The 144,179-nt window shown below is 39.8% G+C and overlaps 1 protein-coding gene across 1 annotated transcript; it reads left to right on the forward strand.

Annotated features, from left to right (window-relative positions):
* The first annotated feature begins 7,617 nt into the window (after positions 1-7,617).
* On the forward strand, positions 7,618-112,317 carry LOC128732835 (homeotic protein ultrabithorax). Its single transcript, XM_053826239.1, has 3 exons — positions 7,618-8,248; positions 42,952-43,002; positions 112,025-112,317. Exons 1-3 carry the CDS (start codon positions 7,618-7,620, stop codon positions 112,315-112,317), a joined length of 975 nt encoding a protein of 324 aa, XP_053682214.1.
* The last annotated feature ends 31,862 nt before the right edge of the window (positions 112,318-144,179 follow it).

Raw genomic sequence — 144,179 nt, forward strand, 5'->3', positions numbered from 1 at the left:
TTTTCAGCAGCACGCGGTTGCAGAGGGTTGAAAATTTATGGTTGCGATTCGAAAGTCCGGCTTAGGGCCACTAGTCCCTTAATCGCGTTGCTGAATAGCTTTATTTATTTTCTTGAATAAACACATAACTGCCTACAGGAGGAGTGTGATAATAATTTTACAACTCATCAATCCTACGGAAATGAAATCTGCATACTCCTGTCAACAAGCAAAGCAAGAGTTTAAAGGAAGTATTACGCATTGATTGGTTCGTAAACTGAAGTTTGGATATCATAATTCATCATTTTCCATGTAATTTTCTAAAATGGACCAGACATTTACCAAAATTTGGGATTATTGAAAAGTGAATCGAACAGACTAAGCAGTGCCAAAGTTATTCCAGAATCACTAATAAGAAAATATAACCATTATTTAGTGTACATTCATTTATACTTCGTCTCCGACTATACTGTTTGCATTGTACAACCAAACTTAAGCACTCATCTAATACCATTTCTAGACAGCCTTCCCTTTCATAGCCTCAAATGCACGAATTTTATTTATTATTTATTATTCGAGAATATGACAAATATGTTCAGAATAGTTTGCCTGACATTTTGATATCGAAAGAAAAACTTTCTGATCAAAAATCTTCACTACTTAAACATAAAAAAACAAGAAAATTTCTTATTTATTTTGTTTCATTTCATTATCTAATATTTCTTTATTGTATTTGAATTTTAATCAATATATATTGCCCAATAAATAAATTCAAACAAGTATCAAAACACATCAGTATTCAGTGCAACTATAGTATTGATTTGGGTAGTTGGAAACTTTCGCGGTAAAGTGATCAGATATCATTCGTAGGAGATCGTGCTGCTCAACACATTTCGCATCGTGTCTCGAGCTGTCGTGCAGATCGGTCGCATATTTTACTAGCTCCTGGTTTTTGCCCAGAGGTTAAAATTATTTCTTTCACGGCGGCATTTCCCAACAATTTTACCTGGTTCATTTTAACCGAAAACAGATAAAAAGTTTAAAGTTTTTAGAAAAGGCACGTGTTTTATTTCACATGCGTGTAAAGTGGGAACTTTACAAAAAGTTTGGAGGAAATATTCCTCATTTAACTCAGTGTCGCTCATGTCAAACATATGGCCACGGCACAAAAAACTGTCACTCGGATTCCAAGTGCATGATTTGCAGCAGTCCTTCTCACAAAAAGGACTATTGTCCAGTAAAGGAGCAAAATCAATTCAAATGCGTTAATTGTGGTAATAACCATAAAAGTAATTCTTTTGATTGCCCTGTTAGAATCGCTTTTTAACAGCGAAGAAATCAGGGTAAACAGAATCCTAAATTTCTTAAACATGAGCCAATTGTACCGGTAGTTAGAGCAGAACTTTAAATTAAATAATTCAATTAAATTTCTAAATTGGAACGCTCGCTCATTAAAAACGAGTGAAGATGAGTTTTACAATTTTTTAACGGTTAATAAAGTGGGCATTGTAGTTATTGCCGAAACTTTTTTAAAGCCAGTTTTCAAACTAAAATATGAGTTTTTCGAAATTTTCGTTAGATACATTTGCAAACAGGACACTACCATATTCGATCAAAGGAACAATAAGAGTTCTAGCTAGTTGTAAACGTATAGGTTGTGGAGTGTAATGACGTAGTGCAACTAATGATTGCATAGACCCATAAACTTTCTTACACACGGCTGCTACTTGAGCGTCCCACTTCATATAGCTATCCATGAGTATGCCCAAGTTTTTGACAACCGCTGAATAGGGAATAATCTCGTTTCCAACCATAATTTGAGCAACTTCATCAAAAACCATTCTCTTCATTCTAAAAATGATTGCTTGAGTTTTTCCAGCATTTAACCGAATACCATTTGAGTTACTCCAATCCATAATTTTTTTATGTCCATATTAATTTTATTTAGGAAAATCGTCATCATAAAGATGAAATTTACAGTGTAGCAATTGCTCAGGAAGATCGTCAATAAACATCGAGAACAGAAGCGGTCCTAAAATTGATCCTTGCGGGACTCCACTTGTTACGCTAGCTAAGTCTAATTTTATGCCGTTGAGCTCAACATATTGTGATCGGCCAGACAGATATGAATAAAGGAGCTTAATAGCACAGTCTTGTAGTGAGAATATACGCTTTAACTTTATACAAAGTAAGGCATGGTTGATTGAGTCAAAAGCTTTGCTAAAATCAAGGAGCACCATAACTATAGCAAACTTTCGATCCACCGCGCATCGAATATCATTTTCGATTTTGATGAGCGCTGTGGTTGTGCGGCAGTGCTTACGGTATCCTGACTGAAGAGGGCACAGCAGACTATTTTGCACCAAATAGTTATTCAGTTGTTTTGCTATTAGACCTTCAAAGATTTTTGAGATAGCGGGAAGAATGCTGATTGGACGATAATCAGCCTCGGTGGAAGGATTCTCATTTTTCGCAATAGGAACAACGCGAGCAATTTTCCAGTCACAAGGGAAGCATGACGTAGTTAATATACAATTAAACAGGTCGGTAATAAAAGACAGCGTGACACAAAGTGTCCTTTTTAGAACGTGCAATGGAATTGAATTCGGTTAACACTTCATCTTGAGATAAACATCTGAAAGAAAAATTTTCCTGACTTATATCCGCAGTTAAATCGTAAAGATGTGTGGGATTAAGTTGAGAAAAAATGTATGTGTCAAGCGATGACGCACTGACGTCCCCGCCAGCAGCTCTAGAAGACGCCTCTTTAAGACCCAACTGTTTGATGTTTCTCCAAAGTTTGTTTGTTGAAAGTTCAGGGTTAAGATGGGAAGTGAAAAATTCTTGCTTGGATCTTTTTACTTCACGATTCACAATATGTTTTAACCGCGTAAAATTGTTCCACTTACTAAGATATTGCTTATCTCTTTTCCAGCAATTGTATGCATCCAATAGGTTTTTAAATAGCACATTTAAATTCTGAGTGATCCAAGGACATTTGGGATCAATTGTTGTACAAATCGTAATAAATCATAATAATAGTAAGTAATGCAATTCTAATAGTGTTGAAAAGTCGCCACTATTAATTGAACACACAATATGATATAGTATAGTTACTCTTAAGTAATTTATGTAATCAAATATTTACCCCAATAAAAAAATACATCTTTTAACATGCCCATAAACGGATCATCGCAAATCGTATAAAATTACGTGTTCTTTCATTTCTAGGCTTGTTTTATTACATTTTGCTTGATGTAAAAATATATCGTTAAAAACGGTGTAGGATATTTATGTTTTATTTAATAGAAACATGTATGTATCTGATTTTTGTTATGTGTTCATTAATTTATATGCATTTCAGTTTACGTCGAATGTGAGATTCATTTTTTCATTCTGTGAACCCACCAGTATTGATCAGATATCATTTGTGTCAGACCCAGAGAAGTGAGGAAAACGTTCAATCCAATTCTACTTCAATTTCACTCAAATCGCCCTACGTAAAGGATGATGTGTCTCTATAATACTGATAATACTGTGTAAATTTATAAAACTCCGTGGATCCGAAAATCACGTTAAAATACAAACTGGCGTATAGCAAAACCGCACAAATTTCAAAATTCGGGTAGAAATAGGTACGTAAAAATATTTCGTAAACAACCGCTCTGCGGTTTTACTCAGTAAATGTTCAACGAATAATCTTTTCCCACCGTCAACAGCTAACGGATTTAACCGAATAGTAGCAATGCTTTGGAGCATTTGACTTTTGTTTAAGAACATGAAATCAAACGCCACATTTAATGTTACTGGTAACAAATACAAGTTACCAAATGTGATTAACAATATATATAGTTCCTAATCATAAAAGTTAATAAAATTTATGTCATAAATTTGAAAAAAATATGACTCAATATTTTTAGCCTTTCTTTCGACACTGCAGCACAAAAAACAACCAAGCGTTCTCCTTTTAATTGGTAATGATGGAGGCGCCTTTTCATTATAGAGTAGTAAATCGTCGTGTATCAACCCTCAACTCTCGCGTAACTTTCCAAAAGGACTCAAGTAACAGTGAGAGGTTCCCTTTGCGCTTCTTCTCTTTCGCTTGTTACGGCGATATAAACGCACTTTAAAACAAAGTTAAAAAGTTACGCAAGAACTCTCTAGAGTAAAAAATTGCTAGAAAACTTAAGCAGTAAAAAAGCGCGATCAGTTAATTTACAAGAATTGAAAAATCTATAATTAAAAATAGATATACTATCTATAGAGACTTTCGTTTGATTTATTTCATGTCAGTTGATTAAGAAAATTTTATTCGAATTATCAATAGTTAGGCGAACTAGCCAGAAGCTGATGAATTGGTTGTTTAGGTTCGTGGTTTCATGTTAGGTCGAATATAATTAGAAGCAAGCCGAAAATACCTTCCAATGTTCATTAAACTTTCTCAGAGTTGTCAGTCTGTCCGTCATTTACGCTTGAATGTGAAGTGGTATTATTCCGTACAAATGCATACAAATGATTGCGTCGGAACTGCATGAGAATTGAAAAACTGAGTATTTGGTTTGCATCGAGTCGTTTTCGAGTAAATGATTAATCCAACCGTCTGTTCGGTTTACTAAATTGAAAGATACTTTTGGCAGTTAAGGTCCGGTAAGCGGCGAGTTGCAGAGCAGGAAGTATTAATTGAAGGTGTTTAATATGCATTTCTATCATCGTCTAAGGAAAATTCATCCACTTTCAAACTGGATTATTTTTTCCTACTAATAATTTAAAAAAAAGTATATCCATAAAGTAGGACTCCATTGTATATTTCCTTTAGTTTTAGAAACAAGAGTATTTCATTTAAAATCAATTACCCGGTGTAATCAAACTAGCAAAATAGTAGAAGTAATTAAACAAATATAAATGCTTATTCAGGTGCCACAACTTATTTTCAGGATAACCAAGAAAAGTTAAATATATAAGACTGCATACACCCAAGGAAGCGTTGGTAATCACCGACGAGAACGAAATTTTGATGATTCTTTTACTCTGAAGAAATCTCCAATATGTAACAGAACATTTTCGTGTTTAATAGAAACATAAATGTTCTAAAAATGCACATGATAAAATTTAACAACAGTTGAAACAGTAAAAAAAATTATATACTAAACGAAGTCGCTGAGCCAATTTGCTGCGGAGGAATACCAATTTCACACAATTCAAGGTAGTTTGTAGTTGTTGTTCTGGAGTCAACGCCAAAATCTATAGATTGCACAAAAGAACCACTTATAGAATATTACAAAACAAATAAATCTTCCAATGCATTAGTTCCAAACTTCAATCCATGACTGCAATCTATGACTCTAAACACGGATTTCATCTGCAGGCAATAAAGAAAAAACCGAACGCATGACATGTTGAATTTTTATATTTCCTTGTAGATCGAATAAAACGTCACAAACTATTTTTAAACTCTTGGTGCACTCCTCCTCTATTTCTATCCAGAGCAGCAGCAGCTCCGGTGCAACATATTTCACAAATGATTGACAAACTTTCATACAGAATTTTCCCAGTTGCTCGAGAAGAAAATTTCGATCGTCATCGCCGCTGCTGCACCGCGGTACCTATTTAGTTGTAGAATTTTTCGAAATTCGTCTTGGAAAACCAGCCGCTCGGGAGATCGGAAAACTCGTACAGCACCAACTCGCGCCAGAGCGACCGCCAACCTCGATCGGCCACGGTTGCTTCTGAAGCGCGTGCCACAGTTTCCCGGGCGTTTCGCACGGCACACGGCATTGCGTGCGAGCGGAATGGCCTGATCCGATCGTTTGGCGGAGGAAGCGAAACACGAACTGCAGGATTTTCGGGAGAGCACGGTCGGGCAGCAGGAGCACCACATTTAGAAGCAAAGCCTAATAAAAATGAGTTATTTCATGCTACTCGAAAAGCCCACCGGAGCCGCACATTTTCCTTTCGATGTATGCGTGACTGACGGGTGTGTGGTGGTGGTGGTTGAAAGGATAGATAAACCTCTTTCGGGAGGATACGAAAGCAGGAAGAGGGTGCTAGGAAAAGATGAGATCGCACACAGTAGGGTATTGATGAGGACGATGATGGCACACCATAAAACCATAAAAAGAGAATAGCGAAACCGAAGCGAACGAGAAGGCACACATGCAACATGCTGCGAACATGAATGGGAACGGGATAGATGAGCCCTGCTGATCGCCGTCGTCCTCGTAACTGTGTGCAACAGCAGCACCGTTTGATGGTCGAACAGACGGCCATCCGGGACCGGCAGAGCAAGCGAGAAACAGCAATCACGTGGAATGAAACAACGCTATTGCGCAAGCTACACAACACACGAAGAGAGATTATATTTTATTTTAATGTATTTTATATGCTCATAATAATGATGTATTTGGTCGGATTTTATGTGAGCGTGAATGTGGCCATTGGTTGTGTGCGAGTCGATTCGAGCAGTTTAGTCATTTTCATCGGCTGGCTGGCTGGCTGGCTGGCTGACACTCGCTCTCCATCTGCTGCCATGTGCGAGCTGCGAGCTTGCTGGGCGGAAGGCGAACGGTTTTCGAGCACCTTCACCCAGCACGCCACCCCTCCTCGGATCGCATGGCGCACATTTTATCGAGCATGTTGTATTTGCTTGCTGTTTTTTCGTCTGTGTTGTGTGTGGTTCACTCACTCACTTAACACGGCGGCTCAGCAGCGCCGCAGCACACGGAATCTGTTTCGCTGACTGGCCTGGCGCTCCTGCACCTACTCTCTACCAGCGGAGAATCGTTTCGAGTTCGAGTTCGAGCGGTACACAGTTTGGGTCTGCTCCGCGCTGTTGTTGGCCTGCGAGTAGCGAGATATTGATAGTTTCGGCATTGTCGTATCAAAATAAAGTGAACATTCGTTTGAAGGCAACCGTTTAGACAAGGCGCGTTTTATTTTTATTGTTATTAATATTATTATTGCGCTGCTATCCGACGATACAGTCCAAAAGCATCTTCAACTTTTATTAGTAATATTTCGGAAAAGTTTCCAGTGAAATTAGGCAAAGCGAATAAAGGTGAAAGAATAAGCGAAAATTGTGCGAGGTTGCAATTTCTAGTTTTTCTACTGGGCGGAAAATTTACGAATTTGCTGCTGCTGCTGCAGATCGATTTTTGATATACTTCATCAGCATTGAAGAAAGGTTTTGAGAAAATACAAAAAAAAACGGAAAAAAATCGAAAAAACAAAGATATCCATCGAACAGAAAGATGAAAATACGTAAAAAGTTTGGTGAAATATAATCTCAGTGACAATTCGAAAGCAATCGAAAGTTAGCAGAAAAATTAGTGACAGTGAACATTGACCAGTTAGAAATAAATAGTACAGCAGCGTGAAACGAATTAACACTTGGAAGAGAAGAGTGAAGCAAACGGCAGTGCTGATATTATGCAATATGTGTGTAAAGTGCATGATGGTGATGATATGAATACAAATTTGTTCTAAATCATCCTCCGTACTCTGGGTCGTACCGTCGTCTTGGAATAGACTTGTATTTGCGAAAGACAGAAGAAAATCCCGTCTCCTCGCAAACTAGCAACGGGACGAGAGAAACTTTTCTCTTCCTAGGACATAGAGAAGCGCATAAAGTTTTCGGTCAACATGAATTCGTATTTCGAACAAACTGGTTTCTACGGCCATCCGCACCAGGCGGCCGGAATGATGACCACAACCGGAACCCATCACGATCAGACTACGGCAGCTGCAGCGGCCGCATATAGAGGCTTTCCACTGTCCCTCGGAATGTCCCCCTACACCAACCATCATCTGCACCAGAGCCGATCCTCACAAGAATCACCGTACGATGCTAGCTTACAGGCCGCATGCAAGCAAATTTACGAAGGTTCCTATAGCACGAAGGACTGCGGGAAGACTGGCAGCGGAAATGGAACCACAGATACCACCAACGGCTACAAGGATGTGTGGAACTCGACAAACACGAGCGCTAACAACAGCAACACCAACACAGCGACTGGCGGAAATGTACCTGCACAGCAAAACAGCTCAGTTCCTGTACGACCCTCGGCATGTACGCCAGATTCCCGTGTCGGAGGATATATCGATGCTGCTGGCGGCAGTCCTGTCAGCCGAACTGGTTCCACCGCTGCCGGTGTTGCCGGAACGTGGAACACCAACCAATGCTCACTGACCGGTGCGACCGGTGGCCAAACTGCGCCAACCACCGGTCTTCACCAGTCGAATCACACGTTCTACCCTTGGATGGCTATAGCAGGTGAGATTGCCTTGACACAGATGATCACTATCATTTCTGGTGGCACTTCTTCGTGGGGAAGAAAAATTGCTCTATTAGTGTTAATTAATTTCAGCAATCTGTAAAAATCCTTCCGTTCAAAGTGGGAGACAAAAAATGAGCTCGTTCAGCCAGCCAGGCCCGAACAGTCTTTCCAATCCAACGGCAAAATTCCAAACATTATCGAAGTAAACACCAAGTTCGTTGCATCTTCTGCACACCATAATTTGAATGAAAATTTATGAGGGTTTTGTCGAACGAGTTTGCAGGCATGTTGTTCCTTTCGGATTCCGCGTTTATTTTTCTTTTTTTTTTTTCGGGACACTCACAGCGTATGGTCACTGCAGAGCAGATTGTATCCACCGGAATCGAAGTAGAAGGGGGAGATTATTAAAAAACGATTTCGGAAATTTTCCCGCCGGTGTATTTAGTTCACTTTTCTTTCCTGCTTGTTGCCTCCTTAGTCTAACAGGGTTGGGTGTGTGATCATCGGTCTACCTTCTTATTAATGTATGCACAAAATGTATATGATCATCTCTTTTCTTCTCAGATTAAAGTGGGTTAGCAGCAAAAAAAAAAATTTTATCACTTGTGGTCCGGTTTATCGTTTGCTTTCATTCAGCATTAGTTATGCCATGAGGGAAGCACTCGTAAATATCGTTAAACATCTCTCCGATCTAATTGATTTAAAAGATGTTTTCTGTAATTATATTTACCGTCGTGCCCGTGGTTCATTCATTCGTGAGCTACCAAAGTGAATAACGCTTTTTTATTCGATCGTTAAATTCCGCTAACGCCGTCGAGCTTTGTGTGTCGTCTCTATCAATTTGAAAATAGTGAAAACCGGATTTATGGTCACGCATCACGAGAAAGAATAGCCATTGGAAGTGGATTCCGAAAGATTGATTTAATGGAAGAGCAAATTTATTGGGAATAAACGTTCACATAATAAACCTGTTGTGCTTTCTGCTTGCCAACAACGCCTCTCAGCCTGCCGAGCGCGATGCACTGAATCTTCACGCGTCGTGTAGCGAATCACTATCAGCATCAAAAGGAAAACAAAAACCAAATTAAAGGAAACGGGTACGTCTTATTCTTGGCTCGAATCGTTCTCCTCGGAACCTTTTTTTTTATTTTGCGCAGTATACAATCGTCGATTTTTTGCGCGGTTAATATGCTGGATAAATAATCAACGTTACACAACATTGTTGCAGGGAAATAACTGTACTCTTGATAGGCTCTACACATAGCTCTAACACTATAATTACGATTTCCTGACGACAGATCGAAGTCATATTGCAAGAGCGGAAAATTGAGTTGCTTCATAATGAGTGTCACTCCCTACATTGTATGTTTCCACTGCATCTGCTCATCTTGATCACTTACTTGCAATAAAAGGCAAAAGATTTCTTCCTCTTCTTTCCTGTATATCCAAGATTACAATGAGAGATCCGCAAAAACATACGTTCCATGCTTCCTTTCGGTTCGGATATGCGATGCTCCTCTGCTCGCTCATACGATGTTGAAACAGTCACGGGTTTCTGGTGTAGGTACGATAGAAGTGAAAATTTTAACATGTTGTACCTTCCGAAACTAGGCACACAATTTCTGCCAAACAATGCATCCCAAGCCCAACAACTGTCGGGTGTTCTCCCTCGAATCAAATTCAATCTCCCACTTGCCAGCGTACATAACCCCGTTGACTTCGATCGGAGAAGAGTAATAATCGACCAGGGAACACATGTCCAGCAATTTGTCTCGTGAAATTATTGATCCCCCCCTCCCCCCATCGGGTGCCCATTCCCAGTCCTGAAGCTGACGTAGTTAACCGTCCTTGAAGCCTTGTTTTCGAAAATATGTCGATTGCATTCTCGTGATCATCACGCTTGACGATCGCTTAAAATGCAATAAAAAGCACTTCTGCCGGACGGTTCTTTTCCCTTTCAACGTAATTTCCCTTCTTTTGGTGCAGATCGATGGGGTAGAACACAAAGGAAGCAAGCAAGAAATCGATACTGGCTGGCTGCGTACGAGTTCAAGCCCTCGGCTGACTTCACCACGGGACAGATTTCTTCCAATTGGAGTCGGATCCGATAGGATTCCGTCGTATTCGTTGCTTCTGAGAAAACGAATTTGCACTTTCGAGTTAGAATCTGTCCAACAAATGAAATGAGGACCACCAAAAATTATTAGGTACGAAAATACACCCGAAAATTGTTTGGCTTAGTGCCTGTAAAAGTTTTCCTCCGCCGGTGACGACGTTTCTCCATTCGAACGAACCGTACAGACAGCAGAGTGAAATAACTTCTTTTCTTAACCGCAGACCCTCGATCCGGTTGAAAAATGAAGTGTTGGACTTGGAGAAACCAAGCTAAGACTGCAAGAGAGCAAAAAAAAGCTAATTTATGATTTACAAGATGAATTTCGATGTAATTGAAAGACGCAGCCCTGGTGGCTGGTCGTAACGGCGGGCGGACCCCAATGCCAGAAGGCCGCAGGGGAAAAGCGGACGGAAAAATAATGATAACGAGCCGGAGTGGAGCAGCGCAATGCGATTGGGTTCGTGTACTTGTGCAACTGTTCCGTCCAGTTTTACATATCCACACACACATACACACACATATAAACGCGCGCGGTGGATTTGTGCCGCTTGCTGCCGCTCGGTTTGCGGTGCGCTAGTGCCGCACGGGATAACTTCTTCACAAGTACGTGTCACGACGATCGACCCCGAGGCGGAAAAGGACACGTCAAATATTATCATTTACGTGCGGAACCGCTCCGATATGTGGCGATCGTGATTGGATTTCAGCGTGTGTTTTGTTTTCGTTTGGGGTCTTTTTAATAAAGTTGATGTCTTGTTTTTCACTTTAAATGATAATTTCGTAGCGAATCTCGGCCGGCCGGACGGCCGGGTCGGGTCGGTGTTGCCGAGTGGATTATGGGTGGAGATCATCTGCGCCACAAGGCGGCGGCGACGGGTAGGAGTGGAGGCGACAGGTAGTTTGCCAGAGGTCAAAGGGTTTGCGGAAGAACACCCAAGTAAATTATAGCTTTTGCGAAACACAAAGAGATAACAATTTTCTGCGCCAATTTCGAACAGATTTTGTTGTATTTACACATGGTTAAGATTGTATTTAAAGAAAAATTCCAATATGCTATACTCATGGTTCCCAGTAAAACATAAATAGTTGGTTGAAGTGAAGAATAATATCACGCACTTAAAGGAATCTGTTCAAAAAAAGCACGAGTCAAGGCCCAATTAAGACACTGAAAGAAATTAAATGAATTCAAAATTGAATGAAAATTCAATAAGAAATTTAATTAATTTAATATAATTTCGAGGCAAATGAATGTAAAATTTGCTTCTTCTAATAAGAAGTTTGGACCTTCTTTAAGATTAAGATAATTTCAATTTTCACACAATTTCTGTTTCGAAACCGTCAATTTTATATGTAGATCAGTATGGGTTTCTTTTATCTGTTTTTGTTTTATTTTTGTACCTATAAAATTTGTGTCTCAATTTTGTCTTTTGATTTTGATTTTCTTGGTAGGTAATTCAATCTTTTATCAGTTTTCTTCCTATTTCTTTTCCTGATTGTCGAGGGATTATACAACAGTGTAACTAGTATAACATTTATTAATATTGCTTATACCTAGATCAGTAGATTTTCAACTAAAATTTAAACATATTTCAGTTTGTGTCACAATGCACAGTGGGCAGAATCGACCGGAAAAACGGAACTTTTTGTTGCCGCTGTAAAAAGTATTAAGGGGTAAAAAGTGACTTTTATTGTGTAAAAAATCACGAGAAATCGATTGGTAATGGTCTCAACACACTCAACTCAGAAAGAGATATCCTAAGCGTCCAATAAAAAAACCTGGGTTTAAAATTTTTAACTAGGAACAAACACACCAAATTTGAACGAAATCGGAGCACTTTCACATTTGCTCCTATTCCTATTAATACATTCTCAGGTTTCAGTAAGGTTTTAGGGCAAAACAAGGCAAAACATTCCCTTACACGACATTTTTGTGAAAAGTTTGATCATCGTTCGATTTTCTGGCTTTTTCAACCTTTCCCCCAACCACGCCTTCATGAAAATCTCTGGTAAAAGTATCGAATTGGCATTTTTCCTGCGGTACAAAAACCTTGAGTAAAATAGGGCAAAACAGACTACTAGATTATCTTGCATTAAAATAAATTTGTTCATATACCTTTTTTCCTAACAGTCTTCTTCTTTTCTACCATTAGATTATCAAATTAGAGTAAGTTTGTGTATGATTCTTTCAAAATTATTAGAAAATAGGGGTGAATGGGGCAAAATGAACTACTTCCCGTCATTCCCGCGCGTTGAGACCATCACCAATGGATTTCTCGTGGTTTTCAACATAAGAAAAGTCACTTTTTACCACTTAAAAACAGCAGCAACAAAAAGTTCCGTTTTTTCGGTCGATTCTGCCCACTGTACAGTGGTTGAGTAAGATATACGTAATTGTATCGATGGTATTACTTCTTTGCTGGTAGCATTTTTGAGATTTCGTTTTTTTATTTATTCCTTCTCCTAGTATAATTATAGTTCGACCTAAAGCAGCAAACTGATTAGTAATGCTGTGATCTAAAGTAATTTATCATTATGAAGCACACCACCAATGAAGGACCTACTTAGTTAAGCCATTAAAAAATACTAGCTAATTTACAACTCAGAACATTTAATCTTTTCTATTAGAAGATGAATATCTATGACGTTAAAATAAGAAAAGGTATGAAACGAGCCTTAGTTTTCATTATTCTGGCCATACTAGTGATTTAGATTAAAACTGTAAGAAATTTATTTCGAAATTTCGTAGTTGAAACGAAAATGATAGACAAAAATGAAGAAGTATAATTTTTGAACATTCCAATCTAGAATAAAAGTTCTTTATTTTTCGTATCTAGAAACCGTTCAACTATGGCAACGCATGGTTGTTTGTGTAGCCTCCAACTTTAAAGTTCAAAGTACGATCCAGCTTTATACATTCGATTCGAGCACAGTACACAGCAGAATAGAGGTATATTTATTATATGACCGTCTTCGGATGCCCAATAATCTTAGTTTGGAAGTCTTTAATCCAAATATGAGTGTTCAATCGAAAACTTATTGAAATCTCATACTTCGTTAATTCCGAAGGGTTCTTCAAAATAGTTAACTTCCATGTTCAAATTTCAATAAATAAATACGAGGGAAACTTACTCGATATAACCTCCCATTAACGAAATAAGCAGAGTGAGGTGGGGCAAAATTGCGAGGTGAGGTAAAAATGCGTTGCAATGCATTTTCAGTGTCTCAATTTTCAGATTCTACGTAATTTGACAACATTGATATAAAGCACTTGAGCGCTAATTTCACGTTCTTTAGATGTACCGTCTTTTTGTTGCACGTCCGCTAGGGAACTTCTAAAAAGCAGGTATCTGTCAAACTACACGTGGTTGCTTAGGCGGTTGCTATAAACTACAAAGCAGCGCTGCCTGATAAAAACTTTCTTTCTGCATTACGGAGATAGGGTTTATTTCTAATTCCCGTCGTAGCAAGTAAAGCCATTCTAATTTTCATCATTTGTTGGATGGATTTAATGAATACTCCAAAAGTTCTTGTACTGATTTGACTAAAACAAACTTACCTTCCGATCCGTGAACTTTGAAATCGCTGAAAAGCGATTATTAAAGCATTTTATTGAAATTACGCAACTGACTTTATTTCTTAAATTCGTCTTACCGTCCGTCCATCAAAATTTTTCAACGTCCGAACTAAAAATCACAACAATATTTACGAAGCTAACGCGCAAGTATTTGTGGTGGACAGCATGACAAATGTTATTCTGCAAAATTTCTGCAGGTCAGACAAGTTTTCCTGGCTGTAGAATAACGACAATGCCTTGCGCGAGTTATTTTCATTTATGAATGACGGAATTTAAAACGATTAGTCGACATTTTCTTCTTCGTCGCACGAAAAAAAACGTAGGAAATTTGGTTGGAAGGACTTCTTTAATGATAAAAAGCATTTAAATAGATCTTAGCTCACTTTGATTGATCGCGTACGGTAGCCAACAATCTAAAATATTAGGGAATGACTAGTTTTGCATTGTGTGTCATTAAAACGCTGATAATTTTAATAATTTGTGTTGGATAGGACGGGAATAGGCAATTACGACGAAGCAGCAACATACCCTTTATCAAGAGCAAATTGGTACAAATTTGATCAAAGATTGATGAATTGCATTTATCCATTTTCCCTAAAATCTAGTGCATGCATGTGAAGAGTTTTGTGATAACGCATGACGTTTTAAAATAAATATTGGCAACCATCGTGCAATTTATTCAAAACCAAAGTTCAGTATTTGGATCGCCCTATCCGTGCAATTAGCAAACGAGTGCTGTCTGCTGAGTAGATGAGTGACTTTGATAGATTAAAGCTATAGTAAATATTTGTTGTTTACGAAGCATAGTTGCCGGTTTGATGTAACAGTTTGTTATACGGTAAATATGATATCTACAGGAGGTTATTAAATGTTGAAAAATTATGGCATCGTTTCACATTACTCAATCATCATTTTTGAAAATGTGATGAGAAAAGCTCATTCATTTGGTCGAACCTCGCCAAGCGGAGCAAAACCGTGATTCATGGACGGGACAAAAGTGCGATTTAAGGACGAGACAAAAGTGACTGCGTATTCCATACAGTTTTATGCACTGTATTACAGATACTAGAAATTAAAGATTTGTAGAAGATTGTGTGCTATACAGATAGCAGAGAGACGTCTACAGTCAGACACTTTTTTCCAAAAAATGTAAAAAAATATATATGGAAACCTTTTACCCCTTACATACGGCTTCTTGAAGTTGATCATTCTAAAGAAAACATAGCATACGGTATCGTCAATTGGCATTCAAAGTACTTTAAATTATGTCGTGTTTGGCCCATTCTTTTTTCAAATTCGAACGCAGACAAAATGGCATAAACATAAAAGTCAGGCTCTCAGCTGACTTAAACTTTCTCTAAAAAATACAGAAATTGCAATATCGAAAAAAGGATTGGCCAAATACTAAATATTTTATGAGCTTCAAAACAAAACAAGAAATTACTGAATTACTTGAACTGTTCTTGAGATATTTATGGTACCGACTGGGGAAAAGCTGGCTTCGAGATTGCTCTCGACACGCGCAGAACAAATAGCTGTAACTTGGTTAATTTTTGAAATTTATCCAATCGGCTTCAGGCAGATGCTCCTAAAATATCAATCTTCCGAAATAATCAATAAAAATTGGATCTAAATTGAATTAGTTTATTCTGGTAGTCCGAACGGAAGACAACATTTCATTTACGACGAGCCCGTTTGATAGCTTAATTTTTTCATAGATATTTGTATCAATCAATTTCAATTCGATTCGAACTTGGATAAACTGGAGCGGTTAGACAACTTTTTACGCGTTGCTTCAGTGACCTTCCCTTACCAAATGTTTCGCTTTTTCCCTTTCACGCTTGGTCCCAACCTATTGGATCCTGTCGACGTCTTGGTTTCATTACTTTCTTAGTTGATTCAACGTTGATTGTAAAAAAAAGCTACCGTTACAAACATTTTAATTAAATGCTTGATCTCATTCAAGGCCAAGACAAAAACACGAGGTTGGTCGATTCGTATGCCAAAGTTAGAGATTGTGAAATATTTATAAAAAAATTTTTTCTAATTTTAGTATATAGGGTTTAATTCTAATTCCTGTCGTAGTAAGTAGAGCCACTCTAATTTTCATTATTTCTTGGATGGATTTAATGAATACTCCAAAAGTTCTTGTGCTGATTTCACTCAAACACACTTCCTCAAACACACATACACCTTCCGATCCATGCACTTTGAATCCACTAAAAAGCGATTATTAAAGCATTTTATTGAAATTACGCAGCTGGTTTTATTTCTTAAATTCGTCGTACCGTTTTGAAATCCGTCCATGAAAGTTTTTCATCGTACGAACTAAAAATCCCAACAATGTTTACGAAATTAGCACGCATGTATTTGTGCAGGACGACATGACAAATGTTATTCTGCAAAAAATTCTGCTAGTCACGCAAATTTTCTCGGCTGTAGAATGACGACAATGCGTTGCGTGAGCTATTTTCATTTTATGAATGACGGGAAAGGATTGAAAGGATTAGTCGACATTTTCTTTTTCGTCGCACGAAAAAACGTAGCAAATTTGTGTGCTAGGAATTCTTTGATGAAAAGAAGCATTTAAATAGATCTCAGCTCACTTTGACTGATCGCGTATGATAGTCAACAAACTAAAATATTAGAGAATAACTAATTTTGCATTGTGTGTCATAAAAACGCGGATATTTTTAATAATTTGTGTTGGATAGGACGGGAATAGGCAATTACGACGAAGCAACAACATACCCTATTTTATTTTATTACGATTCAAGAACCCTGCGTGATTGTCCGGACGTTTATGAGCAAAAAGAGCAGAGCACAACTGCTACATTCCGATTTCGAAACTTGATCTTCTGTTTTCATAAGATACAGGACAATGGCGGGGCTAATGCTCCACAATTCTATTGACTTTTACAGACCTCTTCCAGACGAGATTCAAACATGTGACGCTCGGCTCGTTAGACCAGTGTCGTACCTTGAGGCCAATTGGGAGGCTTATGCGCATTTTTTATATTTTTATTATACATATTTCATTCATTATTTATTGTTTTGTTTGTTCTTATTTGAAGTAGTTTTTCTACAAGTTTTAACAAAAAAAAAAAGACAGCAAAAGCTAAATGCTTTTTAGTTGCAGTACAAAAACGTTACATTGAAACCTAGATACAATATTTATACTTAAAACCCAAATCGTTCCAAATCAATTTTTGATTCAAATGCTGCCCAATTTCGTAACTGTTTTCTCTCATATTTTAATTATCATCTTTCCAAACAACTCCCAAAGAAAATAGCTTGAACCGAAATTTCATTACCTCCCATCTCAGTCTGTGTGAACGAACCTGTTATCTATACATTGCGCACTGATTTTACTCCGTACACAGCACTCAATGGTCATAATTAGCGCAGGTGTTAAAACTCCTCCGAATGCTTTCGAAACCCATCCAGGAGGCCAACGCTTCGAATTATAATCAAAATTTATGCACCGTAGCATGGCTATTTGTCTCGTTCGTTGCCATCGGCTTGCATGCTTGCTCCACACAAACGCTAGAAAATAATGTGCAATGTGTATTTTAGAAACATCAAGAATAACCTTTTTCCTGTTAACTTTCAAAAAACACACAATTCGGTTCAATCACTTAATGTTTGATTTCTCATTCTACCCGAGCGGTTTGAGAACACACTGTCTGTAGGTACTAGGCTAGGATAATGGCAATAAAGTATGTTCGTAAGTTTACGATCTGATTACAAGCCTGGAACTTAACCAACGTTCAAACGGTCATTATTACTTTAATGCAACACACGCCACTGAAACAATACTCTTCTTATTTGCACAAGAAAATTGAAAGCAGAGAAGCAAACGGAGATAAAGAATGATTTATGCACAGTATAATTACTTGTTCTCCCGGTAATCATAATGGTAATTTGCATGCAAATCAATCGGCACAGTCGTTGGCGGCCCCGCTGGAAGTTAATCTGCTTGCGCATTCTTGTTTATTCGGTCGGTTTCTTGTCCATTCCAAGTGCAAAAGCGGTCAGCTTTTCCCTGATAAATAAAGCGGATGCGCGTACAGCAGTACAACATACATTCTTGATAACGCATTAAGAGCACATAATTTAGCGCCAACCATTGGCCACGGGTTAACACATGAGAAACAATGATGTTTCTTTATCGAGTGAAAAATTATTACACTGCTCAGCAACTCAGCAGCAGAAAATGTCGATGTCTCAGTCAACATTTGAGAAGATCCTTCCCACCATCTTTATTCATCGATCATAATTTTCCATTCCTGTCACGGTGACGACCAAAAACCTACAAACAATCAAAATAACATCCATTCCCAGTGCCTCGACGGCCACTCAAAATATCAATATGACATCATAAAGCATTGCTACTTTACACCATTTTGCTCGCACCATTTCAGCCTGAGAAACGACTGATTGAACGTGAGTTGAATTTCGTGGTCACGCCAGCAGCAGCGTCTCTTAGAGGCACCCCTGAAACACTTTGGTTCAAGGTGCGAACCCGAAGCTGCCCGCCAACGTTGTTGCTTAGGCTGGCTTAGGTTAGCTGGCTGCATCGAAAAATACAACACAATCCGGCACATTAGGAAACAAACGCACTTTTCGCGCTTGTTCGTCATTAAATCAGACAATTAATATGCAAAATATTTGCAACATTTTATTCTCCCCTCTATAAAACCACCTTCACCGGACTCCGGACGCTGTTTTCAATTTTCGTTGGTATTTTTTTTGCTTCTTATTCATACACCTCCATAACGCCGACTGCCGTATTATGACGCGCTGGAAGCATATTTGTTCCCAACACATATTGGCTATCCTTTGCCAGTTTGCCAGCATGTTCTGCCTCAGTCCGTTTCACTCCCGAGCAAGGCTTTTTATTATGTATGACTGACATGGAAAATTTCAATTTTTCGAATGAATATTCATTGAAAACTTTAACTATCATAATTGTTTTCAATATCAAAATTGTTTAATACTTTCTGCCACTTGGGTACAGTTTGGCCTCATTCGCAACTTGGTCAATTTGTAGTTGCATCGGTAATTTCTCCCTCGTTGCTTCAAGGGATAGAAGCACTATAGTTACGAAACATATTCCAGCTGACCTTCGCCTCTAATGCATTCCATGGCCACAACTCGTAACGGTATTTTAAGCAGATAGCTTTTTTTCTTTCATTCGCATCTTCAACACTAATAAAGCAATAAAAAAGCGGTCTTAGAGCAACAAAAAAATAAACAAGAGATTTTTTAATTGTACTGTCACGTAAGAAAACCATAAAAATGAGGAATTCTTGTCACTGGGTCACTGTCCTTTTACTTTCCCCGTAATAAGCATGATTAATTCTTGCCAGGGGTTTTATGACTTTCTTCTCTCGCTTTGCTTTTGCGTGTGTTGCTCGTGCAGTTGCGCCTTACAACTAAGTCTTCAAATACGTACTCACTTTTTGACCTGCAGCAGCAGCAGCGGAGCAGCTTGCATTGAAAAATCAAGGACACGAACAGCTCAAACTCGCAGGTTTGACGTAAGCCTGTGAGAAACGGTTCAGCATTACGGACGGCAAGTATGTATGCGAATTTCGGACCGTGATGCGAGAGAAGCATCGTTTCGTGATCTTTTAAAATCCCATTTTCTGCAAGATACGTGTGTACAAGTCGAAGCTCACACGTAATTACTGTCAAAATAATGTCAGTTTTGTTGAATGCCAACGTGCTCGCTGCTGCGATCCTTATGTGGGGGGTTAGCATGCACATTATGCGGCAGATAGCTCGAAACACACGGGCGCGTGGTGGGCTTGAATAGCAGAAGAGCGCGAAAAAAGGCGTAATAAATTATATTTTTGAAGAAAATCAGCATAACAAATCGTTTCTGAATAATAAATAATAACAATGAGACACCAACAGGAAGAAGGAATCGCTGAAGGGCGGCTGAATGTGTTCGTGTGTATCGAAAAAATTGAGAATTTTAATAATAAGACAACTCACTAACAACAACTAAGTCGGGTGCCCGGTTGAAACGGAAAAGTATTAATAATCAAAATAAAATTTATGCGCGATTCAGGCACAAATTTTTCGCAGGGATGAATTGGGGCAGCTGCGGATAGAAACCAACCTATTATGGTGCGATTGAAAACGCTGTGGAAAGTTATTCTTGGTTTACTCTTAATAGCAAGAACAGAAATTACTACTCAGCTCGTGCGATTATCCAGTAGATAATTCTGAGTGAAAACCGGGTTAACGACGATTTATTGTTTCGCTTCAATCTGCTGAAACCGTTGATTTATGCGAGTCTACTTACTCATAATGTAGGTAGTAAGCTGGCAACACTGAAGCTATAATTACCGCACAGGAATAATCTGTACCGATCGGTTAGAGGCTGCTGTGTGCGGACTGATTTTTCGCTTCTCCTTATCAATGGCGTTCCGATTTGCCCACCTTGACCGCAGCTCCAGCAGAGGAGGTTGGTTGGGGGCAAAGCGAAGAATTAGCTCGCCAAATGGATGCGGCATGATTTACAGCACCGCCGGTTCCAACACCGATCCGGATGCAATATTTCGCTCTCCGAGCAGCAGCAAAATTTGTACAACTTTGTGTTAAACGGATTTTTCGCAAATGTAGTTTTGAGTTGCGTTTCACCACCACGGTATTTTAACTACCGGGAAATAAGGTAAGAAAATCGAGGATCTTGTGGAGAAAATATACACCAGCGAAACTAAACAGAAAATGTAGCAAATACCAAATATGGTATTGAAATCTTGCAAATAATTGTTATATAAACCAGTTTGGAATAAATCTTCATACTTCCATGTCAAGGTAAAAAAGTATTAAATGATATCTTCACTAGAAAATATGCAATTTTATTCTTACCTTAGAGCGCATTGTTTTACAATGTCATTTCGATAAACAAAAGCCTAGTTTTGTATCATTTGAAATCCATAGCTACGTTAAATAACCCAAGCAACAATTTTAGTTTTATTGCACTCTTGTTACGGTTTTTTACCTATATTCAATTTTGGTCACGTTTTTTGTCTGTATTTACATTTTTTATCATTTCTCTTAAAAAAAAGTCTTTGAAAAAAGAGCGGATTGTAATTCTTGACTGATGTATAAAAGATCAATTCGATTCATCACACTGGATTCGTTAGAAGTATATAATTCTTCTACCAACGGGGAGGCACGAATGCATGCCGCAATTGGTTGATTAATCCGAAAGATGATCTATGAAACCTAGGCACAACTAGTGTATCGTTACGCACCGTCTTTTGCGGAGCCTGCAAATTCAAAGCAGAAAGCAGTCGACTCACCCTAGCTACTTTTTTCACTATTTAAAAGCTTTCCAATTAGTATTACTTGCTGAATCTTTCGTCATCGTTGTAACGTATCTATTCCCAGAAGTCGACGTCAGCCATGGTATGGAGGAAGGTCAGATGGGTTGCGCCACTGTAAATGCTTTAAAGCCAACGTGATGAAACGTTTCTGGAAGCGCTTGATTCGAATGCTCCAAGATGAACAGGAATTTTCAAAGATAGGACGTACAATATAGAGCTTATAGGCGGGGAGAATCGTTAAAATCCTTTGCTATTTTCTGGATAAAATCCAATTGGCGGTTTGCGTTAATGATAACGTTTGTTCGTTAATGTTCGATAATGATAACGTTAATGTTCATTTTGCCTTCGACATATGGAATGCACCGCCCTGGTTGATACGGTATATACTGATCTTAAAGCTGCCTTCGATCGCACTGACCACCAAATTCTGCTGCAAAAGTTGTACCGATTAGGAGCATCAAATGACTTTGTCTGCTGGCTTCAAACTTACTTAACGAATCGTAATCTGTCTGTAAAGCTTGGTTCGACCGAATCAAGTAGCTTCTGCAACATGTCCGGAGTTCCTCAAGGAAGTAATTTGGCACCATTACTGTTTCTCGTTTACTTTAACGACTTATGCTTTGCAATACCACCTAGATGCAAGTTATTATATGCGGACGACCTAAAAATATTCCTTGATATAAGATCAGTGGAGGATTGCAAACAGCTGCAAGATTTGGTAAACCGATTTGATGATTGGTGTCATAAGAACAACCTCACTATAAGCGTGCCCAAATGTTCAGTCATATCTTTTACCAGAAGCAAAACTCCAATCTTATATGCATATAGTGCATATACGTGTGACGAATATCAAAGATTTAGGAGTGGAATTGGACTCCAAGCTTACTTTCTAGAACCACTTTTCCAGTATTATAGCAAAAGCAAACCGCAACTTGGGAATGGCATTCATAATGCGCATAGCTAAAGACTTTCGTGATCCTTACTGTTTGCGAGTTATTTACTTCTCGTTAGAACGGTCCAGTCTTGACACAGCCTCTGTAGTGTGGAGCCAGTACACGCAAATCTGGATATCTAGAATTGAAGCCGTGCAGCGCAGATTCATCAGACACGCGTTAAGATCTCTCCCTTGGTCTGATCCGATAAATCGGCCACCTTATGAAGACACATGTAAACTGCTAAATGTTAACACCCTGGTTAAAAGAAGAAATACTTCTAGAACCGTTTTCATCGCCAAATTGCTGAAGTGGGAAATCGATGCGCCGGATATTCTCGCTTTACTGAACATTAACATTGCGCCTTGAAACCTTAGAGCCCGAGTTATACGGAAACAACGAACCAATTCAAGCAATGTGCCGTACCTTTAATCGTGTTCACCATCTCTTCGACTTCACACTCTCAACTGACAAATTTAAAAATAGAATTTTGAACTGTGATATATTAGGTTAAGTACGATATTGTAACTCTGTTTTGTATTTTAAAATGTATTCTATGATTATTATTTATGTAACTCCTGAGCGTGAAAAAAGAAGGGTTTTTATGTCAATCATTCTCATTGCAATGGTGTCAACTCAAATTGGCTCTTCCCATACATCGGCTCCAATAAGAGGTAATCAGTTGAAGTTAAAATAATAAATAAATAAATAACGGTGTAAGACAAACAAAAGTATTGTGTCTAGCAGGATGCCAGGCTATTTATCTGATTTATTTACTATAAATTCGATATAAAAAAAGTGATAGGCCATTGGATGTGAAGAAAAGTGATCGCAACGTATTTGTCAGTGCTAAGCGTTAACTGATTACTTCACCAACGGCCGAATAAATCAAGCACAGATTGAAGACGCTCACAATTTCACATAAATTTATCATCTGTTTTAATTCATCTGCGTAAATGGACTCACGCTCGAGCAACAGAGCGGCACCATTGACGAAAAGAATGAAAAGCAGTGGACCCAGGTGGCTTCCTTGTGGTATTCCAGATATATTGGAAAATGGTCTCGATGTGCAGCAATCAATTTTAACTCGCAATGCTATATCAGACAGCTACAATTTTAACCATGAAACAAGTTCCACAGAAGCTATAAGTTGAAAAAGTTCAGAGACCAGTTTCCGGTGGTCAATTTTATCAAATTCGGTTTTAAAGTCGGTAAATATCACATCCGATATGAATTGATGCGTTAAAAGACTGAAAAAAGATACGATATCATAAAATTTTTATCACGTATGCTAGTTCTTATGGCCGCCAAGCTAGCTTCGAGGTACGATGCTGTTCTAACAAGCCAGTCTTCGTATACGGATACGGATCTGGGCTAGGCAGTGCTTTGCTAGATAGAGTCAGGTGGACCATTGTACTAACCGCGTAATTGTCCTGCACTCTAACAGCCTCGAAGCCGTCGAAGTCTGTCGATAAAGAAGGGTCAAATTTTGGAGATACGTTTAAGTCCAATACTTTGCTTTTTACTATGCTTATAGATCTCATACTTGCTGTTGCATCCAAGTCCATTGCCCTATTCTGTTAGCGATGATAACATTTTTGAGAACACCAAATAGTTTAGTCAAGTCATTAAAGTCACAAGCGGACATAAGAGTTTTTCGAATCAAAACAATACCATAAATATCTCAAAAATGGCTTCAAGCAATTCTCTTCTTTCATTTTTGCTTCAAAGCTTATAAAATTATCTAGTGTTTAACCCATGCTTTTTACTATATTTCCAGTTTTCTATTTTTTAAAAAGTTTAAAGGTATTTTTTTGACTAAAACTGACTGTTTTGTTTGATTATCTGATAGTTTTTCATGCGTTTGAATTTTAAAATTAGGATGGGTTAAGTATGAAATAATTTAATGTACTTTCAGTCCGTTGTAGAATTTTTCATTCTCGATAATCGTCTGAACTTCAATTCATGGTACTGCATTTTATGTTTTTTGGGTATTTGAAAAGCCGTAGAGGAGAAGGAAAGAGGTTCGCATATAAAAACCAAACTGCTAATGTTAATTTAAAGTGCAATGTTTAAAATGCAAACAAACATCATTTAATTCATCTTTCACATTATCGAAAAAAACATTTGAAAAACATGGTGTTAAAATAAAGCCAAATAGAATGCTCACAAGTTAATATTAATAGCTGACAGGCATACAATTTTTAGTTGTACAGCTGCATAGAGCTGGCCGCGCTTAACCGGATCCTATAAAATTACTATTTAGAAGAACCGTTTACAATTGAGCCGTTGCGAATTATAGTGGTCTATTAACCATTCAGTAAATTTAAAAAATTCTATTCAATTATTTCCTCCAAACCAAGTGTTCTAATGTCCAGGGTATAAAGTGACTCAACATGAGAATACATAAAAAGTCTAATCTTTGTCAAAATATGCGATATTCGATAAAAATAGTCAACAGACCACGAATTATAGTGGCGAACGGCTCAATTCTTCCCGAGCAGGAGCGAAGAGCAAAATAATATCAAAATGTGTTATTGAAAATCGAATAAGTCATATCAAAATTTGGTCTTATTTTGGCTGACATAGTTGGTAAAATAACAAAAAATACTATCAAAATTTTACTCCTTTAAGGCCAAAAGAATAACTACTTGTGTTATTTGAATAACAAAGCAATAACATGACTGTATTCAGAGTTAAGAATAACATATTGTAGTATTATTAAGGTATTGAATAACAAATGCAGTAGTATATGAGAGATTAAAAAATCATTTTATAAAATATTTATAATCTATAATCTCTTTAATCAATTTAAAAAAATTGAGAGAAATATATCGAATGTCATTTTAAGGCCAAAATAAGATATGATAACAAAATCAGTTATTAAACTCATCTTACAACCACTGTTTGGAATATCTAATCAATAACAAAATGTGTTATCAACGTATCTCCATATCTATTCAATAGCAAAATATACCATTATAACACAGTTTGATATTGGTTTTATATTATTTTGCTATTCATTCCTGCTCGGGTTGCTCTGCGGGAATGTAGCTTCCAAAATAGCGCGTATAAGCTGCATTTGCGCATCAAATACGATTCTATTGTATACATATCGGTACGAAATCCTAATTTGTAACCCTAATATGGATATGAAAAAGTTAGCTGAGTTATTGGGTATCGGTGCCGATCGCTTTGGAGTTAGCCTTGGCCTAACCCTAAATTGCATTCTTACGTTAATGATCGGGAGATTATTGGGATTTTGTCAGGTTATAATCCGCACAAAGTCATTCGAATTGCATATAATTTAAGCGGCTTTTTTCAACAGTAAAACTAGAAAATATCAACAATTACCGATGATTACTCAAGATTATTAATGATTATTATATTGATTACTTATGGTTTTGTAGCTAATACTCTAAAGCAATCACCGATTACCACGCACTTGTACACCTGACCGGAGACCCCTTGGTATACGATTTCAATAGACTTTATATCCGCCTTATCTTTACTAATAGAATGTGCTTTCCATAAATCAACGTTGCATGTGAATACGAGCAAATATCATCCTCAATAATTCATAATATATGGAGAAACACACAATGTTGTTATAAAAAATAACATTGTGACTAAACGAATCAATGATGAAATCGATTCTCCGGAACTGTTGTCCTTGCTGAATTTCCGGTTATCACAACGACTATTACGATCGACAGGCACGTTAAAAACTCCATTTCATCGAACAGCATTTGGATATAACAAACCAATCACGGAACGCATCCGGCCTTTTTCGGAAGTGGAAGAACTGTTTGAGTTCGGCGAACTTACCGCATTTATTCGCACAGAAATGGAAGAGACGTAATTTGGTTACATCTTCATTCTTCATATTATTTACATCTAATGATATATTTTTTATTCTGCAGTAGAAAAGTTACAAGCATACTTTCTTATATCGTTTTATAGAATCCCATGGAATCAAAACTTTGGGTAGAAGAAATGCAGGTCAAACTTCATTAAACCAAAAAAAAAGGAAAATCGAACTGGAAGGCTATTTTAATTGTTGACACGATTTGCTGTATACGAGCAAATATACAGCATAAGCAAACTTTGGTTTCTTTGGTATATTCCATCTTTAAAATTGGCTGATTTTTCTTTTGCACTGACGGAGTGTCGATAAGTGAAACACGATATGCACGAGCAACAGGTTTATTAATAAAAGCAAGCGGAAAAAGAAAGATCGAAATCATCTGATAGACTCGGTTGTTTCACGAGCCCGTTTGCGGGACAAGTGCATTCGATCTCTGCGGAAAGTATTAACAAAATCGTTATTATTATTATTATCATCATTACCATATCCATGAGGACGCGGGTTTGTCTGCTATTAGCTAGATAGTTGAGATACTCAAAACCACTAAAGGATAAAGCTTCGGTCAAATTATGGTGCTTCGAATTGTACTCAACATCACCTAGCCCGAGCATTGGTTCGTTGCTGTTATACCACAGATATTGTAAATCGAGACCGCAAACTGAGGATGAATCTAGGAAAAAGCGGAAAGTACTTCGATAATAATAGCAAATAATCAGAAAATTGCATAATGGAGCGACGATAGTTTCTTGGGGTCTTGAAAACGAATCAAACCATATGTTGATTCCAAGGGCACGTAACTGAGAAAGACTGGCAGTATGAAAGGAGAAAGAAGAAAAAATTATCTCTTGATGATTATGATAATGATTTGCGGGGTACTTTGCAAGGTTGAACAATTTGTGTTTTTCCATTCCTCAACAATGCAAAATGCTAATGAAGATAACCACTTTTACTAAGTGCGGATCACAGTTCATCGTCACGATCGAGTGGCCTAGAGTGCTTGGAAGCGACAATTTGACGTTAGATTGCAAACGAAAGCTCAATCGCTGCAGCCTACCTAGTCTAGGTCAGTGGGCTACTCCGGATGAATCAACGTATGAATTGGGTTGATTTATTCCTCACAATACTCAATAAAGCATACCTGGAGTAACATGAAAAACCACCTCATCGATCCGCTCGATCACCATAAATTACCAGCAAACCACCTTCAGCTCAGACGGGTTACATAATTTCCGAAAACCGACGATGCCGCAAACATCTATTGAAAAGACGAAACAAAACCCCAAAACACCAAATTAAAAAATTGTCTATTCCTATTGATGATCGATTCGGGAAAATTATTAATTTATTGCCGTTCGATCTCCGTTTTCTCTTTCACTATCGGATCTGGTACGGGTAGAGGCTCCGAATGTTGCCACTCTCATCAGCCGAGTCAAAAACAAAGCCCACCAGTCTAGTTTACCGCCAGTTCCGAATCGACAGACTGACACTTTAAGGCACCTCTTGCGAGAGCAAGCGAAATTTGTACATAATAACATGCAAATATTTAATGAAAACAAATCATAAATCATATCGAATATCTCCACCGAGAGTGTAGAACACAGACACTCACTTGTGCCTTTTCTGGTTGATTTTTCTTCTTCCGTTCGCATGTCGATTCTCCTTGGCGCGTATTCTGCATATAATCACGGAGTGTACTCTTTCTTTGGCGATGTGATTCGATCGTAGCATGGCATGCCATCAAATCGCGACCAATCCTGCGCGCCATGGCCGTAGTCTGCAGGGGGTACAAATTTATGCAGGTCTGCACCAAGTTTTATGAAGTGTTGTTATCGCAGCACTGCTTTCTGAACTCCCGGCTCGTTCCTGTGCTTGCCGCTTTCCGAACAGTCGACGACGACGACGATGGCGATAGTGCTGTTTGCAGTGACGAGACTATCGGGTGGTTTGTGTGCTGTATTGTTATAGATTCATCATCCGTACAAGTACTCCCCCACCGAGCCGAGCCTTCCAGTGTAGGAAAGTACTTCCCGCTTTTGTGGGGATTTTCCACCGCTATTGCCGTTGGAATGCACCACTTCCCTGCAATGCTGCTTGACGGTCGACTGGTCCGGTCGCCATTATCATCCAGTGGAGAAGCAGGTACCACTTGTTCAAAGGCCACGGTGAAACATTCCCGGGGGGGTCTTTTTCCTTTGCGAAAAGGACGCTCGCCGGAAGGGAAATGTAGTTCAGTGTGCTGTTCTGCTGCGGTAATGATTTCCTTCGGCCTGGGAAACGGCACGGTGCCTATGATTTATGGCCGCCGGCTGCCAGCAGGCAACTCGAATTTTAAGCTTGCTGCACCACAGCGCCACAGTGGGTTTGGCCAATAAATGAGCCGCAGTTTATGTAACGAAGTTGGAGTCAATTAAACAATTTCTTGAATTCAGCATGGAACATCAAACTATGGTGGCAAAGGTTTCTCTATTTGCGATAGGTAACTTTTTATTGCTTTAATTCATCAGCAAACCAAACTGAAGCATTGCGTTCTTCAGAAAGCGCTTTTTTTATTATTTTTGTTTTGGAACATTTGGAACCGTTTTTGAAACAAATACGTGTAAATGAATCACTTTTAGTTCGTTTTTCAGCAATTTTAATAGCCGTTTTGTGCCAAAATTTTATCATAAAACAACACAACTTTCATCACATGATCACATCTATTTAATAAAACTTCAAACTAGACCAAAAAAAACCTCACACATCCTCAAAGCGCCTAATAATGGTTTTGAGTTCATTTTAAATTTCAGAAGAAAGTTTGTAGTCACTTATAAGTCGCCAAATCCATTTGCATGTCCTTTGTCAGCGGTATCCGAAGGCACCAGGTGAACTCTCTCACATCTATCTTCCACTTTTATTGTCGACTTTACACCACAATAAACACTTCATTTGTAGTCCGCCGTGCGACAGTTTGCACCCGTTTCATTGTTGGCCGATGACCATCATCATCGCCCAGCCCAGTCGGGGGAATGCAACAACAACAGCAACAACAACATCAACAACAAAATAAAAACATATCTACACACTAGACTAGAAATGCCCCGGCCTGGGTGTGATCGCAACGACGACGTTCAAATCTGCCGCTGAGATTGCACCCATTCCCAGATCTCTCGCCCTGTCCTGTTGAAGCGCAGAGACAGGCACGATGGCCGGTGGCCGCATTCGGTGAGCGTAGTTAATCCGATAAAGCTTATTTATGAATAATTACACTGACCGTAACGACACTAGCCGCTACCCAGATACGATAATGCCGTCGGCATCTTGCGTTTTCGGTTTTGCTTCCGAACCAATGCGGCAGACCATTGCAGCAGCTTTGCCTTTCCCGGTGTCTACCGAAAGGCGCTTCTATCCTGAAAATCAAGCCTTAGAACAATAGCAAATTAGTGGAGCAGAGGGGAGTAGAGCGGGAACAAAAAAAAACTTTTGAATTAAATTTATTGCTAAATACCTGCCATTACTCAGTCACCAAAATAATTTCCGGATTGAACGAATTTTTGTTTGTACAGTGGGACGAAAATAAGAAAAAACAAAATCCTCTAAAACGCGCAAACTTGAGCTAATTTTGACGGGCAGCCAACGAATGACAAAACATTCTGCAACATTCTGTCGTGGCTCGGAAAGGTGTGCGGATCGCGTGATAAAATGGATGTACTTTATCGGGCCATGGGTGTGCATCGGAGGCACTCTTCGCACTGCGGTACCTACCCGAGGCCCGAGTCGTTCCGTTCTCACTCATTCGCACTGTATTTGCTTGCTATTCATATTTCTGTGTGTTCCCCTCACCACGATTATGCTTTATGCTGACGAGCTGCAGGTACGAGGCTGGCTCTACGTTTGTGTGCTCTATATTCCTTGATGTGTGAGATAGGCTATCGCTCATTTGCACTTGTGGCAAGAACTGATCGTCCTTCTCTTTCCTTCTCATGCGGCCTGTCTGGGTTCTTTTTTCTTATGGGTTTAGAGACAGGTAACTCTCGATTGTACAACCACGGCATCGGAAAATTTGACTTATGAGCCACAAGGTGAATTATTAATAACCTTTATCAGTTCAAAAGTCTGCGAATCCTGCTGGGAAGCATCTTGCCTTCGTGGCCAAGGAATCGTGCATTTTAATAACGTGGGTAAACATTTGAGGAGACAAAATTATGTTTACTCGCTTGGTAGGAGACTCTCGCCTATACGGGACACTGTCTGGGCCATCCGACCATCGCTCATGGCTGCCGCTGTATCCGTACAGGTCCTTCCCGAAGCACTGGCTTGTATAGCAAATTTCTGCACTTAATAAGTTAGCACTGCTTCATGGTGTGAAATATTTTCCCATCCAGTGATTGTGTAAATAGAGCAAATTTCACCACATTTCTCCGTACTTACACAGTGGATGTTCCGGTCGAAACAAGTGGAAGACTGCTGGCTTTTTCTTTGACGCGAATATTTCAGTTTCATTGCATCACCAGGTAAAATAAAACCGACAAAATTGATCCTTTTTTTCGTGCATTCATTTTGGTCACTTTACATCCGCCTCAAGCCCATAGTTCACTTACAAGCATCCCGCAGGAATAAAAAACCGCAGAAAAACTACTGCCAGCCAGCGAGAAAATTGTACACGTGTTCTATCAAGCAGTATTAAATCATTCTTCATTTGTTTAATGGTGTTAGCATTTTTAGCATCTCATAGCTCTTCGCGCTGCACGGGAATCCGGTTGCACGACGACGTTTAGAAACTGTGAAAAATGGTGGCCCAATCTGGACGGCCGTTGCCGTGTCGTTGGTTCCGTGTGTATGTGCAAATTGTTCACCCAGCTTTGCACCCTTATTAGGTTGTCTGAACGAGCACTTGTTTCGGCAACCCTTGAAAGGATTGTTGTCGCTTAACCCTTCCGACGTTGCCGTAGGTCAGGATTTTAGACGTTGACCGTCTGTATCTCGCAGACGTTTATCGATATGCTATCGCATTTTTCACACCCGAAAATACCACAGCAGAATGGAACACGACGACGACAGACCGGTAGCAAACATCAACAATGTTGCTGGTGCGACATCAACTAGTGGATGCTTCCGATTGTACACCACCCGCATGAGGAGAATAAAATCATTTTGGTCACCGCTTCCAGACACGTTTGTGTATGTGAACGTAGTCTGCTGTAAATGTCCAACAGATTGCATGTGGGAAATAAATTTCCCAGTGAAAATATTTACTCTTTATTACTTTGCTGCTGAGTTTTCCCGGAGAGCGGTGCCTCCTGAAAGTTCGCACGAGAGCACGTGAGGAAAGCTTTTTTTCTGCTGTCCGTCCGTCTAGCCACGCTCAGAAGTGAGAAGGAAATTATTTATGTTGTCTGTCTGCAAGGAGAGGAAAATAAATTAAATTTTACATGCTGACTGGATAAACCACACTGCCAACAAATGTTGTTTCCGATGACGTTAGCTCGGATGGTCGAAACGAACAAAGTGCGGTAAATTGTGTATTGAATTTATCGAGGTGTTCTACAATGCTTTTTTTTTCAAGCTAATTGTTCCAAGCAAGAGAGAATGCAAAACTAAATACGGCTGCTAGCCGCAAATTATTATAATTGGACCGATGTTTAATCGCGGCTTTTAGGGGCTACGAAGATCACACGTTCGCTATGATTATCGTCATGCAATTGATACGGTGAAGCGGTAAATTTGCATTTTCCTCAAGCGGAGTTCTTCCTGTTATATATTCAACACACTTGCAAACAACATGTGAAATTTAAACAGAAAATATAAAGTTAAAACAAACACCTCGTTCGTCGAAATGAGTTATGGCGAGCGCACAGAACGCCAGACGACTTTGCGGTGGTCAAGTTCCAATTTAATCTTCCCCTGCGTTTTCCTCTTTGCTGCTGCGAAGAAGTGTAATAATATTTAATAACTTTTACACTCTTTGATTTGGTTTTTCCCTGCGCTTGAATATGAGCTGGAAAGTGGACTGAAGCGCAACGAATTACTTGATCCGAAACTCACGGCATGGTGCAATGGGAAATGATTGGCCGGTCGTCTTGTCATGTCTTTTACCTCAATCGGAATGCCCCATCAGCAGCCAGGCCAATTCGCCCTCATGTATCACGTACGTGAGTAGCTTTTTTTTTGCCGAATGCATCTGATTATGATTAACTCATTATTATTGCATTGGGAACCGAAAGTGCCACTCGTCAGTGCTGCACCGAAACGAGAATTTACGGCGGCGTGGCATTTGAGACATCCAGTTGATTTAGCGGGCGAGAAGGTGTGGGCGGCAGAGCGTGATTCTGCTATTTAGTATTCACGCCCTCTCGTTTAATGTTATTACTGTTATTACTCTGCTCTGGCCGGTTGTTCTGTTGGTGGATCTTCTGTGTTTTTCTTTTTTTTTTGCGAAACATTTGCTGTGTGAATTTCTGCGATAGTTTACCGTCAAGCGGAGATGTTCATGCGAAAAATTCGGACGATACACCGGCCCCCGTTGGGTGCAAGTCTTGGAGAAATGTATTTTTATAATCTAATGTTTGCTGTCCTTGAACCGTGCGGTACTAGTGCTGAAAAACCAGTAAAAGATTGCTTTTAAATGTGGAATTTGACATTTTTGCAGTCTGTAAACAAATATTTCAAATTTTCTGGTTCATCTTTGCCAAAAATTTCCGTTACTTTGCGGGTAAAAATAAAACACCATGCGTCTCCATTGCATTCTCGCAACTGTATTTATAAGTTTTATATAAAAGGGTGGTTTCTTTGGCTTGCATATCATATTCGCACGAAAACGTCCAATAATTTTACTGAAAAGCTCTTTAAAGTACTTTTCATTAGCAGGCCACAATCATTACAATCGGTTCTGTAGTTCAAAAGTTATAAATCTTTAAAGAAATAAAAGATAATAAAAATGGTGATATTTGAAGAAATATAAAGAATTACGGGTCGAAAATTTTCCAAAAAAACAATTAATAAATATATGCCTACAGGGTTTAGAACAATATCGAAGCATTTTTAAATTTCGATAATGTATAGTATACTCTTTTCTAGGAACTGCTGAAGTACCCCGGAGCAAGTAGAACCTAAAAATGTATAAGGGAAGGGGTTCTCTACTAGCACAGTTGTTATAAATGTGTTGTGGCAACCGATATATGACTAATTTCAGTCATAAATATGTTGCTGCCAACAAAAGTACCGAAATTGTGCTATTAGGATTTATTCGGTTATGTAATCCACCCCTATCATTATTGAATAAATATTGCAGCAGTAGTATCACTTCAAAGGAATAATTAGAAAAAAGGACTATCAATTTACATGAAATTATTCTAAGACATTTGTTTAAAACGGGGGTTCTACAATTCATGAAGGGACGGTAGGGGAAAGTAATGAAATTTTTTTGGAATGGTGGGGAAAGAGCGGAAAGGTGAGGAGGGGGATTATTGGTAGCTACGCTTAAAAGTAGTCGTTGTGACTCCTACCTTTTGTCCAATGCTGGAAGGTGCATGGGTCGAACCAAGTCGAAATAATCTGAAATTATAACCGGATTCGAACCCACAACACCCGCCAGGGCATGTGACTCGCTGGTACCCATGTACCTTTGAACCGCAGCGGCACTGGACAAAAGGAGACTGCACAACCCACTTATTAAGGTTAGGGAGTTTCATACTCTGTAGTTTTTCTTGTAATCTTAATTAATATCAACCGTTTAGAAAAATCCTCTTATCTTTCTGTCTCGCCATTCCTTTAAATCCAATGTTTATCAATAATAAAACCTCTATTCAACTCCAAATAATTCTTATTGACCTTGAAAACTATTTACGCAGAAGGCAATAAAAGAGTATACGATTTAGTAAAAGCTGGCTTCAATTCGGAATTCATCTGTCCGGAGCCTTAATGCGGTAGGGAAAAGTAGTCAGCAGTGAGACTTCCTAACTGTGAGATAACGCGAATAGTTTCGCCATGAAGCATTTAAGTTCCATGATATTTTCCCGGTAAGTGAAGTTTGTGAATGTACATCACGTGACGTAGTGAGAAAAATTTGTAAATTTTTTAATATTTTTTTTTTCTTTTTTTATTTTTATTTTATTTTTATTTTTCAATTAAATTCATTTTTGGGAAGTTAAAGTACGTTTTATAACAACCATTTTCATGTGATTTTCAACAGCAATATGCATTTTTTAAATCCATATTAAATTTACAACATTGCATCACATACTAATAAAAGTATGTAATAAAAATAATTACACCACAATTTTACTGATTTTGAATTTTTTTTGCAACTACTTTTCTTGATTGCAAATCAATCCGGATGGATTGATTATAAATGAATTCTGTATAATAATTTATAAATGAATTGACTTAAGTTAAAAGCCAAATGACCAGGATTGTCCTTATATGAATATAATGTGTATGTTATGGATTTTCGGCTTTACAGTCAATTTTATATCGAAAATGGCTTTTTTATACTGCCTGACATTTCGGCCTTCGGATTTGACCTTTATCAAAGGATTTTTTTAATAATACAGTTCACTATGGTCAAAAGGTTTAGGAGTGTACACAGTTTTAGCACCAAACTAATGCATTTAGAGCCGTTAAAATTTGAACGTCCGTTCGTTGGTAATCAACGACTAGACAAGAAAACGTAATTGAAAATCCACAATACAATATACCTGAGTCGATCTCAATAACATAAATGTATATGTGAAAATAGTTGGACCCAGCAATAATGCATCCACTGTGGATAGTTTTGCGAAGCCCACACTCGTGTGGTCTAATCACTGACGAACTCACATGAAAACCATCGTCATACACATTTTGCTTGCACACTAGCACCCTCTGTTATGCATGTTGCGGAGTAGCTTGCATTTGCAGGGTTTTACATTTGTATGGTTTTATAATGAAAACTGGAAGCAACACTTGCGCGCCGCTGTGTGGCCATGTTGCGAAACATGCTTTTTCGAAAAATGAGTGGTTTTTGATTGAACGATGGAATTAACGCGAGTGTCTCGTCTGTTTGTCTGTGGTCAACTTTTCTCACACACGCATACTCATTCTAACGAACACGCCGGCATAAGCAACCCTTTAAAACTCCCGCTCTTATTTTTGTCATGCGCAAAGAGTTTTTGCGAGTGTGTGTTTAGCTGACAGCTACAATCGTCGCTCGCCGTTCGTCGTTGCTGATACCGATTACTCACGACGGCTCGTACTCCCGCCCGTCAGTAGAATCGCGGGCGAATATGAAGAAGAAGAAGAAGAAGAAGAAAAAGTAATGCAAAATTTGTATCCCAGTGCGCCACCAGCCAGCTGATTCCCCGCGAGTTTTTTGGCTCGGGAATAAGCCATGCGTGAAGACGATGTAAGGATGTGTGTGCGCGAGTGTGTGGGTAGCAAAATGTCTGCACATAGCACCGGCGGCTGATTCTTTTACGCCTGCGTGTGCGGCGTAAGCGTTGAGTGCTATGTTTCTCATACTCTTTCGTATGTGAGCAGGCATGGTTGACTTCTCGCTCGATTCGCAACATTGACTGTAAACACAATAAACTATTCATTATAATCAAAAAATATAGTTTAAATTGAATTCAAATGTGTGTTTCAGAATTCAATACTCGTTGTATCCCGCTTTCCGCCCATAGGGGTACAGTTGCTTATAACCGAAACGACAAAAACTTTTTCCAGACAATCAGAACGGCAGGGTACACACTTAAATTTTTTTACCGAACTCTGAGTAGCCGAACGTTCGGTAAAATTCGATGGCGCCAATCGACGTTTAAGGATCATTAGTAATGTTTGGCATCATAAAAAAAATTTTACCGAACGTTCTGCTGCTCAGAGTTCGGTAAAATTTACGATATTTTACCGAACTCGGTACTTTTTTTAAGTGTGTATACCTTTCAAATGGATTAAAGAGCTCGGTGGTAGTTGACATCAAAAAAATATAAAACTTGAAAAAAGATTTCCACCAGAATGACGAAGACTAGTTATATTTTGCCCTTCGACAAGAGGCTGCAATCTGCATTGCGCACCTCGAGCCAGTCTATTATAACTGGCCTTACTAAAGGGTGTCAACGTCAAACTGCATCACGGAAAAAGCACTATAGAAACTACCCATCGGGTATTTTCTCTCGAAAATTTGGATAGAAGTAGTTTAGAGTGCATTGTTTACAGTGTATTTTTATCGCTGTCAGTTTTTCGAAAATTGGAAAAACTGGCGTCACCCGAAAGCAACGTCGTGAATTGATTTTTCGCAAGCATCTGGAAAGTCCTCAACTCTCTCATCGAGACATCGGAGAACTACTCGGAATTGTGCAGTCAACCGCGAGTCGTGTGATTAAACGTTGTTACGAAACTTTGTGCATCGAACGGAAGGAGAAATGCGGTCAGAATGGATGTTCTATCAGTGATCAGGATCATCAGGGTGGGAAAGTCATGGGCCCGGAAACTATACACCCCGATGCTGACGAAGCCTCAGAGCCTCATCATGGACGATGAGACTTACGTCAAGGCGGACTTTCGGCAGCTTCCGGGCTACTGTTCTTCAGCGCCCAGTATAAGTTTAATGTTCCGGTGGAAGTACGGAAGCAGTAACTTTCGAAGTTTGCCAAGAAATACATGATTTGGCAAGCGATCTGCTCATGTGACAAACGGAGTGTTCCGTTCGTGTCTGTCGGAACTGTAAACGTGCAGATCTACCTCAAGGAGTGCCTACAAAAGCGTCTGCTTCCTCCGTTGATGCAACACGAGGGCCCTACGATCTTCTGGCCGGGTCTAGCTTCGTGCCACAATTCAAAGGATATCCTGGGCAACGGGGTTACTTTCGTACAAAGGAACATGAGCCCTCCCAACGCACCGGAACTAAGGCCCATCGAAAAATACTAGACTATTATGAAGCAGGAACTACGGAATCATTCCAAGATGCGAGCACTCGCTTGTCAAAACAGACTAGGTAATCTTGCAAATACAACCCACTTAGATACCCAGATAATGTAACTGATTTTTATGTAACTTGAGATTGTCCTATTTTACACTCTTTTCTTCATACCATGGTGGGACAACTATCACTAATTTCTATTAATATACACTCAAGCTCACATAACGCGAAAAAAAAGTAGGCCCAATAATTAGAAGCATGCTGAAAATACCATCCAATGCCCTACGTGCACTTGCTGTTTTTGAAAGGAAGGTATTGCGGACTATTTTTGGTGGAGTAAAAAAGGGAAAGCGGAGAGTGGCGAAAGGGGGGCACCATCGTGCACAGGGCGAAAGCAAGGAGGCATTGGTGGACCGGCCATGTCACAAGAATGCCGGACGACTGTGCAACGAAATCTGTTCCCTTCTAGAACCCCCCGGCACCAAGAATAAAGGGAGTCGACCAGGTTGAAACCGACTTGCGTGTATTGAGACTAGTTTAGGACCGAGTGCGAGTACAGTGGAAAGAAATTCTTGGTGCAGCATAAGCCACCTCAGTTCTATGTTGCTGCAAGTAAGAAGTTAGGTTTTTATGTTGAAAACTCTACGGAATACGTCGGTGTTGGAGTTCTTGCGATAAATTGTGAGAAAACTGCAGATTTAGAGTTGCGAGTTACTTTCAAACCTATTTCTGTAGAAAATTTGACTTTCCGTACGGAGGATTTGACTAAAGCCAGGCTATTTTTAAGAAAATATGGTTGCTCTCATAAATGGGAGGGAAGATTTGGGATTTTTACTTTTGACCCATAACAATTAAAGTTTGTTCGAATCCGAAAAAGTCGACTACACGGGATTCGAAGCCTTCACGTGGAGGCACAATTATTACCACTTTAGCATACTATTCAAACAGGCACAGTGATTATAGGATAAATATTAAAACATATATGAATATCGTAAAATACCGATGCATTTTATAAAACAATAGCAGAAAGTAATTCTGTATTTGTTTCATCCTTTGAAATTCATTGTAAAAGAAGAGTAAATGTTTTTAAAAGGCCAAATATACAAGTGCAGGTGCAAAACGCTAATTCATGAAACCTTCCGACATTGCTGCCGAACGAAACAAGCATCAAAATTAGGTCACCAATTTTCACCCTGGGACCGGGAAGCATCATCACTTCCGCGGCCGGCGGAATCTCGAGCGAGACTTCCGAATTTGTTTGTTCTTTTTCGAACGGCGTCGGCGACCTTACCGGCGTCCGTCGTTGGCGTTGCTCTTCCCGAACACGAGCCGCAGAGCAAGTTGCCGATCCAGCCAGCCAGCCAACCAACCAGCCAGCTAACCAACGGCAGACGGCGGCCCAATTTGACGGCCAACGGCGCCTAAACACTGCGTGCCGTACCGAACCAACTGGAGAACGTGCGATACGTTCGCGATGCAGTGTGTAAAACATTAACCATACTCTACGCGCTCGCTATGCTTGGCGGCCACTTCTACGGCACCAGGCCAGGCAGCACACCAGTTGGATTTAGAATGCACTTCAAAGCAGCAAACCAGCAGTCCTAGTAGCTAGCAGTAGCAGTAGCAACAACTCTCTTCGCGGCAAGCAAATTTTCTTAGTAAAGTCAATGGAAGCCGCACGCCGAGTGTTTTTTTCTACATTCGAAGTTGAGTAACACGAGTGGCGCCATTCAACGACATCATCCAATAAAGCAAGGCTCGCATATGAATTGAACCGCCAACACGAAACGGGCGCAAGGTACAAAATTGAATTTTATGGCGAATGAAACTCATATAAGCGGCTGCTGTCCTGTGCAACGACGTAGAACTTTGTGCAAATTTTTTATGGAGAATAAAACTCAGAATAAGTATCAATAAAAGCACCATAAAAATGATAATCTCGTACTAAAGAGTCTGATTCCCGGGACTTTTAGTTTTGCTTTGTCTGGTTTTTCGTTCCGCTCCGACTCTGTTGCTTCTTGGCCACTGCCAAGACGATGAGTGACTGGTCATCTTTATGACTCCATTCATGTGGCATCTGCGGCAAAATCGGCATTGGCGAAAAAAGAAAATCTCATATAAATTTCGAACGGAATTGGACCAGTTGTTGTTTTTTGTCTTACAGTTATGCGATTCCCCCAGCGGCTAGTTGTTCTAAATCGATGTCGATAGCCCACACTGCCGGATAAGAAGAGCTGCTCAATTCTCGTCCAGAAACATGTGCTCCGTTTCGCCTTTTGCATGTTTCCACACCAACACGAACGCAACAACGTTGGCTTTAAAAGTGTTACATGTTTACATGCTTATTTTCTCATATTCCATACACCGTGCTTCACACTACAGAGCACTCATGAGCTCGTAGGTAGCTCAGCTCAGCTCAACTCAGCTGTTTTCCGTATGCACGGCTAGCTCGCCGGTGCGGTGGGTTACCGAAATCTAACTCCAGCAGGTGAGCGTCCCGGCCGTATGTATGTTGGACTCGGTGACGTCACCAGCGATTTATGCCGGCGAATATGTGCACGGGGGAAGAACCGTGGCTGCCGCCGCCGCTGATCTGGGTGCTGTTTTGTGGAAGCACAGGATAAAACGAGCAATTTATGGGACTGGCAGTTTTTTTCGTGTTTTCTTTTCGCTTCAGGTGATCAATTTTTATGGTCTTAATGCAGTGTACAGACTTACGATAAGAAGTTTAATTAAGACATCACAATCCGATTGCTGACGACTGTTTCGTCGTAATGTTTTTTTAATCTATTGAGTTATTGAGAAATTAAATAAGGAAATCAAACGTGTTGCTTGAAAATCTGATTAAAAATCTGTTTTTCAAACTGGATTTCGAGGATCTGCTTCACAAGCTAGGGGTCAGTGACAAGTGAGAAGATTATCGAATATTATTGATATGGAAAGTGGTTAATTTTATGAGCCGGCTCATCACGATCACGTCACTGCTGGTTGTACTAACGATACTTAAAGGCTCAAAATATCGGAAAAACAAGCAACTTCGGCCTGCTTTCCAGCCAGTTCATGACGACATGACAGTTTCAAGCCATGCGGCTTAGCTTGACATTCAATATGTGTGCGTACAGGAGAAGATGTTTATTTTTCGGGTTGTGATTAAGCGAATAAATTATATTTCCCCCGCCGCGCCGTCAGGAGGTTCAGTCAGGAGGCGAGAGAAATAATGCACCACCAGTTTCGCGAGTGTGTCGCGCCTGCCCGGCCCGGTCACCTGAGTGTGGTTAAGCCAACTCTTTGAAATGCAGAGGAAAAAAAAAGGAAAAGCAAGAAACTGACGATCAAATTCAAAAACCCATAAATCTTACTTACATGACACTTCTCGCGGTAAGGATTCTCGCGTCTGGTCGCCTCCTATTCGGACTTGATTTCAGACCAGATTAGCCCAAGAAGTCAAAAGCTGGAACGCGGAGTTTTATTGTCGCTGTGCTCCACGAGAAACGCTGAATAGAAGGGACCGGCATATCGGACATGTGTCACCGGTTTTCTTTTTCTGCAGGAATATGAGCTAACTGAGTGGATACACGTTTCATATCGGAATGCAATGTCTTGTGGCTGGGATAAAGCTGTTATCCACTTGATGCATGATGCTTTCATTTTTTTTGGAATGATTTTTTCCGTAGGTTCCATTATTTCTAATAATCAGTTTTGTATAATTTTCAAATACAAAATTTGAAGCACTAAACCAATGATGACAACGGTATCATGCGCAAACCAAAGATAATATTAGTAATTAACTAAAGTAATTCAAGTAAATAGAAGAGGTTTACCAAAATAAGATTAGCATAATTATACACACTGGGAATGCTAATAAATCCTTATAGGAACGAAAATAAGCAGCCAAATGGTCAAAAGTACCCCGGCACCGCGCAAACCATCAACCGGTCGACCAACAGGAGCGAACTTACTGAACCGATAAGTTTCGAATCCGGGTCTCTATCAGAAGATAGCCAAACTGATAAGAGTGTCACTACTATTATTCCCTGCGAAGTTAAATGTTCTCCTCAGTGCGCGCCGCAGTTCGCGGTTTACCGGGTAGTTGTTTTACAGTTGCCTTACTGCCTTGACTGCCGAACGGAACGGAAAAAAGCGCTCCCGACAGGACCGGTTTATCATCGTCTTCGGAATACAAAAATTAAAACGTATAAATAAAAAATTCACTCCCTGCCATTCCACGCACACAGAAGGCCTTCCATCCGCCCCCTTCACTTGGTCGCATCAACCCAAAAATAAGTTTTTTTTTCATTCGTTGTCGTAGAAGCGACATACTCAGAAAGAAGTTTTTTTTTTCATATATGTAAATTTCGTCTTCGTCTCAGCTCACCCTACTCGGTTTGTTTTGTAGAGAAATGGAGAATCGAGACCGCGCTGTCTTTTCAGCGGAAATTTATGGTTCCACATCCAACCATTTTTATTGCTTCATTTTATCAAACATGATTTAGAGTCACAAGGTCCCACAGCACTTCAACGTAAGCTTCCTGCTCGCGACCTGCCGCGTACCGTTCTTCCCCCTCATTTTCGCCGCGGTTAGAAATTAGTTGCCAATGGCTGCGTCCGGACCGATTCTACCGCTCCGATAGACGAGGGGCTGCCCAATCGCTTGAGCCGTGTAGAACCATCCGGGCAAGCTGTAATTCATCCTGATATCCATTAGCAACCTGCAGAGACACAATGCATCTTGAGCGGCAGATTTGTTGTCATTTGAAATAAAACACACCACCGAAGAGGAGCAATATGCTAAAAATATTTTTCCAGTATGGTCTCAGCCAGGGATATTGAGATATCAACCGAGGAGTTTGGCAGTCGAAACGAACTTTAAATAAGTCGTTTGGATTGTGTTTTGTCTTAGTTACAAAGGAAAATATTTGAACTTGTTGACTGCGTGTTAGAATGATTTTAACATTAAACCTCGATGCTTTTTATTTCTTACAGAAGTATGCTTGTTTCATTCCAATCGGAATAGGGTCCAACTGGAATTATTTTAAATCCAAAGGAAGATGTTGCCTGGCTAGATGTATAAATCAGGAGAAACAGGAATGGCTATGCAAAACAGCCTGTTAAGCATTGCTAAGTGATGCAGCATTCTTAGTGAGTCGAAAATGGGGTTGTCTATTCTAATTAAGCTTGCGGTCAGCCTTCCCGGTTTGGTTCGAGGATAGGTACTTTTCGAATTCAAATGATTATGCGTCTCTCGTTTGTGTTCGTAGTGGGCCTTCCCTGCATATTTTATGTTGGAATAAAATTCGAACAATTAATGGTTAAAACTATTTGAAAACCCGCACCCAAATCTTCTGTTTCTGCCCTGGATAGAGTAAAGCAGGCAAAATCATGCAGCAGTCATAAATATTATTCGCTGAACACGCTGAAATACGTACTTTGTTTAAAAATTAATATTTCATGTAAATTGCCGGCAATTATGTTGGTACACCTGCGCGCACATGTCTTCTGTTGGGCATCCACCCGCTACTACATAGCTACCACGAGACTGTTCCTCAGTACACCGTTCGAAGCTGGCGTCGGTCTTACCTAGGATTTATTGCTTTTTTGAATACCCGAGATCTCCGAGCTGATGCTCCTACGATGGAGTTTCCACCCCGTTGTTGGTTCCTCGTGTGCAGCAAGGGATTGCGCACTCGTTGTTCATGGCATTTTTCCTCAAGACGTGATTTTTCCGTCCGTCCTTCGCTTGTGCTCCACCCCGCCAACCCCCTTGCGGTTGTTGGTGTGCTCCATTCTGGGTTTCCACTGGTAAAACGGTTTGGATTTATGTGCGACGTGCCACGGGCCGAGATTCAAAGACCAGCACTCTCGCCCCGCTTGGAAAACGCGCTCGAGATTTTCGGTGGCACATCAGCCAGCCTGAGGAATGAAGATTGATTGCCTCTCAAGCCCGGTTATGCACAATTGTGGACTAATCCTTTTTCTTTTCCTTTCATTTTCAGGTAAGAGATACTCAGAATCTCTTGCGGGCACACTTCTTCCAGACTGGATAGGTAAGTCGCTTCTCTTTTTTCAGTTTCCTTACATTTAAGTTTAGATTTAATTTCAAATTGGTTATATTTTAGTTAGTATAATTGCATCGTTTTCGACATTAGTATAATTTGCTCTATAAGTTGCATTTAGTATGTTAGGATATTTAACATCTGGTTTTTGGTTTCGTTCAAATTTGCTTGCACCTAAATTGTTTTATGATTTCTAACCAACAAATATTTCATCAGTTGGGCATATTAATCTTCTTTCCTTCATTTCGTTTTAAATTTCGTTTTCGTAACATGTGGTAAACCAGGCGATGTAACTAACATACTGAAAACATTTGATTTTAGAACAATCAAAATATCTTTTTAAGTTGTGTTGACTAGCTGTAAAATTAGTTTTGATCAATTATCACCTGTTTTACCATATGTACCACAGCCTTTGATTTAATCTTACTAATCCACTGCTGCAAAATGTGTTGCCCGTTGGGAGAAATCATATCATAAGAATCCGTTTGTATAATAGTCGAACAGAGATGTTCAGACTTTGATTTTAATGTTCAATTTTCAACTACAAATATTTCCAACACGATAAACCCTTCCCAGCGTTTTTTTACTAGCAAATATAATTACATGTAGTGAATCAAATAATAAAAAATCCGACGCCTACCTACACAGAACATAACCTGTAGATTAGAAATGGTGAGCACGTATATTTAGGAAAAACGAAGAAACCTTGCATGGAATCGAGTTTCGAACGCATAAAAATGCGTAAATCATTCACTAACCCCAATTCGTGACATTGAACCTACTTATTGGTTTATAAATAATCATCGCGCCGCACAACGACCGCAGGACGGCAACAACAAATAAATGAAAACAAAATTTGTGCTTAAGACAAAACAATCGACTTCAATCGAATTTCTGTAAAAGCAAATGAAAGGTGGAATGAAAATCAAAGCGTCCACAACAACGGTACAGGCGGCGGCCGAAGAAAATTGTTTATTTAAATAAGACCAAACATAAGTGGGATCGCGCGCGCGTGTACCCGACGGTGCGACGGTGCGTCCGTGCCGTGGAGCGAGGCGCCACTTAAACACTTTTCAAGTAAACAAACACTCTAAACTCTGTTGTATAACTGTTGTTTACATAACTGTCGTGGCTGCCGCCGTTGGTCATATTATCAGTGAGTTCTCTATGCTGCTGCTGCTGGGAGCACCGCAAATGCTGCACCCGGTGCAGTTCGGGTCGGCTTCAGGAAGTGACGTACCTACACTGTCCGGAACAACGATAACCGTTTGCTCGTTTCTACTACGCACCGATGGGCTAGGTAAAAGTGCAATTTATTAAATTTGAGTGGCAAGGAGAATGTGTGTGCAGAAAATGTATTGGGTTGAAGAAAAATTAAAGAAAAGCCAAAACATAAACGTAAAAATAATTTTCAATAGTAGAGTGAGGCTATTGTTGCATAAAATATAAGATAGAACATTTTACAATCAATTGGATATGGAATTGATATTTTAATTATGTATTTGAAATGCCGGAAACTTTTTACAGACTATTTACAATTTACACATATAATACGCACATAATGTACCAATCAGTTCATTTACACTGTTGAGAAATTTTGCAAATGTATTTAAAAAGGGAAAGGGAAAATATTTAAGTTTTCATTTCATATTTTTAATTGACACGGAAATTTCGCCACTTCAACAATATTGTAAGGCAATATTTATACAAATCACAGCTAAGTGACTTTTTAAGTTTTGCAATGATGATCATGCTTCAAATGTCCATATTCTTGATACATTGCAAATTCTTGAAATAATGCAACATCACTTCCCATCGTTCGGCTTAAACCGTGAAGGTAAATTTCATTCTTTTTCATATTATTACATGAAATCGTCGTGTAAATAGTAATGTTTTATCAGAAATTTATCAAGAAGAGTCAGATCGTTTGATTTTCTCCCATGTTGGGTATTTGTATCACTGCTGCCATTTTTTAGCTATTGTGATACATCATGTTCTCTTGATTAATAAGTATAGTTAAAAAATAGAAGCTGCTGAAGAGTAGAAACAGTACACAATAAATAGAATAAATGATGAAATCACGGAATTTCAGTTATTCATAAGGCACTTAAGCACAGCAAGGCATGAAGAAGAAACAGTCTATTTCTGAATTTTTTCGCTCTTTCCATTTTACAACTTTCTTTACTTCACTCTAATTTACTAACAATCATTTCCCTACAAATACAGTGGTATTTATTCGCATCTTATACTTATAACTCGTTTCATACGTCGAAAACAACAGCACCCAGTTGTACACTAGTTTGAATCAACGAATTTGATTTTACTTTAATAGCAAGTGCACAACATCAGAACTGGTTGAGTTTCTTGTTTGTTGTTTATCACAGAGGAATGAATGAATAGACACGATAGCAACTTTATTGGAACTACTGCAGCCGGTGCACAGTGGAAATGTTTTTCAAAAAAAAATTATCTCAATGTTTCCAAGTGCCACTGGGCTAGATTTAATCGTAGATCGATCTTAAGACATTTTTATGAGGATTCCAATGGAGTTTTGACCAAAAGGAAGGCATTTTACCCTAGTTTTCTCAACATAAAGAAACAACTTAAAACTGCAAACGGATTTCACATAAAACTAGTTTCCTCATGGCAAAAAGACATCAATTTTATCCCAGCTGAATGCAACGATATTTATTTTTATATCTATGATATAAATATAAAGATATTGAGGAAAGGGGGTAAAATGGACTTCATTTGGTTAAAACTGTTAGAAAGAGACGAGTATCGTGAACAGACACTACACCATCGAAATCCTTAAAAATATATCTTTTTTTGGTATCAATAGATTTAATCTAGGCCAGCGACATTTAGGATTAAAAAAAACTTTTTTCAAGAATATTCAAGAATAAATAAATATTTATACCATTTCATTTGTTGTCTAACTATTTAGTGCATATAATTGCCGTCGCTCCTAAGGCATCGCATCGCTGTATGTGTCAAAAGCAAATTCATAAACATCGTTTTTGAAGCTTTCGATTTTTTCTATTTTATTATCTTTTCCATGTGTGAGTTGATTTTTTTTAAATAATTTTTGTTCATACTTTAACGTAGCTGAAAAAGAATGTCTGGTAAAACCTGTAGTTGCCAGTATTTTTAAAAATTATCATACAAGTATGCTGCCGCTACTCGTATAACAGTCCCATTTTCTATGGAGTTTCCAATATGAATGCGGCTGTTATGCGAGTAGCGGCAGTATGGGCCATGAAATTTCATTCCATGAAAATTCCATGAAATTTTATACACCGGCATCGTTTATGGACTTATGGACGAAAACAATATTTAAAAAACTAGGAGGTTCTAGGAAAATATAAACCTCACGAAAATGTAAAAAATGGAAAAAAATATTTGCGAAAAGTTTTCACAAAATTTTCCACGACTGTGCAAATTTTCAAACAAAAATTAGTAAAACTTGTTCTATTTAATGGAACATTTTTAGAGTATTTTTTGTGCTTGTCAATTTCTAATTTAGAGACAAAAATTACCCGATAGGGTTATGTTTTGTTCCTGACTTATGGCGGAATAACTAACGATTATCTACGGCATATGAGCATGATAGATATAATTGGGAGAATAGAATAAAAGTAGGTACAAGACTACCAAATATAACGGGCGGAACTAGTTTAGTGAATAAACATACGGGTACCACCCGAAAGAGCGCGGGTGTGAGCCCTAGGTGCCGTTGTACAACCCGATATAGTGTAGGTCTATGTAGAATTTTTCCAGTTCATCAAATTAATCATTCTTCGCATCAGACACTTCCTCCTTTTCCCCAAAATAATTAGCGTCATTAGCGTAAAAAAAATTAAAAAAATAGTAAAAAAAAGTTAAAGCAGTTTTGAAATCGAATCTTTATGCAGAATTTGCTGAGAGAATTATGCGATAAATTGACATCAAATATTCATTTCCTGAAATTAAATAAAAGAAGAAAACTTTTTCCAAATTAAATTCCACTACACTCAAGTCTTTTGTTACACGGTTTGTTTTTTTCGATTACTCGAAAACGGTGCAGCTAAGGAACTATTTACAATCTACGTGAGGAATGTCGAGCTACTCCCAAATGTATTGAGAAATAAATGAATGGTCTCTAAGTTACCCTGTTCTTAATACTCAAAAAACTAAACCGTGTAAAAAAAGTACTTGAGTGTATTGATATTTATTCGCGACAGATACGTTTTTCGCCTACGACTTGCAGGATCTGAAACGTTATAGCTAAAGCGTTTGATAAAACCTAGCAGATTTTTTGTCTTGTGTATTATTGCTTTAGAATAGTCGATGAAGTCTATGATAATTTCTAAAACCCTAACTTTTTCACATTTTTTTACTGTTTGATTTCTTAATCTAATTGTTTATATTTCTGTTAAATGATAGGAGATTGAGTTCTGTACATTAAGTTCTAATAGGCTTTTTACATCATATCACAGTGGTCCAAATAGCGAAATACGCTGTTTAATAAGTTTTTCGCATGTAGTGTCTTTAGGAACATTTCTTGGTATAACACGCCCCTTCTTGTGAGAGAAATCTTTTGGTGATTAATTTCCTTAAAAGTGAGATACTAAATTTATTTTCTCGTATATTCGAGATATAGGTTTGGTACTTTCAGTAAAGTTGTAGTAAATATCAATACAAATAACTTTGTCAAAGACACCATATTTGTAAATCTTCATGAAAATTATCTATGAAGCGTTATTCGTGGACAAAACCTTTAAAACAGTTTTTAAACCCTGACTTATTCTAGTCAATTTTTACGTGTTCATAGTGTTCTAGAAAGTTGTTTATCTTGATAGAATCGACGTTTATGTAGAACATTATTATATGGTATTTTCTGAAGTTTCGGAGATTTTGAGCTTTTTTGGTGAAATATAATCCTTTTTTGAGCTTAAATATTGCCCAAGGTGGCAGATGGTGGCAGATCAAACAACTCCTACTTAAAAGTACAACAAAAAATCTGTGAAAGCAAGTGTCAATTCTCGGGTACTTTTTCATTTCGACGTAAAAAGCACGGAGACACGAAGAGAATCTCTCATTTGCAGATACGTCGAAATGAAAAAGTACCCGAGAATTGTTGTTTTAAAAATCCATCTCAGTCATGTTTACAGAACAATGCAATTGTACTTCGGATGCAATAAACGCCAGCGATTGTTTACGTTGACAATCGCTTTCTAACAAGTTAGGTTACCAGCAATTTTTTCACCTATTTCCGATTCGAAAATGAATGTAGACCTAATTTAACGCAATTAATAAGATAAAAGCTTCCAAATAACTAACTTAAGTCTATTTTGTTCAATTTAGCATTGCTCTCTCCTTCCGCATTCCAAAACAACATTTGATGATGATTCAGCTCACCTGCATCTTTATTAACATGATTAACTATAACTCGAATATACGAGAAAATAAATTTCGTATCTCACTTTTGAGGGAATTAATCACCCAAAGATTTCTCTCACAAGAAGGGGCTTATTACACCAAGAAATGTTCCTAAAGACACTACATGCGAAAAACTTCACGTTTCGCCGCAATATCACACGATCATGTATTTCGCTGTTTGGATCACTGTGCATATCTATTTAATTCTAAAATACATAGATGTCTTAATTCATCGTTTAAATACAAAATAAAAAGAAGAGATCCCAAATGAGAGCCTTGAGAGACAACAGAAGTGACTTGAATTGAATTCGTGTTCTTCCCGTAAATTTAGTTATTTGATGGCAATTAGTTATATGCGATTCAAACCATTTCACGAGCCACGGGCTCAATCCCGATTTTTTGCAATTTGAAAAGCAGCATTGGTATGTCGGTGCGATCAACTACCTTTGGAAAGTCCGTATAAAGTGCTTCTACATCGTTTCCATTATCCTTTGCATTCAATTCCAGTAAATTTGTTGCAGTCGAGCATCCTTTGAAGAAGCCATATTGCATTTCTGTAATTCTATTTGTAATTTAAAGGAATAGATTTTCATGGATAATTGTTTCGAAAAGTTTTGGAATACAAGAGACAAGGTAATACCACGATAATTATGTACGTCAGATGTACGCCCCTATTTAAAGTTAGGCACTTGAAATGAACTTTTTCATATTTTTGGAAACATTCTGGCTTCCAGTGATAAATTGAAAAGCCAAAACAAACGAGCAAACACCATTGAACACCATTGCAAACTTTTTTATGAATACTGGAGGGATTCCGTCAGGTTCAGGACCATTTGAGGCATCTCAATTCAGTAAAGCCTGCGAAATATCTTGGGTATGAAGTTGGTTAACGCCAATATTCATTGAGGATTTTAGATAAAATGCAAAATAGTCACAATCGAGATCCTCTACAGAAAATGCGTGGAATTATTGAAAAACATTTGCATAAAGATTACAAATCTTTTCCAAGCCATCCTCAACATTTTCATCAAGATGCATTAAGGATAGAAAACAGTCAGATTTCAGTTAGGTTACTAGGCGTAAACGCATCGGAAGGAGGATATCAACTCTGGTAGATTTGTCTGAAATCCCTTTTGAGGAGACTTTGACTGATGGGATGCAGCAGAATTCTCTTAAAAGCAAAATTTACTATTTGGAAACTTTGCATTTTACCATGCAGTTTCAAAACGCAAGAATTTCGTATTGACTTTTACGCCTTGTTTTATGAAAAGCTTCACTTATGGGAAAAATACTTCCAAATCATTTCTTTTGTCAAGTTTTGCAATCTCTAGACAGCTAGTTTTTCTTTGGAAATGTCAGACACCCTCGCTGCATATCATCAAACGATCATTTTTCCTGGTTGTAGGAGGCTTGCCGCAAAAACAGTTTTTCGTCAGAAAACAGAAACCATTTTTTTCACGTTCAAAGATTTTAACTTCAACTAAGCCTGAATTGGAATCAGCAAGTTAATACTCTGAGCTTTTCATTCACAGTAACTCCAATTTTGGCGTATACGAGAAACATTCTCCTTAGGTATTAGTTTCCTAGGAGTCAATAAAAGTTAACAAAAAATGTGTGAAATCTAACCATTTTAAAAGTATTCGTTGGCTACCAACTATCAAGAACAACATTCCAAACGTTACCAATCGTTTGTTCTCTATCAATCATTGCCGTTAGATCTGTTGGTTCGATTCTTCTCGCTGCAATCAATAACTTATCGCTGATTTATGCCATACTTCAAGAGGAAAAACCGACGATGTTTTTCTTTGCTTCCACCTTTCGGCACAATCCAGGTAACGATCTAGTCAAAAGATCAATCACCACTGTTTACGTTTCGTGTCTTTCAGCTGCTACCGTGCGGGGTTATTTGCAAGGGAAATTAATTTCCTTCTGACTCCCGCACTGCCGCTGACTGGTCACTGGAAGCGGAACCATATTTACCATAGAGAAGGAGCAAGCGTCTTTCGGCGTTGGTTGGCCGCGCCTTACGGTCGAGCAATGGTCGGTGCTGCATGCCTGAATGTGTGTTTTTTTGTGAATGAACCGTTATATAATCGGGGCGGCGGCGACAGGTTGGTGAGTCGAAGAGGCGTCCTGCCGGCAGAAGATCGATTTTTTATTTGCTTTCCCCTCACATCGAAATTCTGAGCTCGTGGTTCTCTGACTGATGCCCCTTCGTTGAATTGGGCAGCGCGATGCTCGGTGGAAAAAGTGGAGAAAGAAGCTTATTTGCTTTTACCCAGCAGAGATGAGAGATTTTTTGTTGTTATCGATTTTCGAGATTTGTGACAAACATTGTTCGTGTTATTTTTCGACGTTGGAAATTTTTTGATCATTACCAGCGATTTCAATGAGCATAATATTAAGCAATAATGTTAGGTTTTATAAATCACTATTTTGGCAACATTAATTTTTATTAGTCATGAAAAATTCAATGTTTAATTTCAGATATTAGTTACCATTCTACGAATTTTTATATCTTCATTAACACATTCTATAAACGATTATCTACTGGATCCAAAATGTAACTCCTTTTAATCACCCAAGCGAGACACCACATGTAATGGAGTCACGGCTACCGACGCATAGCTAATGAATATTAATATAGGCTAATTTTTGGGATATATTAGTCTTAAGTATAACTTTCAAAAATATATTTGTTTCATTTAATGCTAATTAACTAAAAAAAAGAATAGAATTTGATGAAAACTTGACTCACAAAGTTAAAATTCAATTTAATTTTATATTATATTTTAAAATATAAGTATATACAGTTTCCTTTATCAATTGTCTGAACTGTTCAGATTAGGAAACCACTTTACATGTTAAATAATCATCATACAACACTTATCCAAATTAAGTTTAAATTAATAACTTTATTAGCTGGATAGTTTACCCTAATCGAAACCACAAAAAAATACGTGATGACAATGAAGTCCATCTCGAGCATAGAACAAATTGGGAAACTAAATATCCGACACGACAGAATACAATCGAAACATAAATGGTTTCACATAGATTGTACAAAAAGTTATGGCTGATAATTTTATTCATCTACTCGCAAATTCCAACCCTCGAACTAAGAAACGCACGCAGACCTGTAAATAGTGATAATAATGTGCCTAATGTGTATTCATAAATAACAAAACATCCATTTTAATGCGCTGCCGCATCAAGGTAAGACTGATGGTTATAGCGATGTCAGATCCCGATTAGTGATAGTAGCTTTTATTGCTTGTTGTCATAAAATCAACGGCTCGGCTTGGAATTATGATTAATTAAAATTAATTCAGCGTACTTTTTTCTTTTTCTTTCTTTTACGCATGTGACGGAAAAGAAAATAAATCGTTTGGAGGAAAATTGCTTCGCAATCAGTCACACGTAGATTTTAACCAATGCGGACTGTCCATAATTGATGGTAATAAATCGCTATGGCAATAAATTGTCAGGAGGGAATTCCTTCAAAAAAACAGCAGTTTCCTTCTCCTGTGGGTGCGAACAAGTGGAAGGGGGATGTAATAATTAAAAGCGACTACCGCACTTTGCAACAATTACGGCAAGGGGTTAAAACAAACAATAAAACACTTTTAAACAACCAGCAATAACCATTAAAGTTCGACTTCTGTTCAACTGTGAAGGCACTTGTAACTCCTTTTCACCTTTAATTACCCTACATTTTGCCGCTCATGGGAATCTTCCGAGCCAAATCCGACCGAGCAGGGCAATAAAATACATTAACATCGACATAAGCGAACGCAGGCCAGGCAGGCAGGAGCTTCTCGAGTTGAACAATTTTTAAATGGCCTTCGAAACGTACCCGAACGCACACATCCTCACACATGCTCGCGCGATGATTCGATCCGCAAGCACTAGCACACATCGCAATTCAAACAACACCATAATAAAGCAGAAAATCAGCAAGTGAATAATAGCATCATCAGCACCACCACCAGCAACACCAACAACAACAATGAAATAATGGCTTTAACCACGCCCTAATGTATTTTATTTTTATACCTCTCTCATTTATGCTCGACTTTTTTTTGCTCTCGTATATTTTCCTTTCGAGCAGTCCAACTAATACATCAACATAATGTGCTGTACGCCGCTATCTTAGCCAGGCTCTTGCTGCTGCTCTGGCCTCTGCTTGCTTCTGCGAAAATCCCACCGGAGCTACCGGGGTGGAAATAAAGCAAAGCCGATCAGAAAACGTTCCACATAAAGCATTGGTAAAAGTGTGCAAAATTCCGATAGATTTTCAGCGCTCGTTCGTTTTGCTGAGTAAGAAATTTTCATACATCAAAGGCTTTCCGATCATCCCGACCTTCCGAGTTCTGAGCGCAGTCCGGACTGGAATCGTGCTTCGGTGAAAATGGGAAATCATTTATCCTCCTCATGTGTAGTATGGCAAAAGCCGCGTACGAACGAGGGAGTATCCCCACCCTCTGCTGTCTCTGCTCCCAGCGCTGCTAGCCTGCTAATACAAGCCAAGGAAGGGACTATCAGTGTGCACCGTGCTTCGGCAGGGACCTACTTTTATGCGGTCGGTTGTATCCGGCGCTGCAGCCTTGATTCTACACGGCCCCAGTACGGGCATGTTGAGAGCAATGCTCTGGAAGAAGTTGGATGATTTATGTGTTGACATAGTTTAATTCTTTTTTCCCCCCGATGTGGCTGCCACCGCAATGCGTTCGCCCGTCCTGGCGGAATCACTGCCATTGTCGGCAAATGCCGCTGGTGCACCCGTTTAGAGCGAGATATAGGCGGACAAACAGAGCAAACGAGCGCGCCTGGAACCGAAAATCCATACATGGCAACGTAGGCAAAAACTGTGTCGCCAGAAGGATTGCGGTTGTCTCCTGTGTTGCGTTGCGGAATTAAAGGTGAACGTTCAGCTATTTCATCGAGAGATACCGTGCGTATCCATAGGAACGGATTTCGCCGTCGAATGCCGACGATACTGCAGCAGTATCCTCTAGATTGGCCTTTATCGGATATACCTTCACTCAGTGGTTCGATAATATGTTGAATCGAAAAGTCCCATCATTCGGAAACTAGAAATTCGGCAATTATTTGAAAATATTTATTTGAAAAGCAAAAGTTCCACCGAGAACTGGCACGAATTTAAGCAGGGTAGACTCCAGTTGATCCAGAAACGTATTCCTTTTAAATAAGTGTGTTTGCCGCATTGTTTAACTGATGGTTTGACAAATTTATCTTATACTGTAACTTATATCTTATACCCTCCAGAAGAGAGAGGGTTTCAAATTATCATGAGAATCTTCCCCGACCCAAAAACCCTGCATACAAATTTTTACGCCAATCGGTTCAGTAGTTTCCGAGTCTATAAGGGTCATACAGACAGACAGACACACGGAAGAAAACTTATTTGGATTCAAACATTTTTTTTATTTTCGTGGTTAAAGGATTGTTTATTTCGATAAATCGGTAAGCAAGGATTGAAGAACAAAGTTATGATAACTATCTACACGAGATTAACTTAATACTAGGTACAGATTGAAACTAGAAAAAAGTGCTGGAAGTCTCGGTTGATTTTAGATTTTGTAGCGTTGCTCATTCTAAGTCTAATTGGCTTTTTACTTGCACCATTTGCTTGAAGTTTGTATAAGATTTATTAGAAAACTGTATGGATAAATATCGTGTTTTGTCATATTTATCCCTCCTAGCACAATTGTTTAAAAACTGTTTAAAAAATGTTTTTAGGTAAAAATATTGATGAACATATTATGCAAAATTGAGTTCTACAGCTGAAACCAATGTCATCCGAAAATATATGCACAGATCTCGATAAGGTGCCGTCTAAACTTAATAAATTTAAAAAAAAATTGGAACTGGTTGGACTTGATCATATTTATCTACCTTCTCTCATTCTTATTTTCATAACTTCTAGTTTTTCCAAATACAGGGTGGTAGGCACTAACCAATAAACAATTATACGAGTGAATAAAATGTGAATAAGTAGTAGTTCAAAAATACACCTTTTGAACATTTGAACCGAACATATCCGCAAGCCATGCTCCATGCATTCAGGTCGTTTAGGAACGGATCAATTCTACTTTATGACTTGCATTAACGCTGCTAACAATGCTTTAAACTAGTCATCCCGACTATCCCAAATCCACTAAATACAATTCAATCCACCGTCACCGGTATAAGATTAAGGTATAGTTCTGAAAAATTTCGAACTAATTGCTTGAAAAACAGCAAAGTTATTGGCATTTACGTGAAGACAAAGAATGTTGCCAAGCTCGAGCCACATTGTACAGGTCGGGTTGGCTCTAAAAATCCAAGAAACACTTATTGAAATTCTATATATACACATGAAAAGAATGAATTCCTTGAAATAACGGCTCATATAAATACAAATACCCTATTTTTAACACACACTTTACTGGACAGGATTTGTCTAGTCTTCGTATGGAGCACAGCACGCTTCAATATCTATGTCGATAATCGTATTTTATGAATCATTTCTTGAAGAAAAGTTCATAGTGCCTCAAAAACTTTTTTGTAAGGCTTAATCATTACAGCTAAAAAAAGTAAAATAGATGCATTGAGTGTAGGATAGCCCTGGCTGTCACAGTAAGCAGTTTTACAATGTTTGAAGATAGATATCGCGAGTTGCTAAAACTGTAAAATTGTGATGACCCGACCATAACAGTGGCCCGACGCTTAACGACATTACCCTACAGCTTGTCGTGGTAACTAAAATAGACGATTCATTTATTCAATGATTTATTTAAGCCACGTTAGGTATCTTTAATAACTAGCCTTTAATATTATTACAAATTTAGTGGCAAATAATATTCCAATTTGACCTAAAATTCGAAAAATTGTCTTTTAAAGTGTTTTTATCCTCATGTTTCCTGTGTATGTACTATCTTCATCTGGAATAACTATTGAACTGTCAAAAAAACAATGTTTCATAGCAGGGTTATATCCAACTGCAGTGAAAAATAACCTCTGACCTGTCAGATTTTAACTAAAAGTTAAAAAATTTCGCCAAATAGTTGACAGGCTTAATTTCTTTCTACGAGTCTCTCTATTTCTGTTTTAAGACCCTTAATATCCCTGGAGGCACTTTTACGAAACCGAATGTTGAATTTTGAGCGTAAACAATAAATTTGGGTAAAATTCGAAGAAAAACCTTCAAGCTGATAACTTTTTAAATGGTAACATTCTGAATGAGAAAATGGCGTCACTGATGTGTTGTAGATTTAACGGGCAGTGGCAACTTTATTGCAATCAATTTTTTCAAGTCTTTCAGCGATTTTTCAACAAAGCAAAGCAAAGCCATGGGTATAAACGACCTATAGAACTTGACCCTTCTTTATTGACAGACTTCGCAGGTTATTATAGTACAGGACAATTATGAGGCTAGAGGGCCGCGTGTGGCCCTTCATGATGACTCGTGCGGCCCGCGGGCTGATTTGAAACATAGTGGACTTATGAGAAATTTTTTTGATGACATAGTAGTCACTCAGTTTATTTATAGTTCCTCGTGCATGATGTGAATCGGAATGCTTTCTGGTTTAAATCTTGTGGTGATTCCTAGAAAATGGTTTTTGTTGTCGCATATTTTACATTTTGTTATGCACAGCAGCACAGGAATAGCCAGAGATTATTGCGGCCCGCGGCATTCATGGGCGATCTGATTTGGCCCGCAGCATGCCTATGCCTGGGCCCCACTGGGCTAGAGTAACGATCCTACTGACTCTATAGCAGCATCGGCCAGCCGAGATTCGAACATATGATGACTGGCTTGTTAGGCCAGCATCGTACCTCGAAGCTAACTGGGCGGTTTTTTCAACAAAAAAATATTAAATGGTCACAAGTGTAATGTAGACTAAATTATTCGATTGTTACCTACAACCGTATCAAGACCGTTGTAAATTACTCGATATGGAAACTCTCGCCAAAAGGAGAAATATTGATAGGATACTCTTCATCAGGACAGTTTTGCTGGGCGAATTGGACTCTCCAAATATCCTCGCTCAAATTAACATAAACGCTGCTCTACGTGCCCTTCGCAGCTCAGAATTTCTTCGGCTGGATTTTAGAAGAACTGATTACGGATAAAATGAGCCAATCAGAGCTATGTGTTGTATGTTTAATCGTGTATAAAGTCACTTTGATTTTAATTGTTCTGCTAAATGTTTTCGAAATCGCTTGCAAAGTTTGAATGTAATCTAGTTAGCCTGTTAGTAGTAATTTAGTACGTTTTATTCAGGTAGACACTGTTGTCAGATGGATCAATGTTAATAAATAAAATAAAAATAAAAAAAATAAAACATTTTCAGTGCTGGGGGTCAGTCCCGGTGTAGTTGTTAGCATTCACGCCTCTCACGCCGAGGACCCGGATTCAAATCCCAACCCCGCAGAAGTCACGAATGACCAAAGCTGTTAAAGTGACTATAATCCAACAAAAAAAAAATTCAGTGCTTTGGTAAAAATCAAAACATTTTGTGCTCTATAGTTGTAGAATTAAATGGAAAAATATCTCGATTACTAATAAACTTCATCAGTTTCTCTTCAAAATAACTCTGCAGTAACTATAATGCCAACATTTCGCGCTAAACGAGCAGTGTCAACTATTGTATTATTCAAGTTTGTGTTTATTCTACACGTAGTTGTCATGGTCTAATAAAGAGTTAAACTGCCTCGTGGCATATGAAAAACATGATATCTTAAATTTGGACGATCTTAATGATATTTTGATACATCATTTGACCAGCTATGTATCATTAAATTACCGTAAAACTGAGTAACAAACTAATCAAATATTCCAATAAAATTTCGACAACCATCAATCGAGCCGATTATGTGTACATTTTTTGTTAATCTATTGGGAAATATAAGATTTCCGTGATTCTAATCGAATATCTCAATTGAGGGGGTGAGAAGGAAAGGGGTGTAAGTGACAAAATTGAAAAAATCGAGATAATGGTAGGAAACGATACTTTGAGTATGGTTTTATGCATGCCAGAAAATTCACGTCAAAATTTTACCGTTTAATGACTTTTTTAAAAACATAAAAAAACGAGCAAAATAAAAGTTGGTTTTCGTTTGGAAGGAAAGGGGTGTAAGTGCACTTTCTGAGCAATTCCAGCTCAACTAACAAAACGGTTTAAATATCGTAACTCGGAAACCACCTCTTTGTTAAAAATGACGTCAACGGAAAAGTTATAGGATATTAAGTATATTTTCGGAAAAAAATACACTGAAAGAAAAAACTTTTCAAAATCAAGCCAAAAATCATTAAACTTGAATTATCAAAACATGTCCCCTCAGATTTATCTCATTTTTATTAAAGATAGCTTAAAACATGTTCTAAAATGTCTTTCAATTTTTTTTAAATCTGATAAATTTTTCAAAAATACCCAAATTTTACTTTTTTTTGTAAAACCAGAACAAAATCAAATGCTACGCATTATCATTTTATGTCATTTTAACTTTTTTTTAGGCCCAGCCGTTCTCAAGTTATGCCATTATTTATATTTTATGAAGTTTTTGTCCTTCCGATGTGAGGCAACTGAAGGGGGGGGGGGGGCATGTGATTTTTTTAATCAAGCAAAACAATTTTACATACTATCGGCCAGGCTGCTATTACTCAAACAATTTTCCCGAAGAAAGTAATATTTTTGGTTACTCGTATCATGATATATAAAGTATACGAATATACGCTAGAGCCGACCGATGAGAAAATTCTGAACTATTGTCCATACCATCTTGAAGGTGACAGTCACTTGTATAAACTTCTCGAAGACCATTCCTTTCTAAGTAATCAGTAGTGTAAGTTACAGCCTATATAGTAATATTACATATACAGTAACGCCACGTAGTGAGACAATTCTGCACTATTTTCTATACCATCTGCAAGGCTGCTATTACTTAATTACTTTCCCTAAGAAAGTAATATCTGAGGTTACATGGATTATAAGCTATAGCAAATAAAACGAGCTCGCATATACACTAGCGCCGCACGTTGAGAATATTCTGAACTATTTTCAGTGCCATCTCCGAGATGACAGTCATTTGAACAACCCGAAGATTGCAACTTTCTAAAAAGTCAGTAGCGTAAGATACAGATTATACAAGAATATTACATATGCACTAGCACCACGTAGCGAGAAAATACTGAACTGCTACCGCCTGCCCGCTTACCTATCTTTCATTGAAGATGATTGCAATATGATTCCAAGATATGCACTTGCACCTTTTTCACTCTAAGTAGTAATTCCTTATAATCGCTTGGAATGAAATGGATACAAGTGCATAACTTGGAAGGAAAGGGGTGTTAGTGCAAATAACATTTTCAAAAATTTCTTATAAAATCCGAAAATCAGTGTTCAAGATTTCAATAGATTTTAATAAAGAAATGTTAACACAACCATAGTGCGTCATTAGTTTTGTATTATTTGACCTGACGAATTTTCTAGATGATGTTAACTTTGGAGCTGATTTTCTCGAAATTCACTTTTTGTCACTTACACCCCTTTCCTTCTGACCCACTCAATTAATACCCATAACAAACTGTTTCCATTTTGTTTCTCCACAATCCAAAGGAAAACGCCTTATTCTTGTTTGTCATATTTTTTGAATTAGAATAGGACTTTCGTCGAATGATATTTAATTTCCAAAAAACGTATGAAGTACATATAATCAAAACAGACCATTTCCACTAGCGCAACATTTGATATAAGTCTAGCTCCGAAGCACCAACAATTTCAATTATTTTTGTTATTCAATTGAGTACCAATAATATAACCTAACCACTACTTGTAGTAAACATCACGGGCACCGACGGGTTGCAATCATTGGCGATAGCGCAGTTCAAAGACGGCTGGTGTTGTGTTTTTTCAAACAATGGCAAATGCCATTGACACACTATTGCGTGAGCACAGGCTATTAGCCTTTTCAGGTTCAATACATTTGTTGTCAAAATAATAGTTGATTGCTTTCTTCGACTATGTCAGAGCATATGTTACTTGCCGCTGATGAGTGTCACGCTATATTGTCGTTACAGAACACTTTGATTTATTTTTGTTTTTAAATAAGAAAAATACCTACGGCCTAATAGATTGGCGCATTTACACTTTTGACGAGTGATTGCAGCATAAAAGCTTGATTTGTTTCGTTCTTTTTTTCTGTGTTCAATTCACCAACTAATGGCCGAATCGCAATCCATTTTTAATAGTGACGTCACAGCTAGCTGCAATCGAAGCCACAAATCGAGCCGCGAAGTTAGTGTTTGTGGAAATAATCCACCTTGGCGCAGTGTTGGTGAGCACTTGAAAAGTTATGGCGTCGCTTGGATCCATCATTCCTCGGTCAACATATTTGCTCGCTGTTTTCTTTCTTTTACTTCGTACTTTTATCGCTGTCAACTGCACTGCACCTTACTTGAGCTGCAATCTGCATTCAGAGCTCCATTGACAACCGTGTCTTCTAAATTAACACTTTTAAACCACGACGATTCTCGCCAACCATGAAACTGCAACATTCTCCGCTCAATCACTAATTCACCGTATGCCGGCAGCAACAACAAACCATAAAAAGCGGCGCGTCGCGATAAAAACAAAACATAAAGTAGACGACGGAAGAGAGAGAGACAAAGAAATATCGCAGCATATGCTGGGCATGAAGGAACGAGACCGAACGATTGTAGACATGGTTGATTTCGTTAAGTTTTCCCTTCGTCCACCAGCTTCACGTTGCCCAGTTACTTGCACGACTACACCGGTCGGAGTTTCGTTAAGTTCCACTTCTTGCTCTCTGGAGAGTATTTAGGAACGACGCGAGATCGAGTATGAGAATGTAGCATGGCATGGCAGCCATAACTCAACCCTACTGTTTGGTGGATAATTGTGCAAGTATGGGTGTGTGTGTGTGAGTAGGGAAAAGGTAAAATAAGTTCCAAAGGGGCGAAAGGAAAAACGCGTGCGCACATACACTCCTAGCGAGTGTTGTAAAATATATGACAATGCATCGTCGCTAATAAAGCAATGGAATTCTGGTTTCGCTAGCCTGTGCACTCGGAACGGAACGTTCAGCTTCCTATCCTAGGCCCGACCGTGGAAGGCAATACCATTCCAGGGCTATCATTATAGCAATCATAGAAAATTGCGCGATTATAGGCAAATATCAATTTCTGATTTCATGGTGCATTTACCAGCTCTGTTTCGCGTTTAAAAGAAACGACTTCATTGAACGGTTACGGCTCTGTTGACTGCAGGTAGAATCTTCGTTAATGGGCTCTCTTAATTTTGCATAGTTAAAGTAGGAAATTATGGCCAATAGTGCAGGATTGTTCGAAGCGAATTCGTGGATATTAAATGTTGCTTCCCTTCTAGTCGGTCTCCGTTGGTTGGTAGAGATTCCACGTTCTCGCTTGTATTTTTGCTTCCAAATTAATAAGCCAAGATCCTGGAACGGTGATCGACTTGCTGATTCCGTTGAATCGCTTGGCTGGCAGAAGAATCTTAATTCATGCTTCTTCCTTTTATTGTATGGACCAATATGCTTATAATACCCCCTTTTGAGGTCGGTGAAAATTTATGTCTATATGCAGTTTTGAATTCCTTTTGTGTGCGTCTTTTGTTGTTCCGAATTTTCCTCTGCGGCACTAAACACCGGTTCTTTGGGACTCCGTGATTTAGGGTAAATATTTCTGCTTGTTGTTCCCTTCCGATCCGGTAAAAGAAGGTATGGGACTTAGGAGTAACCTGGCAAAACTAAAATCGGCCGTTTAGTTTTGGCTGAAATTCGGAATGATACAGTTCGTCTCGGTTGAATACGGAAGCGTTGTGCGAAAGTGAAATCACGTTGCTTTGCTGTCGTCTAAAAAGTATGCCAAATTTTTTTTTCCCAAAAATATCTCATCGGGGGTCGTGTCAGGTCAAATTTATGACTTTGACGAAAAAATCAAATATGAATGTTGATTGCCGTGTGCTCAAGTGACAACAGAAGAACCAATTGAACCCATGTAAACAGTGTAAAACAAACCACCCAAAATGCCGTTGTCGGTAGAGATTTTTATGGTGTTACGTAATCATAAAAAAAGGACCTGCATGTCCTCACCTGCCGTGATCCTGCCGCGTAAGGTTTGGCGTACAAATTTGCTTACTGTTTTGCATCAGTTTCTCGGAAACAGAGCAAATGTGCGCTACCTGTCAACGATTGCATTCGGAATTCGGATAGAAATTCGCATCCATCCAGCAAGGACTGTGCCGTTTCCGTTGTTTAAAGATTTCATGTTGCGTTATTGTCGTTGTGTGCAGTGTAAAAAAAATCATAACCGTTGGAAAATGATTCATCTATGAAGTTTATGCAGATTTGTGGTGCAAAGTGCGGAGAAAAATTTATTACTATTTCATGTTTTATTTCTTCTTAAATCGAACGTGAGTCAGTAGCAGGCTGAATATTACACGAACGGAGATTTAATTTTGCAGATTTTTTCTTTCGTTCTTTCTTTGTCGTGGAAAGTAAAGTTTCTCGTTATTTATAACTCGACTTGGTTCTGGCCTTTACTGGCAATGTGAAATATTTAGCTTTCAGTGTGTGTAAGTCGTTCTAGTCGGGAATGGATTTTGCTGGTCTAGCTTTAAGGAAGTAAAAAAACGAACAGAAGAAACTTTTTGCTCCGTTTTGGCTAGAGATCTGTGAGAAGCAAAAGATGCTTCAGATGCAGATTTTTCTCCAGGGCTAAAAAGAGCGAACCAAAAGGATGTAATAAATATATGATTTGAATAATAATTTTCCTCCTCTGTGCATACAGTTAGACACAGGAGTTACGCATTGAATATTCGCTGAGCATAATCGGAATCGTAATTCAGCCGGAAAACTATCTCAATTCGGTCCGCAATTTCCCCTTGTCGTACTGCGAAACCAACGTGGCGCTTCTGCTTCTCGGAGGAGGAGGAGGAGCTCACCAACCACAAAACACCCCTGTTTGGAGGAAAAAGCAATTATCTTCAACGCTAAGAAATTGTTTTTACAACTGGTTGCCCCCACTTGAGGCAGCCAATTACCGAATAGATCCGTCGGGTCCCTGCCGTTTTTGTATCGGATGCCAATACGTGCGGTAAAGTGAACCAATGAAATCGGCCAGATGTATTCGAGGGTGGGAAATTAAATTACGATAAATCGAATTTAAAATAACACTGGGAAATAGATAACTTTAACTTTATTCTTTATTTATGCAACGATTCTTTCGGTTCTACTCAATGGACGAACGGATCGGATCGGATGGTACGGAAACAGTTTGGTTCGAGCGAAGCGTTTGGAGTTGGAGTTGGAGTGTGAGACCGGCAAACATTTTGAGATAACCGCACACTGTTGAATCAGCAGCAGTAGCAGCAGTAATTTTTTCATGAACCGAGAATAAATAGTGGTGTGTAGGTGTGTTCAGCTGATGCTTCTATAATCCCACCCACAATTTCATTGGAATACGGCATAATCGCAATCAAAGCTTTAAAACTTTTCAAACAACCACGTGGCGCCCGGATATTTAATTTACAAAAACCGTACTTGTTCGGTGGATTTCTTTTTGTTACACACATAGAACATTAAATTTGTCATAGCATTTTATTGACGTTGAAAACAAGGCGGCCACCAGCATCATGGCAGAACAAAAATGTCGAACAACATGCAGAAACTATCCGTATTTTTTCTCGACGTGTTTCCTCCGACACGAAAAACTAATTTATATGGGTTTGTCGTTTCAAATAAAACAATAATCATTACAATTACTCCAACCACCAACACACCAGCGCCATCGTCGCATCGGCAGCCCGGCCTGCCTGCCTGCCTGCGGGGTGGAACAATAATTTTCTATATCTGTACGAAATAACTTTGACCGTACGGCACCGGAACACAGGGCCACATGACAAAACGTCTATATGTGGGAAGGCAAAAACGCGCGCGCAAGCGAGCGAAATTTTCCGAAAGCACCAAGGATGAGTAATATACCGTACATAGTGTTTATTATCTCTCTATTATAAATTTTCGACGTGTGAGGGATGCAGGGAAAATGGCATCGAAAATGGAAATCCATATAGGAAATAATCGTATAGGTATTCGGCCTGGTTCGGGTTCATGTTATTGTCTCGCTATAAAAGCATTAAAATATAAAATTTCACACATTTTCGGTTCGAAGGCAAAATGGAAAATTGGGCCCCATTGGGAGTAGTGAGGCACAGAAATGTTGCTGTATGTGAATAAATAAACCCAATGAATTTATGTGTAGGAATAATTTTTAAAGCACTCCAAAATATTCCGGGGTCAATGTAGGAAGCGATAGTGCCACACTATAATAAAACAATAAAATTGGATGAAATAGAGCTGATTTCCCTATAAATAAAGTGCAATGAAATTAATACAAAACTAACTATTGTTTGCCGCATTCGAATGGAGCTTTGGGTGCAATACTAGTGGTTTTATTGTCCCGCTGGCCGCCTGAATGCTGCCGTAACCCGTAAATGTATAGTTTATACACATCCTTTGAGCCGGAATATGTATGTACCTAGTCCTGCCAGTCGAGCGAATCGGTTCAGGAAGAAACTTGGCTCTCAGGAACGAACGTACAAATTTTATAATTAGCGTTGTTCATTCGCAGTACGCTAACGTCGATCGGAAATGATAAAATTCATTTGATTATACCAGGACCGTGCACCGCTGGAGCTCGGAACTGTAATCAAGTGCCATTATGGACTGCCTGTAATGGGCGGACTAAGGCAATAATCAGCGTTCTCTCACCAGGCGACATTCGGCGCGGGCGTCAGTAATAGAGCGATAAATCATGACACTAATTTACCTTCTGAGACTGCTCCTAAAGGTTGACGCATAATTATCTGGGCTCTGGTTGGACAGATTTTCGCTTGACGCTTACGGCACTTTGACGAAAATGGGAAAAAATGGCAGCGTTGCTGTGTAAACGATTGTAATTGAATGAAAAATAATCCGTAAAGTAAATTTATACTGTGGTTCTATGGTGGCGAAACCGTTCACGGTGGTCCCAGATGGAGTGTGTTCAATGAATCATTGATGTTGATGCTGGTCAGCCTATTGGAACGCCTATGCGGCTGGTCGTGCCATACCGGCGGTGGACGGTGGTTCTTAACTAGAAAAAAAATGAGTTGAGTCCAAATTTATTACCTCCAACTATCAGAATTTACCTATACCAAAAAAAGCATGAAACATATCAAAAGGCATTATCTAATCTACGCAGTTTAAATTATTTTTGAACCAAACTTGTTGAATTAAATGTGGAAAAAATGATGGTTGCCCTAAAAGTTCAAATATTTATTTACTAGAAGCGCGCGGCACCCTGCAGGATCAGCGTATCGTGGTCCTGGCGGAGGCACGCAGAACATTACTCTTTGTTCACCATCGGGGCAGACAGGGATGCAAACCCAGGGAGGCGGCATTTAGTGTATGACAAATTTACAGTCCACTCGAGGTGGATCTCGCCAGTCAGTCCACGGGAAAGGCTTTTATCAGTGTCCTTCCCAGTTTGGCTTTGGGCTTTAATTTCTCGATTATTTTCAGTTTCTATCCTTTGAATGTGCTCTCACTGGCAATGGCCAGGGTGCTTCGGTTGAATCGGAGTCAGACAAACAACTGAAGTGGAGCTTCTCGTCTCCCGCCCCGCCCAAAGCTGATAATAAACCAATTATTTTTTCTGCTCTTTACTGCGAGAACTGCACCATCCCTTGGCAAGCAAGCACCCGATTCGGCCCGATTGGACATCCCTCCCTATGCGCTGCAGAACCACGGCGAGCAAAGGAAACGGATTACAATTGGAAAATAATTGGGAAAATGAATAATCGGTTCGATGCGGATCACAATTCAAGTGTAATTTTTAATTACGTGGCGAGATTTACTGCTTGGGCAAAAGATTCGCGTTACCTGACTAATAAATTAACTTTTGAGTGCCAACCGCGGATGATTTGTGTTCTGCTCACTAGCAGAACCAAGCTTTAATAAATTCGTTGCCCTTAAAACAACAACGCGACGTTTAAGATAGACCGCGCTAAAGAGTCGGCTTTTTAATTGAACCACCGGCGCGCAGAGCCGACCGAAGAAACCGGAGTTGAGATGTCTCCCTACCTGAGGTCTCTGAAAATAAAAATGTTAAAAACCATCCAGGGGGAAATCTGAGGAATGGGATCTCTTTCCATATTTGAGAGCTTCTGATTCCGCTGTAGTCAGCGTATGAATAATTTATAATTTTAACTAAAAACTGTTGTCACAGTCCTGCTACTTTGTGCTCGTCCGCTGGTTTGCCGCTTTTGGAGCAAAACTGCCATCAAGATGACCATATCGGCAGAGACAGAGATTGGACATTGGAGTGCGCGGCCTGTGTAGGTATCCATTTTGTGCCATTTTCCGATTAAAGCGAAATTAAAATACATAAATTATTCATTAAGATGCCAAACGAATAACATGTCGGTATAAATCAATTTAAAGAAAGAAAAAAAAGTATCACGCTGAAAGCTCAACAACAGTTCGTTCCTTTCTGGGTCTTAACAGCAGCAGCCAGTTAAAGCCACCAATCAAACATGGACGATGGCTGACTTACGATACATACATTTTCATCTCATTGCTTTTTGCCTCGAATCGACGGTGCTAGAGCCTGCATGCCAGTGGCATTTCGTTGTATGCACACCAAGCCGCTGCCTGCCTGCCTGCCAAGAGACATCTCGTAATGGGGCATTCGAGCACTGCCGATAACCTCCTTTCCTTTCGCGACGAGAGGAGCCTCTAAGGTACACACTTCCAGCGCGGCATGATTTTTCCTTAATTTTGAACCATTTTATGCAATTGTTTAGACTTTTCAACACACTCTCGGACCGGTTCGTGACTCGTTCGTAACTACGAAAAAACAAAAATTGCATAGAAAGACTGCAAATTGAATATGTATTTTGCATGGTCTAACATTGCATGGGCCGATTGTTATGCAGCTTCCCGCTTCGACAACTAGCGCACAACAAAGAGGTGATTATCTAAACATTATTCATGCTGCTACCACGACCGCAGTGCCGAATGCTGACATGTTCGGGGAGACCCTTATAGGAGGCTTAAATGGTTGCAAAATCCCGGCCCGCAAGGAATGCTCGGAGATCGATGCCGCAGAAAACCGGTGACCGTTAGAGCGCTGAAATCGTCACAATTCACATACACGAATTCTTCGTGCAGAGCCAACAACAACAACGGTGCCTGGGGACCAGACCACGGTTTGGGCCCGCTGCTAGCAGAAAATAACGAGCATAGCGTAGAGGCATTTCCTAGTGGAATCTTTTTACACGTTGTTTGTTTTCCAGTTCATTAGCCAGAGGCCATCGCTAACGGAAAGTTTGATCGTGTTTTTCCTACACAGTGAGAATAAAAAAATTGGAATCTACACGACCTCGATAATTATGAAGATGTTTTCATAAAAAGGAATGTTATAATTTGATTTTGTTTTTAATTTTACCTAAATATTAAATTTTATAAAAAAAACTTCGTTTCGGTTCGGTTTCCATTCTGCTCGTTACTTGAACTACATTCAATCGAGTGATGTGAATGCCTCCTAGTTGGTTGGTCGAACTCCAAAGGATGGATAATAGACTCGAATGGTAGGCGCTCTGGAAGCTCACATTTTTGTCGCGATGCGCCTCCGCGAGTGAGTGGAAAAACCAATGGAACGTGTGTGGGACAATGCAGCAAACATTTTTTTTTTCGGGACCTTCTATGCAGCCACTAGGCTGGCTGCAACTTTTAGCCATGGCTTGTCGCGGTTACGTAGTTCGCTGTATTTTGCAAATACTGCTGCTGCTGCTGCCGTTAACCAGAAGATAATTTAAGCTTTACCAGAATCTAGGGACTTGTTGTTAGACTAGCAGCAGCAGGAGCGGCAGCAACGAACAACTAACAGCTTCGAATAGTTTTCTCGACCGTGCGATAGAGAGGAAGATAATAAGAGTCATGGAACGAGGCCAAAGGCTAATGTTTGAGGAAGTGGTTAACCGAGAGAGGGGGAGGGGGGGGGGGGGGAGGTGGAAGAGGATAGATGGACCCGGGATTGGGAAGGTGCAGCTGTATTCAATCTATTTTGCATGTAGCCACGTTCTGCTACTGGATGAATCGCCTATGGCCGGGATGTTATATTCACTTGAGAGATGTAAATGTGTCTGTGAGTGTTGAGTATCTGTTTGCGAGATGTTTTGTAATTACTGCATTAATTAAGTGGAAGTCTTAAGAGCGATAATTCTAATGAAAGGTCGGGTATGTCGGGCAGAGGGACGAGTAAATATTTCTCATTCGGTGCTGCGGTGCTGAAGGTAGTGCAACAAAGGACATGTGGATGCGGTTACTGCAATAACAAACACGATAATTAAATTTTTGAAATAATTCCTGACCGGGAAAGTGAATTTCATCCGCACTAGAACCGATAGTTACAAACCACAAATTTGTTGCATAAACTTTGACTCAATCGCACCTCTGCAGTATTCCATTGAGTCTCTGATGATGAGCATTTATGGTAGCATTTTATACCTCGCACTGACATGCGGCCATCGAAATTTACAGTTTCCTAGATAAAGCTGCTCTCTGTGTGTGGCAGCAGAAAACATTACGCAAGAAAATCATTCACTTTCTATCAGCCTCGCGGCGATCTCCAGCACAAATATATTATCCAAAATCAAGGACTTCCGTGGGAGAGAAGAAAGAAAAAAAAGCAACGAGTAAACGCGCATATTCTCATGAATAATGGATCACAAGATTCAGAGAAAGGAAGCTAGATTCCCTATCATAAATCTCTGATATGAATTTCTTTCCTGCCTGACGCATGACTTCGAGCAATCGAACGATGTTCCACGGAGTAGTGGGAGAGGAAATCTTACCAGGAAAATGGCTACACGAATTCGGCCCAGCAGGAAAGGGAAATTCTTGCAGACGCCTGCTATATTACTAATTTGACACGTAATTTAAGTCTGAAGGCAACCCATTTTCTTATCGCTCCTGCAGAATGCGCCCCCTTTTTTGTCATACAATCACGTGCCATCGCCCGGCTCTATAATCGCCCTCTGAGAGGGTATAAATTTCCGTAAAATTTGATCTGCAAGAACAATAATTCAATTTAAGGAAGATTTACGTTCACACTGAAGAGGTGCAATTCCTCAGGATTCATTCCTAGAGCTAGTGTATAAATTCGGAAAACTGGAATAACCTCACGTTTACCGAGAAGTTGGGCAAACTTTGGCACGGTCGCTAGCTCCCGAGAGGATTAAAATATGAGCCAAAATTTATTGCAGCCATGGCGCCCTCAAACCTCCTCCAACATGTATGTGTATGTAGGTACAGTGTCTCGTAGCTCGTTGGATTTGGTTCCGGTTTTCCTGGTGCTGCTGCTTCTGTGCCAGCTTCCAGGATTTATTACCTAATATCGCTTCCCTTATTTATACAATCGATGGTCATTGATAATGAACTCTCGGAAACGGCGTTCGTACGAAGTACTGCCGGCCTCTACCGAAGGGGCCCGATTCCAACGCCAAAACTCATGCTCACATATGCTAACTCTGGAGTGGAGAGTGCGACTTCGATACAGATAATTTCGCCTTCGGTTTTAGATTCTAAATTGCACGCATATGGTCAATAAATTTTTGAACGAAATTGAGACCGAAGCATTCCGCACACACTCGCAATCGATACGACATCGAATCCGAATCTCTATGCATGGAGGTCCAGGACTCGAGCAAATTCTTGGCGAGGGGTGAATCGAGTGTGAATAAATTTACAGTTGAAAGTTCGCTCGGTACGAGAGCAAAGTCCGAGGCAAATTTCATTTATTACACATTCGACATCGTGAATCGAGGGTTAGAAGTGGACCATCTGCAGCCAACTCCATTTTCCGTTCCAATTACGAATGCCCGTACAGAGCTGAAGTTGGAGATAATCTATATTTAAAATTCATTGGCACTTAATACCAATTCATGAAGAAGCCATATTTGACCGAACGGAATTAAAACGTTTTTTTTTGTCATTTAAAAAAAAAGTCCTCCAAAAGAGGTTCTTCAGATTCTGGATTCTAATTTATATGCGAACAGCCAGCGAATGACCTCGACATTCTGACATAGAAGATTTTCCTGCCACAAAACAGAAGGCAATGCCTGCCGAACATGTGAAGAACCTAAACCAATAAAATTACTCTTCGGTAATTTAAATTGTGCAGAGAAAACACCAAACTCATCCGCCGAGGATGAACGACACAAGGAAGAGTTAATGTGCGACCATATTTTTCAATCCACCATGTCGTGTTAGCCCTTCTCTTTCTGCCCAGTATAGCAGCCCAGCATCATTCCAATTTCCAATTCGCTGAATCGCCGGTCGCGATCGGTGCATGTTTTCCTCTCCCCTAGCAGCATCCACCAGCCGAACTCGTTTCCTAGGGACGATTGGTGATCAGAAACATGGCATGGCATGGCCAAAAGGGAATGAAAAAGTTGTCGTTGTAGCGTTTTGGCTTGCGTCTTGGCGTCGTCGTTCGCGTTTGCATCCTTCCTTCCTCTTTGCTTGCTCCTTCTAGAGCCGCTTTGCAACGCTGTTTTTTTGATTTAAAAGTTTACAATAAAAATGGATCTCGGCACATCATTAAGAAATACAGTTTTATAAATTTATTGCAGTCATTCTTTCCTTCATCGGGGGATGGTTGGGCTGCTATACACTCTAACCCGTTGCTTCTTCATCGATCGTGGATCAGTTGGAATCTGAATTTCCACGACAAACAGCCGGCGACTTCAGCGAGGGACACGTTTTCATTCGTTTCGTTTTGTTCTTCGCGAAAGATGCCTTTTGCTGCAGCACATTTTATGCTGCTTGCTGTGAAAAGCATGGCAAAGTTTACTTATGCAGCTTGTGCTGAGCTGAGTCGCAGGTAGGGTGGTTCTAAAGTGGACACGTTCTGAGCTAATGATTAAACTTGCAGCATGCTGTATCCTCAGGACGATGGTAGTAAGAACAAACTCATACCGACTGCACCTGGTTTAGGAGCGAATGTCAGGTGCCTTATAAATTACAACTCAACATGAGTGTTGACGGAAATGTGCAAGAAATTATAATTTTTAATTACTATAATTTTGATAGCAATTTTCCAAACCTGAGATGCCCGGTACATTCTGAGGGCATTATTTGGTGAAAAAAAAAAAACGTTCGAAGTCCATTGCCCGCATGTCGTTCATTGTCATGGTCTTATTTGGTCGATGAGCATGTGCAACTCCGGGTATGACATGCATGTGCATAACATGTCGACGGCCGAGAGATGGTAATGGCGGCGAGTCGCAGGCCGCGCAACAGCGAAAAAAGTAGAAGACAACCGCGATTGCATGCAATCTCTCCTGCTGCAATCAGCATGCCTTCCCACGTGAATTTTCTGTTTTCTTCCGCCTCTCAGCATGGCGAAGGACTAACGCAAATAGAATTCCCTTGCGCGCATATGCTCACACCAATACTGGCAAGCAAGGATAGCTTCCAGAAACGTTTTCAAACAACTGTCTTAACGCAAACCAGCGCGCTGCTCACGGCGTGACAGCAACGGAAGGTGGATCCGTGGGGGGAGCATCAAACCAGAAACAATTGTTTGTCAACGAACAGCTATAAATTTCAATTGTATCCGCTGCCGTTGTTGTTGCTGTTGTTGTTGTTGTTGTTGTTGCTGCTGCCATTGCCCTCGTGAACGACGTCACGATAGTGCATTTTCCCTTCCTATGTGCATCTCTCTCTCTCGGTCTCTTCACCCCAGCGGAAAACTTCTTGGTCACGGTTGCATAAGTTCGGAACTATGAATTGAGGAAATGTAAACATGAGCGGATTGGGATTTCGATCAAACATTGTCACATGTTTGGTGCTTTCACGATAATGACTGACGATAATGTTGAAGCGAAAATTAGAAATATATTTGGTGGAATGGAAATTTACTGAAGAAATCACAAAGTTATGACAGTTAAAAAAGTCATACATCATAAAGTCTGCCCTTGAAATGTTGTTTTTTTCCATCACTGCAATTTGGTAAAAAAAACCTTACGGAAATGTGTCCTTCAATCGAATGGAAACCCAAATCGACACGACTATTGAAAGCATTTCAACGGCATGTTGGCCTTGCAGAAACTCGGCAGATCCGTAGAGTCCGTAGAATTGCTACGCGTTCACCGCACCGTACATACAGCCAGCGGAACCGGTGCCGGTGTTCGTCCTTTCTTTCCCTCGGCTTTGCTGTGCCACCACGCTAGACTACGGTGACCATAATTTAGCATTTAAAAAGGATATACGACTAAACTGCAATGCATATAAATTTTATGGTGTTTTTTACGCTTCTCCTCGTGTTTCGGTTTTGTGTGAGTTTAGCAGCTTGTTTTTTTCGCCAATGAAAAGGAAGAAAAGTGCAGACAAAGCAACAAAATAAGTTCGTGCAAATTTCCTTTCATATTCTTTTTCTTCCGCATTTGGATACCCGACAAAGCCCGGTTTGTTTTGCCTGTTACGTAAAGTTCTTAAACGTTTGATGGGATGAGCAAAGAGAACCGAAACTTTCTAAAAATGACAATAAATCATATTTTTGTAGTTACCCTTAAAAATGTTCAAATCCTTGCCTTGTGCATTTGTTTGCAGACACAAAGGTAACTTTCACCGGTGTCTGCTTTATAGGTATCCTTCGGTTGGACGATAATTTTTTATCAGTCGTCATAAACGCAGTCGAGGCAATCTGCCCATGACAAACGGACTGCTCTCGGTGCTCATCGCAACTCAGCAGTTATTAGCTGCCAAGTGTCTGATGTGATTGTGATTAACGAACGATCGGAGTGAATAAAAAATTACGATCGATAATCAGTGCGGTTAGTGACATCCAGTTGAGAGCAAACAAACCAAAAAAAAGTTGCTCTGCGTTTGGTTTATTAATTACAGCAGTTTCCCTACCCTTCGCAGCTGCAGCGCCACGAGTGAACCCAGCACTAATAATTTAATAATATAATTTATAACTCAATATGGGCTAATGTGATAACAAACGCATTAAAACAGTTTTATTAATTGCGCTCATTTTTCGGATGCTCGGATTTTCCATGCCCAGCCGAAGTCACCTGGCAGTAGCAATTCATCCCCACTACCAACCATCCACTGCAACCATTCATGCGTTCGGGATGCGAAACCAGGATCCAAACTTCTCGCCACCCATATCCTACGCTTTCACCATCCGACCTACTGCAGTCTACCTACACTCCTCACTGCTAGGATATTCTCTTGTTTTTTCTCCCGGTGTGCCTGCCGCTTCGATGTTACCGATGATCCCGAGGGTTCAATATATTACGGATGCCCTCTGACACGGCACTTGCAACTTTTCAACCTTTTGTGTACGGGTGTGTGTGTGTATGTGTGATGATAGCCTGCTGTATGTGTGAGTGGAGGCTGTTCGCAATGCGAGGGTGTTATAAATTTCATCGCTCCCTTATACCCGCAGGCTTGTACAGCCAAAGTTCGGTGGGTGGAAGTCGAAAGCCCAAACTTCCCAGAGAACGCAACATCAGATTCTGCTGGAGCCTTCCAGCGCCTCCACGGTGGGTGGCAAACAATGCTGTCCTCCCTCTTGAATGCTGCTGTTGATACATAAATACAAACACTGATAAACTCGAAATGGTTTCATAAATTATACGGCCTCGGGTTTTTCATCCAGCGTGTGCCAGCGCAGGCCAGGATTCAAGCCTTGGGAGAAACTCGACGGTCCAATAAGTGAGTGTATGTGTGTGTATATGTGCATGCATGTATTTGATACTCCCGTGCACGGATAGATAACCCGAGAGAAAGCACAGGACAGAACCGAACAGGAGATAAACGTGTGCGCCACATTCTCACGTCGGGCGGCTAGCGGCGACGCAAGGATGGAGATTTATCTCTCTAACAAAATCAAAGGACATAAATTTGAACAGTATCTAATTTTAAATAAATCGCCATCGACATTGCTCTCCACTGGGAATTGGGCGTAATTTTTGTAGCCTAACGAACAATTTGTCAAATAATTTTTGTAATGTACGAACAAAAACAACTAACCAAGCAGTAGAGTGGTTCGAGTGTTCGGTAATGGAAACGCATGGTATTTTGCTCATACATTTGTACGCTAGGATAAATTACCTAAGTTTTGTTTTTAACACTTTTCATTTCAACCGAAACCGTATTTTTTCAGGTGAGTGACGAATCCTTTTTGCAGACCGTAAGTAGACAAACACAGACCACTTTTTACCCGTTTACATGGCCAATGAATTATTCATCCACCAGACCCGGAATTGTCTTTTCCATCTCGGCTAAGAAAAGTGCACTTGCGGAATCGAAGGGCGAAAAAAAAGTGTTTCATAAATTGAATTGCATGCAAATCAAAGAAAGGAAAGAACTGAGAGCCGTTTGACCCTTTGTCCGCGGCACCTGTGCTTTGCCCAATTGTTCTGCCGATTGTAGATAATAATGGAAATGCCATTTACGGCAACATGCAACCGGACCGGGCGCTAGTTTCGCTCTTCGATGGTGTAGAAAAGTAAATAGAGGGTAAATTAAGGAAAGGGAAACAAGCGGAATAAGTTTTTCTGATGCTTTTATTTTTATTAAAAAGAAGAAAAAAAAACGAATGAATAAAGTGCGTCGCGTTTTTTTTTTGTTTGTTTTGTTTTTGCTCCTGTATCTACTGTTCCTATCTGCAGTGGAAAGGAAAATTCCCATATATTTCCTCATTTTAACAATCCGCTGATTTCATGCAGCAGTACGCTTTTTCTTCATTTCTTGCTTTTGTGTTGCTTTGAAAGACAAACAAATAAACCGAAAAGCTGGTAAGTTAGCTGTGGAAAAGAACCGCTCCATTTTTGTTGCAAAATAGCAAACTCTTCCCACCTATACCTTTGGCTACCAAGTCACGAGCAGTCAGCAACTATGGCCTGGGAGTGGGAGTGTGCATATGCTGGTGGCAAACATGAAAAGTAAATATTTTTATGCTAATATTATGATTTTATGTTCCGTACATATATTGGAGGTTTTTCTTTTTACTCGCTTCCGAGCGCTGGAGCTCACTTCAAAAGTGGAGGTTAATGCAGCAGAGCTAGTTTGCTGCTCACTGTCTGCCAGTTTGACTTCAGAAGGGATAGATGATAATATCCCTGGCTGATGTATGCACAAACGTATTGGCATATACAACTCTGAAAGCTAACGTTGAATAAAATACAATTTTGCGGAATATATTTTGTATATATTCAAATTCACCAGATAAAACTTTGACTGCTGTGACAATGCTTCCAGGATCAATGGTGTGGGTTGGTATTGCTTTTATTTTACTTTTTTTTGTGTTTGGCTGCTACTGGTGGTGCTCCTCCTATCGTATTTTTTTTTGCTGTTGCAAAATTTGAATGAATGTAACAACATTCCAGCTTGCTACACGGCGTGATATCGAACTCCAACAGCAGACGACGTAGATGGATCGAGAAAATCAGATTGACGACGACGATGGGGTTCCTCATTAAAATTTATGATCTGCAAAGAAGGCTTATATGTACTTCGCGAGTCGATCCTGTTATGGCTTTAGTCACCACCATATATGTTGTTGCTTTGGCCTCGCTACGAACGCTACAATTACTGCTAGGTGCTCCACCAAGCCATGCAAGGCAGAGAGCTTCGAGTATCATGAGACCGAACAGGATTTGCTGTTTCGTTTTTCCCCGTTCAGGATCCATTTTGATTTATCGCATGACCTCAATCTTTGCGCTCGACTCAGAACACCCATGGAACCGCCATCCGATAACAGCATAGTTTGTGCAAAGAAACAAAAGAAGCGTGGAATTGTTTCATTCCGACCGAAATAATTCATGCACTTTCCTGTACGAGCAGATAAAATAGCTGTTGGTGGTTTCGGGCTTCAGGTGCGGCAAAAATCCAAAGGGAAGCAAGATGAATCGAATTTCGATTGTTTTTTTTTATTGCTGCTTTCATCCGTAAGTGTGACCATAACGATTGACCTTTTTTATCCGATGTTTGGTTATTGATTGTTTCCCAATACGCCTGCACCGTGGGCTTGATGAAACGATTTTTCAGCAAGAAACATCTTTCTACACACAAGCTAAGGGCTTAAGCGGAAATTGCTTTCAACCAACAACAACAACAACAACAACAATAAAAAGTTTGTCAAAAGAAGCAACACTTGTCCACAGTGTCCACAATAATAACATTATCATAAAATAAAGAGAATCCTTCAAACGGACACAGTAGCTTAGCAACGGTTCTTCATTCAAAAATAAACAATCCATTGCCGTTATTGCCCTCAATAGATGTTGAATCAAATTGATATTTTTCCATGAAGGACGCCAAACCAACGAAGGAGCGTTCGGCTGGAGTCGCGCAGACAAAAATGCAGAAAAAATAAATGTTCTTGCTGCTGCTCCATCCAAGGGATTCTGAACTGGTGCATCGTTTTTGTGAAACAGCCCATATATGTAAGAAGTAAGCAGCAGATAAAGCCCTCAACAGGTTCCTCATTTATATAAAGGAAGGTTCAATCCCAGTTTTGGGTCGATTTATACACACACATACAGAGGAGAATCTTCTTCACACAAATCACGAATGCTATCAGCTCGAAACTGAAGACGTTCGCTTGCTTTTTCCTCTGCTTTTCCACGTACCGTGCTTGTCTGCAAGGTTTTTCTCTGCAGATGGGAATTAAAGACAATTAAAAACGCATTTAGAAAACATTCGACAAGCCCTGGAGCCATGCTTATCTTTTACATTTTGTGGGTCGTTGGGATGTTGCGATTTTTGTCTACTTTTTGGAATGTGGCTTTTATGTGAAAGTGTTTTTTTTCTATACGCCACATAAGCAAACATATTTAAATTTTAAATTCTGAAAACCATTTTGATGTAGCTACGAGAGGAGAGCTTCTGCTGGGGTTGTACATTAGAGTATATCATTAGATTTAGAATAAGCTAATGCTGATGAGCCTTCCATACTATTAACGTAACCCTTTCCTTGTTAACAAGAAGCCTATTTTTGACAATTGATATTCCCAGTGTTTCTCCAGACCATTATTATACAATAAAACTTCATGAAATAGGAGTGTCGATTCGTTAGGCTGTACTGAAACTTTGACAAATTCGGAAATATTATGACTCATGGAACTCTTTAACGATTTTAAACATAAACACAAGTTGCTTCTAGGCTCTGGAGATAATGTCGTTATAGTGTATACGGACAGTTAGTGCGCTAACCAAGACGACACCAAGATCATGAGAATGATAGACGCGTTGTAACAAATATCCCACCATGTTTTGGCTTAAGGCTGTAGACTTATTATATTACGGTAAAATGAGGGCTAATAGTTCATTTATAAAAAGAAAAAAAAGTAGTGGTCGAAGGTTGCTTCCCTGAGGTACGCCAGAGATGTTGCAGAACGAGGTGAAAAACTTTGACCCGATCTTCACGCTCAGCCTACTGTGATAGGTATGAGTGTAGGCACTTGCAGACCGGTGCGGATACTTCCTGCTTCTTAAGCCTTGGAAGAAGGATACCGTGGTCCACCCGATCAAACACTGCTTTTAGATCCGTGTACACTGCATCAATTTGCATCACGTTACGCAGGCAAAATGAGACCAAATCATCGAAATCGTAGAGACTGTATGTTCTACGCCCTTTATAGCTGGAGCACAACAATGTAATTCTTGGATAGTTTTCAACGTTGCGCTTATTATCTTTCTTGTGTAAATATTTCCATAGGATAGAGGACTTACACTGCTGGATTGAAGCATTCAACAATATTACTTACAACAAAAACACTTTTTCAGGTTGCAAGATGGAATACCGTCAGGCGTCAGTTCCGGCTACTCTTAGAGTGACCAGACAAATGACCAGAACTTCTTAGGATTTCTGTGAAAGATTCCTTGCATTCGTAGAGTATACTGCTTTGCTTATATAGAAGACGTTTGTAGGCTCGAAAATCCCTACAGGTTAAGGTATCGCTTGGTAGCTTGGTGGAATTGATCATGCAGTCTTAATTAGCTTAAAATAGGCTAAATCAGCGGTTTCCAACCTTTTTCCGTTCGCGAACTCCCTGGCGGATTTCCCTATACTATTCTGCAGCGAACTAAAGTTTTGGCGAACCCCCATTTGGGAAACGCTGGGCTAAATAACTACTGTTGTAGTCTAATCTTAAATTACTGTTGCGTCCAATTGAGAGTGAATCGGTGGTACTCAACCAAATACTCTATAACTTTGACGAAAAAACATTTTTTTGCTGTGATAATCTAGGTTTACTAAACCGGAGAAAATAGGAATATACGACCAAAACGCCTATATGTTCCTCTAACGCTAGGAAACTACGTTACTGATGCTTGCCTTTACTGACATAATTGGTTTGAGCCTTTACTTACTCCGCGCTGAGGTAACTGACATCTACACATCTGGAATAACCAGAGAACTAACATCTGTGCACGGCAATCACGGCAAGACTGTAATATGCGTAGCTTCGGCATATTTTCCAGGAGACGTGGGTGAAGTGCTCCATCAGAAGTTGTAAATTTGGTTTCTTACTGCAAGAAACAAAACAAAGTATTTGTAATTGGAGGTGATGCAAACGCCCACCATATTGTTTGGGCCAGCGAAGGTACCAATAACAGAGGTGAACTCCTTTTAGACTTTATATCATCAAATGATATAGATATATGCAATAAAGGGGAAAAGCCAACTTTTGTAAACGCAATAAGGCAAGAAGTACTTGACTTAACACTATGCAGTCTAACGATGACTGATAAAATAAAAAATTGGCACGTATCGAATGAAGAATCCTTGTCCGATCACAAGCAAATCATATTTGATTACGAAGCTAATCAGCACCTTAAGGAAATTATAAGAGATCCCAGGAAAACAAACTGAGATTTGTATAATTGGAAACTGAAGGTTGGAGTCAAAAACTTGAAAGGCTGCTCAAGGACATATAAAGAACTTGAGGACAACTCAAAACAACTTTCAAACCTGATCCAACAAGCTTATCACGCAAGCTGTCCTGCAAAGGAACGCTCTACGAATAGAGATGTACCTTAGTGGAACAAAACTTTGAAGAAATTTAGGAAGAAAACTCGGAAATTATTCAACCGGGCTAAACGAACACAACAGTGGGAGGAGTATAAACAAACTGTCACTGCTTATAATAGAGAAATACGAAGATCAAAGAGGATTCACTGGAGGCACACATGTGAAAACATTGAAAATACTCCAGCAACTGCTAGATTGCAGAAAATCCTCGATAAAGATCATTCTAATGGGTTAGGTACATTAAAAAAAGAGGACGGTTCTTTAACTAACTCAACTAACGAAACATTAGAGTTAATGATGAGAACACATTTTCCCTGTTCAATCACTAATACATGCGGAGTTCAAAGTGCAGGCATTGAGAACTATAAATCTTGAAACCAGGACAAATATTCACGAAATAGCGAATGAAACGCCAGGGTTAGATAGAAACGGGAATGAAGCTTGTACTTTATAAAATTTTTACGAGAAGCAAGGTTGAATGGGAGATTGACACTTTTGAACCCTTCAAATCACCGGGCAGGGATGAAATTTTTCCTGTACTGCTACAGAAGGGCAAGGCGTTTAACACCTATTCTAACAAACCTTTTTCAATCAAGCCTAATACTAGGCCATATGCCAGCAGTATGGCGACAAGTACGGGTCACGTTAATTCCGAAGCCTAACAAGAAGGATAAAACTTCAGCTTATCGTCTGTTGTGTTAAAAGCAATGGAAAAAATAATTGATGAGCATGTAAAGTCATCATATTTAGCCCAAGATTCTTTGAGCAAATATCAATTCGCATATCAAGAAGGCAAATCTACAATAACAGCAGTACAAACTGTTGTAAAAAAACTAGAAAAGTCTTTTGAAGCGAGAGAAATTTCACTAGCTGCCTTCCTAGATATAGAAGGCGCATTTGATAATTCATCTCATAATTCAATGATTACGGCTATGACGAAACGTGGTTTCGATATATCCATTATCGACTGGATTAGCGAAATGTTATCAAAAAGGGAGATATCAGCAAGCCTTGGAAGCTCATCTATAAGCATTAGAGCAATAAAAGGGTGCCACAAGGAGGCGTAATATCACCTCTATTGTGGTCTTTGATAGTTGATGATCTTCTTCAAAAGTTGACAGCGCTAGACTTTGAAATAATTGGCTTCGCAGATGACATAGTCATAATTGTTCGAGGAAAATTTATTTCTATTATTGCTGACCGAATGTATATGGCCTTAAATTTAATATCATGGTGTGATAGGCAGTGCCTCAGCATAAATGCTAATAAAACTACTACTAAATATCATTTACAAGAAGAAAAAAATTTACATTAAACAACATCAGATTGAAAGGAACACTTTTAAAACTTTCAGATACTGTCAAATATCTTGAAGTATTTCTTGACCGAAAACTCAACTGCAACACACATCTAGAGCAAGCAGTAAAGAAAGCTACAAATGCTCTATGGTTATGTAAAAGAACTTTTGGTAAGCAATGGGGACTGAAACCGAAGATGATCCATTGGATCTATTCGGCAATTGTCAGACCCAGGATTACCTATGCCTCGTTGGTCTGGTGGCCAAAAACGAAAGAGAAAGCTACCCAAAAAAAGCTGGAAAGACTTCAAAGACTCGCCACTCTCTCAATAACAGGTGCAATGAGAAGTACACCATCGAAGGCATTGGATGCTTAACTCTATATACTTCCATTGCATCAGTTTATACAGTTAGAAGCTGAAAAGCGTGCTCTAAGGATCAAAAGATTTTTGAAAGTGATCTAACAGGTCATCTCAGTATTCTAAAAACTTTTTGTATTAATCCTATTGTAACTAATAATGAAGATTGGATGGAGAAAAAATACAACTTTAATCGAATATTTCGTGTATTCGAGCCTAGACGTGATTCTTGGGAAGATGGTGGTCCCAATGTTCGTCCAGGCTCGACAGTTTTCTGTACAGATGGTTCAAAAATGGAAAATAAAGTGGGAGCTGGAGTAACTGGCCCAGGAATAGACATATCAATTTCTATGGGCAGATGGTCAACTGTATTCCAAGCTGAAATATAACCAATTCTAGAATATACGACTGTGTGCTTGCGCTGGAACTATAGACATTGAAATATATGCATTATGTCCAAGCAGCTCTAAACGCTCTTAGGTCGGAGACATGCACATCAAAACTTGTCTGGGAATGTATTCAATCACTTCAAAAATTGTCTTGTCGTAACCAAGTCAACTTGTACTGGGTCCCAGGTCACTATGGAATTGATGGAAATAAAAGAGCTGATGCGCTTGCAAGACTCGGATCATCTCATCAATTTGTAGGACCTGAGCCCTTCTGTGGCTTATCTGCATCTGCTAACATAGAAAAAAAACCCCAACATAGAAAAAAAACATCTGTGCACCATTTTGTCAATCTTGTTATGTTTATAACACCAACTTTTTTTCGGGTCCATAGCCTTCCCCGGATAAGAGACTGTTTATGAGGTGCTTGTATCAGCTGTAGTTCAGGTGGCGCGATTTTTACCATGCAAATATGGCGTCCTGTTTTGGTTTTGGTATGGAAGCCAAGTTTTGGTTACAGACGAAACAGAACGCTTAAAATCTATACCTATAAAGAAGGATTTCTGTCTGTCTGTCTGTCTGTCTGTCTGTCTGTCTGTCTGTCCTGTGTTCCTTATAGAATCAAAAACTACTGAACCAATCGGCGTGAAAATTTGCATGTAGAGGTTTTTGGGGCCAGGAAAGGTTTTAGTGATGGTTAGAGACCCCTCCCCCCACTAAGAGGGGGGGCTCCCATACAAATGAAACACAAATTTCTGCATAACTCGAGAACTAATCAAGCAAATAGAACAACATTTGGCATGTGGGTGTTTGTTTTGGTGACAAGAATTTATTCTATGGTGAATAGAGACCCCTCCCCTCTTTATAAGAGGAATTATAACTCCTCTCCCCTTTAAGAGGGGGGACTTCCATACAAATTTCCTCATAACTCGAGAACTAATCAAGCAAATGCAACCAAATTTGGCATGTGAAGGTTTTCGAGAGCAAGAAAATTTTCTATGGTGAATTAGGACCCCTCCCCACTTTAAGAGGAGGGGCTCCTGTACAAATGAAATACAAATTTCCTCATAACTCGAGAACTAATCAAGCGAATTGAACCAAATTTGGCATGTGTGTTTTTGGAGACAATTTTTTTTTCAATGATGAATTGGGACCCCTCCCCACTTTAGGAGGGGGGGTCCTATACAAACGAAATACAAATTTCCTCATAACTCGAGAACTAATCCAGCAAATGGAACCAAATTTGGCGTGTAGGTGTTTTTGGAGGCAAGAATTTTTTCTGTGATGAATTAGGACCTCTTCCCACCTTAGGAGGGGGGGCTCCAATACAAATGAAATACAAATTTCCCCATAACTCGAGAACTAATCAAGCAAATAGAACCAAATTCGGCAAGTGGAGGTTTTTGGAGGCAAAAATATTTTCTACGGTGAATTAGGATCCTTCCACACTTCAAGAGGGGGGGCTTCTACACAAATGAAATACAAATTTCCTCATAATTCGAGAACTAATCAAGCAAATGGAACCATATTTGGCATGTGGGTGTTTTTGGAGGCAACCATTTTTCCCATGATAAATTAGGACTTCTTACCTTTTTAGGAGGGGGGGGGCTCCCATTCAAACGAAATACAAATTTGCTCATAACTTTAGAACTAATCAAGCAAATGGAACCAAATTTGGCATGTGAGAGTTTTAGATGGCAGAATTTTTTTTCTGTGGTGTATTACGACCCCTTTCCCTTTTAAGAGGAAGGGCTTCCATACAAATGAAATACAAATTTCCTTATAATTTGAGTACTAATCAAGCAAATGGAACCAAATTTAGCATGTAGGAGATTTTTGAGTCTTGAATTTATTTTATGATAGTTAGAGACCTCTCACCCCTGTGGTAGGGGGATATGGACTCTCATACAAATAAAACAGAAATTTTTGCGAAACTCAAAAACTAATCCAACTCGAGAAATTCGAGACTCTTCCATAAAACATTAATCAATAACAAGACCACAAAAACTATCTATAGTAACACTAGATCATTCAGGACGAGCCGGTCGCGAGTGTTGCCGGTGACCCGCCGTCGGAAGCGCCGCCCACTGGGGGGCTTGCAAAACTCGAGAAGTGACAAAGATCATCCGAGATTCATGATTTATGTACAACACAGGTTAATTTGTGGCAATACGAAGTTTGTCGGGTCAGCTAGTATTATAATATAATATTAAATGAATCGACTGACGAGCTCCAATTATATGGATATACCATTGTCGACAAGCATATTTTGCAAAAGGTAACTAGCAATTAATGTCTTCCCATCTGTGAAAGTCGTCAGAAATCGTCTACCATTTAGCTAAATTTTATATGATTGCGTTGATCGTAATCGTGATGCTGCATTGGAACGTCGATTGACTCGAACAATTTCGATAATGATCACTGATGTGATCATCACAGATCATCGAAAGCAGGAAATTGATTTTTCTCTGCAAACTGCACTTCTTCGTTACGAAAAAAGCCGCTTGTGTCATTTCCGAATATTATAATTTAGACAAAATCGAAAATAATGTCCTCACGTAATCTGTTTCGAGTTTCGGAAAGCTTAAAATTTGCGGTTTGCCGATCCGGTTACGAAAGGAACACATCTGTGGCTGCTAATTTACTTGATGCAAACAAGATATGGTAAATTGACTTTTTGCCCGATTTACTGCCCACCAATAGCAGGCTATCATCAATAGAGTTTCGCTGCTGCAATTATTGTTATCAGGTACCGGCTAGCTTTGCAGAGCTTTACCGCTGCGAGCCACATACACGATTGCAGAGAAACTTATTATTGTTGCAGAAAATATACCACCAATTTCGGACCGCGATTGGAAAGTCCATGAAAATAACACGTTAACAAAAAAAAGAGAAAAAAAAGTACACCATAATAACCTTCACGTTGCTGCTGATCACGTCGATGATGACGAGCTGGCAGCGTTTACTTCGCTTTTGGGCCTGGGGCCAGGAATTTTCCTTTTGCGGTCAAAAGGATACCCGTTCACTTGGCGCTGCTCAATAATCACACAATATTAAGGTGTACTCACGTACCAATCAACTGCCACGACCGGCTTCTAGCCCTGCAAACCCTACCGCGTCGCGTCGTGTCAGTCGTGTCAAAATTGTGTTCATGTTTCCAGAGAAGTACACACGGGAACACCACCAACAGGCAACATGTAGACTGCATTGCTGCAATAATCTTTTTCATCTTTTTTATCAGTATTTAAATTATTTAAATCAACCCTTCGAAATGGAAGCCTGCTGTACGGAGAAGGCAACAGCTATGGCAGGCTGAAAAGTGCATAGGATGAAGAATGCCTTTGCCACCGCTTGCAAAAAGGAGAAGATGAAAAATGTGGTACAAAAAGTGGAGAAAAATAAAATCATTGTTTGGGGTCATTATTTTTTATTCGCGCTCTCCACCAAACCTGATCCACGCCGAGCCGGGGTTGTAGCTTCACAAGTACCTGAACGGGTTGGAATGGAAGGGTGGCAGCAGCAGCAATACGAACCAGTGCAGGAGCATAATTTAGGGCTCACATCATCGTCCGCATATAGTGGTTAAGTGTGCAGTCTCTCCTTCCTCCAACACTTAGTCGATCACCTCTCTTGGAAAACCGGTTGCCGAGGAACAAAAAAGGATTTCATTTTAATTTCAAGTCTTGTCTTTGCTTCCTCTGCGATACGAACAAAATTCCACGATGGTCTTGTTTTTACTACTCCCTTGTCTCTCGCTCGCACAGCCGCCGTGTTCGGTCCAAGTGCAGGCTGCAATTTAAGTAAGCTTTTAGAGTCAAGTTTAATTTTCTTTTAAAGTTGAATTAAATTAAATGTAATTACGTACCCCTTGATTTCTCCCCAGGTTGCAACGATGCAACTGGACGGGGTTTGCACGACTACGTAATATGGCTAAGTTGTTTGCGTCGATTTTCAGTCGCTGCTCAAAGCGTTCGGTTCGGTCAATTAATTTTAATTTCCCATCCATAAACTGGCTCTCGAAAACATTCTTCACATCTCTTGAGATGCGTGCTTGATTGATGGATCGCAACGTTTTCCTCACGTTGCCATATTCAGACGGACGGCGATGGGCATTCAACCGCTCCTTGATGATGTGGCAATGGCCTTTGCTTTGTAGAAGATTCATCCTCGTCCAAAAAGGCAAACGTCCCCTCTCCTACAATGGAACCGGTAGCGATAAATATTCGAAACTTTCAAACTTTATATTTTACAAGACGTATAACCGTCTCGCCTCAGAGACCTACTAACTACTGCAGTGTAGGTTGGCATTGTGCTGTACCGTTGCCTATTTTCCACTTGGTAACATCAATTTTCCGCGCTTTCCCGAATGCCGGCCTCTGCTGACCATTAAAAGGACAAGCGTTTTTCCACCGACCGAGCTTCAACCTTCCGAATTTCACATGTCGTGTAACCCTACAATGACCTCTCCTACGGCTTGTTGTGACTCGTACCAGAAGAAGACTTTCCCACAATGTGTATCCTCGCCGTGTACACGATATATCCTTTTAATTTAAAGGGTGTCATCCCATTATTATTTAACAAAAACGTCATACAGCATTGCTTCTGTTTCCCTCGATGGCGCTACCAGCAGCAGCGAGAAGGACACCAGCAAGCACCGGGATCACGTGCCATTGTTTCTCACTCTTCTCTACCGAATGCTTAGTCAAATGTTGCAGCATGTAAAAGTTCGCACGGAAGAGTGTCCCAACTGCGAAGCCCAACTGACTTCTGTACGAACCGCTCGCTCTTCTGGTCACTGTCTAAATTGGCTGAACATTGTCCGACAACAGGAACCAAACGCCATTGTGACGATGCGCTGCAAACGGTTTGAGGAGATGCAATTTTCCATCCAAAAGGGCTAAAAATAGACTGCAGGACAGGCGGTAACTGTGGTAGCGTGAAAAAATTCTGTCGTACGAATTCGGGAACGGGGATAACAAAGTTTATTACGCTTTTTTAGTCCCGGTAAAACTAATGCTGGTACGAGTTGAACACACACTTTACACTTGCTTTAATTCCTTTCTTTATGCAGTGTGGTCTCTGCTCTCCCTCCGCTACCGCTCTGCTCTAGTGTTGGTCGGTCGAACCTTTCCTTTCATTCGTGTTCGGTAAGCCCCCTCTGCTTCACGGTAAATTTATTCAGAATAGATAGAAAATGTCTAAAATTTTATGTAATGTAATTTATTTTAAAGTGACAAATGCTGTACGAAATCAAGCTTCTTGCATTTTCACGGTGTTTGGTTTGGCTAGCCCGAGAGAACGGACGGAAAAAACAGCCTTCCAAATACGATCAGTCCGGGCTTCGTGGCGCGGCAGGATTTATTGTCCTGGCGTAGAATTTACGGTTTATTTTCCAAAAGCGACACCAGCGAACGGAAAAGGGTCCACTGCTGCCTTCGTGGGGTGACGAAACAAACGAACAGGCAAGTGTTTTCCGATGCGACGTCCGTCCATTATTTCTTTCCGTTGTTGGCTGCGAGTGAGGTTCAAAGCCTCGATTAGTGCTTGCCGGTGTGCCGCAAAGGCTGGAACCTGGAAGCCCACATATATTTATCGGGTTTCGCATTAGAGGTTTGCTTTGCAGGAAGTAAAACTCGCTAACTGCACACAAATCAGAACTGTTGGCAGTATGGTATGGCCAACATGAACGATGATTTCTCCGAGGGCCACTCTGCTGCATTTTTTTTTTGTCAATGTTTTCAATTTCGATGGAAAGGTCTCCATCATTAACTAAACAATTGATCAGAGGGAAAAACATAAATTTTTGTGAGCAGAATGAATCTTTTAAATTTGCTGTATTCTAGCTAAAAAGAAAACTAAGTTACGATTATCGGCTTTGGCTTTCAAAGAATCATTAACCCGAAGCGAAAATCCCGATTGTTATGGAACGTAAAATCGTTAACCTCTAGGGGCGTTTTTCCCACGGAACAATGCAAAAGAAAATACATTTTCCAGCCTTCCGTTCCAACGCTTTAGTTAAGCAACAGGATGGTCTATCGAAGACGCGGTTAGCGGAAAGGTTTGGTGGAGAATTTTCCTTCTGGCAGATTGGAAGTGTTTTTTCCCTCCCAATCTAGTGCCCATTTTTAGAGCCTATGCTTGAAATGTTCAACCAGAATGTGTGGGGCTTTTGCAAATCCTTGAATTCATCCAATTTTGAGTCATAAATATGTTTGGCATTTACACCACGGGCTTATTTATGCCTTCCACACCACGGAAAAATGCGTCACTGGAAACATTCACATTGTGCGATCTGCCTTGAAAATTATTGTCTTCTATTCACTTTTTCACACGATGGAAAACAGCGTCCACAGTGGGTTGTTCTTGCCGTGACCACCCACGGGCTAGGACGAGGAATGCTACCGAGATAGAGCTTACCAGTACTAGTAGTACTAGTCCTAGTAGTCTATAAGAACTGAAATTTCGCTCTTGGATGAACGATGCCGCTATCAACAATAAGTAGTAAAATTGCTCGAAACGGAACTGCTGTGGCCTCAATCCGAGCCCGCACGACCGAGGGAAATCTTGTAATTTATTAGGACTTTGCTACACTTTATAACACACAAGCTTGTACGGATGTGTGTGTGTGTATGAAAGTGAGAAAAAAAAGTTGCAATGCCCAACTTACCCTGCGAGTATAGAATTCCAGAAGTGACTTTGCCTTTACGACTGCTGGATTCACATATGTGTATCCGCTTTTCCGAATGTTCGCCAGACCGCTCAGCGCCACTCTGACAGGATCTATTGAATTAGGAAAATTTATTTCCACATAGATTTTTCCGTACAATTTATGCTGACAATTGGTTTAAATTATGAAAAGCACACAATGAAGTGAGCGCTCATTGTGTGTGGGATAAATCAGATTCTTTTGTAGTGTGGAGTGATTTTTCCACTTGCTGGCGTGTTATTCGCAACAATTCGTACTTGCGAAAGTAGTGAAAACTGCAACTAACTTTTACGCTCGGTGTGCTACTCCTTTACACACATACAGAACTGATTTGATAAAATACACCAATGAATAAAGCCGAAAACAAATTTCTTCCTTAGTTTACGCTGCTAGACTTAATTATGAACCTCACCGGGCGCCGCCGCCAGAGAGAGAGAGAGAGAGAGGTTGGCGAAACAATGGCACATGTTTGTCTATATTTCATCGTTGTCCTACTACAATACCGTGCCGCATATCAGCCTCCTGTATCACCGGTGTATACACGTTTTTCCGTGTAGTAGAACACTCTCCCCAGTGACTAAGAGGCGCAACATTTATCTCCACAAAAACAAAGAAACATGACTTAATTTATAACTTTTGGTTTCTTTAGCTTCGAAAATTCGCTTATCCGGCAGCGAGAGATCCCTGTATCGCAATTATTTATGAAATTTTCTCCTGGTCCATACTCGGGATAGGAGCAGCAGTGAATTAGAACTTTTGCCGAAAATTTTCCTAAAGCTAAATCCTCTTTTAATACCAAGAACAAGCTACTGGCTGCACAATGTTCCCGTCCTCCCGGCCATCCACGTGGCAAAAACGTGTACGAAAGTTTGCTCCAAAGGATTTTGCCTGCATTCGAGCGCACGAAGGATTTCGCACCGATTTACGACCGATGCCTTTTTCTTTCCTGTTTTGTCGCCCCCAAAAGCGGATACCAAAAGGTAAAGCTTTTAAGTGTGTATCGGAAGCTTTGATTTTGTGCTAGCATCACCGCATGAAAAGGTGTACGAGATTAATAATTCTGGATTTGTGTTGTACAATTTAAGGACGAAACAAATTGATTGATAAATCCTAATTAATTAATGCTCGAAACAAAGAAAAACTCATCCGTTTATGGTGTTTGATCCACAATCGTTTTGTTTGCAACCAAAAACAACAACAAATCTGGCAGTCACTAAAGCGTGACACTTCTCAGCAACTTTGCGCTACGTTGCTGACGTTGTTTACAACAAGCCTGTATCGCAAACAACGGGTGAACTATTTTTGTAATCAAATAGAGTAAGAAACGATATAAATTCTGTCGAAATTCCTAAAATAATAACATCATAAATAACCGTCGCCAGGGCATCCCTTTAGTAGGCAACCCTCGGATTTCGACTTTACTAAAGCATATGCGAGAAGGGAAAAAAAGCATACATTTACACGGTATATTCCTTCGTTTGATATTATTTATCTCACCTCCCGCACTCTTTCGTCCTTCTTGACTGCAAAGTTATCCTAGAGACTCGCTCGTTTCTCATGTGGGGTGCTGTTTTCAGTCACTACTGATAAAATCATTGCTTTCTAGAAATGAATAGCTTACAGCAGGAAAGTGCGTGTTTCCATTTGCAAAGAATGTTGCCGGGTGTTTTCCAATTTCCTCATGGATGCCTAAGAGACATGGAAAAAATCGGTTTCAAGAGGAAACTCTTCGAACCATTTAAGACCATTCCCAGTAGTGACAGCACAAAAATCTCCAAAATGACAAATTACTTCACTCTGTGCGTGAGTGAATTAGAAGTTGGCTGAAAGCCATTCCTCTTCTGGTATTGTTTAAAATAAACATCGTTTGAGGAAAGAAACATTTGCTTGAAACGTTTCGGTGCTTTCAGCATGAGCACTCGGATGCGCTTCTTTTGAACAATGCGATTTCCCACCCGGTCGTGTGGGCGGAAAATCTTTACAGAATAAAGGCCAAAGAGTTTATAAACAAACAATCAATTTTCTCGACATATTTTTAGTAACTTCCTCACATGCTCTCGGCATTCAACTATTTTCGAAACGCATAAAAGAATCAAGAGATAAATGGTTCGACAGAAAACACGCATCTCCGCCAATTTTTCCTTTCTTCTACCGCGCTGCTTTCTCTGTGTGTTCCGCCGGGAGACGCCATGTTTCTCCAACTGCAACCCGTTCCGTGTGTGTTTAGCAGACACCACATCGGAAGCAAGAGCGGCAGGACGACGGGGAAAATTGAGTCAAGATTTACTAGCTCGATTAATCGAGCGAGCGGTTAACTTTTTTGATCTCCGACTCTTGTTGTACCAACTGCTCGATGCTTAGCCATGGTTTCATAAATTGTGGCCTTTTTTCCACTCACTACCGATCTACCTTGTGCGCTGGATTTGCAGTGCCTGGCCGGTCGGCAGTGTCTGGCTGGAAAACAACGGCGGAACTGTCGAAGTCTAGTGCGATCAAGTTCTGTTCTAATAATTAGTGATTTACTTGTAATACAACTATTGGTTAATAGGATTTTGTCGTAAAAAAGCATGTCTTCGGAAGTATTTATTTAATGATGATCGCGTCTAACTGTAAAATGGTTTTCATCATGTGTTTCAATCAAAATACATGCGAAATCCAGCGCCGTTTGATTTACTACTGTTAGCGTTCGGTTAGAGGCAACCTCAGCTGCTCTTCGAACAGAATTTTCCAGACCTGATGCTGCTGCTGCTGCAGCTGATAGCATCTTAGTAATAGGTATCGGCATGAGATCATCATAAATTATTACTTGTTAGCAAGCCTTTTGTTGTAGCATCGGCACCGCCGTATCATCCGTAAATACACCGTTGGGGAAGTATGCTTACTCTACGGATTGTACCTGTAAATGCCGGAATATTCCAACATAGGTCAGAAAACCGTATGGTCAATAGCGTCGTTGTATGTTTAAGTCTCGACTCGACAGGGAAAAAAATTCTTAGTATCAATTATGTTTTTAAAAAAGTCTTCATTTTAAATTACTTTGTCTGTAATAATATATTATGTTACGACGAACAATAATGATTAGGTTTATTTAATTCCTCTTTTTAGCTTTAAGTGTATTAACTTTACTCTATATCGGTTTGAAGCAAAAATTTTAGCAAAAATATCATACAGTATTCCTTTTTCCAAATTAGGCGTGATACTCCATCTACAGAAATTGATTTCTCAAAATGAAATTCAATGTCTTTTACTCTTTTACGTCAAGAGAAAAGAATTGAAGAATTGGAGGCGAGGTCAAATTGCTAGGTGGATTAATTCAACGTTTTATTTAAAAACTCATGACTGCTGAACCCTCAATAGTCAAACCCTCAATCGTATTTTGTGCTTTAATTTTTTTCATTAGCACGTCAACACAAAAACACGAGCTTGATCTATTTTAAAGTACCGTCATCCGGGGATACTTGCAACACCGGGGTCACTTGCAACACTTTGGCGCATCGCGCTTTTGACAGCTCTAACGCATTTGTTTGTTAACATAGTCATTTGTACTCAATGCCATTTTAAAGAAGGGATGTTTACCTATTGTTTAGTTAAGTTTAATCCATTACATCATTATTTTGCTTGTTTTTATACGATTGGAAAGTAATTTCACTTTTAGAGTAGGAAAAATGGATGTGCAAAGTTGCGTCAGTCCATTGACATGGAATTATTTTTTATTGTTTGGTTCCTGTACACAATAAATGCATCATATAAGCTAACAAATAGCAACTTTGAGCTTTGTTTATATTTTAAACTTGGAGAAGAAACGATGAATTCCTGTTGTTACTTCCATTATGGCGCGGTTTGCAGCACTTGTAAAAATGAAAATTATCGCAATAGACAGTATGCACAAAGTACGTTTGTATCTGTACGATGTTATTTTGTCTACCACCATCTCCAGAAAAATTAAAATTGTAAAAATTCCACGTGCATTGAAATGGCAATTTGGAGTTCACCGACATGCTGCATTTTCACCGAATATCTTTAAAAAAGCGCTAGACGAAATTGGGGAACAAAAAACGCCTCCAGTATCTCTTGTTTTACTACAAATATATTTAAAATATCTCAAAATCAGAAAAGTGTTGCAAGTAACCCCGTTTACTGGGTAACTTGCAACACCCCTATTTTCGGTTCATTCTGCAGATTCATTTAATTTATATTTTTTCTCATAATCATAAATCAAAAGTATTCACCACTATACAAGTTTTGGCTACTTACACTTGGACCTAAACGCTATACTTCGAAAGTTATACTAAGTCAAAGTTCAAAAGTGTTGCAAGTATCCCCGAATGACGGTAATTTATTTACCTGGAAAACATAACTTTTTTCCTTGAAGTGATGCACTTCTTTTAATTGCAAGGGAACGGATATTTCTGCTAGGTATTAGCGAGAGATAACCATTTACTCCATGCGCCTCCATTTCATTATCGAAAGTTTATTTTTTACTCTTTGGTTCTTTTATTTTTTGACTTGGGTTTAACACTAATGTTTTTTTCGGAAAAGCAAATGTATTTAGCACATTAAACATTTGCTCTTACCAACGAAGATTAAGCTTCATTGTTATAAAAATTGTGTCCTAAAAACGAACAAATCTCTATTTCGTTTTTTTTTTGTGAAAAAAAATCAGTTTTACTAATCTAATCTCACACTAACGCAGTCAATTCTTGAAGGCATCCTGGAAAATGACGATTACTTGAATCAATCATTTTTCTTGTCAACGGCTTGGCTTGGCTAGCCCTAGCTTGGCTGCTCAATTATACAAATTGAAGTATTTCTAGGTATGGCCATGTGGAGGCGCTAGGTAGAGGCTTGCGATGGTTAGAGCTATGTTGGGCGCTTTTTCCTAGTTGCATTCCTCATTTCATACCCGTGTCAGAAAAATTTCAGTTTTACAGAAAAAATACCAAAAATTTCTTTGGATTTCACATTATGAAAACATGAGAAAATCAATATGTTTAATTGTTTTGCAATTATGCGGAACTTTACAAACATAGCAATATTTTGGAAATATTACTGACAAGAGGTCTTCAAATATTGAAACATTCGTGTTTGATTAGCTGAGCATGGTTAAAAAATGTGAATTACACTTTTAATACCTCGAAACAATTCGCTAAAGGGCCTGATAGTATCAAAAAAGGTTGATTTTTTTTAGTCTGCCCTGAGATCTGTACCATGTGATATATATGATATGTGATATATGTGAAATGAATCCAAAATTTGCAATACAACAACTAACAAATCTCAACCAACATTTCGAAAGGTTCAATGTGCAAATGAGAGATTCTCCTTGCGTCCCCTCTAATATGTTTATCACGGCGCCATTTTGCATTTACACCTAATTTTTCTTGTGCATTCAAATGCATTTATGCCGCCGTGATAAATGCAAGGGAGGAAATGCAAAGAGAATCACTCATTTGCACATTGGACCTTTAAAAATGTTGCTCGTCAAATGTCATGGTACTGTACAAAAGAAGAACGGGGTTTTCAAATCGAGGAAAAACTTTTTTGGCAACCAACTTGGATTTTATCAAAAACTCGCCTTTTTGCCATGAGCCCGTCAATCGATTTTCATTTTAAGACCAGAATTAGAAAGACCAGAGATTAGAAAGCTGAAAAAATACTATGGAAAGTATCTATCAAATTAGGCATAATCTAACGGGTGGCAACTAAAATTTTGGATTTTTTTTCTGAAGCTGTCAAAAAAAGACAAAGATACACGAAGAAGATCTGATTTACCGAAATTAAAAATACATTTTCCATTGTTGAAAAAAAATTAGTATACATTTGAAAACGGTCCGTAATCGGCTGTTCGGCGAAGCTTCGGAATTTGATGTCGGAACAGGAGCGTTGTACGGCCTACCAACTTTTCGAATGCATCTCTGGATTCTACCAATCAACTGTTTGCAATTCATAGTTATTTTTGTACACAAAGGAACTCAAAATCCCGAAAAACTCTTCTATTGGGCGCACTGAGACAGATATTACGGGTCGTGGTTTTTGGATACAAATTGGATCGAATGGGTATTCAGAAATGATTGTGTTTTTTTGGCGTAATGCAATGATGTACTATCCGGCCAAAACACGTATTGTCCATCTGCATGATGTTTTTGTAGAAACAGGATCAAAATTTTCTTCAAACATTCATCTGGTGTACATCTTAATTGATAGCTAAACCAGAGGGTTTCTTGTTGAAAGCACGAGAAAGAGAACGGTGTCCTTCTACGTTCATAATTTTGGGTGGTCTTTCACTATCGTGCTTGCGAATAGTTGTTGGGCCTCTTGGAATATGGCAAACAGTCGAAACCGCAACATATTCGTTTTTAAAATATTGTACCGTATACTCAGCACCATAGCGTGCAGTTGGCCAGATTGGCCCCCGCCAAGGGCGCTGGCTCTAGGGAGCGCCAAAAACAGCATGAACCTCAGTAAGGCACTCTCAAGTGTAGCGAAGTACAGAATTTCGGTAGGTGTACAAATCGTTTATGACAGTCTAATTCTAAAAAACTTCGAAGTAACACTGATTTAAGAAGAAAGAGTGCGCCAAGTCGGGCCATCGCCAGGGCCGCCACAATGTCACACTGCGGCTCATCAAAAATATGGTCTAAAATCTCATTTAAAATTGGCTCAGTTTGAAAATCTGGCCCAAAATTTGATCCAAAATCTAATAAAAATGTGGTTCAAAATGGGTTTCTGGTCCAGAATCTGATGCAGCTCCAAGATCTGGTTCAGGTCTAGAATGTGGTGTAAGTCCAGAATCTGATCAAAAACGAGGTCCAAAACAAGATCGAAACTGTAATCCAAATCTATAAACATCGTCTCAAATCTGGTACAAAATCTGATGCAGGTCCAGCCCAGGTCTAGAATCTGGATCCAAAATCTAATGCAAAGTCTGATCAAAAACTGATTTAAAATTTGGCCAGAATCTAGTTCAAATCTGGAACAAAATTTGATCAAAAATGTGGTCCACGATATAGGCCAGGTCCAAAATATGGCGCTGGTCCAGAATCTGGTTCAAAATCTTATCCAAAATCTGATTGTTGGTTTACAATCTGATTTAAAATGTGGCCCAAAATCTGGTTTATAGTGTGGTCTAGTTCTGGATCTAAAATTGATTCAAAATCTGGTCCAAATCTGATAAAAATGTGGTCTAAAGTTTAATGTAGCTCGAAGATTTAGTTCCGGTCCGGTCGGATCTAGTCGGATCAAAAATGAGGTTCGAAATGTGAAAAAATAGGGTCCAAATCTGATAAACATGTGGTCTCAAACCTGGTTCACAATCTGATGCAGGGGCAGAATGTGGTCCAGACCAGGTCTAAAATTTCATTAAAAATGTGGTCCAAAATCTGATAAAGAATGTGGTCTAGAATCTGGTCCAAGCCCAAAAGCTAGGGGTGTTCTAAAATGTGGTCCAATGTCTGGTCCAGAATCTAGTCCAATATCTGGTCCAAAATTTAGAACAAAATCTGGTAAAAATGTGGTCCGAAATTTGGTGCAGGTTCAGATTCAGGTTGGTGGTTTAAAATCATATAAAAAATAATAAACATGAAAGGAACACTGATACAAGAAACGAGGGAGTGCCAAAGCGGGTCTTCGCCAAGGGCGCCACAATATCTGTGGGAGTTCGTAGAAGTGTACAACGTGCTCCCGACATGTTTTTTTTCGACGCCATTTTAGGCAAAACTGGATAAGCATAAACAAAACAAAAAATATTGACAAAAAGAGGAGAGAGAGAGAGAGCTAACACATACACACTTTCATTTCTCTCTAAGCTCGTTTGTTGTTGAGTATAAGGGCAGCGAAAAATTCCAAAATTTTAGCTGCCACCCGTTAAATGAAACAACCAATAATCTGTAACAAGGTTCACAATTTTCATATTATGTATCATTGTAAAATTTTCAAAATTTGCTGTGCTACAGAAAACAAACGACACGATTTTGTAAAGAGGAAGGCTTTCAAATAAAGTAAAAAAGAAATTGGCGGCCATCTTAAATTTGGCCGCCATATTTGAATTTATCAGAAAATTATCTTTATGTCATGAGCGTACCAGATTTTAAGTTGAAGTTCACCATTGGAAAGCTCAGCAAAAATGTTATATACAAAGTATTCATTAATTTTAAAGAGTAATGGAATTAACACGATATGATAATTCTAAACCTTCCTACAGATGTTTTATTTTTTTAGTCAGTTAATTCCAATGCACACCTAATTTGATGAATGTTTCTTGTAGCATTTTTTCTCAACTTTCCAATGGGCAGCTTCAAATTAAAATCGGTTGATGCGCTCATGTCATTAACGGCGAATTTCTAATAAATTCCAATATGATTACATGATATTTCTGAACTTTTCTGATAAAATCTAATATAGCGACTAAATGCAAGATGGCTCCCAAAATTTTTTTTACCCCATTTGATAAGACCATTGCAAATTATTTTTAAAGTTTTTGTCACGACCTTACCCCCCCATTTTAGTAAAAATGCTTAAATCGCATTTTTTTTGCTCGATTAAAAAAATCTCTTTGTTTATTTTTCGCCCCACCACCGGCAATACAAAAACGACAATAAAATATTTGTAACGGCCTAATTATTTTCTTCTGCTTTACAAAACCATGCCATTTGTTAGTTGTTTCAATGCAGATTTAGGAAATATCGCATGATATAGATCTAAAGGTTTACTAAAAAGCAACCTTTTTTGATACTATCAAGCCCTTTCGCCAACGGGGGGTCCATTGTTTCGAGGTAATAAAAGTGTAATTCTCATTTTTAACCATTTCAACTAATCAAATACAAATGTTTCAATATTTGAAGACCTCTTGTCAGCAGTGGCCCCGTTTCAAAGAGAATTACTCTATATATTTACAAATTTTGCGCCATATTTCAATCATTTTTATAAAATGGTACAGCAGTAAAAAAGTTCTCAGTTACCATATTTTACGGTTGCAGTTATTTTCTGCTTCGTAATGAAGCGATTTATTTATTGTTACACGGAAATATTATTGGGTTTGAACTAATTCAAATAGGTAAATGTTGCATTTTCCAAAAATTATTCTTGTCCTTTGACGGGTACAATAACTGAAACTTTAACATTTTTCATCAATAAACCTGAGAACGAGCCCAAAAAATTCGGCCCAATTCGCGCTCAACAACAGCACTGCTAGATTGACATTTCGACAACCGCACAACCCTGCTAGCTTCGTGACGCTTTTCACTGTTAATTCAACCCAGCCCTAGTTATTCATAGTTTCCATGACTACGCTTCGTATTATAATGGCTGTGAATCAGCGCCTTTATCGCCTTCGCCTCAAATGGTTGCAAATGGAGTGCTAACGGAGGACATGAATGGAGTGTCTCAAATTGGTTCATTTCATGCAATCCGTTTCTAACCGGGCCGCGTCCCGCCTTGCAACCCATTGGAGGACACCCCGTTTATCGGTGGCACATGATCACTCGGCATTGCGGGTATATTATTTATGCGCCATTATTACAAAGAATCCCCCGTGGTGTCCTTATTGGTCTGAAACTGTTGGATGGAATCAATCACGATTCGCTCGTTTGGATCGTACCCAACTGTGAACAATGCAAGCCGTGTGCAACTCGTGAAAAGCAGTTCACTAGGTTATCACTCAATCTTGACTAGTTCATGGTGGAAATTCAAAGAAACCGTAAATCAGTGCAGCCGGGTCCATTGGAAGTCACTGCTACCGCGTTCGGAATCAATGGTCGTTAATCTCTGTAAAGCTCTTTTAAACCGGTCGCTTTTCTCCGCAACTACGACGGTCTACGGGCAGGATGCCTTCGAAAGGAACTTTACAACGTGTACATATAAGTGCAAAGGAAAGGTAAACAAAGCGTCTTCCAGGGGAGTGGAAGAGAACCAACATAAGAGAATGATTTTAATAACACCTCATCTCACCCTTTATCTAATGGAGTATGTTTACGCGAGCGGACTAATGCTGGTTTCATGTTTGCTACATAGGCGAAAACTTCAGCCTTACAACGGACTGGACTGGATTGGACTGGAAGGATATCGGGTTGCGCCGTCTAGTGGCGGGATACGACCAGTTTTTCGCAGTATTTTCTTCCGTTTAACAACACTGGCTCGTTACGATACGAAAAGTGAGAAGATTGAAACCGAATGCAACGAAGAGTGAAATTAATTAAGCAAACATAATAGTCATCTTAATAACAACGGTCAAAGAAGAAGAAGAGAAAGAGTGAGAGGAGAAGACGAAGAAGAAGAACCACAAGAGAAGGATGGTTACCCTTTCGGTTTGATTTGGCACAGACCGAGGAAAGCTTCTTCAGAAATGCTCTAAATGGTGTATGGCCGATTCGATATGCGCAAGATTGCTATCGCTATGCATTATAAATTCTGATAGTTTTCATTTATGTTTAATATTTATGAACTGCCGGTCGGCAGAATCACCTGCGGGCAAATTTCTTCATCGTGCTGCAGCCCAGCCAACCGACGCGACGATTTGATTCGCTCTTGCCATCCGCCCCGGCACAGCTGAAGATCATCAAGATTGAATTAAGATCATGACATTCGATTACTGTGATTATAATGAAAGCTTCTTTCATAGAATTATAGGATCGAACCCGCCGCACAGTTCTAGTCCATTGCGACTCACTCACTCACACGCAGCATTCTATAGGCTCGATAACAGTCCAGATTTATGTTTGTTTAAATAATACCTCGGTGAGTGCACTTTATCGATCCAGAAAGATTTACAGTTTCGATTTAAAAAATTACTTCCCCGGAACGGCCTCATACATCGTACACTCCTCCTCCTACTCGTCGTCCTCCCTACCTGGCTGACGATTTTCCATGATGGGAGGGGCCACCGTGGGGGATCGTTTATCTATCCGCAACCATTATAAACACTTCATTATGGATAATGTAATAACGTTTTGCGTATTTATGCACCGTGACTGGTTGCAGTTTTTTTTCTCCTTCCTCTCTTTGTCGGTATGAACCGAGTATGTTTTGCATCACGTTTTGCAGCAACGTTGATGGATTTGTATTATCACGTCCTCTCGTTTCTAGATTCCGAGTGCTTGGAAAGGAGATTGATTTAAATGGAACCCCTCCCTTTGAATGCAAGTACACTAACTTACCACCCATTTACACACTCGAACCTGCCCTGTGGGGTACCGCCATGTGCCCAGTGCAGTGCAGTGCAGAAACGGTGCTGCACTTTCGCATGCTACACTATTTGTTTTTGCGTGATCGTAAAATATTGGCTACGCATTTTGATTTATTATGTTTGATGGTTTATTAATTGACTAAAGGACGTGTCAGTGGTATGCGAGAGCTTACACACCGTCCGTCCAGAATATCCGGATATGCTTGGACGCTTGGTCCGATGGTGGCAATCGATGGTAGTACCTTCTCTCGGCTCGGTTCGGTCCGTATTTGCATATGTATGTGTATTTTATTTTACCAATTGTTTAATACGGAGAGGCTTTATATTGTTGCAACGGGTTCGAATTAAACAATGTTCGATCAATAACGAATAGTCTAAAATACATCACGCCGACGAACGGGCTCCTAGACACTCCTAGCTTCTGGTATCGTTTTCTCCTATTATTAGAGACACAGATAAACTGACGGTGAAGGTGAATTTGGCCCGCAGGGAGCAATTTGCAACTAACAAGCCTCTCGGTCGATCCTATTCCTCGACCCGTTCGATACCTTGTTGCATCCGAAACTCTCGCCAGATACCACATTCGGCTGGCTGCCCCTATTCATGCGCCTATCTATGCACCGAGATCTCGCTAAATAATACATGATGCAGTGTTTTTGCTACTACGTTTTAATGTACATAATTGGAAATAATTCATGCTTCTTTCGGAGTGCTGCTTGCTCACAGTGCCAACTATCGCAGCGCAGTGGCAGCCTATCTTGGCTTGGTTGTTGTCACGTTGTTAATTGGAAAAGCAAATAACGAGAGCGCCGATTTTTCCTTTCGCCGAGCTGCAAAGACTAGTAAATCGCTAAGGTGTGGTAAAATCGTTCGCCATCCGAAATCAACCTCCAGCGATTGGCTTGCATCTCGGCTATCGCTTTGCAGGTGATTTAAACGGCACAGCAGCCCAATTTGCGCAACCACTAAATAACCAACTTTACGACTCTAAACATGCCGAATCGACAGATAATAACTTCCCGGCGTGCAGTTTTTTTTGTTTCACGGGTCTCGTGAATGGGCAACATCAAATTCCCACTGGGGGCAAATTTTGCAGCGACGATTGTGCACCACCATGGCAGGCAGGCAGCTACGTTAGCAGCTCTACGGTCAGCGATCCAGCTAGCTCAGGAACTCTCAGGCTTAGCTTTACATTTCGAGATAGTTCACCCTGGCAGCAACGCAAAATACGCATCGTTGGACAGAAGCGATACTATCGCAGGAAGCTGAACACACAAAACGGAACAGCATTCGCAAAACTTTATTAGTCTGACGGGAATTTGTATGCGCTCTTTTCTCCTACACCGCCAGGATGTTGTTGGTTGCGTTCCGGCTTTTGCATCAGTCCAGTGCCTCTTTCCGGCACTACAAGGCATCTCTCGGGAACGAATGAATGCTGGCCAAGAACGCAGCATGCAGAGGATGCGTTTCATTAAAATTGACTGCATTTCGTTTATCGGCTACTGGAGCCCACTACGGATGACCCGGAATGGCTGCTCTGCTCCCCGAACCTGCTCTGCTCCGTCTCCGCCAGGCTGTATAGCCAGGCTTCGAGCGGCCAGTCAATAGTATTTATTTCTTCAAAATAAATATTTGTATTCGTGTAATAATTGATGCTGCTTGCGCATCTTCTGTGCATGAAACATTTTCAGGGTTCAGCTTAAAGTCGATAACTGCGAAGGGTGAATGTAGTCCGTTGCTACCTGCAGTCGTACTTCCATCGTAAAAACCGGCAAATTTTAATATCGTTAAGCTTCACTTGACATTTTCCAAGACCCATCGCCGGTGCTATTATACTTACACGTGGAAACAAACGAGAACAAACGACCGCACGCTTTAATCGCACCCCAAGAATAATTCAAAATAAGAAAAATTACCACTTCGGGTTGTTTCTGTACACTCTGTAGCAACAAATGCTGTGTCTGCTGGCCTAAAAGCGCCTTATTATTTATAGGACATTTTCGCTTCCAAAATTTATTTTTCGCAGCGCATTATAAACACCTTCTCTCGTGCAAGGAAGGGCCCGCGGCGTACCACTTGGGAGCAACGCTTCTGTTCGGTTCTTTGGGGAACATAAATCTGCTGGAAAAAAATGTAAGGCTTTCACTTTGGTCCTTCCCTTCGGTTCTGTTTTTCTACACCTTAGTTAGCCTCTAAATTTTCTTCCTGGTTGCGACCACCACGTGGCTTTCGGTTGAGTTATCGGTCGAACAGTATCCCCTCGAAGGAAAGCTTGCAGTGTGCCGTAGGGTGGTTCCATTCTTGAACTGCTACACTACAATTAGTGAATCTTCTTTGGTCATCTCGTTTAGAATGTTTATCAGTTCCCAAACAGACATATCAATTTTGTGACAACTCCAATTTATCTCTCGAACTCATCTCAAAAACCAAATCCAAACCAAAATCTGTTCCGTTCGAACGTGATGCTGTGGGTTGAAAATGTGTGATCTAATTTCGACCTGATTCTAACGAGAACGATGCTTCTTCATTTCCGAAAGAAAAGCAATAATTCACTTTTAATTAGCTCGTTTGCGGTTTGCTCCACCGAATTTTGGCTGGCGAAGACCGTTAAAAAACCTTAGCAAAGGCTGAATCCTTCCTGAAAAGGAAGCATAAGTATCATTTTATCTATTTTATGGCTGCCATATGTTACCGATGGGAATACAATTACTCGTGTTTTTCTTTTTCGCTTTCGCTACTTCAAGAGGCCATGTATCATTCTCGGAACTGCAAGGACCCATTTACCAGCGGCCTAACGCTTTCTTTTATTTTCCTCTCCTCAACGCAATGGTTTGGGAAAAGCTAAATTAATATTGGTTGTTGCTGCTGCTGAGATTTGGCCGTTGCTGTGAAGCAGAACTTTCCAGCCATTGAGGGACAGAAAAATTTGTTCAACATTGATAAGGATTTTCCGAATAACAAGCAAAAGGTTTTCTCACTGCTCATGTAGCATTGCCCACCCTCCTTCCCTTACAATGATGCTTTTAACGTCGAACAACGAGTTCAACGGATGCATACAGCATACATCATGATCATCAGCATGAGCAGCAAAAGCAGCAGCAGCAGCAGTATCATATGTAGAAAAAACATACCAACCAGATAGTGGGAGTGAATACCAACCCAGCATACTGATGCTACAGATGACAGCTTGCGAAGCTCATAAATCATATCAGAGCATGACATTAAATTATTCCATATTTCGATTCACTTGACTGGAAAGGCTCTTTTTAGGGCCATCCTTTCCCTTGTGCATCTTCGGTCCAATCAGTAAGAACCGTTAGCTCTGTTGTCGATGTTTTTACGGCATGGCGACCGCTGGCCAGCTGTTATCTTCATCGCTTGCAGCGAAACAACAATCGATTGGTCGAACTGGCGCCGATAGCAGCCACCACCGCCGGGGAGGGCGTTTCGAAAGAATCCTTGGAACTGTCGTAAACAGTTGGATCCCAATTAATCTCCCGCGTATCGATCGGGTGAAGCCAACCAACGCAGGCAGCCAGCCAGGCAGGCAGGCAGGACAGGCAGAGGACATTTTTCTCTTTCTCGGTGACCGAAGATGAAAAACAGGAAACAAGTGCGGAATTGTAATTTTCTTTGACTGGAAGGAAATAAAGTTGAAGAAAATCTGCTGACATCGGCTCTGCCGCCGCACAGATGGGAGGAGATATATGTATTATTGCGAATGTATCCCACGTGTACCATAAAATGAGTGATTTATTGTTTGGTAACAAATTTTATCATTTTTGGTTTCTTATGCTATTTTTGGACGGTATTAAAACCAATACTGGTTACTACTTAATAATGGCAGTTAAGTTCCAACTCTAAGTTTCAAAATTTGACAATATTTAGAAGAAAAAAACGCAGACCCAAACCCAAAGTTTAGGCGTAGTATTTTTCCCTCTAATTTGGTGCCAGAATAGCACAAACTCTAACGATGGATGGCAAAGTTAGCAGACCGTTGCCGTTCGAAGCAAGAGGGTGGCATCCAATTAACGAAAAGTGATAAATAAACGTCCCTATGGATACTCACCAACCATCCAGTTGAGGCCAGATAAAAACGGAACGCCGAAAATAACGAGGAAAAAAGTACCGTCTCAAGGGAAAAGCAGCCGAAGTTGCTTTGCTACGCCAAGGCCTTTCGAATTCAAACCTAAATCTGTTGTGAAGAAATATTTTAGCATATGTGTAGAGTGCGCACGTTGGCCTTGTTAAATTCGTCTTGGTCTTGGCGCTTTCCGCTGGTTAGCGTAAATGGCAAGCAAAATAAGGTCGTAAGAAGGCCGCTGTTTTACGAGCGATTTTCCACGCCACCGAAAAGTTTGGCGGACTTGTAGCTGAGATTTTCCGCTTGTTCAGGTGCCGGATGGTCGTTAAGCCCTTCTTCCCGCGAGAGCCGTCACGTGCGTTAGAGTGAGCCGAAGCACCGTCGCTTGAGAACGTGGATCCTATCCGTTTCCTCTTCTTTCCTGTTCACTTGCTTACAGTTTCAGCGAAAGGAGCACCGAATGCTACGGGTAGAAGCAAACGAAAGAATGAGAAGGTATTAGAAATAAATATGGTTGAAAATGAGTAACGTGCCGGTGGTACGAGCAGGAAGATGGCGAAGAAAGCACCGAAAAGACGAAAGAAATAAAACATGGTGTGAGTCGGTGATTTATTACCATGCTATATCAGTCATGAAATTTTCTAACAACTTTTCGGTACAGCAGCCGTCGTTAGTGTATGCGAAAACGGGAGAGAAAATTAAGTGGAAAGAGAAGAATTATGGTCGGCAAGGAGTGTGCCGCGCTGCCGTTGTACCGTACACGTTCCGTAGGGTACATGCATGCGTAAAAGGGACCGTTGATCCTGGGCACGATTCCCAGCCAGAAGGAGATGAACGTTCAGCAGTGCGAGGGTGGGCACCAAATAAAGAGCATCCCTTATTATAATGGCATTTTTATGAGGTGCGGCGCTACTTTCACTGGCTGCGTGCTGTTGAATGCTTCCGGCGAGAAACAGCGGCCGAAGGACTGGCCGAATGACGGTACAATTGCGGTCAATTAAAGCAACAAAAATAGGTCCTGATGGGCAGTACACTTATAGAACCTGGCGCACGTAACCTGTGCTAAATGATACGATTAGTTTGTGAACTAGTTGGGAACAGACGAAAGGTTTGAAAGCTTTCATATTAGTCAATTTGGCCTTTTTTGATGACGAATCTGTGAGAATACTATTAAAAAAGCTTTTGCAAATTATTCATAAATTACCAAAGGATATCGAAACAAAGAATATCGTTAACTCGGTTCAGTCAATTGGAGAACGTATGTGCGTGTGTGTATTTTGGTTTGTTACTTAAAATAAACGCTTTTTGAATTTACTATAGACTAGATAATTACCTTTAAACATGTTTTAGAACGGCTGTGCAGCAACTTTTGAAGCAAGTAAATAGTATTTTTTCAATTTATCCGCTTCCTCTGGATGGATGGTCGATATCAAAATAAGCTAAACAATCTGCAAAATTAACAATGAAAATATTTTTACCTTTGTTTTTAACTTTTAATGGTGAGGTGATCTTTTGGGAAATATTTTTAAGTTACATTAATGTTGGAGAAAAATGCTACGAAACTTTAACAGGCAAACAGATGAAACTCTTTGCAGGAGGTCGTTTCCAAAGCTCTTGTTAATGATGTAGATTTGAATATATGGAACAAATACAGAGGAATTTCGAAAAAGTTAGCACACAGAAAAATTTGATTTGATCGTGTCAATGATCGCGTAATTTTAGCAATTTGTATTTTGGTCGATTCATCTGACAATTTTTGTATTATCTATATGAATATGAAACTTAAATCTAGAACAAAACTATTTCAGCATCCTAGACCTTGTCAGTCTTCTACTAAAGGCGCGTGAAGAAACGTCTCCAAAGTCAAATAATTCTTCGACCAGCGTGAAGGTGCGGATGCATGACGTCAGGGGTTAAAAAACCCGTACATAGTGCGATTGAATCTGGTTGTCAGTGAATTCGATGAGCGAAGCTGTCTGCGTGAAGCACGAAAATCAATACGGGACAGCAGAGCCAAAAGTTGCTTGTTGAATCCTTCGACAACTCTCTAATGTGTCCAAATCCAAAAGCTGTCATCGGTCTACGTAGCGGGGAAGATTGTGAGGGTAGACGTCTTAGGGCGATACGAACAAAACTTCATTGAACACGTTCTAGTCTGGCTTTCCAACACAGGTTATGAGGATTCCAGATGACACAGGCATTCTCAAGTATTGGCCGTACCAACGCGCAGTACAATGCCTTCAAGCAATGGGGATCGGTGAAGTCTCGGGATTTTTTTGTGATTAACCCAAGTTGTTGCGATGCTCTAGAGATGACAGCATTATAATGCTGGTTGAACATTAGCTTGTTATCCAAAATTGCTGATCTGATCGACGCTTCCAAGAATAGCTCCGTTTATCCGGTAATCAAATGAGATGGGCGTATTACATCGGTGGAATGTTATGACCACAGATTTGGCAATGCTTATTGTGAGCTTGTTTCTATTACACCAATCAGCAAAGGTGTCCAACAGCGCTTGCAATCGGTAGCAATCAGCGATAGATTTCACAACGAGGTAGATCTTTAGATCGTCGGCATATACCAGTGTACATCCGGAACCAAGCAGAATGGCAATGTCGATGAAGTACAAGGCGAATAGCAAAGGCCCCAGGTTACTGCCTTGCGGAACACCAGAAGTATTACTGAATGCACGTGAAACTGTGAAATGCAGCTTGACACGTAAAGTACGGTCTGTTAGATATAAGCTCAACCATGAAGTCAATCTATCACCGATACACCGAGTTTAGAGAGATTGTGCAAGAGTATTCGAAGATCTACTGTGCCTAGCATAAAACCATGCTGGTCGACTGATAGGTATATAGTGTTTGGTGCTGTTCAGAATTATACCACGTACGATGATTTCAAAAAGATTTGATCCAGCAGAAAAACTATGACTCTGTAGTTCCTTACATCTCGTTTTTCTCCTTTTTTAAATACGGGAAACATATGGGACTGTTTCCACAGCGTTGGAAACTTCCGTTGCTCAAACGATTTGGTGAAAATTCGACTTAGAGGCACGGCAAGAGCAGTAGCGCAGCGACAGAAAATAATAGCCGGAACACCATCGGGTCCAGCTGAGTAGGAGCTCTTCAATTTCTTTGCACCAGAAATGACCATGTCGGGAGTGATATCAAAAATGTCCAGATCAACAGCACCATCGGGGACACGTGACGCAGCTATTTCAGCATCAGACTGCGTGGTACATCCACTGGTGATCACAGAAGAAAAATGATCAGCAAACAATTCGCAAGATTCAGTGACAGTTGATAATTCCGTTCCGCCCAAGAACACACTAGAAGGTATAGAAGATCCTTTCCTCTTAGAGTTTAGGAATGTCCAAAAGCTTTTTGGATTAGTTCGCAATCTGAATTGTGTCCACAGCACGTGTGATTTGTAGAGAGAACTATTTAGCGAACTATTTTGAAGGAGGTCTAATTCTGGGAAGATTCTCCTTCAGCCAGGAGCAAATAGCATCGCAAAACCGCAATACCATATCCTCCACATCGATCCCGTCTAATAAAGTAGCCCAATCCAGAGACAAAAGGTGGTCCACAAGAACGTCAAAGTTAATACGACGATAGTTCAGAGGCGCAATTTCGAAACTGACAGCTGGAACTTCAACGGGGCATGCCAGTGTATGCAAGAATAAATCCAATGGAGGATAGGGAAGGTCAAGAGGAAGTAGCGACGAAATGGTCCGACGCATACCCAGATAACACAAGATCGTAATAGAAAGTTCACATTAAATCGTTTTCACGTCAATTTTACATTGGACTTGTATAATGATTAGAATATGTCAAAACAAAGTGAACATTAAGTTGTTTTGCAGTCGTGCGTGTCGTCATATACAACTCATGACTGTAAATTATAAAGCGGTATAGATGATTGCAATATTTAGTTATATCTTAATCATATATTCCAGAGAATCAAATTGCGTGTTATAAAAACCGCTGTGTAAAATGCAAGATAGAATTACAAATAATTGTCAAAATTTTCGTACGCATATTGCCTCCACTTTGGTACATATATGTTCTTATCTGGCGTGAAATAAAACTTTTTAGTTCAGATATGATATCGTATTTCGCAGTTGCAATCGAGATATACTAACCAAATGGTTTACTGGGTAGCGACTTCTTGTTCTTGTAAACGAGGTCCAGTGTTCGTCCGAGATTATTACGCAGTGAATTAACTTGTTTCAAGTTCAGGAATTCAAATCCATGGACCACAGCAGCGCTAGCATCAGGTAGCGAAAGAGAATTGTCCAGATACCTAGGAGTGTCTGGCTCATTCAAGCGCTGGTTAAATCGTTTTTCTCCAGCCGTTTTCTATCAGTAAAATTGGGAGACTTCAAGACTCAAGAGAACCAGATTTAACTAGGCGTGCCGCAAGGTAGTAATATGGAGCTGCTGTTATTCCCGCTTTTCTTCAATGACGTCTACCTTCGAATTAGGTATACTGACGATCTCAACTTTCCAGTGCCACTGTAGCATTATTGTTGTAAAAGAGTACAAAACCTTGGAATTTATCATGATAATAGGAAAAAAAATTTCTTGTCAATTACTGTTTAGGATCTCTTTATTATTCGTTAGTGCGGTCTAACTTACAACAGCTGTAGAAGTTTGGAGTCCTTACCACAACGTGTTTCACAAAGATTGAGACTGTACAAGGAGGTTCGTCAGATCAGTTTTACGGTTCCATCCATGGACTAACCCGTTTGAGCATATGCGCATTAAATTTTATCGTGGATATTAATAAAAGCATTCCATTACGAAGACTGGCATCTCTTCCATGCGCCCTTTCTTCTTTTTTTTAGTGCAAAAACAATGAAAAGGCTTCATTTTGATTTTATATTCAAAGCAAATCCCAAGAAGTATGTTCTCTGTTAATGATGATGGATTTTCATAAGTAAATTTCAGAAAAATGAAGTGATTATATTCTGTTGCTTCTATTGAACCGACATCATAGCGTGAAAAGTGATAGAATATCATCTCGATTGGTTCATTTCCATAGAAAAAAAAATCATCCAGAAATGTTACCACCTATAATAGTCGACGAATTTTCTCCAGCGCTAGGTCGCCCCGCTGCTCGTACCGACACCGAAGGATGTACCGGATTAGTTGGCCCTCCGGGCTATTAATTTCATATGTGAAAGATTAATGTGCAGTAGAAAAGTAATTATAATCATTTGCTGCCACGATGACTTCGCAGAGGACTCCCGCCTGTGAGCTCCCCTTCCTGTCGGTCGGTCGTACGGTGGCAAAAATTTACTTCGCGCTTTCCGGTTGCCGGAATGGAACAGAACAGCAACATCGGGCGCATAGCATAGAAGACCGACGGACTCAATTAGGCTTTACAAGATTGATGGGAAAATGAGCGCAATAAGTTGCCGCTAGGAGCGCAGTAAATCACATGTTGAGATGTAAATTTCCATGTAGTATGTAGTATGCTCTTTGAGATAGGATTTCAAGCTAGATGTGGCCCGTTGTGGAAGCTGGTTGGTTGGTAAAATCACTTCGTCTTAATTTTCAACGTTAAACTTCAAACTTCAATCTAATTTATGATCAAATAAATATTAGAAACTAACAGCTCTGCAAATTCCAGCAAATCATCTTTTCTGATTCGAAGTTGCTTTCACAAAATGGCCTAAAATGGCGCTTAATTTAACCCGTTTTGACTTCATTTGTTTTTGCACTGCAACAATTCATGGAAGGTCATCGCGAGGGGTCAAACCTAAAAGCTCGAAATCGCCAGCAATCAGTCGTAAATATTTGCCTCTTTGGTCGGTTTTTTCCTTCTTTCAGCTGCCTTTTCCCGTCTAATATCCTATCCGACGGTCGTTCATAACTCTCGTACAATTTATAGTCATCTTTCATCACGTGTCCGAAGCCCGGCCGGTAATCGATTCGTCCGTTCACCGAGAAGGTGTTTATGATTGAAGACCAACGCGTACCGCCGGGTCCCGCAAATGAACTTCCAACGCCGGGGAAGCTGCTGAGCTGGACCCGGCGGAAGATAAATCATCGATTCCGACCAACCATTGCAAGCGAAAGCACTCGACCGTCGACTGGAAAAAAATATTGAGCACAATCAATGATTTAAAATCGTTTAGCGCGCTGGGATCTCGGCGCAAGATGGCCAACCGGATCGTGACAACCGAACGGCCGGCCAGAGCCAGAGCCAGAGCCCGAGCCCGAGCGTTTGTTCCGTCTCTGTAGGTAGGCATGGTCCACGGGCGGTATTATTTTCTTGCAAAAATTCTACGGTACTTGTACGGTGCACTTATCGTGGAATTGAAAAACCCTGCACCAGCAAGAAAACGTTCCCCGTGCAGCATGCAACGAGCCTCTCCGAACATGCAATCTAGATGCAGCACCGTGGGTTCGACCGTCCATTTTGTTGGTCAAATTCGTCCGCTTCCTATGCTAGTCCGGTAATAGAAAATCTGCTCAGTCACAAGACAAAGCCACCTAGCCTTGAGGGCAGAGCAGTATGTATTTTGATAACGGAAATAAATATGGCCGAACATAGCTCGTTCGTTATTTTGAGATTGTCATTTTTCTCCTTCCCGGCCGAGCCGATGTGTGATGTTCTTGTTCTGCGCGGGTAAAGCATTTTTTCTTCGTTTTTTTTATCGATTTCCACGCTTTTTACCGTCATGATTTTGATTCATTTGTTGCGATCCCTTCCTGCGCTGCTTGGGATGGTGATGTTTTTTTTAGTTGTTTAAACTCCAGACTCGGTTGCTCGGTGTCTTGTCATCGTCTTTAGCATCGTCGTCGTCGTCGTCGTCGTGGTTGTGGTTTTTGGCGTTGTTGTTGTAGTAACTCGTCGTCGTGAGAAGGAAACCACATGCCTGATCGACTCAAGTTTTCCTCCGACCGGTTTCCAGCGCAACATGCCGAACCCAGACCCAGACAGACAGACAGTGCGTGTGGTACCCACCCAGCATTGAACCATAACATTATTATTGTAATTTTCTCAATTGCAGGTTCAAGTTTCGCTAAACCACGTCATTGACTGGATGAAATCAATCTATGTATACAGCTAGAGCCTAATTGGACCCGTTCCTCGCATACATCGATGGCCACTGATTTGCATAGCTTCAGGGTTGTTCACGAACAGCAGGGTCTCAAAGATGGCGATGGCTTCGATGGAACGAACTTTTTAAAACGGACTGAAATGATCTATTTCTCAATTTGTCTGTGTACGAAGTATGTTTCCCAACTGCCACTAATGTGTAGTTGATGACAGACAGGATACACCTTGCGGCAGCTGCATGCAAGCAAATTGCCCGAACGCCTGTCTAATTTTTCGATGCATTGTCACTGCACTGATGTATGGTTCGTTATCTGATCCGCCCAAAGTCTGAGCCATCATCCTTTGGAGGGGCACTTCTTTCAAGTGCTTCTAAGTAGTTTGATTAGTGTCTAGTTTGACAATGTGCCAGTTCTCTAATTAGTCACGATGCGCTGCACTGTCGTAAATCTGTCGGTCGATGATATATGCATCCGGCGAGTCCTGATAGAGCTGAATTTGGTCTATCGCAAGATTAAAAACAGTGCAGCGCCGCTTGTCCACTCGTTCCGGGGGCTGGCCGTATCTTAATTGCTATTTCTCGGTCACAGAGAATGGCTACAAACTGTGAAACAGTTTGGCAGTAAAGCGACCGAGCTGGAAGACCGAAACCTTTAATTACTCCCAAGTGTCCCCTATGCTAGCTGAAAATTTTATCGGCTCTACTGTGATGAGACGATAATTGGGTGGATGAATTATGACACGGAATGCTACCGAAAGTGTCCGCAAAGGCTGAACTGGACACTTTCTCATTTGTGTGTTAATTTTACTTAATTTTATTGTCGTAAAATTTCTTAAACTTTACAACAATGTTCGTAAAAGTAACGCAAAAGAACCTGTAATAGTGTTTCATCTCAATTTTTTTTTTCATTCCACCTCATCCCGTCGCGAGTGAAATAGATTCCGTATTCCAACAGGCAGCATGCCATAAAATATTCATTCGATTCCCGCGGCAGTCCCTCATCTCGAACGCCCATTCCGCCGGGCATTAGAGAGTCCCAGTCCCAGACGCGGGTACCATTTTCCCGTTTAAAATCAAGTTCGCCGCTCTCGGTTAATTTAGTGAAGCGAATCTTGATTTATGTCTCTATTTCTCACACATGTCTCCATATTTTTTCTGTTTTGTTATTGTTGTTGCTGGTGGTTGTTATTTTATTCCATAGCTCCCAAACCTAATGGCACCCGGAGGGCCCCGAGTGACTAAGAGAATAGACTCATCTATGAGAAACTGATGATTATAACTTGATTTTCACTGGCTTTGCTTTCGAGTTCGGTCCAACTGCCGCCACCCGTCACCACCCGAAATGCCGTTCGAAGTGATTCCGATTTTTCGTGTCTTAATTTTTGGCGTGACCGCCGTTCTCATGGCGGCTTTTGCGTGTCCCTCGGCTGCCGCACAGAAAATAACAGGAAAATAGTTGAATTTTTTTGTTTTTGGAGCAACCTTCAAAATTATAGCCCTGAACCGAGTGCCGGATTGGATAGCTTTTGGTCAGGTATTTTTGCTTTCCCAGCAGTAATTATAGTGTACATGCAGGCCGTTCGAAAGCCCCCCGAAAGAAGAAATTCCGGCCCTGTGTGTGTACCCACTTCAACTTGGACTTGGAGGCATTCACGATTACAGAAGAGGAAAAAGAATACAAAAAAAATGATAAAAGTGCCGCTTGGAACGATCGACAAAAGGCAGGCCGTTGAACTTGTTTCCCCTCACGAAAATTGAACATGTTGTACCATCGCCATCGCCGCCATTACCGCCACCTTCACAGACCGTCTTTGTGAAACTTTTGAAAAATGCCCTTCGTTCGCCGTAGGTTTCCTTTTGTTATGTTAAGCCTTTCAGCTTGAAGGAATTTTCGTCCCAGAAAAGATTCTTCGCGGTCGATTCCCAAAAATGGAAACTTCCAACAATTGAATCACTTCTGGCTTCGTCTTCTACCGCACTCGCTGGAAATTGCTCCGTTTTGTTTTAGTTGTTCGCAATAATTACATTATAATTGATCAAATAAGGCATATTTGTACGATCATTGTTCGCTCTCGGTCTGATTTTGCAACCCGAGGGCAACCCGCAGAAGGAAGGGCAAATAATTTGAATAATTCTCGTTGGTTCGTTGGTTGGTTTGATCGTTGGTTGGATGGTCGGTTTCGGGTAGAAGGTACAGGGGCGTAGCGAAATAATAATAATGATGTGCTTACAAGCTTTCACGTTCCTCCATAATGAGTTTTTGGTGGTCTGATCGTGAACGACGATGCTAGACGCTAAATTTGCGTAAAAATAATACAGACTGATATTGATTTTTTTCTGTTTTCTCCGCTCTCTCCCCCCACTTAGGTGCCAACGGACTTCGACGAAGAGGTCGACAAACGTACACCCGATATCAGACGCTGGAGTTGGAGAAAGAATTCCACACCAACCACTACCTGACCCGCCGGCGTCGGATTGAGATGGCCCACGCGCTGTGTTTGACCGAGCGGCAGATCAAAATCTGGTTCCAAAATCGTCGGATGAAGCTGAAGAAGGAAATTCAAGCAATCAAAGAGCTGAACGAGCAGGAAAAGCAGGCCCAGGCGCAGAAGGCAGCAGCGGCAGCGGCGGCAGCAGCAGCCCTGCACGAGCAAAACTAGGGGTTAGACCATACCAATCACAGTAGTTCTAGTAATTATTTATACTAATTTTAGTGAGTTCTAATGTTTTTGGTTAGAGCGTCCAACTGATTTTCCGTGAGAAAAGTTGTTTTAGTTTTTCTTTTTTATTTGTTTAACTGGCGCGTTATGTTTCAACCTTTAGTTCCGTTTTCGTCCGTACGAGAAAAGTAAGTTTTATTTTAGTTAAATTGAATTTGTATAAAGAAATGTTGCTAAAGAGATTAATTTAATGTTTGAACTACTAAAACGCTAGTGAAAGGTATACAAAAGAAGAGAGTAAGAAAAAAAAGAATCCTCGACGTCAGTTGAGAAACATTCCCTTGCACGGGGGGATGTGCTGTAAAAAGATAATGGTTATAAGTAATACGGGGAAAATGTTGTACAAAAATTCTGGTAGAAGCCATTTCTAATTCTCAACCTTAACTCAGTTGACCCTTTGTGATGTGGTATTGCAATACGTAGATTTATCAGCAAACGAAAATCAACACGGCTATATCAAACGATATTAATTTACAGTTATCTGCCTTTGCAGATGTCAGATTTCTTTGTTTCACGATTAGAATATGCGAAAAATTGTTATTAATTTTACACCCCTATTTCGTCGCACTTCTTTTTTTTTGTACATAAAAATGCTTTCAACCTTTTTTCCGTAGTATTTCCAATGCCAACCAACTAATCTGTTTTCCTCTGATTTTCCTTACAATGCAACAGCAGGATTGAACGAACGAAAAACGTACTTTTATTTCATAAGAAGCATTCTATCTTGTCCATCCACTACTGCGTCGAGTCCCTATTGTCCAAAAAAGACTTACTGACAACATATATACGTAACATTTTGTGAAACGATACAAATTTTGCAGCTCTATCACGACCTTCCACTACTGATGGAGGCGGCTGTTTCGAACAAACCAATAGCGTAGTAATATATTGTTCATGTACTTATTTATTACGGGAAAGTTATTGTAAATAATCTTAAAGCTACCCTTTCCCTCATTGAAATTTTCCTTTAGTGCAATAATTTACCAGGACATAAAGAAAAATCGTCTAAAACTTTTCAGTGAATGATGCTAGCAAATACAAAATTGGAAGCAAATCTGCTTAAATGCTATCCCTCATGAATTTTAGCAAAGCTGCATGTGTAGTGAAACATCGTCGTAGTGTAGTCAAATCTTCACTTTTAGGCCCACCCGCGCAAGAGCAGTGACGATAAGCCACATCCCTACTATCTACTCTCCAATCTCACCCACTCACTCACTCTCACTATCTATCTTTCTCTATTAACTGTCTATTATCTTTCTGTTCCCCCCCACACAAAAAAAAAACCTAGTAAAGGGCAAAACCCAAAACCAAGCCAAAACATTGTAAAAAAAATTGGTAGGACTGTTCCGTTTTTTTTCCACTATCGCACATCGTCGACAACACCCTCTATGGAAACAATATCTAACGATTATTTTACAACATTCAATTACCCTAGATGATTGAACTCAAAACAAATGTACACTCACCACAACCCAGTGTGAAACATGCTCCCAGCTGCGTGTGACGGTGGCGACAGAGCACGAAACTTACATACGTAACTAGCCGAAAATAAGAGTAATCCAGAAGAAAACAAATTGGAAAAAATGTATACGTAATTAGTCGTTAAGGTAAAGTTTATTTAATAAAACCTAAAGTAATTGAAAAAGTGAACTAAAAAGCAGAAAGTGGAAAAGTTACAAATAAAATTTAAAAAAAAAATGCAAAAAATAATTTAAAGATATGATAAAATAAGCAAACTAGATTTTTATAGTGGGTAAGTAACTTAATTGGAATGAAACATTGCAGAAACACTCAAAAAAATTTCACACACACACAAACACACAAAACAAAGTAATATATTCCAGTAAGTAGAAGCAGAGATGAGGGCTGTCAATATTTGACGACAACAAATTAGCATGAGGGCAGTTCCTATATGTGTGAGATAAAAGGCAAATCAATTCTTTGAAATGTGTCGAAAAAAAAGGTACATAGAAATTTATTGATGATGAAAAAAGCAAAACCCTATGGCAAAATAAATGACTATAAAAATTAAAAAAAAAAAACTTCATTTCGTTTCGAAGCCACTTAAAACGAAAGAATGTCCTTGAATGTCGAAATGTCGTTCGCAGTCGCAGTGGCAAAGAGCGCGGTAATGATTAGTTTTCCACCGGAGCGGATCGACGACGACAACGACGACGATGATGACGACGACTGCGGCAGCCATCATCGGTAGTCAGGCAGTCCGGGAAGGTAATTTACGAAGTGCTGAGAAGGAGGAATATGGCCGCGACGATTGGAAGTAATCACCAGCCTTTTGAATGTGGTTTGCGGCGCGTTAAACTATCCATCTTGCCAGCAACCGAACGGACGGGGGAAAAAGCCCAAGAAAAGCCCCCGGGCAAAACTTGATGCAATAAATTGATGATGACAGCAGTGCCGCTCCGATAGCATATTATTACCGATCATGTTTGGTTACTTTGTAACTGCTGCTTGCTCTTTCTGATCGTGCTCTGCGCAATTACGGCCCAGCCAGCCAGGCAGGAAGGCTCTGCGATTATTATTTAGGGGCTACCAAACATTGCAACGAATCGTTCCTCAAAATGGACGGCCAAATTACACCGAACAAACCGATTGGTTTCTCGGAAAACGTTGCGCGCGATTGGCAATGGTCTAAAAATCGACTCATTCCGGCTACCGGTGTTGGCCGATCGTCAGCTGCAATTGTCGGTCGGTGGTCTGGAAATAAAATTGTAAAATTGCAGTTGGGTTTGTTTCTTACTTCACGAATCTGCAATCGATTGCGCCGATTTCGCTGATAATTTCAGTGCTAGTTCAAAGTTTACCGAAAATTCAGACAAACCCCACTAATGAGCTTCGTGATGTCAGAAAATTATTCTGCTTATTAGGTTTTATGGTATGGAAAAGTATATAGTGAATAATTTCGGCTCAAAATACTTCTTCATCGGGCAGAGTAGTGTGCAGGTAAGATAGTTTTATTTCAATGACAGAATTGATTGTAGGGTCAAATTACTGCATCATTACCCAACTTTTGCGAATCGGATCTAAAAAGAAGAGTTGGATTATATTTCAATAGTAGATACTGTTTGATTTGAGGCAAAAATTTGAGTAATTTTTCTTATATACGATGAAAACAGTAGAACATAATGATGAAAAAAATAAGTCCGTGGAATAGGACAAAACAAGAACTGGAAAGAGCAAAAAAATAGATGATAGTAAAGTCAATTGAAGCACATTTATTAAGCACGTTGGTTAAGCAAAGCTAGGGGATTCGCGGGTTAGAACCGAATTATAATTCAATCCAATTAATGCCGGATTCGAATCCAACGGACTCTACATAGGCTGATATTACGTAATCCATGAACCCTATTAGGACTGGTAAAATATAAACTCTCTAACTGTTTCGAATAGCCCTAAAACCAAATAACGTCTTAGAGCTACATTCCGCTTACGAAACCCTGTTGACTCTAAAAGTCTAATTTTCGTCTTTCTCCTTTCTCCTCCTTTTTCTCTCTGACATCTTGTCCTGCCCTATTCCTACTATGTCCCAAGCCCTATTGTCCTCTTTAATTACGTTGCGTTTTTACACTATATCGTTCGACCATCGCTAAAAATAGAATTTTGGAACTTTGGAATAATTGCTAGAACATTTACAGTTTTGCAAGTAAAAGGTTTGCCAGTAAGCAACGTCGTATTGTGCGTTTAGAATGGCCCCCACCGGTAGCGTATAATAACATGATTTGGAATTTTAATAAACTTGGAAAGAAATCTCAGCCTAGAAACGAAGGGATGCCAAGTTGGTTCTTCTGCCAAGGACGTCAAAATGTTACGCCACGGCTCTGTCAACGGTACTGGACGGTACTGTAATTTTCAAATAGTACATGATTAACATATCACGATAGCGCTCCGCATTGACCTTAGTCGTACAAATACGGGTATAGAATGCCAGCATGCCGTTAACCAGATCAAACAGTCAGCTTTTCGGTAATCCATGAACCACTCTTGGACTTGACTCTCACCAATACCGGCTAATGGCTATTCTATTGGTTTGCATACTCATTTAACCGGAAATGTGCCTCGTCTGAGATGATTCTTGGATGAGAATCGTGATCGGTTTCCATTAATTCTAAGGCCAAATCAGCAAACTTACAATGCAAACAATGATCAGAAAGCGTTAAATCATCAATTGAGACCATCTTGTATAAATGTAAACAAATGTAAACCCATGGAATGGAAACAATAACGTTTTCTTCCAGGAATATTTCCAAACTTTGTTTTAACGTGAAATTATTCATAATAATATGATAAACCGTAAAGCAAAGCTTGGTGGTACATTCCGGTTTTGGAACTTAAGCTACTATTTTTATTCGACAGACTTCGCAGCCAGCTGTTAGCAAACAGGTCTATTGCGGGGCTAGTTCTATTGGTTCGATTCTATTAGTTCTTGCAGGCTTTCCCAGTTAGAGCTTACGAGTGTCGTACCTCGAGGCTAACTGAGAGGCTAGAACAAGAAACCTTACTGATGTTAAATCTACTTAAATGTCAAAGTTTGATAACTAACATGCCGTCGTGAAACGGTGGTTCTAAAATTGATGAAGGTACGGTAGGGGAAAGTAATGAAAATTTTTTGGAATGGGGGGGGAAAGAGCGGAAAGGTGAGGGAAGGGGGGTTTTTGACAGCTACGCTTAAGAAATAGTCGTTGTGACCAGGGCCGGCCCTTCCCTTAAGTAAAACAAGCAGTTGCTTGGAGCGCCACATTCAGGGGGCGCCATTTCGGCTACATAAAAAAATGGAGCATTAAATAAATAAGTTGTTCCTCCTTCTCCTTTAGCAGCATAGAGCCGGGAGCGCAGTCGTCCGGAATTCTTGCGACGTGACCGACCCAACGTACTCTCCCGACTTTTGCCAGACATACTATGGGAATCTCTCCAACCAGTGCCAGCAGTTCATGGTTCAAACGCCTACGCCATTCTTCGTCTCCCGTTTGTACTTTGCCAAAAAAAACCGTGTTCCAGTGCTATCAAATTATAGCCTTAATTATTCTGATGAAAACCTATTTGCAACGAAACTTAACAATTACAACACTCAGATAACGAGATGGGAAAGTCGTATTGGCGCTATTAAATTATTTAGAAAAGAGATTTTCGAATCACTTCAAAATCTGCAATTATTTTTCGTTGAAGCAGCACGGCAGGAGGATGAAGCTTCTGAATCAACATGAATTCTGAACCGAACTTTTTTGTTTTTGAAGGTTAATCATTCTGATAATGGGTTACAAAAAACCAACAATTATGCAAGAGAAATGGCGAGTAAACGTGAATGCGTCGTTTATTTCCGAGGATTGAATCCGCTCCTGCCACAAGAAGAAACTTCCAAACCGTTATCCGGACCGTCGGATAACAAACCGATTCTACTCTGAGATTTAAAGTGCCTAGATGGCTTTAACCCTGTTTTAAAATTAATTTTATTAAAACACTTTTTTGAATTATTAAATGTACTGGAAATTAACGTATTGTATGCTTCAAATTTAGTTTCGAACAGTTAAAGAAATATCAGAAAATGCTTTCAGTTTTCTCTGTGATATTGGAAGCATGAAAAATATTATTTTTCGTTAGAATCTTTGGAATACCTTCTTATACAGGTCTTAACAATATCTTGACAAACGCTACGCATTCGACGGATTGCGATACTTTTTTTTATTAGTTTTATGGTTAGTAGCGATTAACGTGGCATATCAAATTATGATATAATTCAATCTAGTTTATACCAAGATGTGTCACAAAAACCAGAACTTTGTCCAGCTTAACAAAGTAACAAAGCATGTTTAAAGTAACAGAACGAGATAGAATCTTTGTAAAAAATTCCGGAGGCGGCATTTTGAGGATTTGCGTTGAACGACAAATTGGCTAGCGCCGGCCCCAGTTGTGACTCCTACTAATCTCAGATTATAGCTCAGATTATGATCCACCCAAAACACGCATTGTCCATGATATTTTTGTAGAAACGGTATCAAAATTTTCTTCAAATATTCGTTCTGGTACACATCTTAATTGATAACCAAATGAAAATATACAGCATCAATTTCTTTTTATGTTTAAACTTGTAATTTATGTTCGGAGATGCAGTGGAATTATCCATGGAATAGTATCGATCATTTCCGGGAACTTGCGTTTTCGAAAGAGGGAAGTTACTTTCGTCGTCCAAAACAAAGCAAATCTGTCCCTCGGTGTATTCCAGGGCTCCTGTCTTCTTTCAGTACTTTATTTCGACTCTTTTCAATACACTGAAATCGCTTTTTACGCGGTTTTTTACGTGAATTTCGGAATTTTCGCGGTTTTTAACGCGAATTTCGGAATTTACGCAGTTTTTTTTACGCGAGCTTCGTAATTTACGCAGTTTTTTACGCGATTTTCGGAATTTACGCGTTTTTTTTACGCGAATTTGGGAATTTACGTGGTTTTTTACGCGATTTTCGGAATTTACGCGGTTTTTTTACGCGATTTACGGAATTTACGCGGATGTGCTCAAAACGTTTATTTTTTCGCGTAGTGTTGAAATACACAAAGTTTTTTTTACGCGAAATTTTGTTTTTTTTTTTCACGCGAATTTTGTAATTTACGCGGTTTTTAACGCGAATTTCGGAATTAACGCGGTTTTTTTACGCGAATTTCGGAATTTACGCGGTTTTTTTACGCGGTTTTGATTTACGTGGGACGCATCCTTCGCGTAAAAAGCGACTTGAGTGTATTTGTTCAATGTTTGTAATCAATATTTGCAGATGTACAGGTAAAAACGGCAGAACTGTTTGTGGCATGCTGTTGGCCTACGGTATCCTTGTTGTTGAAGGCACGAGAAAAAAAACGATGTCCTTCTGCGTCCATAATTTTCGCTGGTCTTCCACTACCTTGCTTGCGAATAGTTGTTGGGCATCTTAGGTTAAAACAGAATTGAAGTCATCTACCTTGAATTTCAGAGTAAAATGGATTCCTCATCTGATTTACATGGCAGGAGCAGATTCATCGAAAGATGGATAATTGCTGATTTTGAATAGAAATTCGAAACCATTAAGTATGTTGCAAATATATTATTATCAGCATTAAGACTGCAATTTCATAGTGCAGATTTTAGCGGAGTAAAGGGTGTCTACGATGAAATTGTTACACACTCAAATGGCTCTTGCTTCTGAACAGTTGGGCCAAATTAATTGAAATTTTCAGTGGAGAAAATTTAACAATGCATTGTTTGGGACCTTTGATGGGAGACCAAACTCCTCCGTTCGAGATGTGTCAAAAAAACTGAATCTGAGTAAAAGTTTCGCGCAGAAGGCCAAAACTTGAGTTGGATTACGTTCGCTCAAGGTTCAAAAGGGCCCCAGCCTGTGACGAAAAACCGAATACAAACAGACATAAAAATGATAAAACTTTGTTTCATTGTTCCATTTATTATCCTGAATATTTGATAGCATTCAGACAAAAAGTCGAATGTTGCGAATTAATTTTATATATATTGAAATTTTATCGTGAGCACCCTTCACAAACGAAAGGCGGAGCATGGTGCAGGCATATGAACCAGGTCCCCATTGTAAATCTGGCGAACTTCGGGAATTACGGTGGCCGGCCACGATGCAAGGATGCCGCGCGACTGTGCAGAGAAATCTGCTCTCTTCAAGAGCACCGCCGGCGCCGGCACCAGGAATACAGCCCAAGTAACCTTGCTGGTTTTATTACATACTTGTGGCGGTTCTGGCGACCAAAAGTTGTCATAAAAACCACAATAAGATCTCAATAAAACTCAAATTGTTACGTGAGAGGGATCCAACGGGCTGCGTGTGTCGAGACTCTCAACGACTAACCCAGGACCTAATAGAGTGGTACAAAAATTCTTGATTCAGCACAAGCCACCCTGGTTGTGCATTTCTCATGCTGGTAAATGAGAAGAAGCAATGTATTGTATTAATAACTTATTTATTTAATTTGTAGCCGAAATACTTACATCGTTGCCTACCGACATACGTCAGATGTACGATGGGAATCTTTCCGAGCAGCACCTGTAGCTCGTGATTCGTGTGCCTCCGCCACTCTCAGCTTTCCGTTTGTACTCCGCCAAATATCGTCCGCAGTACCTTCCGCTCGAACACGTGAGCAATATCACGACGTATGTCATCGGTGAGCAGCATTACGGCATGAAGTCGATAAACAACTACCGGTCTAATAAGGGTTTTGTATAATTACTGGTCATTATCCAAGCAAATATCATCTGAAGGTAATAGGAAAGCTTAATGATGATAGATGTCGTTTCTCCAATCTAGAATGTGAAAGTGCTCATCTTCTACTGTGCGAATGCTAGGCATTATTCAAAAAAAGGCGCAAATTTATTGATAAAGGACTGTTAGAGCCTTCGGAAATATGGGGTAGTTCTCCTCAGAAAGTAGTACAATTATTCTCAACATATTACCGTGTTGGGATGATGCCTTCAATTAAAATAACAATTACTAAACGACATAGTAGCTGTTCATAAGTAAAGGCATACAGCAAAAGAGGTCACACCACAATAGATTAAAGAACTGGTCGCAGTGGTCCAAGGTCCCCAACAAAGAGAAAAAAAAGGGTTTTGTACGTTGTCAGTTTCGTACGACGTATGCATCTTAAGCGTAGCACCAGCGAACACGATCTCACGATATACGATCTCATCTACCACTTTTAGTTCGTTATCGGCAATGGTTACCGTCCCTGGGAAACACGCATTGGTTTCCTGTGAGTTTTTTTATTTAGTCTTCGACGTAATTATTTTTAGCCCAATCCTTCTAGACTCCGCTTTCAATCTGGCGTTGATTGCCTCCGCCGTCGCTAGGAGTTGGCTACTCTTGGTGCAAGTCGCCTGCCCGTCGAATCACCCTGTCAAGAGCGATGTTAAACAGCATGCAGGATAAGCCGTTACCTTTTCCCAACCCTCGCCGCATCTCGAAGGGACTCGAGAGTATCCCCGAGATGCGCACGACACCCATCACTCGATGCAACTCTGATCAGTTGCCGGAAAACCGTTCCATAGCTGGTCTCGATCGGATGTATCGTATGCAGCTTTGAAATCAATAAAGATCTGTTTGCGGGGGCACGTTGTGCTCCCGACATTTCTACAATATCTGTCGAATGGTAAAAATTTAGTCCGTAGTTGTGCGGGTCTCCATAAAGCCCGCCTGGTAATTTCTCCACGCATCGGTGTGCTATCGGTGACAGCTAGCGTAACAGGATCTGGGAGAGTACCTTGTAGGCGGTGTTTACCAGCGTTATGTCGCGATAGTTGCAGCAGTTGAGCCGATCAACCTTTTTGTAGATGGGACAAATCTGTAGCTTCTCTTCCTTCTAAATCTTGGAAATAACCCAGTGTAGCACCGTTGCTTCTCTGCAATGTTTATAAAGCTCTGCCGGCAGGTGGTTCTTTCCAGCGGCGTTGTTGATCTTCTGCAACCTGATTTCTCATTTCTCACTTCTTGGAGACCAGGTGCTGGAATATTACTATTTTCCATAGGCCTAGGTTAACTTCTGCAACTTCGCCATTAAGGTATTCATCTAAGAACTGTTTCATGTTGTTACCTTCATTGAAATCGTCACATATAGTAATAGACGATATTTTTAATTTAAAACAATGTCTAAAATTTAAACATGGCCTTGCAAGATCGAAATAACCAGCATTTAATGTGTTCCAGGTATGTACAACTTATTAATAAACCTAAACTCAAGCCGAAGGCGTCAGCAATGAAAATCGTTCTCCTCATTTATCAAATTCAAGATACAAACACAAAACAATTTTAAACATTTTTACTTCGGATGCGTATCCAGGAGATCTAATGTAAGTTTACAAATAGTTTAAGCGCATGTTTAGCTAAACAAATTATCCAGGAATCAACAATAATAGTATGAATGAAAATTCATACTTAAAAAGTGCGAAAGAGCTCTTAAAATTATGGTTTCGTGTTGAACTGTTTTGATACGTAAGACATTTTAATAATCAGTAAATGCCGGCGCAGTTTTATTTGTTTTATAATAGCAATTATTTAGTTTTGGCAATGCAATTCTTTTGGCTAATTGTTATCAATCGATTTATGAATTAAATAAAAATAAAAATCTGATGACCACATTGAATGCATGGCAGAATATAGAATTAACTTTTAAATTTTAGAGGAATTCTAAACGAACCTTTGATTGCGATTAACTAAATAGCTCGGGTCGAATAAAAAGTGTTTGAGGGCGTTAAATAGAACAATGATATATTTTAGCTGCCATTAAAATATATTTGGTGATGTAACGTTCTGTCCTCGGAAAGTTCTGACCAATATTGCATATAATTAAACGACCAGTTGTAGCAGACGAAATTAGGCGCTGTTTGACCCCTCGAATTAAATTTAAAAAAAAAATTGACATCCAGCACAACTGTTTCTTAATCAGCCGAGTTTATAAGACAAGGCTCGATGTAATTACCGCCAAATGTTGGGTATTTAGAAATTAGAAAACCAACTTTTACACCGACAAGTTTCCAACGTGTAGCAACAATAAATTTTAGGATATTGTCATATTGTCATTACAAATTATAACATTACGAAGTTTGCACAGTTGCTCAGGTCGCACAGTTGAGATTTATATCTTAATAACTGTAAGCTGCAAGCTATTTGATTTACCTATAAGCCACAGTTGTTTACTTTAAAAAGGCAAACTTGAAAATATTTCGACTTTAAAATTTATTCACCTACTAAACGAGTTCAATGTGCAAGTTCAAGTTCTGTGGGAGTTAATAATCTTTCAGTGTCGACATATTCATCTTTTCATCTACAATTGAAACCGCTCGTAAGCAAAGTTTCGCCAAATAGAAAAAATACCGCTCTACGTACTCCACGTGAATAACAGCAGCTTTCCGTTGATTCCTGGTGAATGGTATACGACTCCAGCACCATTCATTCGTAAGGCAATCCGGATCAACTCGGAGCCTGCACTCCCCCCGGAATTGGCAGCACTTTCCCGTCGGCAATGCTTTCAGTTGGCTGCGGGGCAACGCGCATGTGCCTTCCGTAGCGAGCCAAAAAATGCCGCCTGCTGTGACGGATTTATGAGAGGAAGCTTCCACACAATCGCACGCAGCCCAGGCTGAGGTGTCACGCGAGGGGAGGAACGAGAGAAAGCGGCTCGCAGGAATAAAGCATCCTGAAAGCAAGCGCTAAGTTCATCGAGTCTACAACAGATGACGACACGGGAAATGTCCTGTAGCAAATGCCAGGCTTTCGTGCTAAACTAAGAAAAAAAAGTACGAATGAAAGGAACTCCGAGAAAGCGAATAAAATATCCTTGAATGCTTTACGAGCTTCTAAAGGAATGATCGTAAATCGCGAAATAGTGCAAGGAAAGGGATTTTCTTCCATAGGAGGAAACGCGAGAGTGAAAAAAGAGTTTATTCACATAGCAGTGCAAATTCCACGCTACATTACAAAGTTCATGCTTTAACTATAGTCATTTTTGTATATTGTAAGCAAACTCTTGCCATTCGTGAGTAACGATAAGACAGTATTTCTTTAAATAAAGTAATGTAACTAGTTCTGAATGCATCCAAATGAATGAATACATCATGTTTTCTATTAAGATCACCTAACTATTGTAGGGACTTTGCCCGGTCGAATGCGGATCTTATTTTCGCTATCATGCCCAATGTAATAAAGGTAAATTAGCAATTCCCATTTAATTGCGCAATACCTCCTGATTGCAGATCAAAATCGCTCCCTAATCAAGAACCTAATACGCGTGCGATGAGGTTTACTATTATTATTTTCTGCTGAAGCTTGATTTTTAGCAGATAATTATTATCGCTGTTAAACGCTGGCAAATCAATTACGAGCCGCTTGGAGCGCACCGGGAACTCTGCCATTGTTTTGCAACATGTAGAGAAAAAGATTAAGCACAGCAGCGCGTAATTGAATTCATGTTCTAGCCTCACTTTGCTGCGGTCCATCAAGTCAGGTAGTGCAAAACGATTTCGTGCCCCACTGATATAAGGCTCCATTGTCGGTCGCTGATAGGAGAGAAAAACCTGTTGGCAAGTAGAAAATTATGTCTCATTTTTTCGTCCACTGGAGCGAGCTGGACCAAATTTGTGGACCTTTTTCGTACGGACGGGCTCTACTCGACCACTGCGGCAGTAAATTCAATTAAATTTCTAAAATGAAGCATGTTTTCTTAAAACGCGCGATCGTGAAATTTTCTTCTCTATTTTTTCCTTTGTCTACGGAATAGGCGGGAACGGGAGGTCATGGGACCATACGAGAAAAACACAGAAAACGTGATTCACTCAATTAATCTAAATCGCTCGGTTTTCTCCGGTTGTGTCCCGATGGCGAGAGCTTGGTGCCTTTACTGAGAACGAACATGAAAAGCATGTTTTTCTTTTCCTTCTATTGCTTGACAGCACGAAGACACCAGTCGGACCAGTCAGCAAGTGGATCGGTGGATTGGATGCATCGGTGAAGCTACGGGGGGAAAAATTATTGATTGGTGAGATGCGAGAGGAAGGCTCTGTCACATGTTAGGTTAATTAAATTCATTGGATTTTTCTTTCCCATTTCGTTCTGCGATGTGGCAGATTTCAGAGGAAAATTCGCCGAAAAGAGACAAGAGAAAATTATTTCTTGTTTCATAATCAACGACGTCAAAAAGGGCACATAAATAATTTATAAGCGCTTCCCTTTATTTTATCTTCATTCGTGATACATACAGGTTTAGGTTGCACGTTTGACAATGTGAATTGTAAAATAATACAAGAATTTTGGTGTTCAAAAAACAACATGAATCAAAATTGTTAAGATCTTAGCTTTTTTTGTACGGTAGCGTGCGTTGCATAAATAAAATTGCCCTGTCATGGTATTATGTTGCATATTATGGTCCAATTTGAGAAATAATCGTCGAAATCCTAAGCAAACGTAATGTCGGCAGTAGAAGAAAAATTGAAATATACTGCGTGCTTTTGACCATAAAATACTGGATGAAAATTCAGCCTGGCAAGTCTGACATCGAATAGAGAAAGAAGTATACGAATCGATTAATGCTGGCTAGATGAGCATGGAAAACATGCCGCATACATGGCCGTGAACTGACAGCATCGATGTATGGCAATTGCATACATTTATGCTCTTAAACGAAGCTATGCTAGCCATCTATCGGTCGATAGCGCAATTGTTGAAGGCTGTTCAATGCATGCTCTACCTCTATGCTGCTTCATATATGCGTTTTACTACTCCGCCGGCAACCGTGTGTGAAGCATTCGATTGTATTTAAATTATCAACAGGGTCGTAGCCAGGATTGTCGACTACAGTTTTGTTTTGTCTGTACAGAAAAAAATTCAACGAGAATTTATTGTTGACTAAATAAAAAAAAAATCTTTAAAAATCGTTATTAAATAAAAAATTTTTTTAGAGCAAACATTTTTAAAGGAACTCGTTTCTTTTTATATATATATACCTACGGATATTTTCGAGAAATTGCCAAACTTTTTTATTTGATTTTATTGATACATAAATTGCAATTATTTACGGACGATTTTATCGTTTTTAAATTTTTTTTGCATACCTCTTGTTATAGATTCATGTACTTTTTTTCAGCAAAGATACACCTCTCAGTAAACTTTAAAGCACGTATTTCTGTTCCAACAAACCAATCATGATCAATCCCCCTTGCAGTGACATGTAGTGAAGAATGAGTTTTTTCGAAAATCTGAGAAAAATGGAGAAGCGTCACTGCTAGGGGGATTAATCAATCCATACAAAACTTCGGGAAAATTAATGTAAGGTCGGAATAAGCAATTACAGCCCGGACTCGATTATCCGGGTGTTCATTTTTATTTATAATCGAATCACGCGGATAATCGAATCATTATTTTTGGAACAAATTTTTTTTTGGTATGTCAAGTTTTTTGACTTTTAGGTATCATGAATGTTTTATTTATTACTAGCTGACCCGACAAACTTCGTATTGCCACAAATTAACCTGTGTTGTACATAAATCATGAGTCTCGGATGATCTTTGTCACTATCTCGAGTTTTGCAAGCCCCCCAGTGGGCGGCGCTTCCGACGGCGGGTCACCGGCAACACTCGCGACCGGCTCGTCCTGAATGATCTAATGTTACTATAGATAGTTTTTGTGGTCTTGTTATTGATTAATGTTTTATGGAAGAGTCTCGAATTTCTCGAGTTGGATTAGTTTTTGAGTTTCGCAAAAATTTCTGTTTTATTTGTATGAGAGTCCATATCCCCCTACCACAGGGGTGAGAGGTCTCTAACTATCATAAAATAAATTCAACACTCAAAAATCTCCTACATGCTAAATTTGGTTCCATTTGCTTGATTAGTACTCAAATTATAAGGAAATTTGTATTTCATTTGTATGGGAGCCCACCCTAAAAGGGAAAGGGGTCGTAATACACCACAGAAAAAAAATTCTGCCATCTAAAACTCTCACATGCCAAATTTGGTTCCATTTGCTTGATTAGTTCTCGAGTTATGAGGAAATTGGTATTTCATTTGTACAGGAGCCCCCCCTCTTAAAGTGAGGAGGGGTCCTAATTCAACATAGAAAATTTTCTTGCCCTCGAAAACTTTCACATGCCAAATTTGGTTCCATTTGCTTGATTAGTTCTCAAGTTATGAGGAAATTTGTATGGAAACCCCCCCTCTTAAAGGGGAGAGGAGTTATAATTCCCCTTATAAAGAGGGGAGGGGTCTCAAATTACCCTAGAATAAATTCTTGTCACCGAAAACACCCACATGCCAAATTTGGTTCTATTTGCTTGATTAGTTCTCGAGTTATGCAGAAATTTGTGTTTCATTTGTATGGGAGCCCCCCCTCTTAGTGGGGGGAGGGGTCTCTAACCATCACTAAAACCTTTCCTGGCCCCAAAAACCTCTACATGCAAATTTTCACGCCGATTGGTTCAGTAGTTTTTGATTCTATAAGAAACACAGGACAGACAGACAGAAATCCTTCTTTATAGGTATAGATTTTTCTATCTTCCCAAAAGTTAGAAAATTCCTTTCTTACAATTTTTTCTACAGATGATTTATTTTGGTACAATATTATTTTTTGTGTGTTATGATTTTTAATATTGACGTGTTATAAATGATTTTTTTATTATTGATCAATCTCCCCTAAAGTCATAAGATACCTTTTTTGCAATTTTTTTATTAATGATTTCGATAATGATGATGATGATGATTTTTAAGTAAAAAATTGATTTCATTATCACAGGATTTATTTTTGTTTTGTTCGCCGATAAAGGGATATAAGAAAGAAATATTGTAGCTTTGGGGAGGTGAATCAATACTTGTTAAGTAAGAATCATCATGTAGCATGAAAACTATAACATTAAGGTTTAATATAATTCATCGAAAAAAAAAAATAATTTTTTATTCACCCGGATAATCGAGTCCGGCCTGTATACCAAATTTGGTTGAAATCGGAGGTGATCGATTACATCGGATATCATCATTTCACTTAAGAGATGACTCCTAAATAACCTTGAAAACTGAATGTTGTAAAAAAACCCAAGATAGAATAGAATTTTTTGGTGAATTTCGAAATTTACGCGTTTTATTTTTACGCGGTTTTGCAAAGCGATGCACTATAAATATCGGTATGCTATAAATTCACTTGTATTTTATCTGATAGCAGCGCAAGCGCAGACGAACGACATTTTTACGCAGCGGCGGTTGTTTGCGTCTTGGCTAGAGTGTAAATTTGAAGTGATCGTTTTTGATAGCGATGGACATATGCTACAGTGCTACGTCTGTTATCCTGTAGCCAAAGTAACTTACACTCTGCAGATAACTGTTATCATAAAACCAGTTCCTCTTTTTGATGAGTTATTTTGGTTTGTTTGTTTTGAGGATTTGGTTTAATCTGGAAATTAAATAAAAAGAAAACTTATCCAATTTAATTCTACTATGGTATATTGGTACATCGTCGTAATTGCCTATTCCCGTCCTATCCAACACAAATTATTAAAAATATCAGCATTTTTATGACACACAATGCAAAACTAGTTATTCCTACACAAATACGTGCGCGTTAGCTTCGTAAGCATTGTTGTGATTTTTAGTTCGGACGATGAAAAATTTTGATGGACGAATTTTAAAACGGTACGACGGATTTTAGAAATAAAGTCAGTTGCGTAATTTCAACAATATGCTTTAATAGTCGCTTTTTAGTGATTTCAAAGTTCACGGATCGGAAGGTAAGTGTGTTTTAGTCAAATCAGCACAAGAACTTTTGGAGTATTCATTAAATCCATCCAACAAATGATGAAAATTAGAATGGCTTTACTTACTACGACGGGAATTAGAAAAAAAAAACCGTATGTATATTTTATTCTTCAGCCAATTTGGTTTAATGTTTATTGCTACTCCTGAGTTATTGAGCTACGTGACCATTCTTTTTATATAGCTTATGTTCTTTAGATGGTTGGATACGTTGGATGCATGGTCCATATTGCATATCGACTGGGTTTAAGACGCAATTAAGCAATGCGGCTTAAAGTAGCCAAGAAAAGAATTCAGACAAATTTTAAACGTAATTTGGGATTAATTGTCGACAAACCAAAGTCCGCACGGGAAGAAATGAGCAAAATGACTCGTGATGTCAGGATTTTATTTTATGTTTTATGATAATACACCACAGTATGAGTGACATTTTTGTACTGTCAAGAAGCTCCAACGAGAGAAGAAGGGTCGTCGTATCCTGTACCCTAACAATTGGTTGCGAAGTCTGTCGAATAAAAAGTAGAAGATTTGGTGCGGATTGCTTTTTTTATCGCAATTAAATACTTAAACCAACTAAAGAGTTAGTTAGGAAATAAGTAATATATCTGTGCGATATTTATATCTCGAAGATTAATAAACAAACAATATTATGAAACGCAATATACCTTAATTTGGTTGAAAACAAAAAAAAATGTAAAGCAGAACGGGGCATGAGTGCGATGTTTGAAGTTGTCAACAATTTTCATGAGATATAAAGAAGCACAGCAATAAAATATATTTTATATTGATGCAATAACTCAATATCTTCACATTCAGTTATAAATCTTCCTGAGTAATAGTGTTATGCGAAACAAATTGTTTTATTTTTCTGATTAGGTGCTGAATCGCACTTTTACCCCCCTAGAGGGGCAAGAGTGTGACGTGTGAATCCATGAATTTAGCACAGCAGTAGCTAAGAAAACCATAATATTTTGAATCTGCGATATGTTTCGGAATATTCTCAATTTACATTTTTCCTATTTTCTGCAGGTGTACTGCAGCCTCCGTCAGATCGACACACTACCAAACGTTTCTTTTTGGTTTCTTCGGTGGGTAGACGCTGTTTTGCTTCGGCCAGCATGTGTAGAGCACACAATTTTCTGCAGGCCTTCCATTTCTAGTATCTGTAATAGAGTGCCTAAAACTGTATATAACTACCTATGCATTTTTGCCTCGTCCATGAATCGCACTTTTTCCCGTCACTGAATCGCACTTTTGCCCCACGCTTTGTTACTTGACGCTGCTACAATTTTTCAACAAATAATATCCTCCTGTTAATATCGTATTTGTCGTATAACGAAACATTATATCAAAAGCACGTTAAAATAACATTTACACATAAGTCAGCAACCATGTTTCGTAAACAACACATGTTTACGATAGATTCAAGCAGTCAAAGTAGTCATCCATCCATGCCAATGTAGTCAAATTTCATATTTGACGGATTGATAGTTTTTTGCTCAATGAGAGCATATAAGGTGAGGATGAGAATATTGTTTATTCTGTTCGACTTAAAATTGGATAAATTTTTGATGTTCATTTGCTTTTATTTGATAGATAAAATTCATCTCCTTTCAACCCGGGTTGTTTGAACAAATTTATTATGCGATAAGCATCCATACCAATGTAAAAAAAATCCAACGAAAAATCAGTGCACCACGTCGAAGCTCTCTTCCTCACCTGTGCATATCGCATTGGCACTCAGAAGCGAACCATCGAACTGTCAAAACCTTGGTCAAAACTAACCATGCTCCCGAGCAGGGTTATTTTCAAAAAACCATCGAACTGTCAAATTTTAACCAAAAAGTTAAAAATTTCGCGAAATGGTTCACAGCCTTACTCTCTCATGCATCTCAGTTTCTTTTGTGTTTATCGCTAATCGCAATATAAAATTTTGACACCTGAACCAATAAATAGTTGGTAAACATTGTTTTTATTTATTGCGTTCATGTTGCGAAATTAAATTTTTTCGAATTGAAATGTCGCAAACATACTTTTCATAAAGCCCTATAAATGTATCTTTATAGGGCTTTAGCGTTTTAGGGCTCTCGGATGACTGGCAGTAAGATGCTATGGAGAGGTATAGGAAATGTTTGTTTTTTATCAAAATTAGGCAGGAAACCAGGAAAATTAAGTATAACAGAATAACTGTACCACAAATAAAATATGATTAGTGATTGTTTTTCAGGTAGGTAAATATAAATAAGTGAGAAATTTTGATTTTACTACCACTAGAAAAGCGCCATCTCTTGAAAAGCAACGGTTCGTATGGTGTCCTATTAAAATCAAAAAGCGTTATTAGAAAATTAGAAAACCAATCTAAGCAAAAAGCTTGAAGCGACTCAAAATACTGAATAAATTGAGCTGAGTGCATTAATGTGAACTATGTTATCAATTCGTATTGATGATTACGATGATTGCTTTGAGTGTGCCAGTATATAGGTACAGGCACAGACAAACAGACGAGACACTCGCTTTAATTCCATCGTCCAATCAAAAACCACTCATTTTTCAAAAAAGCATGTTTCGCAACATGGACACACCGTGGCGCGCGAGTGTTGCTTCGAGTTTTCAGTATAAAACCATACAAATGTAAAAATCCTACAGCATAAAACCCAGCAAATGCAAGCTACTCCGCAACATGCATAATATAGGGTGCTAGTGTGCAAGCAAAATGTGTAGGACAATGGTTTTTAAAGGATTTTCTTCTAAGTCGTGGCAGTTCGTCAGTGGTACAGGGATAGCACGATATAAGCCAACCTCGTTATAAAACAACATCGATATAAGACAATTCGATGTAAGACAATTTTTTCCTCGATATAAGACAAATGGCTTTGACATAGTTGGTAACGACGCCTGAGCCAATTTTCCAATCCAAAACCGGCGCCATAAAGATGTTCAATATTTCTAAATACATAGTGCTAAAAATTGTAAAAAACTAATAGCTCAAACAATAATAAATAGTTCAAAAAATGCAAACACAGAGCAAAATTGGCGACTGCTAATGCAAAAATGTTTGAAAAAATCATGTTTTGATATAAGACAATTTCGATATAAGACAACTTTCAAATCTTAGCCAGATCTGAGCCAAGTAGATAGACAGTAGATGTTGGCTACGGTCAAACACATAGAATAAAGTTCGGATTGCCAGACGCAGATCGTGTTTGGTCCATGACCTTTGTACCACAGACTAACAGACGTAACACTACAGCATGGTTCCATCGTCAACAAAAACTATCATTTCAAATTTCCACTCTAGCCGAGATTCAAACGACAATCGCTGCGCGAGAACGTCTTTCACCTGCGCTGGCGCTGCTATCAGATAAAATACGAGTAAATTTATAGCATTGCTAAATTTATAGCGAGCCGCTCTGCGTAGCGCGGACACTGCACCAGGTGATGCCAGTGTTTTTTGCGAGACTTAGAATAATCATTTGAACGACGTTTTGCTAGAAAATTTGTTTGAGGTGTTACGTCTGTAAGTCTGTGTTTGTACTGTTACGGAACAACGGTTTATCCACCTTTCCTCGTGCCTAATGGCGGCTATTGGATACAACCATTCGAAAATATTCGCATACTTTTGGCAGCTCTGCCCATCTCAGGTTGACAGTTCCACCTTTGAGGTGCTAAAAGCATTTAAATACTTTCGACAGGTTGTACCCACTAGCCAGCAATAAGCACGCCAAAAGGAGGATAGACCAACCTCATGTTTTGTTATCTTGACCTTTATAATAAAGTCAGGGATTAATTAATTTTACACGTTGTAACAAATAACACTATGAAAGAATGTCAAACAGCAAAGCTCTTTATAATAATATTTTGTAAAGTTTTTGTCCTTCCAGTGTTGGGCAACTGAAGGTGAAAAAACAGAGATTTTTTTAATCGAGCCAAAAAATATACTTTTTAGGCATTTTTACTTAAAGTTTAAACGTCAAAACCAAACCTATTCTTGCTTTTCATACATACGTTATTATCACAGACTAACAGACGTAACACTTCGAATAATTTTTCTAGCAAAACGTCGATCAAATAATTATTCTAAATCTAGCAAAAAACACTGGCATCACCTAGCAGCTCGCTATAAATTTAGCTATGCTATAAAATTACTCGTATTTTATCTGATAGCAGCGCCAGTGCAGACGAACGACGTTCTCGCGCAGCGACTGTTGTTTGAGTCTAGGCTAAAGAAGAATTTTAAATTATCGTTTTCATCAGCGATGGAACCAGGCTCCAGTGTTACGTCTGCTAGTCTGTGTTATTACGTTGTGTTTTCAATCGACTGGATTCAAGTTTTAGGCAATAATATATGGCAGGGCAGTCTTCCGATAAAGTCATTAGGACGAAAATTTGATGTTTTTCCAACGTTTCGACTCTTTGTTGGTGTCCCCTTGAAAAACACAACCAACAAAGTGTCGAAACGTTGGGAAAACATCAGTTTTCGTCTTAATAACTTTATCCGAAGACTGTCTTGCGGAATATTATTGTTGAAAAATTGAAAATAACTCCTTTTTTTGGTTTTTCTTGCTATTTTTGTTATACCATAACAAAGATTTAGCAGGAAATTAAATAAAAAGACAACTTATCCAATTTAATTCTACTATGTATTTACTTTATATATACATAGTAGAATTAAATTGGATAAATTTTCTTTTTATTTAATTTCCTGCCAAATCTTTGTTATGGTATAACAAAAATAGCAAGAAAAATAAGAAAAAGGAGTTATTTTCAATGTCTAAACAATAATATTCGGCAAGACAGTCTTCGGATTTCCAGGTTTCGTATTCTACTAAGACGCTCCAAAAACTTCAGTCACAGATTTAGCTATTAGTCGTAAAACGCGAAGTCGATTCCATGTCCGGAGGCCTATTACATCTATAAACGTTTTTACATAAACTAATTTATCTCCATACTTGCCTAAACGAATAAACTTACGTTAAATCGTCTAAACAATCAGGAGGATCAGAGACTTTTTGGCGTTATACCAACAGCAATATTCCGAAACAACACGAAAAATAACTCGAAATGGACACCCGGGTTGAGGGATAATCACCATCAAATATCTCTTCCGAGCAACTTTGCATGAATTGATCAACTTGCACACAACGTGTGTATGTTCTCCGTTTGCATACACTTCAGGCGCATTTATGTACTTCCAACAGATGCTAGTCTGTTGCTGGGCTGTAAGGATTCCCTTCTCAACTCAAGACGCACAACGATTTGGCGACTGTCGTGGATTCAATTTAAGGAAGGGATTGAATTAGCGCACTAAGGAATCCCCCGATGGAAGTGAATCACTTTCCGGTGTTTGGACAAGAGAAAGGAAAACAGTCGGCAAGCAACAAAGAAATCTGCTCGAGTGCGCCGCTAAATAACGGAGGAAACTTAAACGAATAAGCCGGCAATAAAAAGAGTCGTAAACAAGATTGTAGTACTTTCGCGGCGGAGTGTCGCCAGGGCAGTTCTTCCAACACTTTATCATCATTTGCTTTGTTTTCTATTTGATCAAGGAAGCAAATTTTGCGTAATAAAACGGTCAATGAGGTGTGTTTAATGTCGACATATTGTTTCAGATTCGACGACATAATCCCTCCCAAAAGTATGCAAAACGAAAGATATAACAAGTCCTGCCAGATCAAATAAATCCCCGTCGGTTTATTCCGTAACAAGACACTATGGTTTTACCAACGGTCGTCTATGATTAATAGATTAATATAAAATCCCCACCTTCAACCTGGCTTGGTGCGAATGTAAAAATATATAACAGATATGTATACACAGACAAAAAATATCGAGGATGAAACCATTTCACATGTCCAGTCGGAGGAAGAACCGTGTAGGAGATTATGTCGGAAATTCCGGGGGGAATTCATTCAAGAGTGGTACGAACACGATGATATACAGCCACAGTTCAGTAGCAGCAGTGGTGACCACAACTAGAATCCTTTTTGCGTAGTCATGGCCATTGCGATGGATGAATTATTATGCAAAAATGGATTAATGTATATTTAATAAACACGTTCGAGCTCAACTTTATTATTTTAAATATATGAAGGTGGTGCCCACTCGTGTTCCGTGCATCCTGCCTTTTGTTCTAGAGAATATAGTCATGTTTGGAATGTCTCATAGTCGAGCTAGATACACTCTCTGTCGCTATCCACATTCCACCCGCCCCTCCCGGGTAGCTGGCAGAATCCGTGCGGCAGAGGAGAGGTGCTAAATGTACGAATTTTCCTTCGAAGCACACTGCCATACATACCTCTAACGATTGCCCCATGCGAGGATATCCAAATGGGCCGAGCAGAGCTGAGCTGAGCTGAGCTGAGCCGAGCAGTGCAGAGCAGAGCAGAACAGGAACGGACACACACTCCATGGCATTTTAATTTATCTCCTTTGGTGCAGAATGTGTGTGCATGGGCCTACGTCGCATAATTTTAGGCGTACAAACTCGACAGTTTTCGGTCCACTGCGTTTTACAGGGCACGCAGTTGGCTCAGCTATATTGCATGTGTTGCACTCCGACGATAAATGAATTTAGGGACACGGTGGCACCTCGTTGCAACTGCCGGACGCACTCTACGACGACTAGAACCCAGCGCCGACTGGAGCGTACAAGATTTAAAACATTGTTTAATGCATTTTCACTTACTTGCTATCCGTGCTGTGATCAATTTTGGAAGTGCACGGCTTTTGGATCCGGTAATAATTGGAAATCCATCGGGGTCACTTTCGGAATGCCGGCCAAATGACTTGCAACGAGATGCAAGCAAGCCAGCAAGCAAGTAAAACAAAAAAATCTAACAGATTTATGATTTTATTATGACAGTTTGTCTTGCCCGGTACGAGCATGGTTTCAATTACCTTTTGCTATCCTCGATGTTCCGATTCGACGGTGCGGATGCCATTGGTCAGCTTCCATAGGGACAGTTCATTGCTTCAGCGGACGTTTGTGTACGTTCACGAACCCCGTAACGCCTCTGCAATGCAAGCGGAAAACGCGAACTAGGCGAACAGCAGGTAGCTGTGCTTCTGGAAAACATCACGGGAAACAAGAGCCAATATTTAGTAACCAAGTCCTTGTCCTCCATCCTGGCGAGGTCGGAGAAGATTGAAATTTGTCGAGGTTCATTCGAACCGTTCGGAAACGGTCGAAAAACAACGTCACACAGACAGACAGGATGTGCGGAGTACAGAAATGATGGCATATGTTAATTTATGTAGTTCAAATAGCGATCAAATATGTAAAATATGATTTACAACCGCCCATCCCGGGAGAGACAGAGCATGTCGAATGGTGCGCCTCGCTGAGAGGTGCCCTCCTTTCTAATGGTAATCGGAAGCGACTGTTTGCGGGTGTTTGGTCAAACAATGACTGTCGGATGTCCGTCAATTTTGTCGAGTGGATTCTATGGAATGGCAGACAGCAACACCAGCAGGAGTTTATGTGCAATAAAAAATATGTTTCGCAACAAGCCCGAACTGCAACAATGACGCACTTGGTTCCCGTTGAATGCAGTAGTAGCATGAGTTTTTTTTTCTTTCTAAGCGCACCAGATTTGTTTATGGATGAGAAAAAGTTGATGATTTATTAATTGTTTATTGACCAAAATTGACTGGGTTGAAATGCTTGAAAATAAGGGAAAACTTTTTACGAGGAGAACATTATCTGGAAAATTTTCACTTGATTTTCACCAAATCTCAAGTGGAACCAACAATGCCGCTTCCGTTGGCGGTAAATAATAGCACGTAGTGCAACGGTGGTATGAGCGAATCACACGCTATATTGAACCAGAAATTAAAAAGGATCTTCGTGTATCCGGAACACACCAAAGTCACGAGAAGAGGAAATTAAATTACAAATTGTTCTACTTGAGTGTCCCTTGCTACGGTTACTACGGTAGAAACGAAACCGGTAAGGCAAAGCGCAGTTCGAAAGGGGAGACTTTCTTTATCCAGTGTGAACCTGAGATGAACGTATATATGAAACCAGTTCTAGAGCTTGGTTTGGTGCCTGCTGCCGGTCCATTCCTTTCGCCCGTTGCACACGACACTGTGTAATAAGGAAACCGAAGGAGAAAATGAAAAATTAACTCCTGGAAATTTGGCCACCTGTTGATCTGCCGTTACTTACTTCTACGGCGCTCCGTGTATGAACAGATTTGGCCCGAGTCTGCCGACAAACACACTCGCAGACAGTGCCACGGCCGTGGAGACAACGGAAAGTCTCCCATTACAACATCACCGACTACATACACTTCAAGCAAGGGGGACGATCTGGCAGACATTAATGGTGTAAAAGAGAATGTTGAGACCATTTTCTCTATTGATGTTTTATTGCCTTTGACGCTGGTTGCCGCTCGGATAGAATATTTTTGGGGATCCTTTTTGGCAGCTGCGGTAAGTGCAGAAGGCGACACGCAAATGTCTGTGGCCATTTGAGGCGACTATATTTCGCCGTAATGAGCAAAAATTAGTTCTGGTTTATTAAAAACTGCCATGAATTACCCCATTTGACTTGCTGTATCGTTCGCTTTTTTTTCTCCTACCCGAGCAGAACAGAAATTCTATTCGCTAAGCAAGACCGAGCTGCAACTATTCAGCGTGGAAACTACTGGCCCGGATCCTAGACCCACCCTTCCTGTGCTTTTTTTCTGCTTCTTTCAGGATGAAGGAAAAGGTTCTTCTTTCCGCCATTCAAATCATACTGAAAAGATTCGGGGAAAAGCGAAATCTGTGGCGGTTTTCCTCTTACTTTTGTTGAATGGCATCTTTTATGCGCTTTTCCTACGGAATGAAAACGCGAATACATTTGTGAAAAGAAAAAGAAAAAAAACGTAAATAAAACAGCGACAAAGTTTTCCTTCGATACTATTTGAATTTATTTATAAAACTGAAATGAAAAAAAAAACACGTACTGGGAAGGTAGAATGGAAAATACTGTATTAACGTGGAATCTGCACCAGCTCAGTACTGGAATACTAGGAAAACTATAAAGCAGCACAGATTTGTACAGCCTGATAGTGGACTTTATCCGACTCGGATAGTCACGATGGCGTTCCTTGTGCGGAAATAATCTGAGCAAACGTGACCTCTAACCTAAAAATCTGACACAACAAACATGTGTGGTCAACAGCACTGTTTCTGTTGCGGAGTTGAGAACGATTGTGCCAGCACACACAGTTTTCTTGACACAGTGCCAATAAGCTTTTTTTCTCCGCTTATTTTTACTGTTTCACAACAAAACTATGAGAGAAAGATGAAAACAGAGAAAATTTATGGCCTTTTCTTTCAATTCAAAAAGAACATAACTCTTCAGTTGATTCTTCGCTATCCCCAGCCGAAGCTACTTGTGTGCCAGCCGCCCCGGTGGGGCTTTCCAAACTGTCCGAGGCGCGCATGCATAGGAGAGTCATGGTTGGAAGGATTAGAACATTCTGCTAGCCAAATTTTTATGTTCATTTTTTCTTGTTATTATTACAGATTTTGGCACCCAACATATTTGTTACCGTTAATCAATTTTCGAACACAGCTCTAGATGGATGGATGGATGACTGGTCTCACCTCCTATCACCGTAGTTTGATTTGAGTTGGGCGTAATTTCTGTATTAGATAACAATTATGGTGTAGACATTGGAGCCAAATAGTGAAGTGCACTAATGTCTTAGGAATAAGACTGGCTAGATTCTTTTTTCGAATCCAGTTGACTATTTGTGAAGAATCGTGAAATTTCCGATTTCTCATATTAGAAATTAAGGCACTGTAACTAATTTTAATCAGTTCGAACGCATTTCAATCGCCAAGGTGCTTTCTTAAGCAGTCCTGAATTTCACAAACTTGTCCCGAATTATCAATGTTATAAGGCGTGGGGCACAAATTACGTAACGCAATTTTTTTGGATTTTTACCTCCTCCCTCCCTTATGTAACGATAAGTAACGCTTGGCATAACCCTCTCCTTCCTTGATTCCCAACATTGAATAAAAATCACATAAGCCGCATTTTTTTTATTTTACCGAATTGAACAAAATCATTTCAAAAACAACAATCAGATAATAACCCATGTTGGGGTCAATTGTTTTTCAACTATTATAACAGGAAATGTTTTAGGATCGTCTTCAACACCTACAAACTATAATTTTGAATCTGAATCTCCATCAGTCTAAACCGATTGACTGTTTCACACCAGCGACACGTCCTTTCTTCGTTTTGCAGCTGTTTTTTTCGGTATTCATAATTTTGTTACGAAACTATTCTTCTAAATCCTCCTCCCCGCTATGTAACAAAAAGTAACACAAGCTCGACCCCCCTCCCTCCCCCCTAAATATTACTGCGAAAATTGAGTGCTTAGCTTTTAGAAATGTTGTGATCCATGCTACTGCTAAAATTAGGAGTCATGCGCAGAATTGCGATTGCGGTGCGTTTACGATAATCAATTTTGTTTTTCATTCCACGTTAATTGCACCTAACGATAAACCTAATGGTAAAAGTACCACAATCCGTTGAATCCTTAGCATTTGTCAAAAGATGTTCAAGATTCTTGCAGCATATATGTGCGTTTAATGCGTATATAGCATATAATGCGTAAAAGGTAATTCCTAGTGACCTAACGACGAAAAAAAATGTTTCAATAAAATTGATGAAAGTATCTAAAACAGAGTTGAAGTCTCCTATTTTATTTAGAGTAGAATCGGTTTTTTGAAACCCATTATCAATATGATAAACCTTCAAAAACAAAAAAAGTTCGGTTCAGAAATACTGTTGCTTCAGATCAATCAAACTGAATCCTCATGCCTTGCTGCTTCATCGAAAGATGAATCTGCTGATTGCTGATTTTCAGATCCGAAAATCACTCCCGAAAAATTTCAAAATAATTTAATAGCATCAATACGACTTTCCCACTACGTTTATCTGAGTATTTTAATTGTTAAGTTTTGTCGCAAATATACGCAAAATAATCCACACATCCTTTTCACGTGAAACATTACGTAAATTTCTCTACAGGACTCTGTACGTGACTTTCAGTTGAACATTTTGGGAATTACAATAAAATCTAGGTATCTGATTACCACCTAAAATGCACGCATACTATGCAAACTACGTGGAATTTATGTAAATAGTACAGGAAAAGTTGGATGGGAAATATTCACATAACTTTTTCCGTAATTTTGACGTGAAAATTATTTTGAGTGTAGGTTTCCATGAGAATGAATAAGGCTGTAATTTTGAAGCACTGAAAAACGGTTTTTTCATGAACCAAACATCGTAGTAACCCCGAAAAAAACAACCATAACACGAAGATAAAAATTATTGTACCAGTAGGATGCAAAATACAGTATTTATATGGTTATAAATTTTATTGTTTTAAATTTATCGTCAAAAAAGATTAACTTATTGTAGTCTACCATAACTTTTATGGCTTTGAGAGATTTTGCCACAAAATTGCCTATTTTTCGCGAAGAAAAATTTTCATTTACCGTTAATGTTATCGCCCTTCTATGGTAATCAGGGACGTTAAATGTACTGGTTGGTGACAAAAACTTGAAGACTTTTACCATTTTATTTTGCTACCAGTCTTGCGACATGTTACTGGTACACAAGCACCGAAAAGAAATGCAAGAACAACTAAAACATCTCTTGGTCTACATGTCAGACACTCTTCGATATGGGGGAAAGAGTGTCACCAGTCTTAGCGACACTTTTTTTGTATTCTCTTTTGCTGCTTTGCGTCCGTAACCCAAACATACAGCTTTTCCCCAAACAACGCGGTTTTAAATAAGAAGGTTCCCAATACATCTTATTCTCTATCACTTCACCATACTATAACTGTAAGCAAAAAGCGGCGAATGCATGTCATTTCTACACGACATTTTGTGTGAATGGTCAGCTAACGTATGAAAATGTTTGCTTATTATCATGTACATATTCTGGCTAGTCTCGACACTTATAAGATAGGCACTGCCGGTACAGAAACAGCACAGAGTGATGGTATTGGTCAAGAGTCTGACATGGCATTGCATGCTGGTAAATGTAATAGAAAAAGTGTAACCGTTTCGGTCCCTGATGGTAATTTTTTTAAGCGAAAAAACATAATATAATTAAAAAAGACATTAAATTTGTAACGAAACATAGCCAATTCTATTACATAAAATAAGAAACAAAAATATGAAAAAAATTGAACTTAAGACACTTTTACAACAAATTAACCACAAGTTTCAATGTCCTCAATAAAAACTGTGTTAGACGCATTGTTTCTACTACAAAATTTAATGTAAGTTTTTCACGGGAAACTTTCTCAGTAGTTGGAAAAGTTTTCCGTAAAATTTTACAAAGAAAACACGTCCGAAAAGCTTTTCCAATTCTTAAAAAAAAAATTAAAAGTATTTCTTCCTTTTTGTCAATTTCTAGTCTTTTAGTGATAAAAATTGAAGGATATATCTTTCCTGAATTATTCCTGAATTATGGCCGAAAAACTAAAGGTCATGCGCCATTTTAAAAGAATCGATTACTTAAATTGTAACATAACTTTTCTGTTCTGTTGCTACTCGTGTTTCTAGGGGTACAGACTGCACCGATTTTCCAAAGGCCCACGGTAGAATTGCATGTACTTGCAGCGCATTTCTGGAGCCATTTTATACGATATTAGGCGCCTTCATGACACGAAGAGTGGAGATCACAATACCGATCAAATATTTGCTCTAATACGACAAATAAAATTACGAGAGCCGGGGTGGCTCTTGCCGTATCAAGAATTTCTCTCAATTGTACTCGATCCTGGGCTATTTGTTGCCAATTCGTTGGGCTTCTCGACACACGCAAGTCGACTTCAACCTGGTCGAGCCATCTAGCACGTTGAGCCTCTCAACGCCAGAGGGGTTCTTGAAGAGAACGGATTTCACCGTACAGTCGTCCGGAATCTTTGCGACGTGGCCGGCCCACCGTAGTCTCCCAACTTTCATCGAGTGTACCATAGAAATCTCTCCAAGTAGTGCCTGAAGCTCGTGATTCATACGCCTCCGCCACTCTCCGCATTCCGTTTGTACTCCGCCAAAAATAGTCCGCATCACCTTTCGTTCAAATAAGGCTAGTGCACGTATGTCCTCCGTAAGCAAAGCTACTGTCTCAAGTCCGTAGTGGACTACCGGTCCGATCAGCGTTTTGTGCATCGTCAGCTTTGTGCGGCGGCGTATGCTCCTAGATCGAAGCGTCTTGTGGAGGGAAAAGTAGGCCTGATTTCCAGCCTGAATGCGTCGTTGGATCTCCTTACTCGTATTATTGTCGGCGGTGACCAGAGATCCCAAATATAATCAACCACTTCCAGTTCATCGCCGTCAATAGTCACTGCCAGTGGGAGGCAAACGTTACTTTCTCGGGAGCCTCTTCCTACCATATATTTGGTTTTAAACGCATTAATTTGTAACCCTATCCTCCCAGCCTCCGTTTTAAGTCTGGCGTAGATTGCCTCCGCCGTCCCACGGTTTCTAGTAATGATGTCGAGGTCGTCTGCAAAGGCTAGAAGTTGGCTACTGTTGCTGAAGATCGTTCCTCTTGTTTCGATGCCCGCTCACCGGATCACACCTTCAACAGCGATATTGAATAACATACAGGACATTCCATGCCCTTGTCGTAACCCTCTGAGCGATTCGAAAGGACTTGAGTGTCCCCGAAACGCGCACGTAGTACATCACTCGTTCCAGAGTAGCTTTGATCAGCCGCGTCAGTTTGTCCGGAAAACCGTACTCGTGCATTATCTGTCATAGCTATTCGCGTTGAACGCTATCGTACGCTGCTCTGAAATCCACGAAAATATGGTGCGTGGGCACGTTGTACTCTCGACATTTCTGAAGGATTTGTCGGAGAGTAAAAATTTGATCCGCCTGATACTGCCCTATGAATTCTATTGCTATTGGGGATAAACGACGCAACAAAATCTGGAAGAGCACCTTGTAGGCTTTTTGTAGATGGGACAGACTACGCCTTCCATCCACTCCTCCGGTAGTTTCTCTTCTTCCCAAATCCTTGAAATCAGCCTGTGAAGTACCGTTGCTAACGGTTCTTGGCCTTGTTTGTAGAGTTCTGCCGGGAGTCGGTCCTTTCCGGCGGCTCTATTGTTCTTTAGCAGACCGATTTCTCGTCGGATCTCTTCGAGATCGGGAGCCGGTACGCTGTTGTCGTTTGTAGGTACTCCGAGGTTAACTTCCATTGTGTCTCCTGCTGCCATATCACCGTTGAGGTGCTCTCGAAGAACTGCTTCCACCTGTCGTCCACCTCGCGCTCGTTTGTGATAAGATCCCCTGCCTCGTCCCTACACATGTCACGTTTTGGTGTGTGGGCCTTGCGAGTTTGGTTCAACTTCTCGTAAAACTTGCGGGAATAGTTGTTCAAGCTCCTCACGATCTCTGTCCTCCTTTTGGCGCTTTTTACTTCTCAGGATCGTGGTCCTCGCTCGTCGATACTTAACCAAATTCTCTCTCGTGAAAACGCTCAGATAGTTTTCTCAAGCTGTTTTTTTCTTCTCTATCGTTTCTTGGCATTCCCCGTCAAACCAATCATTTCGTGCACTCGAGGTTTTCACACCTAGTACCAGGGATGCGGCCTCGTTGACGGCCGAGCGTATCCTACTCCATCCGTTTTCGAGGGTCGAAGCATCTAGCTGCATAGAGGAAGGCAGAGCTTCATCCAGTACGCGCGCGTAGTTTTCAGCAGTTCACGGGTTGTCTAGTTGCCGAATGTTTAGCCGAGGAAGGCGACTTTGTCGCGAGGTATAAACCGTCGATAGTTTTGAGTGCACATGTACTGCTACTAGGTAGTGATCCGAGTCAATTTCCGCACTCCGTAGGGAGCATACGTTGGTGATGTTCGAGAAAAACCGGCCCTCGATGAGAATATGGTCGATTTGGTTCGAGGTTCTTTGGTAAGGTGATCTCCAGCTGGTCTTGTGGATATCTTTGTGGGGAAGGAAGGTGCTTTTGATCACCAAGCCTCGGGAAGCCGCAAAGTTGATGCATCGCTGGCCGTTATCGTTCGTGTCGGTGTGCAAGCTATGGGACCCGATCACCGATCTATACATTGCTTCCCTGCCGATTTGGGCGTTCATATCCCCGATGACGATCTTGCTGTCCCGTGGTGAGCAGCTGTTGCCTCCAGCTGCGCATAGAACCCTTCCTTCTCGTCGTCGGGTCTACCTTCGTGTGGACAATGCACGTTTATGATGGTGTAGTTGAAGAAACGGCCTTTTATCCTCAACACGCACATCCTTTCATCGATCGCTTTCCAGTCCATTACGCGATCCTGCAATTTTCCCAACACTACGAAGCCCGTTCCCAGCTCGTTGGTCGCTCCACCACTCTGGAAAAATTGGAGTTTGCCGCCACGGATCCTCCATACCTTCTCGCCTTTGCGACAGATCTCCAGCAGTACCACGATGCCAAACTTACGGAGTTCTAACTTATCGAGCATCCTGTCGCCACCAACGAAGTTTAGCGA

This window comes from Sabethes cyaneus, chromosome 1 (assembly GCF_943734655.1).
Source record: "Sabethes cyaneus chromosome 1, idSabCyanKW18_F2, whole genome shotgun sequence".
Classification (NCBI taxonomy): Eukaryota; Metazoa; Arthropoda; class Insecta; order Diptera; family Culicidae; genus Sabethes; species Sabethes cyaneus.

What these genes read in the sequence shown, in the direction of transcription:
- LOC128732835 (XM_053826239.1), top strand. Translation starts at nt 7,618, where the DNA reads ATGAATTCGTATTTCGAACAAACTGGTTTCTACGGCCATCCGCACCAG. An exon ending in CCCTTGGATGGCTATAGCAG is followed by an intron (nt 8,249 to 42,951) that starts GTGAGATTGCCT and finishes TTTCATTTTCAG; the next exon opens with GTAAGAGATACTCAGAATCT. An exon ending in ACTTCTTCCAGACTGGATAG is followed by an intron (nt 43,003 to 112,024) that starts GTAAGTCGCTTC and finishes CCCCCCACTTAG; the next exon opens with GTGCCAACGGACTTCGACGA.